Genomic DNA, 144,179 nt, shown 5'->3' with positions numbered 1-144,179 from the left:
GAAATACTCTGTATGATACCATGATGTTGAATTCATGTCATCACACATTTGTCCAAACCAGATCATGTATAATCCTTAGAGTAAACCCTAATATAAACTATGGGCTTTGGCATAATAATGAAATACCGGCGCAGGTTGATGAGTTATAACACATAGACCACTTTGGTGTTGTGTGTTCATGCTGGGGAAGAAATCATATGCCAGACCTCCGTTCCTTTGTCTCAGTTTTGCTAATCTATGAATGTAAAATTGTTCTAAAAGCATTCTTTACTTTCAAAAAAGCAAAGAACAGGCCAGGCATAGAGACTCATTTCTAGCATCCTAGCTTCTAGGGAGATAGCTATCAGTTTGAGGTTAGCACTGCTCAAAAGTGAGTGAGACTGCATCACAACACACAAGCTGAGTGTGGTAGTGCTTGCTCATCACCCCAACTATTCAGGGAAGATTCAGTCCTATTGTAGTCCAGGCAAAAAATGGAAGACCCTATCTAAAAAGTTACCTCAAGTCAAAAAGGCTAGGGGTGTGGCTTAACTGATAGAGCCCTTGCCTAGCAAGCCTAAGGCTCTTAGTTCAAACCTAAGTATCACCAAAAAAAAGTAAAGATATATGCACATGGTAAAAGAATGGCAAAATAAGTCTAAATATAATAAGGACAGTAACAATCACTATGTACCAGAGAATCAAAGTAGCCAATTAAAGACAGATGTTGTCAGATAGGATTTTTTTTTTGTGGTGGGGTCATGGGGCTTGAGCTCTGGTCCTGGGAGCTGTCCCTGGGGCTTGAGCTCTGGTCCTGGGAGCTGTCCCTGAGCTCTTCAGCTCAAGACTCATGCCCTTCCCCTTGAGCTCACAGCCTCACTTCCCATTTTCTAGTGGTTAATTGGAGATAAGAGTCTCAGGTCCTTTTGTGCCGGGGCTGGCTTTGAACCATGATCCTCACATCTCAGTCTCCTGAGTAGCTAGGATTACAGGTGTGAGCCACTGCACCGGCTAGGATTTTTAAAAATAGAACTCTATATTGATTATAAAAAACTGTACTTAAGGCATCAGATTCCAGAAAGATTTAAAGTAATAGGATGAAAAAAAAAAGGCATACCAGGCAATTAGTACCAAAATAAAGGTACATTGGGGAATATAGACTTTAAGATAGAAAGCATTATCAGAATTAGAGTCACTAAATCGTAAGTTTCAATTCTTCTGAACATAAGATAATCTTCAATTTGTCTACACCTAATAAAATAGCCTGAAGTATATAAATATTGGCAGGGAAATAAGCCCATCCAGCAACCCTTTGAGCAGCTGATGAGTTTTAGAAGGTTAATGAAATGGAGCACTTAAGTAATCCATGTCATAAAATTGAGTGCTCCCTATTCTTAAAAATAGAACCTTGTTCCAAAATGGGGTACAGTGAAGACCACCTATTCCCATGAAAAGGAATGCATATGTGGTTTTTTTCTTTAACTTAAGTTAATGAATTAGATAGAGTCCTAAGGGATTGTGAAGACTGTTGGAGGATTCTTATTTACATAATGGCCCAGAGGCTGGCGGGAATCCATGATTAGATTCCCTGCACGTGCACCCTGGAAAAAACTGAACAGAGCCAAGACCATATGGCCGGCATGAGAAGAAGCCAGTACAGTTGATTCACAAAGATAACAACCACTCGGCACAAGGGAGATTCACCAGCCTCCTTTTATTTCCGAGGATGGATGTTAGGGACACTGGAAAGAATTCTGCAAGGGAAAAGCTACTAACAATACAATTCTGACATCATTCATGAATCATCCTCATCACGGTCTTCATCAATCAGTCAATTCAGAAATGGAGGCACATCCAATGGAAGGGTAGAAAAACAGCCATTTCTTCTTGAATCTGATTTATGTCTAAGTAGGTGAAGGCCCAAGCTGGAGCTAGCTGGGAAACTGTGAGCAAGGCAAGTGCAGGGTGTATAGCCAGAGGGCAGTGGGCGTGGCTTCTCCAGGGACCAAAGGTGAAGAGATGATGCTTTTACTTGCCAGTAGTTAGGCTAACTTTCCTCCTTGTCTCCCTGCTTTCTTCCAGACTTTTCTCAGCTTCATTCTGTGCTTCTGGAGGCAGAGTCTTGGGTCTGTCAATGACATCTCATTTCAGATTCAGTCTACAGTTTAAATTTTATAAAATTTACTGTGGAAAAGAAGTAGTCTCCCAGATTGAAGTTGTACCAAACTTGTTTAAAAGTTTATCGCTCACAGAATTGAGTAACTATCTTGTTTTTATTGTTTAAGAAGCCTTTCTTTTAAAAAAAATTCAGGTCGTTTTGTATTTACAGAAAAGTAGCAAAGATGGTGCAGATATTTCTATTCATTACCATGGACAGTCATCATAATTTTGAAGAGAAAACTAGATACTTCACCAGTAACTGAATTCCAATCTTTATTTACATTTTGCTATTTTTCTACAAATAGTTTATTTTTATGCTCCATGGATCATAATGTAGTGCATCAACACATTACATTTATCTTTAGCATTTTCTGGGCTGTGCTAAGTTCTCTGACTTTTTGTATTTCATGACTTTGACCGTTTTGAGGAGTTCTAAGTTTGAAGGATGTCTCAGTTTGAGCCTGGCTGAGATTTTCCTCATGATTACACTTGGGTTATGAGTTTGGAGGAAGATGACCACAGAGATAAAGTACCATTTTCATTCAAGGGTACATGCTATCAATACGATTTATCACTGGTGATTTTAACCTTGCTCAATAGGCCAAGGGGGCATTTGTACTATTTTCTCTCTTTGTTCTTTGGTAGCAAGTCACTAAGCTGAACCTACATTTAAGGATAATGGAAAGAGGCAGGGGCTAAGCTTTACGTGTCAGTTTTGTATTTATATTTGTTAAATTAAATTAAAAATGATGAGATGCTGGGAGCTCACGTGTATATTGCCAGCCACTCAGGAGGCTGAGATCTGAGAATTTTCTGCCAACCCAGGCAGAAAAAAAGTCTGTGAGACTCTTATCTCCAATTAACCACCAGAACAATGAAAGTGGCACTTTGGCTCAAAGTGGTAATGAGCTAGCTTTGAGCTGAAGAGTTCAGGGACAGCTCCCAGGCCCAGAGTTCAAGCCCCACGACTGACAAGAAAAGGGCATCTTGAAGCATTTTCAGTAGATTTGGATGGTCAGTAGAACTTAAAGTCATCAAGTGAAATAAATATTGGGCAGCAGTCATTGAAGCTTGCCCTCACCTCATATGTTTTCTGTTTGCTTGTTTTGAAAGACCTGGTTGGCAGCAGGAGTCTGAGCATTGCAAAGGTTTGAACTTGAAGGGGCTCACATTTTTTGTTAACCTTTAACCAAGAACACAGTTGGAGAAGAGATAAATTATCTGTTTAAGGACAAAGAACAGGAGATGACTGGGGAACTCCTGTGAATGACCCTGTGACCCTTCCCTTAAAAGGAGGATTGATGGAGAAAAGGTCCCCCACATTTTCTCTGCCCACTAAAGGTGATGTCCCAGGAGTCCTAAGGAAAGGATAACAGGGCAACTTGATAAATTAGAAAGGATATGAATCAACTAAGCAAGAAGGCATTTATCTAAGACACGTAAAGCACCTCAGGAGAGAGTGCTAATCTGCTAATGAAAACATTGTTTTCTAATTCATCATTGGAAACAGCTCGTTCAGTATCCACTGCATTTACTATTTTATTGAACTGCTTTGAAAAATCAAAGTTCTTGGGACTTTGCCTACAAAGCCTATCTATTGATCAGGAAGCAGAGACAGAAAGGATATCGGTTTGAAAAGAAACAGTATTTTGTTTCAGGTTGCTTTTTTTTTTAACGTTGTGTTATTGTTGAAATGTGGCCTCCCAGGACACCAGGCTGACTTCAAACTCCTGATCTTCCTGCCTCAGCCTGTGCACCAGACTTTTGAAATATGCTTAGGACAATGACTAAAGTTATTCATTTGGAACTTGTTTAATGTGGTATATGTTAAAAGTTAATAAAACGAGTGACTAGTTTAGACACCTGAAGGATTACTAGACACAGGGAAAATAGAGAGCACAAATGGAGTATTGGTTAGCAAATCCGTAAGATGTTAAGAAACATAAAATTGAAAAATATGCATAGTCTATTAATAATAGTCTACTATATTAACACAAACTCCCTGTGTTGCTGTTGTTATTTCAGCCGAACCAGGCTTTTAACTCAGGGCTTTCCTTTTTGCTAGGCATTGAGCCATGTCTCCATCCCTTTTCCAGATAGTCTCACTTTTCTTCCTGGTCTGACCTAGATCAAGATCCTCTTATTAACCTTATTTTCCATAGCTGGGACACTAGGCATGCACCACCATCCCCAGCTTTTTCTATTGAGATGGGGTCTTGTAAAAATTTTTGCTTAGCCTACCCTAAAACTGAATTTTTCTTGACCTCTGCCTCTCTTGGAGCTGGAATGTCAGGCTTGAACCTCTGGCGCTCAGCCCTAACTGGTTGGCTTTATTATCCTATTAACAATCACACAAGGCATACTTGGGGATAGCTGTAGAATTGGCATAGAAAATGTATGTGATTTTTAACAGTTTTTATATGAGTCCATAATTGATTCAGAATAAAATATTTTAAGAATTCCCATCCCCAAGCAAATACAAGCCATTGGGGGAGTGGTAGTGAAACTGTCTCCAGGGACTGTAATGAATACTATATTTGCATGGTTCTCTGATGTGAGTGTGAAGGGAGTGTTTCTTGGGGCTTGAACTCAGGGCCTGGTTCTTTACTTGAACTTTTTTAGTCCAAGGCTAGCACTCTACCATTTCTTGTTTTTTGGTGGTTAATTAAAGATAAGAGTCTCATGAACTTTTCTTCCCGGTCTGGCATTGAACAACGACCCTCGAGAGCTAGTCTCCTGAATAGCTGGGATTACAATCATAAGCCTCCAGTACCTGGCTGTTTCTCAGGGTTTTAAGTGTGTGTGTGTGTGCGTGTGTGTGTGTGTGTGTGTGTGTGTGTGTGTGTGTGTGTGTGTGTGTGTGTGTGTGTATAATGGGCCTTGAATTCAATACCTTATACTCCTGGCTTTTTTTTTTTGGTTCATAGTTGGTGCTCTACCACTTGAGCCAAGCTTCCAGTTCTGGATTTTTTCTGGTTAATTGGACATAAAAATCTCTCATATTTTTCTGCGTAGACTGGCTTCCAAAGTCAGTCCTCAGGTCTCTACCTGCCAAGTAGCTATGATTATAGGCACAAGTCACTGGTGTCTAATTTTTCAGTTTTTAAAATACTTCGCACAGATACTAGCTCATATTTGCTCCTTCGATAAAATGTTAGGTAGCAAACTTATATAATTGTTTCTAAGTTACAGATGAGAAAACTGAAGTCCATAAAGCTAAAGTCACTTGTCAGAGAAAGTCATTATTGTAAAAGTAAACATCCATGACAAGACTTCTATGAACATCTTTAGTTTCAACCCAGCTGGCTGACTTTGGGTCCTCCAGACACTGGCCCTGATCAAAAGATTTAAGTACAGGAAACTTATTTTGGAGGGTATTCTGAAAGCTTCCATGGAGGACCAGGACAGCCTGACGGGAAAGTTTGCACTATGAAGAAGGTTGCCTCTGTGGGTCTCTGGGGCTCAAAAACCTCTGGGAAATTTGGGAGAGCATGCTTTGGAGTCTTAGAAGCTGAGAAAGTTCCCACACCATCCAACACTCATCACATTTCCTCTCAGAACATTCTCCAACCACATACATGTATACTGAGATAGGCAATGTGAGAGATGGGCTGGTACTTTGTTTGGTGGGTCAGGATTAAAGCAGAAAGAAAAACAAAAAAAGCTCTGCATATTGCTGTGTAATTTACACACCTAGATTTGTACTAACTTCTAAAACCAAGATGCTCAGGAAAATCTATTAGTGTTCTTCACTGGCATGAAGTTTAAGTCAAAAGTCAAAGATTAGCTGGGTTTGCATTCCATCAAAAGCCAGAAGTACCTATCAAGGACTCCTGCTTAAAGTTCATAAATATGCCCCCCAAAGAGCGAATGGCAAAGGAGCAGAAGCGTAGGAAGCATCTTATTTTGGTTGCCAGGTACTATAAGCCAGGAGTAATGAGAGCCTAAAAAAAAACCCTAAAAAGAGCTCAATGAAGGGGGTGTCCCGTGATGGTGGGGTAGGAGGGTTTATGCTCTTTCCTTATTCATATGGTATTTCTTCTCCAGAGTATATGCTGATATACTGTTCATCTCTGTGGGCTAATTTAATCATTATGGACACACTTTAGAAATTAGAGCCATTTCCCCTATTCGTGCCTGAAATAGACATTGCAGACATTTATAACTCTCAGTCATTTTAATCCAATCATCTGCCCAAGTGTGTTCCCAATTAGAGCTCTGTGTTTCATACTATGAAGGGGAACACATGTTCTGATCTTATAAAACATTTGACATAGCAAAGGTATCCTGTGTTTCTCTGTATTACAAGAACGTCAAAGCAGCTGATAGAATCTTTCTTGACTATATGCCCAGCCATAAAAATATGACCCTTGAATTAAAAATCAAATAAAAATATTCCAGGGATGTAATGCCCTAAAATATAGATTCTTGTTATCACTAGCAGACTTCCACAGCTTTCATTCATTACATTCTTAACCGGTTTTTTTCATATTTTAATGATGCCATAAACATGAGATACCACGCATTATAAAATAGTTTTCAGTCTTGAGTATTGATACATATCACATCATTTTTTGTCCTCCTCTTACTTAGCCTTGATTCTTTACAAATTATTACCATATTCTGGCATTAATACCATCGGATTACCCAAAGCTGACGTAGAAACAAGAATAAAATCCTTGAAACTGCACCTGAAGTTACTGTCATAGTTTACTTTCATGCTTTTCATGTGTATGCTCTTTACGCCTCAGGGGTTCCCCAGAAGTCTGTCACAGTTTTCCAGGTAAAGTACAGATCTGCCTTCCTTACAAAAACAAAATACATCTCAACTCTGCAAACACAGAAAGGCTTGGGATAAGCACAGTTCAACAGGTAGCAGCTGGTGTCACAGCAACCTCACAACTCAGCCAGAGTTGCTTTCCAATGGTTTACTACAGAGGGCACATGGATGAGTGAACACTAAGTGAAATATGGAAAGAAGCTGAAACACAATGCTGAGTGTGTGTGTGTGTGTGTGTGTGTGTGTGTGGTCAGTTGTGGGGCTTGAGCTCAGGGACAGAACCCAATCCCTGGGTTCAATTCCTTGGCACCACATACATAGAAAAAAGCCAGAGGTGGTATTGAGGCTCACGTGGTAGAGAGCTCTGGTCTTGAGAAAGTCCAAGGACAGTGCTCAGGCCCTGAGCTCAAGCCCAGGACTGGCAAAAAAAAAAGAAAGAAATCTAGAGGGAGCCAGGGCAGCCTACCCCATCTTTTGATTGAGAGCTCTCTATCTAGAACCCTATAGAGTGAACAAGTGTGGAGTGTACAACTTTAATGGAGGTTTACCTGCCTGTATCATAACCATTTGATGCATACCTGCATCATAACCATTTGGTCAAGATTAAAGTCATTTCTGGACTCCCAATGGAGTCAAGCTTCCTCTACCCTCTGCCTCCCCCATACCCCCGGCACTTTTCTGCCCTCTAGTGCCATAAAATGGAATTGTTGGAACATAGGGTGTATGTGTTTAGGGTTTTTTTTTTTTTTTAGACTTTCCTTTGTGTGTATGTTGGTATTTTTTTCTTTTTTTTATTAAAGAATTTATTAACATTAATTTTTACTTTTACATCATATTTCAAATGATGTGTTTAACAAACAAATATTCAAGAAGGGAATCTATATAATTACTGGCACTTAGATTTTAGAACATAATTAAAATTAGGCTATGGGTTTGTATGTCATAAATACATATTCATCTATGTAATAAAACATTGTATCTATAGAGTCATAGATTTTTATGTCTGTGTAGTTGTGTTTATATTTCCAATACTATGTCCATCGCATTGGGTACCCAAATATTGAGTCCTTGCTCTTGTATTTAATGAATACTGCCTAAACTTTTGCACAAGTGTTGAACCAATTTACATCCTAAACAATGACTTTTTGTTTGGCCAGATTTTCTGCTGTTGGCACCATAAGTGCTCAGCTGTTCTTATTTTGTTATTTGCTTGACCTAACCTAGGCCAAGTTTTCATCACCCCCCCCCTTTTATAATGTTGTATAACTCAATATGGCTGTCATTTGTCATTTGCTTTGTGGTGACAAAAGCAAAATGAGTGATATGGTGATACACTGTGATTTTGCAGCAAGTTTGGATGTTACTGTGACTTCTATGGTAAGTTATGATGAAACTAAACAAGATTATCTTGGCAAATCTTCACATATCCTGACCTGTGTTATTAACTTAGGAGACTCCAGAGCTGGAGTGACTTCTGCCTCCCAGGTAACAAAATGTCGAAGTCTTAGAGGGCCTCAAGAGCTCTTTGGAAAACCTAAAAGAAAAGTTTTGGACGGTCATTGCCAACCAAGTGTCATCATTTAGGCCTTTTTAAAAATATAAACCAGCTGATGGTTACTCTATATTTTTACTTTTCAAAATTATAGTTAAACTGAATTGTGTGTGTGTATGTATGTATGTATGTATGTATGTATGTGTTTCAGCTTTTATTCAATCAATCTTGGAGATATATGTACTTTAAAATGTCTGGACCCAGTTGAGGGACCGTGTGGGACACAAATATTGTGTTTGGTATTCATATCATAGGCTATTAGTGCCATTTGTTTAGACTTTGGCTTTATTTTAAACATTGTCAGGAGGAGGAAGAGGAGTAGGAGGAGGAGGAGGAAAACAAGAAACAGCTAAATGCCAAGTGGCAGTTTATCTGATTTGCTAAAAATATTGCATTTAATATCATCTTTTTTTTCCAGGGATTTAGAAGGGAAATAAATAATATAAATGCCTACCAGTGATCATCTTGACATTTTTTTGCCTCCCACCACACAAAGAATGTAGGCTTGATGTTGTGAAGTGTTGTCATGTCTGGAGCTTGCTCTATAAACATCCAGTGAATGAGGGAAGAGGGGGAGGACTGGCCAAGTAGAGATAATTGTGGAAACTGACTGATGAATTTACAAGAGTCATCATGCTATTCTCTCCACATTTGTATGTCTGAAATGTCTCATAATAAAATAATTTAAAAAGTATATCAGCAGTAACCGATGTAACCAGGTCACTCATATTTAAGGAGTATGGAATAAACAGAACTCGAAAAAGAACTTAGGTGCATGGGAGTATAAGCTATCTTTTGGCTGATATTAGGGAATGAAGATCACGTTATTATGATTATGTTTTTAGAAATATACTTGATTGTGGGGTCACATAGGAAACAAGAACAGGTAGGTAATTTGGAGGTAGAGTGTGAATAAATTTCTATGCCCAAATAAATTTGATGGCTGGCTAAAAATGAATTACACTTGATCTTTTAAAAATACACCCTAAACTATTTATGGGATGAAGTTAGATTCTGTCTGATTTTTGTTCAAGGTAATATAGGGAGTGGAAGGGAAGAGATAAAATTGACCATAGGTAAAATAACAGCAATCAAAAATGTAAACAAAGGGCTTTTGAAAATTGTACCTGAGAGGCAAAAGAGGGAGTCCAGGATCAGGAGTCTCATAAAGTAGTGACAAGGGCCATAATTTGTTACAATTTACAGAAAAGACTTTGCTTTATCTCATGGAGACTTACCACAGAACCCATAGTAATATATACACTAATCATGGAATCACAGAGAGTCACTGATAAAGAGCCATGTGAGTCCACACACTGTATGTGCATATTTTGAAGTGAAGTGGAAAATTATTTGTATCTGTGCAAAGGAAAAAGCTTAGGACTGTGAATTTGCAAATTTGTTTTACTCTTCATTCTTATAATATGGAAGCAACTATTATAATGGGCATCTCTGAAATTATCCTTTCCTTTGAGGAGGTACATTAAAATAATAAAAATTAAAAATGTCATCCCATCAGAGCTAATTGTAGAGTTCAGATAAATGTTACCCAGTGAACTAAATAAATTCTTTTTTTTGTAGGTCATGGTGCTTGAATTTATAATATGGGTGCCATCTCTGAGCTTTCTCTTTCAAGACTAACACTTTGCTACTTTGAGCCACAGCACCACTTCCAGTTTTCTAGTGATTAATTGGAAATAAGAGCCTCACAGACTTTCCTGCCTGGGCTGGCTTTGAACCACGATCCTTAGATCTCAGTCTCTTGAGTGGCTAGGAATATAGGTATGAGCCACTGGTGCCAGTGCCTTATAATTACAAGGTTCCAAGGTGAAAAATTGCCTGGGACCAGGGCTTCTGTACTTGTGGGGCAAATCCATTGTGTCACTAAGGGGTGAGCAGTATATCACAGGGGTAAGGCCCACCCACCAACTCTGTCTTCCCCAACCTACTTCCTCTTTTAGAAGTCAATCTAGAATTGACTTCTCTTCCCTCCCTCCCTCCCTCTCTTCCTTCCTTCCTTCCTTCTTTTCTCCCTCCCTCCCTCCCTTCCTCCTCTCCTACCTCCCCCCTCTACTTCTTTCTCTCTCTTCCTTCATTCCAACCTCCCTCCCTTCCTTGTTTACTCTCACTCTCTCTTTTCTTTCTCTTCTTTTATCATCCTTTTTATTCTTTTCATTTCTTTCTGCCAGTAGGCTTTTTTCACTCACGGTGGTGCTCTACCACTTGAGTCACAACTCCAGTATAGCTTTTTTGCTGGTTAATTGGATTTACAGTCTCAATGATCTTTCTTCATGGGATAACTTGGAATAGTTATCCTCATGTCACCGCCTTCTGAGTAGCTAGGATTACAGGGTTGAGCCGCCACTGGCCAGATTGTGTTGATATCAGAACCTATGGTGTGTAACAATGCACTGGTTTACATGGAGATCATAGGACTGAGCAAGGTGTAGTACTTGCAGTGGTTAAAAACACTGGTTCTAGGATCCCTGGGTTTAACCCCAGAGATGTGAGAACTTGGTAAGCTATTTCACTTCCCTGAGCATTAGCTTCTTCATCTTTAATATAATCCTTAATATAATCCTTCAGCCTTAATATAATCTCATATCCTGTGACAGGCATTTCCTCACTTTCCCTTACAACCTCTACCTGTAGTGAGCATTCTAATCTTTGCCTGTTTAACATTGCTTCTGCCCATCTAGTACTAGAATTGATCTTAAGGAAACACTTGTTGTCTCCATGGCACTAACCCCATTCTATGCACGGCCACAGGATGGTCTCAGATCCAGGTTTTGGAAAGCAGAATACTCAAACCCTAAGTTACAGGGTTTAGTTCAAGAAAGAGTATGTAAGCCCTATTGGATCAATCACGGCCTTTGCTGAAACTTTTCTGCTGGAGTGATCAGTAGACAAATAGGCAAAAACCACAACTCCCTAGTGGAGCTGTTGAGCCAATTGATGTGAATTGTGGACATGGGAATTTTCAGAGGCAGTCATGGCCAAGATAGTCTAAGATTTCAAAAGAAGCACAGAAATTGAAATGATCATGCAATGCTCTGATTTTAGCTAAGCCTGAAGGTGAAGAACCAAACCCTGAACTTTTTGGTGCCCCAAGCCAAAGGTCCTAAGTCCTTTTTACATGAACTTGTCTGTATTGGTTTGGTTTTTATTTTGTTCTGTTTTGTTGTATTCTCTTCTATTTGTTTCTCACAACTATCCATATGCCAACGACTCCCAAAGCCACATCTGTGCCCAGGGCTTCTCTCCGAAGGAACTCTCATAAAAATAACGGAGAATTAAACAACCTCCACACAGATGGCCCACAAAAATTCAAACATATGTTATTTGCCAATGATGACTATTGTAGTCACACTATACATTTGCCTTTACTTATAAATATTTTAAAATTTTCACCAGAATGTAAACGCCATGAGGACAGGAGCATCACTCGTTTATTCATTGTTGAAAAGAAAAGACAATAAATAATTTGTTAAATGAAGGAATGAACCAACAAACAAATGAAATAATGACAGTTTCTTTGAGCTCATTTATTACATGCAATTAGTACTACAGATTGGGGCTTATGAAAGACCGTGACTAAGTGTATACAGTCATTTGTATAACCGCAACTAGGGCCATTCTTTGGCTGAAACTGATAGAGCTAACAAACAAAAACTCACTGCAGACTGACCAGCATGTTTAGACTTCTTTCCCTGAACTCCCTGCTTACCATTCTCAGGTAATTGCTGTTGCTGCTACTCCTCCTCTTCCTCTTCTTTCACCTCCTCTTCCTCCTCCTTCTCCTCCTTCTTCTTTCTTCTTCCTTCCTCCACCTCCCCGCTCCTCCTCTCCCTCTTCCTCCCCTTCTTCTCTTCCTCCCCCTCTTCCTCCCCTTTTCCTTCTCCTCCTCCCAGTCCTCCTCCTCCTTCTTTCTACCTCCCCCTCCTCCTCCTTTTCCTCCTCCTCTTCCTTTTCCACCGTCTCTTCTTCTTCTTTCTTATTTGCATCTAGATCTGAGGTTTGGGGGAGATGATAAGGAAAGGGCTTGTTCCATGATTCTGGTAGCACCTCCTTTGTCATCTTAGTTTTTATTTTTGATTATTTATTTTGAAACATGGTCTTTCTATATATCCCAACTGGCCTTGAGCCTGTAATCCTTCTGCCTTAGCCTCCCAGGTGCTGGGAGTGGGCCACCATGCACAAGTCCACCATCTTGTTTGTTACCCAGTACCAACACACACACACACACACACACACACATGCACACACACACACACACGCAGGTACAGTAGTGATGACAAGTATGAAGAGAGAATGGGTTGGTGTAGAATAGTCTGACAATCCCTCTTTCCTCAAAGTCTTGCATCAGAAATACTGGAGCAAAACTCAGCCATGGCTTAGGTGGGAGAGTCTCGAGATCACTTTTCCCCCTCTCCCCACCCTTTCCTGACACACATATTCCTTGTTCTTCCCACTGGTTTGACGAACCTCAGCAGCGTCTACTCTTAATTCCAAGCCCTTACTTCTCTGCCGCTGGCTTTCGGTGTGTAGAAGTCATTGAATCTGAAGTGATGGCGCAACCTCGTTCCCTTGCTAGCATTTCTGTGTTTGGTGGATTTTTTTTTATTGTTGTTGGTTGTAGGGCTTGAACTCAGGGCCTGGGCGTTGTCCCTGAGCTCTTCATCTCAAAGCTAGAAATCTACCACATTGAGCTACAGTGCCACTTGTGGTTTTCTGGTGGTTAATTGGGGATAATTCATGGACTTTCATGCCTGGACTTGTTTTGAATTACGATCCTCAGATCTCAGTCTCCTGAATAGCTAGGATTACAGGTGTGAGCCACCAGCACCAGCCCCTTGCTAACATTTCTATATGGGGATAACATCTTCAGCTCCTTTCTTGGACTTGGAATTTTCTCTGCATTTTGTTTCAATGGCCTTAACTTGGGCTCTTCATGTCATGACCTTAGAGTGGTGGCAATAAGATTCATTTTTATCCAAGAGAGCACCTGGATGTTTCACAGAGAAACTCGGATATCTAAGTATTTCTCCCCAAAGGTCACTATGGGATTGCGCATCATAGGTTAGTCCTACTGAACAGCCACCACTTCCCACCATCCACGGGCCTGGCTACTCCAGCATGGTCGTCTTTGCACTTGCTACCTACAAACCCTTCCACAATGACAGTGTTGATTGCACTTATTGTACACACCGAATCAATTGGATTGATTTTCTCAGAAGAAACTGCAAGCACTATCAAATGTTGAACACTGGGCAGGAGTAGAAAACGATGTCATTTTGGTACTAAAGAAATTGCAGTTGGTCTTTGAAAGTTATAGCTGCTGCATGGAAGGTGTTGGTGTGAGTGAGTCCTAAGGCCTCAGTAACATTCAGAGCCAGTGTGTAACTGACTATTTTGGGGGTGTGGGGGCCAGTACTGAGGCTTGAACGTAGAGTTTGGGAGCTGTCCTTGAACATTTTCGCTCAAGGCTAGCACTCTACTAGTTGAGCTACAGCTCCACTTCCAGCTTTTTTTGGGTGGTTATTGGCGATCAGAGTCTCATGGACTTTCCTTCCTGGTCTGGCTTTGAATCACAGTCCTCAGATCTCAGCCTTTTGTGTAGCTAGGATTACAGGAATGAGCCTTGATACAATGTCTGTTGTTGTGTACTGGATTAAATAGGATAACCCTCTGAAAGTTCATATTCACCTTGAACTGTGGTCTTATTTGGAAATTGGATCTTTGCAGATAAAACTAGCTCAGATGGGCCGGGAGTTTGGCCTAGTGGTAGAGTGCTTGTCTAGCATGCACGAAGACCCGGGTTCAATTCCTTCATACATAGAAAAAAGCTGGAAATGGTGCTGAGGCTCAAGTGGTAGAGCTCTTGCCTTGAGAAAGTCCAAGGACAGTGCTCAGACCCTGAGCTAAAGCCCAGGACTGGCAAAAAAAATCAGATGAGGCCATATAGGATGGGCTCTAATCCAATAATCAAGGGCCTCATAAGTACAGGAAAGGACAAAGAGACCCACAGAAAAGATTATGTGACAACATAGGTATATATAAACCAAGGAACTCATTTCAAGACTTTTTGGCCACCATAAAAACTAGGAAGCAGCAAAGAAGATTTTTTTCCCTCGAGCCTTCAGAGGAAGCAGGGTCCTGTGGACACCTTGCTATTGGATTTCAAGCTTGAGAACCATGAAATTTCTGTTATTTTGAGCTACCTAGCTTGTAGCTTGTTGTTAAGGCAGCCACTGGGCACTATCTTGATTTCCTCCACTGCTCTGTGCCTCAGCTTTCCTGACCTATAAATATAAAGCAGAAATTAAATAAATTGATTGCACTAAGGGCATACATATGCCCCAGTGTGGATTCTGGCCCAAATATGCAGTGGGAACCACAGAGCATTTGGTCTAAGGAACATACTTTGACTCAAGAATGCATGCTATTAAAATGTAGTTCATGAACCAGTAGCCTTTGCATTGTTTGGGAACTTGTCGGAAACCCTAAATTGCCCCTCACATCAGTGATATACTGAATCAGAATCTACACTTAAACCAGGTCTTCAGTCGAGAAACACATGTTAATATTCCACAAGTACTGGATTAGAGGATTCTGGGTAGCCCAGCTTGCTAAAGGAATGATCAAGTCTGCTCTCCCCATTAGATCTTCTCAAGGAACCTTTTAAACATTCTGATGCATAGCCAAAGCAGCTTGAATAAATAAAGACATCTGCAGGTATGCTGGGCACTGGTGGCTGATGCCTGTAATTCGAGCTTCTCAGGAGATTGAGGAGTGAGGATCAGGGTTGGAAGGCAAGCCTGGGCAGGAAAATCCATGAGTCTCTTATCTCCAGTAAAAGCCAGAAATGGTGCTGTGGCTTAAGCTAGCCTTGAGTAAAAAGAGACTTAGAAACATTGCCCAGGCCCTGAGTTCCAGCTCCAGAAAAAAAAACTTTCTACAAATAGAGCTCTGAGGAATCAAGCTTGCCTGGGTTCAATCCTTGCTTTGTACCACTCGCTGTGTGTGTGATGTTAAGCAAGGTTCATGATCTCTCTTTGCTTTCCTTTCTTTAAAATGTAAATAACAATACCATCCTATAGAATATTGTTGAGGAGCAAATAAGTTAGAAGTTACAGGTACTCATTGGAGTGCTTGACATACAGTAAATGCTATATATCTGTTCCTTTAATATACATCTCATTCTCTTTTGTGGGGGATTATAGTAGGATCATCACTTTCTTGTCCTCCTGCCCCTTTCTCAGGGCTGGGTTTTGGGGGCTGTACCCATACCTGATTAGGTGCTCAGTAAATCTCTGAGGAATGCATGGTTGAATGGTTACAATGCCCCCTTGTGTATTTAGTGGGAAGACATAATAATCAGCTCTTGAATTAGGTTAGGAATATGAGCCTCTCTTTGGATTTGAAAGAGAGGTATCAGTTTGAACTGGAAGAAACTTTTTGTTGCTAAAAGTAAAATACCAGGCAAACCAGGGTGAGACAATGAGCCAAAGTATGGCTGCTATTCAAAGGACAAGTTCATCAAAACATTGTTTCAAGGGTAGTCAGGCTCAGAGAAACAAAGTGTGTGTGTGTTTCCTCATATGTGTAAGTGAGATGTAAATATAAGCACACATGCAAACATATACAGGGTCATATACTTTGATACCCACACTTTTTGGCTAAAGTATGGTATATGTAGGGGAGGATTACAATGGCATGATTCCTTCAAGCAACTAACTTACCATTTAACAAAATCAATATCAGGAAACTGAAATGGGTGTTGTTGAGAATAGGGAGATATGGAGGAGGGGGCAGAGGATTGGAGAGAGGAAGAGTAGGTGAATAGTCATTATATTTGCTGCATGTATGTGAAAAGGGAAGCAGGTAACTTAAAGGGATGGGTGGGGTGGGCGAGATGAGGGGAGCAGTGAAAGGGATGACCTTGGTCAAGATGCATTGTCCTCCTAGCTGACATGTTGAATTGAAACCCCTTTGTACAACCACTTAAAAGATAATTTAAAAAACTACTACTATTTTCAATTATCATCAGGAGAGTTTATGAGTCCAGTTAACTATGGACACATAGTAAAGGCAATGACAGTGACAATCCATTTCTTGGTTATGATGTATATATGTGAATATATGTGTATGCACATGTGCATATGTGTACACATGTGTGCATGTATGCACATGTTCTGCATGTAATCTGGAAGGTAGTAACAGTGTAAAACCTCATATGCTGTGTGCTGAGCACCCTTGTGTTTCACAAGAAGGAAGCATTAGATGACATTAAATCTTGCTTGTGACATTTAATACCCTTGTAATATTGGGTATGTTTTTTACCCTCCATCTGCTTCAGGCTTTCTGTCTGCAAGATCAAGAGAACAGTGGTTTTCATTCTTTTGGAATTGTTAGAATACGTATGTGCAGGCATGGGAAACATTCAGCAGAATGCTGATCACTTAGTAGAGATTCAATTGATATTAGGAATTATTAGTATTGCTAGCATTATAAACATTGTCAGATAACTTACAACAATTCTCTACCTCAATTCCCTTCCTCACCTCCCAACCTATTCCCTTTGCTCTGAACCCTCTACACCTTGCCTTCTGTTTCTCCTCCCTTCCCTGCCGCAGGGTATACCAACTGTTCTACCTTTCCTTCCAGGCTCATATGAGGCCTAAGCCCCTCACAAAGGGGGAGAGACCCCAGAGGATTGAAATACAGGCCGTCACCTAATGAAGAGTGGATGTCCCAAGGGTTATCTTTCCTAATTTCCACAAAGATCACATTAGCTCTGAGGGAAGCTTGTCAATAGTCTAGGGATGAATAAGAGTTTACTGATTCTATTTCAGATCCAAAGCCTTGCAAGCCTTTCAGATCTCCTCGCTACTCAGGTCATGCTAACCCCAAACAGCCTTCATTTCTCAGAAAGCATCTGTACAGATCAAAGAAGGAGGCATCTTTCCAAAAGGATTTGTGAATAAGATATATTTTGGTCTGTTAATGCCATTTTTCCAACGTAAAGCTGAAACTACCTGACCTAGAACAGCAAGAATAAACTTGTAAGAATAATTTTTTCAACACCTAAAATAACAGTACTATGAATTATGACTAAAATAATTTGGTTTTAAAATATTATACAAATTTGAATGGTGAAATGGTAGTTCTGTATACCACTGTAATAATAACCATGAAATTATATTACAAAAGGATTATAGAAGACTTATTTCAAATATTATAGAATACATAGGATACCAGTAGCTATGGAATATCGTTTACAGTTAACTTTATCTTAACTTTGAATTGTACATTTGAAAATTTTGTCAGATATCTCTTATAGGCATTTATTTTACATGTAGACTAATATTTTGTTAGATAGCGGGAAATAAAGGTGTTTATTTGCTGAGTAGGTATTCAAATAGGGTTCTGTTAATGTCAGAATATGCTCTTCTATCTTTCCTAAAGACTCCGACCTACAAGTTCAATCTAGGCCAAGTGACCAAGCCCTAATATGGAACGCTACTATACAGAAGTAAATGTCAGGGCACCAATGGGTCACGTCTGTAACCCTACCTACTCAGGAAGCTGAGATCTGAGGATTGCAGTGTGAAGCCAGCCTAGGCAAAACAGTCCATGAGACTCGTCTCCAAATAACCACTAAAAAGCCAGAGGTGGAGGGGTTGCTCAATTGGTAGAGTACCAGTCTTGAGTGAAAAAGCCAAGCAAGAGTGCAAAGTATGGAGTTCAAGCCCCAGTACTGGCATATATACAAAAAATCCAAAATGTAAATATCTGTTGCCTGCTTCACCATCTTCTCTGTCAAGAGTAGTCATGTTGTAATGACTAGAGTAGAGGCAGCATGGATAAAAATGTATGAAAATTTGAAATAATAAACCTTTGGGGTTTATATATTGGAGTCGTTCAGAACTGAGAAAACTTACCAACTAAATCAGAGTGACCTACTCTACACGATCCCAAACACGAAATTAGAGAATCATTGCTCTGATTGTCAAAAGAGTGAACCAAGTCAACGTGACAAAGTTGAGACTGTGAAATGAATCAAGCCTTGCTAGATCCTGAGATAAACAAACTGCTTGTGAGCACTTGCTATGTAATGAGCAAATGTTGTTCTTAATGTACTATTTGTTGTCCCTTGGTTATTCTCATATTGTTACAGTATCTGGTATATTATATGTAGGTTTATTTTTTTATTTGAAAGAGGAAAGGGAAGGGGGAAAAACAAGATAAGGGAAGGGGGTGGGGGGAGGGAAACCTCGACAAAAACATGAGAAGGGGTATCAATGTGTGTGACGTAATACTCTTCCTATCTGGCAAATATAACTGTAACCCCTCTATTAATTGCAATAAAAAATTTTAAAAAAGAAAAGAGAAGTGCAAAGTAATGTTGACCAGGGATTTTCAATTGTAATTAGATTAGACTGACCTAGTATGGACCTCTCTGTATCCTTTGGCATGTGCTTGTGTCTCTTCCCCTAAAAGAGTAAAACCTACTTCCCCTACTCTTTGTTGTTGTTGATGGTGGTTAAGGAACTTGAACTTAGGGCCTGGCTGTCCCTGAGCTTCTTTGCTGAAGGCTCACTCTACCACTTTTAGCTTCAGCTCAACTTCCAGTTTTCATGTATTTAATGGAGATAAGAGTCTCATGGATTTTCCTCCCAGGCTGATTTTGAACCATGATCCTTAGATTTCAGCCTCTTGGGTAGCTAGGATTACAAGCGTGAGCCACTGGCAGCTGGATCCCCTAACTCTTGACTGCAGATTTGTCTATGTTGTATGTGTTGGCCAATAACATAAGTAGACGGGCCCAGGTCATAGCAAGCCTTCTAGAGTTTTCCGCTACCTCCTATACCTCCGCCACTGCCATTAGCAGTAATGCTGGTTAGCTTGCTGGTCCAGGGAGAAAAATCAGAGACGTGTACAGCAGAGCCGCCATAGCCACTGTAATGAAAAGTGGACCCACACTGCTATATCCAGCCTACTTAGCTTATTCAAACATGCAAAATAATCTTAGCAGAGATGAGCAGAGCCACATGTCCACTCTCTGGCACATGCATGTTATTGAACAATTATTTAGGTTATAAGCGGCTACTGAATTGTCAATCTGTGACTGGCATAGAGATGAGTACATAAAAATCCAATACATGCAGTTTTCTCTTTTCATTGGTAGATCATTCCCCAAAATAGATGGCAATAGAAGTGAATGGTAGCAAATGAGGTAAATTTATTTTACTACAACCTTAGAGATTAAATGAAGAATCATAAGACAGTCATTATTAAAATTGTCATTAGTGTCTGAACAAAGAGTGAGTGCTAAGTAATGGTTTTCTAGTGGAGCAGTAAGTTGTTTCCTGGTCTTTTTCAGTCATGGTTTGAATGAAAGTGTGGATACCACACATCAAATATATAGCAGCTTAGAAAAGGAGCCAATTTTTCTTGGCCATACTAGATTTTGAACTCAGGCTCTTGCACCTGCCAGGAAAGAGCTGTACCTCTTGAAAAACACTCCGAGTCCTTTTGCTTTAGTTATGTAGTCCCAGGACCACAAGCCTCCTATTTACTTTCCCATCCAGTTGTCATAAAAGGCTTGCACTATTGCAAGTTTTTATTGGTTGAGATGGGTTCTTGTGAATGTTTTATTTAGAATGGCCTCAAACTGTGATCCCTCTGATCTTTGCCTCCCAAGTATCTAAGATTACAAGTGTGAGCTGCAGCACATGGCCACAAATACTTGAAATTTCTACTTAATATTTTTCCTACAAAAATGAGATTAACTCCAATAGTAGAAAATGAAACTTCTTTTTAAAGAAATAATTTCCATTCTTCCCTCCCTGCATTGTTCTTTCTCCCCTCTGGTTTTTATAAAATTGTATTTTATTGTCAGAATAATATATAGAGGAGTTACAGTTACATTTTCAGGTAATGAGTACATTACTTCTCGAATCTTGGTACCCCTTCTTGGTTTTGTGTCGTCCTCCTTTCCCTCCCCCACAACTCCCAATCATCTTGTTTTTCCCCTTCTCTTCCCTATTTCAAATAAACAAATAAGTGTATATACAATATGCCAGGCAACAAAGTCAAATACAGTAACCACATGAGATTATCCATAAGTGAAAAAAAGAAATAATGGCCAAGATTTGGATTTGAACAAATTATAGAAATTACTGACAAATATTTTCCTTCTTGGCTTTTGTTTCCAAAAGCCTCAGCCTCTTCAGAAATTGTAATGTTGTCTTAGAGATGATTCAAGAGAGCAAATACTTTTGAGGAAAACAGAAGAATTTACCAAGTACTAAAAAGAAATTCCTCTGGCTAGGGACAAGTTCAAAATACTATAAAAGTCTGGAGAACCACAGGAACTTACATTTTGCATGCTGACAGCTCCAGTTCAGGAGGTAGATGGCAGACAACCAAGGGAGGAAAGCTAAACCATGGGCTCCCAGAAGCCAGAGCTTTCTCAGCCCCAAGCATAGCCTAGAAGCTGCAGAATCTGAGCAGCTGAAAGGCTTCTGTGGGTTGGATCTGTGACTTATTGGAGATACCTCTGGAATTCTTAAATGCCAGAGCATCACCCTAATGTCTTAGCACTGCCTTAGCACACTCAATGAGGGAAAGAGCTCAAACACATTAGAATTTCCCATCAGCTTGGCAGGATGGAGGCAAACATTGCATTGGAAATAAGCACATGCCATATTTTTTGTTGTTGTTCACCTGGTTTGAGATTTATGTCTATTGCACCAGGGGAAGTCAAATTCCTATTCTCAAGTAAGAAGATCCCGTACTTTCTTCACTTGAAAAGAAACCCAAAGTGTAGAACAAGTACTTCTAGGTGGTACAACAAGCAGTGTGAAGCCAGGACAGTAGTCAGTTGGTTGGATGGGTAGAGGAAGGTAAAGAATAATAACTTCAGTCTTTGAGAAAAGATTCCTAGTTCATCTCTGCTGGCCACTCTCCTTGCATCATCAGCCCTAAGTATCGTATCCTTAGGCCTCAGTTTACCAGAAGGAAAAGTGAAAATATTGAATTAAGTTATAATTAAGGCTCTTTCTGCTTTCTAAGGCTTTTTGGCTTTGCTCTTTCATTTCTCATGGCAAATGAAGTTTCTTCTCTGTTGAAAATGAACTTTACAACTTGGGCATGGGGATGGGAGGGAAAAAGTGGGAGAGAGTGAGAATAGGGATGACATTGTCCAAAAAGAAATGTATTCTTTATCTCCAATGAGCCGTAGTCAACTTAGCCTCACATATTTGAGAAATCTTCAAATGTGTGGATACCTAGCATTCCTGATTGGGCTACAAGTGTGTCTTTTAGTCTGTATAGACACAGGATGTCAAATATGGTGCGTCCATTCATGCAGATGGAATTGAGGGAGGGGTGGAGAGTGATGAATCCCAGTTTGTTCTTTATGTGTAGGGCCTCAACTGAAGCTAGGTTTGCATACCATTCTCAAAGGGCCAATTTATCAGTCCAGAGAGCAATTTCTTGTTAACAGGATGTCAATACTGGTGGGAATTGGCTACACCACCTCTGGAAGAGGTGAAATGACCTTTTCATCAATATGCAAAAGAAGAAAGCATCTGCTCTCTCATGACATAACAACCTTGCTGGTTTGTCATCTTATAAAAGCAAAGAAATTCTAACTATACTGTGTGATGTAACCAGAGTTTGAAGACAGGAAAACATTTTCTGCAGCTGTTATCCAAAGTGGCATAATTGATTTGGGTGCACTGGCTTATAGCTAATGGTCTGTGTTTAATTATCGAGGCAGTGACACAAGGCCTTGAGGAGGATGAGGTATTAGCCAGATGATGTGCCACTTTCTCAGGAGATTGCTGAGTGACGGAATGGAATCAGATGATGGCAAGGTGGTCTCATTTTCACATTCCTGAAGGGATTTAAGGCTACCCCCCACAAAGCACAGGGCTGTCCTTTCAGATAGGTCTGAACTCACACTGACAAGGTATCCCGAGAACAATTATCCTCGGCCCTGGATGAAAATATTTTGAAATCTATTGTTCTGAAAATCAATTCCTCACGTACCCAGAATGATTTATATTGGGATATATTCAAAATTCATCAGTCATATTGAAAAGATGTGACTTTTCCTCTTGTTTCATTCATTGTTTCTGAAACAAACATTGTAGACTGAAAAATAAAAATACATTTGTAGAACTGCATATTAACTCAGCATAGCCATTCTCAACTTATAGTGATAGAACTTTCAGAAAATATAGTATCTTGCTGGCTTTCCAGGTACTTACTACATTTCCCAGCTTCCATCAGAGCAATGAGAGATCATGTGACTGCATTTTAACTAATAAGAAGGGAACAGAAACAATGTGTATAATGTCTGGTTCATGCTCTTGAAGGAAACTGCTCCTCCACTTACTACTTTCCTGCCTTGTGGAAAGAACAAGGCTTTGGTAGTGATTTCATTTCAATCTCTTAGATAAAGGAAGTCACCCTATAGGATGATGGAGTAATAACAAAGAAGGAACCTGGGTCCACACGTTTGGGATTTTACTACTAGATCATAATATGACTAGGTCTTGTATACACCTTTGTTATTTGAGTCTCTATTCAAATGAATTATGAGTTACATCAGTAACTCATCTTCCATTTTTTTTTTGATTGGTTGTGTGGCTTGAACTCTGGGCCTGGGCGCTGTCTCTAAGCTCTTCAGCTCAAGGGTACTGCCCTACCCCTGGGCCTGGGCATTGTCCCTGAGCTCTTCAGCTCAAGGCTACCACCCTACCCCTGGAGCCACAGCACCACTTCCTGTTTTCTATGGGTTAACTGGAGATAAGAGTCTCTCAGTCTTAAGTGCCTGGGCTGGCTTTGTACCAGGATCCTCAGATCTCAGTCTCCTGAGTAGATAGAATTATAGGAGTGAGCCACCATGCCCCCGCTCTCACCTTTCATTTTGAAGATGTTTCTTTCATAGATTGTTTTTTATCATATAGTTTAACAAGACAAGCTGTTGAAGTGAGCAGGTAATGGTCAGAGCATTTGCTTGACAAGGGAGAAAATGGAGGCTCAAAGAAGACATACATACCTTCACAGCTCCAAAGATGCACTTTGGCTCTTCAGCTTCCAGCACTCACGTTACAGTCATACTGCCTTTCCTTCCACAAAACATAGTCATGCACGAGTAGAAAATTTCCGCTCATTGACATTCATAACTCTTGCTGTTTGGATTACGCAAGCACCCCATCCTCATCCACTTCTCTCCTGCTCTCTACCTCTTATAAACTTTTAAAAACACCAAAAACAAAAGACTCCACAAGGAAGTGTTCTCTCTTCTTCAAAAGTCAATGGCATTGCTTAAAATGAGAAGAGTCTGGGGTTGGGAAGGAAGTGTATTTTCAGTGGGAGGAGTATTTTATCAATGACATTGTTTAGAATTGCCAGAACATTGAGGTAATAAAAAGCAGAGCAACTCTTAGTCAGTTTTATTATTGTTTTTAAATACTCTACAGACCACAAACTCCTTTTTGCTTATACCAATTTTTTATGCCTATACTCAGGAACATTTTCATTTTACCCCCGCAGTATACCACAGCGTAATAATTATGAAGAAAAACAAAATGATGACATAGAAAATTCAATTAACTTTGACTTGCTCTCTTTTATATGTATATATGTTCAGGAAGTAGCTGGCATGATTGTACCAGCTGCCCACCTGTTCCATTTAAAAGAGCTTCTGTAAAGAAGAAAGTGTGTCTGTTTCCTTGGGCTTTACTCCCCTTGTTCTTATCTCCATAGTTACAAGGCTCTCTCTCTCTCTCTCTGTCTCTCTGTCTCTCTGTCTCTCTCTCTCTCTCTCTCTCTCTCTCTCTCTCTCTCTCTCTCTCTCTCTCTCTCTCTGTCTTTGTCTCTGTCTCTCTCTCTGTCTGTCTCTGTCTGTCTGTCTGTCTGTCTGTCTGTCTGTCTGTCTCTCTCTCTCTCTCTCTCTCTCTCTCTCTCCATCTCTCTGAATTAAAAAAATACTGGCATCTTGCCCAACTCAAACTGATTATAAAGTTTGAGAGAGGTGATTGAGATCTTCGGCTTGATTCCCAGGGAAGTTGGCTGTTTCAAAAAACAGCATTGACAGCTGATGCAGTCTGCAGATGGGAAGACAAGTCTGGAGATTCCGTTTTTTATTATGGAGTCACTAGTTGGGGCTCTTCCTTGGAGGAATATGGAATGATAAGTGTCAGGGAGAAATCAGCAAAAGATTCTTTCCTCAAAGGTTTTACCTTACACTTGCCAGATCCAATACTAAATACCATTTCAATTTGCATTTCAGATAAACAACAAACACTTTTCAATATAAGTGTATCCTCAACTATCTCATGGGTACTTACATTGAAAACACAGATGCCTAGCTATATTTGCAATTCATATAAACAAGGATTACTATTTTTTTAGTGTTACACATATCCCATGAACTATTTGTAACAGATATATGCTTACATGCAATTCATTATTTCACTGAAATGTACATTTTAACAGGGAATCTTGTATTTTTATTTGCTAAAGTTGGCAGCCTTATTTAAAAGAAAATCCAGTATAATGGAAAGGCTTAGAACAAATCATATTAAGTGAAGTAAGCCAGACTCGAGGGAACATAGGCTCAATGGTTTCCCTCATTTGTCATAATCAGTAGAAACCTTGGACTCTCCTAGCAGAGATTTACAATAGAACAAAACCTAGATACATAAGGCCATATAGGATGACGCTAAATGAAAGGACCTCCAGAATATAGAAACAAAAGCCATATAATGAGTCCTTAATGTACTATGTTATCTCTCATCGTTTTTTGCTGTCCCTTGGTTATCTCATATTGTTACAGCATTTTACCTTGTTATCTGATATATTGTATATATGTTTATTTGGTTATTTGAAATCAGATAGGGAAGGGAGGAAAACAAGATGAGGGGCGGGATTGAGGGATGAGAAATGGGGACCAAAACAAGAGAAAGGTATCAATGTTTGTGAAGTAATGCACCTTCTATCTGGTGAATATAATGTAACCCTTCTATTAATTACAATAAAAATTATATGAAAAAAGAAAATCCAGTATAATTTTATGACATGGTATCTCTTAATTCAGGAGAAGGCAATCTTGTTTTCCTCTTGAAGGATGGGAGATTGAGGGGAAAGAGCTTGGACTTGAACACAGGAGACTGGGGTTGGAATTTTGATCTGCCAAAAATTGACTGTATGACCTTGAACAAGTCCTTCTCCTGACCTGAGCCTTCGCTTCCTAAAATGGAAGATATTCCATGGTTTCCCTAAGGATGAAGGTCTGTAGTCCTGTGGTTTTTCCATGCTATGACCATGGAATTCATTTTCTCCTGCAGATTGTACTATGGGCCCCGCTTCAAAAGCAAGCCACAAGGGAAATTTTAGAATTTCTAGTGGCTATAGTTTAGAAAGAAAGAGATACTTTTGAAAGTTATTCTAATAACATATTTTAAACACATTGAAATATCTTTTCAATTATAGAATAAATGCAAAATTATGAGTGTGATAGTTTACATTCTTTTTGGAACTAGATCTTCCAAATGTGGTATTTGCCCTTATAGCAAATCTCAGTTTGGACCATCTACATTTAAAGTACCACTAGCCACATATGAATCAATGACCACTGTATTGAACAGCACAAAGTAGGACAAAGAGATAAATAAATCGATGCATAAGTAAAAGTTTTAGAGAGTTAGGTATTCAAGACTAAGAGATTTATGGAGAGAACTTAAAACTGTTATGTCATACTCAAAGGCATTGGGAAGTATACAGTTGATCCTTTTTATTCATGGAGTTTATATTTGTGAATTTTCATCCTTGCTTAATGTATTTTAACCCTCAAATCAGGGTGGTCATTTGTGAGCAGGTATAAACAAAGGGCTGAGAGAAAAAGTTGAATTGCCAGTGCACATGTTCCTAGCTGAGGTCAAACAAGAAGACATTCGGAAGCTGGGCATGGTGATTCACGCCTATAATCCTAGCTACTCAGGAGGCTGAGATCTGAGGATCACAGTTCAAAGCCAGCCAGGGCACTAAAGAACATGAGACTTTTATGTCCAATTAATCACTAGAAAATGGGAAGTGGGGCTGAGGCTCAAGGGGTAGGGCGGTAGCCCTGAGCCGAAGAGCCAGGGACAATGCCAAGGCCCTGGGGTAGAGTGATAGCCTTGAGCTGAAGAGCACAGGGACAGCGCCCAGGCCCAGAGTTCAAACCCCATGACCCACAAAAATAAAAACAAAACAAAAAATAAGATGACACTCTGATTTCTCATTTTAGCTCTTAGAGTATAAACAAGTATCCTTCACACGGTCTATTTAATACCATGTTTTTCACATTGTATTTTTGTTTTTTAGTGTGCTGTGTGTGTGTGTGTGTGTGTGTGTGTGTGTGTGTGTGTGTTGCTCCTAGAGCTTGAACTCTGTGCATGATTGTAGTCCCTTAGCGTTTTGGTTCTAAAGCTAGTGCTCTACCACTTGAGTCATACCTCTACTTCTGGCTTTTTGCTGATTTATTGGAGTTAAGGATGTTATGGATTTTCCTGCCCAGGATAACTTTGAACTGTGATCCTTAGATCTCAGCCTCCTGCATGGATAGGATTACAGGTGTGAGCCACTGGTGCCTGGCTCATTTTTTTTGCTTTATATTGGTGATTTTCACTGTTTAAAATGACTCCCAAGCAATTTATATAGTTCGAGAAATTGTCCCTAAGTACAAAAGTCTGTGAAGTGCCTTTGAGAGCAAACATGTGTCAGGCTTCATCCACATAGGACTTATAGTTGTTAACTATGAGTTCAATGTTAATGAGGCAACACTATATATTATATAGGGTGTCTTTCAACATAAACATACATAAAACAATGTTATTTGTCCATTCAGAAATCTTATTACCAGAACTCCAGCTAGGTGTAATAATTTCACAGTCAGCAATTTCACAGTCACCAAGAACATTTTCTTGGTGATTCTTATAAATAAATGCTAACAATGAGAATCAACTATGCTTTATGTTTTCATAATAGTTTTACATTTACAGAAAACTGACCAAATAACTGGAGCTCCCCTTCACATACTTTCCCTAGTATAGATTTCTTAGATTAGTATGATGCATTTGTTATAGTTAATGAATCAGATCACTACATTGTTATTATTAACTAACAATTACAGTTTATTTAGATTTCTTAGATTTTGCTTAATATTAATTTCCTGAATATCAGGACATAATGCAATATTTAGTTATCATATTTTGGGGGATACTTCTTGGCCTTGCCAATTTCTCAAACTTTCCTTGTTTTTGATGACCATGCAGGTCTCAAGGAGTACTAGTGGAGTTATCTCGTGGGCTACCTCCTCTATTGCAATTTGGTCTTTTTCTCATGGTTAAATCAGGGATATGGGGAGAACAATCACAGTGAGAAAGTGCTATTTTTATCATGTTCTATCAGGAAAACATCATCAACATGATTTATGGCTGTTGATATTGGCCTTGGTCACTTGGAAAAAGCGGAGTTTGTTAGATTTCTCCACTGTAAGAGTTATTCTTTTGCCCTTTTCTTTCCCTATTGTGCTCTTTGGAAGGAAGTCACTATATGTAGCCCACCGTTTAAGGAGTAGGAAAATGTGTTCCATCTTCTGCAGGGCAGAGTAGCAATGTAATTTTATTTAGAATCTTTATGCACAGGAAACTTGACTCTTCTTGCTTACTTATTAATATACTTAATCATTTCATATATAGTAGTATAGGTTCAGGGATAATTATTGTATACTTTAGTTATAATCCAATATTATTTTTTATATTTTGTTGCTCAAAGGCAAGTTTCTACTGAAGAAAAAAACTGTATTTAGAATGAATAAATTAAAATATACTCATATTCATTGCTGTAAGTTGAACTATTAAGTAGAAGAGTGTTTGAAATTCTTGATATAAATTAATCCATTTCTTAAATTTGCACGGTATTAATTCAACTTGGGCTAGGTATCAAAAGAAAAGCTCACACTTTCCTCTCTACTTAACCCCATGAGGTTGCCTTTTAGTGTTTCTTTTTTTAAGAAACAGGAAGTACTCTATGTGTTATTCAGTCAATTCAATTTTCTCTGTTTCAGCTTACATTTAGACATAAATCCAAATATACCATAGGCAAATCAGGGCAACAGAGGATATAATACCAATAACTGACATTTACTGAAGGTTTTCTGTGTGCTAGACTCTCTTTTGCCTGTTTTATCTCTATTAAATAATTTAATCTTCTAGGTTGTCTGAGAGGGTTAATAATTTAATCTAAAAGATGGTCTCCATTTTTACAGGTGGAGATACTGAGGCAAAGAGATATGAAACAACTTGACCAACATCAGTTGGCTTGTACCAGCTAGAGAGAGAATTTGAACTCTGGTAGTATAAGCCAGTAGCTATTGTCTCCATGTCTTTACTGTGGAACATGAGTTTGTAAAACACCGTCCTTGTTGCTATATATTATTATTCTTTCCCAATGCCACACTATAAAGAATACTCCTTTATCACATTTGACATGGATTTTCAAAGTTTCTGTTATAGAAATGGGTCACAAGGGAGGGAGCTGGGTATGACAGTGTATATTTGTAACTCAAGCACTCAAGGGGTGGAGGTAAGAGGATGATAAATTTGAGGACTGTGTGGGCAATACAGCAATATCTTGTCTTACCACTCATACCCCCCAAATAAAATTTAAAAAAAAACTGGGTCAGAGAAACCTATGAATAAAGTCCATTTTCTTTATTGACAAGCTTTCTAAAAGAAAAATTTGTCTTTCTGCTGATAAAATCTATATCACAGACACAGTTGATGGTCTAATGTTTTTGCAAATAAGGAAGTACAGGGTGCCTGTCCAGCAGAGCTTAGCAACTGTGATCAGGGCATGCCTTATTCAGTAATGACCAGCCTTCCCTAACTGCTAGAAGAAATTCCTCAAAACTCACTTGAAAAGGGGATGTAGATCTAGGAATACTTTTCTTATTTATAAAAAGGTTAGTGCCTTATATTTCTAAATATAATGCCTAGGAATTCTACTTCCTGTCCAAGTGAGGGGTTCTAGGTAGAATGGTTTTCAAAAATGCTGATTAACTAGCCTTTGATGCCAGATGCTAGTGGCTCAGAGATCTGACGTCCAAAGCCAGTATGAGCATAAAAGGCTATGAGAATTATAATTAGCCATCAAGAAATAAAAAAGCAGAAGTGGAAGTGTGGCTCCACACCTAGTAGAGAGCCAGCCATGAGCACAAAAGCTGAGAGACAGCGTCTAGGCCCTGAATTTAGGTCCCAGGACTGAAGGGCTGTGCATGCACATGCGCAAGCGCACACTCATGAAACAGTCTTTGAAAATGTTATCACTCCTCCATTCCTGCTATAATTGTGTGTGTTATGGTTATAGTAGAATATAAGTAGATGAATTTGCTAGTTGTTTATTTCAAGTTCAATGCCACAAGTTCAGTGCTAAGGTTCTTAGCTTATATTATCCCATAATCTTCCACTGACCTCTCCTTTCCCCCGACGCTCCAGTTCCTTTCATCATGCTCAAGGCCTTCAGAGTTTAAACACCTTTGTTCTGAAGTGTTAAGTATATTTCAACTCATATTCCACTGATAACAAGTTATCTTCGTATCATTATCCTTAGTGGGTCTAGGAAATTGGTGGAATAGCTTTACATCATGGAGATGAAGACCAGTCATGGTGGCACGCTAGACATCCCTACTATGGGAACCGTAAATGGCACAATTGCCAGGTCTCAGATTGCTAATGCGAATAGAAAAGTTGGGGGGAGAAGGGTAGCCACTCTACACTCTGCTGATTTGTGTCACGTAACCACAGGCTGTCACTGGCCACTGGCATGAGAGGAGAGTCATTCCATAGATCATAGGTTCAGGGATCACAGGGGAAAATCCAAGTCATAGATCAGTTGACTGTGAAGAGTACAGAAATAAAAGGAAAAAAATGATTGTGACATGTAGAATAAATACATAGAATGAAGTGACATGGTAGGATTGTTTATCCATAGGCTTGCTTAAGCAACAAAAAAACTGCTTGACATTTTAGAAAAAAATATATAATACAACCTCCAAACCCAGATACTGTCTAGCTGCATGACCTTGTGTGTGACACTTGGCCACTCTGGGCCTTAGTTTATGCAAAAATGCTGATGTTAGCCCAATTGTTTCAGAAGTGTCTTCTGTGATCTTATGACCTATGAACTATAGAATGGTAATGAGTATTCCCAGAGAACTCAGAAAGGCTTCCTGTTACATGTCTTGATTTGGCTGGTAGTTCTACAGATGTGTTTACATTGTACAATTTTTATTGAAGCATATACTGATGATTTGTGCACTTGTCTTTATGTATGTTATGTTTCGATTGCAAAAGTTTACAAAGGAAAAAAAAGCTTGTTATTTTATCCATGTTTTGTTTTAACACGGAACCTCACATAATTTCCAATATTCAAATTCAGACTGCCAGATACATGAAATTTACACAGCTTTTGCTGAGGATGTCCCCAAGACCTTTTCACCCTGTACTTGGTGCTCCTGGGATGGAGAAAGACATCTGCCTGTTTTAAATATATTCCAATTTTTCTACAATACATGATTGCCAGTGAAATAAAGCCAGGGAAAAGAGGGACCAAGGCCAGATATGACTGTAACTTTTAAGTTTGCTGTTTGGTTTTTAGTAGCTCAGCAGGTCTCTTCTTGTGCTGGCTGTCTCAACTTCTTACTACCAGTCATACTTGTAGGCCTCTTTAAATGGCTCCTGCTTTCATGTAGTTCTTTGTTTAGTAATTACACTGCTGCTGCTCCTATATGACTTCATCGTTGACTACCTCACATTGGGTGGAAGCTTAGAGAATAGCAGATCTATGCAGTGACCAGAGGCCAAGAGGTGGCAAGATGTGAAGGCTGCATGGAAATAGAGCTGCTCAAGATCAGCTGGAAAAACCCCATTATCCCAGGAAGCCTGCATGTGAGACAAAGTCAAGCAGGAAAGTAAGAGCAGAAGAGAAAAGATGTTTGAGGAAAGGCTGGCAGCAGACATCAAGGGAGAGGAGCCAAAAGTGGTTATAGTCATGATCAACTTTCGACTTGGTAGACAGAGATGAGCAGACAAGCAGGTAAGGCAGTTGATTAAGAAAACAGCTACAAAACACTCATAGATGAGGGAATTGGTTCAGGGAAATGGAGGAACCCAGAAATGGTAACCACTAAGCCATAGGCTGCCAAACCAGATCCCATGAGGCCTCCAACATTTCAGCCTTTCCTTTTTTTTTTCCTGTGCCAGTCATGGGGCTTGGACTCAGGGCCTGTGTAATGTCCCTGAGCTTTTCTGCTCAAGGCTAGCTCTCAATCACTAGAGTCACAGCTCCACTTCTGGCTTTTTTTGTTGTTGATTAATTGGAGTTAAGAATCTCACAGACTTTCCTGCCCAGCTTGAATTTGAACTGCAGTCGTCAGATCTCAGCCTCCTGAGTAGCTAGGAGTACAGGCATGAGCACCGGTGCCAAGCTTCCTCCTTATCCTTTTAGGTATCATATGCTTGATATCTTTTTATTTTTTCCATATATTTTTTATTGTAATTAATAGAAGGGTTACATTATATTCCCCATATAGAAGGTGCATTACTTCACAAACATTGATACCCTTTCTCATGTCTTGGTCTCCATCTCCCTTCCCCTACTCCCACCCTTGATCTTGTTTTTCCCCCTTCCCTATCCGATTTCAAATAACCAAATAAGCATATATACAATATAGCTTGATACCTTTTTCAACCTCTGAGTTTCTCAGCATAAAATAAGGACAATAGTAGTGCCCACTTCTTAGCATTTTGTGGATATTAAGCAAATAGGTGCTGTCTATCTACAACTTCAGTGCTTACTAAATGTTTGTTTTGTTGTTAACAAAGAAGATGTTTACTTTTACGTGGGTTAGTTTTATTTGAACTCAGGGCTTTGTGTTTGCTATGTAGGTGTTTTACTATTTTAGCTATACCCCCATCTCTTTCTTCTATTTTACTAGATCCTTAGATGTGTTTATGGGTATCATGTGGTGTTCTGATGCATGTATACATTGTTTAGTGATCTAATCAGAGTAGTTAGCACATCTATCTCTTCCTATATTATTATTTCTTCATGATAGAACATCCCAAATATTCTCTTCTAGCTATTTTGAAATAAGCAATACATGACTGTTAATGATTCAGCTATAAAAACTCCTGAAATATTATATCTATAACGTAACATTATATTAAGTGAAAATAAGCCAAGGAGAAGACAAATATCACATGTTTTTTTTTAATTCTCAAGACCCAACCAGAGTGACTCTCCATCACTTTCAAATGAAAGAAAACAAAAAAAATTTTAGCTGGTGTTTTAAATTCCAAAGCACATAGATCAATATAGATTCCGTAGTAGCCTTATCTCCATGCATGGCCTCCAAACACAAGCCAGCATCCTCCCTTGGGGCTAATCCTGAGATGATTGTGTATTTTCTTATAGTTAAGTGGCTTCACCATCATGTGAAGACAGCCTTTAGTGCTTTAGGCCCTAGAGAATTTATAGCAAGCTAGAAGTACAGAAACCTTGCCACAAGGCCAACTTGAAGGGAGATGTACTAGAGATGTGAACTTAGAATGCAGAAATGCTGGCAACTCTATGTTTGTTTGACCCAATATTTTATTCTATGCCCTTCTCAACTGGAACACTGTCCATTCGAAGCTTGTCAAATGCTGACTTGCTAGGACTGCTGGGAGAAGATAATTGGGCTCCTTTAGGAGCCTACCTGGATACAAAGACTCAAGTACATATAGCTGATTTAAGAGTTGATCTGAGGCAATAGTATAGGGAAGCATGAAAACAAAACAAGGAAAGGAAGGTAGCCAATACAGGGTGTTGATATCAAGCCAATTGTCATTGTGGGTAAGTGGAATTAATCTCCAGCACTTCTGGCCAGCCACATGGGAGAGTAATGAGAACCTTATGGGGACAGAAAAGGCAAGTGAATGCTGGTTCTGGCCCATGAGAGTCAGGCTGGAATGCACTGATGTAGTCAGGAGGAAGGAGATATGAGCAGAACATCAACCATGTCTGACAGCATAGCCCAGGCCTCCTTTAAAGTGGGTAGGTCTGTACTGCTAGGGATCAGGTGCATCTCACCAGCCATCCTGACAAGGAGCAATCTTTCATTTTCCAAATCATTGGGGTTGAGATAAATGTGACAGTTCTCCTAAAATGGTAATTGCATTTTCCTGGAAATCAACATCAATTTGTTTATACGCCACTTGCTTGTTACAGCACAAAGTACATGCAGATCTTGAACATCTTGACAACGCTGTATAGGGACCCAGCACAAGTCTGTTCACAGACCTTCCCAGCGGATACCAAATGGTATCTTATTTCCTTCTCTCAATTGCATGTCACCAACAAAAGAACCTTGCATGCTGTGAGTGGTGCTTTGCAAAGCTCTCGCAGCAGGCTATAGACATGAGATTCTGCCAGTAGAAGAGCTGGCATCCTTTCTGTAATGTGTCAGTGGCACAACGGATGAATACTCAGGATGGGAAAGGATACTATTTTAATTTACATGCTATTGCTACCCGCTTTGGCTGGTTTACCCAGAATGCCCCAGATACCTATTTGAATGGGAAGTGTTCCATATTTGTAAGACAGACCATCTTGTGAAAATTGGTGTTTTGTCACTCTCCTGAACAGTGTGAAGTTAGGAAAATGGCTTGTGTATCTTGTTTGTGTTATACAATCCTAGCATTTTTTTCTCCCTGTATCTTTCTTATCAGCAGTTTTCTCAAGGGAGCTGAGAAAAGCCAAAAGGATCCTTTCCACTATTTTCCAGATCTATTCAACATGAAAAATATGGCCTTCTTTAACATCGTAATTATTACTCATAAAAAAACTGTAGGTAGTTTTATGCCATGACTTTTATATATTACTAAAAATGATTGGCAGAAATGTGAAAGCTACCAAAACTCATTCACCTTGGGAAATTTGTTTATTTTTAATAAAAGAAGTCCTTTGTCCTCAACTCAATATGATAGTCTGATTTGCTTTGGACATTGCTTTCTGAAGCCATACAACTTCTTTTTCCATGCTAAATATTATTTTGTAACATATTTCAATGCATTATCAAATTATCAGGCTTTTTATTTCATTTTTATGTGAGGAATGTTGTTTATAAGACACTCAAATTGCCATATATAATTTGCATGTATATTTAAATTAGAGAAGTATTTAAAATTCCAACAATATGTAAAATAGTATTATGCAATAAAAATGTAATTTATGCCAAGGATATATTGGGAAGAATACGAAGGTCACTGTTTTCTGACCCCTATTGACAAGCTACCGTCCAACATAATCACATGAATCACAAAAAGTACACACATACATCCTTTGGGGACTAATTTTTATATAAATTATATATCTGTGATTCATTTGGGCAATGAAGTATTCAGTTTGTATTAAGAATGCAACCTAGAGCATTCCCTATCCAAGGAATGCTGGAAGTAGAAAAGATAAAAGAGAGATTAAGGATTCTTTCTGACTCTGAAGAACTGACAGACTTTCAGACAGACTGGGCTCATAGGTACTAGCTGTTCTATTACTAGAACACAGGATAAAAGAGAAATCCCCAAGTGGCTGACAGGAAGGGCAGACAGGTGCCCCGGAAGCACATGAACACTTTACACATGGATACAGGAACCATGGGCAGGGGAGTAAAAACAGACTTCAGGACTCAATGACATCTCAGACAATTGTCTCATCCAGGTTCCATCAAGGGGATTTATAAACATTATTAGAGAAGCAGCCCTGGTTCAGGGAATTCATAAAGAGGCTTGTGTCTGGGCCTGTGGGTTTAAGCAAGTCGTTTTCAGCAAATGGAAACTGAGGAATACACCCTACTCAAGGTAGAATTCTAAGTTACACTACTTGGGTAGTAGAATATACTTACAGGGTAAGACCTAGGAAACCCAACTAACATAAAACTGGATCAAGAGCCCTTGGTATCTCCAGGATTTCCAATGGAAACAAATGTAAAATCATTCTATAGGTTCATTTTTACAACTAATGACTGACAGGCCTCCTTTAGGAGAAAACAACCATTTTAAGGATAGTCACAAATGCATAGAAAAAAAATGGAACCCTTGTGAGGGGCAAGTTAGAAAACTTACCAAAGAAGACAAGTAGTATTCCAGCCTAGACATAACAGAATAATGATATGGGAACTATAAAATAAGTATATATTTTTAGGTATATGATTTTAGAGAGAAGAAAAACCAACATGAGAGCATAAAACAAAATTGAAAATAAAAAGATGTGAATAAGAATGAAATGGAAGTTCAAAAATCGTGAATATTATTAGGTGGATTAAAAGCAATCTAGACAAAGGTAAAATTAAAATTAGTAAAGTACATGCTACGTGTGGAGAAATTACAATATGACAGATGTGAAGGAAGTTTTTAATATATATCTATCTAATCAAAGCCACAGAATGAAAACTTAAAAGGAAACGAAGGAATATTTCCATAGATACTGACAGAAACTTAATAGAACATGAGTTTCAAATAAACAAAGCCTATCATGTGTTAAGCAAGAGAAATTAACACCAATCCACATCCAGAAAAATGTGAAACTACATGAAACCCAAGGAAAAAAAGAGAGAATCTTGAAAGGAACTAATGATTGGTGGGAGGGTGGAAAAAACCCAGAAGACCTGCAAAGGAGGTTGTAATTCAGTCTCATGGTCACACCTAAGTGCAAAAAAATAAGCTGAGAAATGTAGTTCAGCTGTGTATCCAAGAAGATAATGTAGCTTTTGGAGACCAGGTACCATTACAGTATAATTATCACCTTCTGAGTTCAAACTTACAGTAAAGGAAGGGAAAAAGGAATGTTCTTTGGAGATGAAAGTTTTTTTTTTTATTGAGGCCTCACACCATACCCACTTAAACCACGGAACTTTCCTTCTCTGAAATCATTTTTATTACACTGTTGTAAATGACAGTTAAGTAATTCTCCTAGCCAGACTGAATATAGTATGATCTAGATATGGTCTTAAATTCACAGAGTGCAAAATGAGACATTCCTTATTCTTGTAATATTGAACCTAACCGCTGATATAATAATGAATTTATAGTAGCATAAGATGATACTTGGTAAATTAACCAGATTTGTCTTGGTCAATATAACAAGAATTTATGTGGTTCACATAGTAGAAACTAAGCAAAAGTCTGTTGAGTTCATTCACTGATTCTCTCATTTAACTAATATTGATGTAGGGCTATTATTCTAGGTTTGCTATGTCCAATATGATAGCCACCAATCATATGTGAATTATTATTTAATTAACTTGTACTAAATAAACTATACAATCTTGGTTCATTAAGTTTAAGCACTCAATAGACACCAGTACTATAATATATGTCCCTGAGATGGCTGTTGTAAATCTCCTTTTATCAGATTGATACCAAATTAGGATTGAGTCCAGGATGCGGCCTGTTGCTTTATACTTTGGTTGGGGGTCAGTCTCCCCATTTCTTTAATCAGCTCTTCTCTCTTGTTGTCTGAGAACAACATCTTAAAAAGTTCCCATGTTATTCTGATGTCTACTATAGTTTAAGAAAAGTTGTTTTCAGGGGAGCAGGAGTGTGGCCTAGTTTTAGAGTGTGCTTGTCTAGCATGCACAAAGCCATGGATTTAATTCCTTGATACAACATACACAGAAAAAGCCTAAGTGGTGCTATGGCTCAAGTGGTAGAGCACTAGCCTTGAAAAAGTTCAAAGATGGTGACAAGCCCTGAGTTTAAACCCCAGGACTGGAAAATATGTTGTTTTCAAATATGAGCTATTTAGGCCCTCTGGGAGGAGACATTTATCAGTACCTGGGTGACATTTGTCTCAGCTGGGGGATAGGTGCTAATGGCATCTATGAGTAGAAACAAGGGATGCTATTCAACCTCCTGCAGTGTACAGGACATCAAAAATACCATAACAGTAATATTAAATATCAGTAGTGATGAGGTTGGTACAATCAGACACGAAATGTCTGTGCCATACTCTATGCCAATCTCATCTCAATGCATTGAGTTTCATCTTTAAGAGTCTAAAGAGTTTGGGTCCACCAAGCTCCATGGCTTTCAACATGCCTGCTTTGCTAAGAACATGGGCAGTGTCATGCCCTGGACTGTTTGGAGAGCTCTGGCTGTGTTTCCTATCTCTGTCCCACAGCTGTCAGGGTAGCTGCCTTCAGCCTTTCTCAAATGGCCACAAGGTTGAGTGAGTGGCCAGGGAGACCTGGGGTGTCCTTACTGCTTTAGCCTATAATGACAGAGTGGGACCACAATCGACCCACTATATGTATGGGTTCTCTACCTACATATTTGCCCAATTGTGAATCGATATTCTAAATTAAATTGCACGTGTATTGAACACATACAAATGTTTTCTTATTGTTATTCCCCCAACAGTACAGTCTTACAACTACTTCCCTAGCATTATATCATAAATACTTAGGAGATGATTTAAAGACTATGAGAGACTATGTATACATTCTATGCAGATTCTGTACTGTTTCATATTAGAAAGTTGAGCATGTGTGGATTTTGGTGTCTTCAGGATGACAAGGAATCAGTCCCTTGTGGATACTAAAGTAGACTGAAGTTCCCAGATCATTTCTACTTTGGTATACAGGAATCTCAACTTTCCAGCCTCCCTTGAAATTTGCTTGGGTCTCATATGACTAAGGTCATGAAATGTGAGTAGAAGTGACACATGCCTTTTCCTAGCTTTGCCTCTGGAATAGTAGAGAAGGCATCAGTGAGCTCTCATGGCCCTGTACAGAGAAACCTATCATAATCAGGGCGCTGTTTGGAGAGCCCACAGGAAGAGCCACTATGAGGAAACACAATGGCTTTGGACTTGAGGAGACAACACGGTATGTGTAAGAGCCTGCAAAAGGATTCAGGCCCTGATTTGCTGAATCGTACAGAGTGGAAGAGCAGAGACAGTAGGTGAAAAGGGGGCCAAGTGACAAGGATTCCATTGCTACTGAAGATGGCAAAGACCTCAAGTGTCTGTGACTCTCTGCCCACAGACTGAGACCTTGAGAATCGTGGGTTGAACTCTGAAAGAGACCTTTCACAGACTTTCTCCATTTTATCTTAAAATAATGAAAAGTTAAGAAAGATGAAATAAATAATAGAAATATTCCTGTAAGTCTTTAGCCAAGTGTCATAATGTTTCTCCTGTTTTCATGAACCATTTAAAAGTAAGTAGTAGATTGGGCATGAAAATTCATTCCTGTCATTAGTCTTTTTAACTATTTCAAAATGGTCACAAATTTGGCGAATGTGGTCTGCATCCCACGGACACTGAGAAGAGCTGAGACCTTCTTTACTTTCAGCTCTGAGGTCTTCTAAGATTACTCTATAATTACTTTGATCCTGACCTGGAATCAGCCATTTCTCCAAGGCAGCCTGGTTCTTCTTCGTAGGGAATGGTGTTTAGAGAACACAATCTGGGTACCGACTGTGTTCATGATACCAGGATTTCATTTGGTACAGGCCCTTCAAGGGACAGAAGAAGTAAACATTTTTGAAAAACTATGCTTATGCTAATAATTTTAATCCCTATGTTGCATTATAGATTTCTTACTTTATGTTTTATCTCATCTCATAGCGATAAAATAGACATCTACTGCCAAAAATTTATTACGTATCTGTCTTAAAAATAAAAAGACTTAGAAGTGAAATAAATTTTGGAAGCAAGAAAAAAATAAAAAGACTAAAAAAATCATATTAAGAGAAATCAGCCAGACTCAAAGGAACATAGGCTGAATGGTTTCCCTCGTTTGTCATAATCAGTAGAAATCTTGGGCTCTCCTCGCAGAGATTTACAATAGAGCAAAACCTAGATAAATAAGGCCATATAGGATGAAGCTGAATGAAAGGACCTCCAGGATATAGAAACAAAATCTATATAAATAGTGATTGTTATCCTTAAGGTACTATGTTATCTGTCATCTTTTTTGCGGTCCCTTGGTTATCTCATATTGTTACAGCATTTTACCTTGTTATCTGATATATTGTATATATGTTTATCTGGTTATTTGAAATTGGATAGAGAAGGGGGAAAAACAAGATGAGAGGCGGGGGTGAGGGGAGGGAAATGGGGACCAAGACATGAGAAGGGGTATCAATGTTTGTGAAGTAATGCACTTTCTATCTGGTGAATGTAATGTAACCCTTCTATTAATTACAATAAAATTATATGAAAAAATAATACAGAAAATATTTTTAAAAGTACAGTACTGTTTCTAACATAAACCTGCTAAGTACATTTTAGGATTTCTTTGCTATTTTCTTTATAATATGGTCTTCTAACATTGTACAATTAACACTGAATTAATTATTGAAGTTACTTGAATTTTTTGTGTGGGAATGTTCTACTTGCTATACAAGTAGGCTCATTTATTTTTATTTCTGTTTAATTGGATGACTGTCCTTATGTGTATTATTTTTATTTAATTGGATTTTGATTATATAAAACAATCTCATATTTTAAAAGTCCATTAAAGTATACTCAAGGAACCTTCCTTGTCACATTCTATCCCTTCTACAATGAGGTAGAGCTGACAATTTAAATATTTTCTGGCTTGACATCTCTTTCATTTTTGTAAGAGTTAGAAAAAACCTTGTATGGGGCCGGGAGTTTGGCCTAGTGGTAGAGTGCTTACCTAGCATGCACGAAGACCCGGGTTGGATTCCTCTGTACCACATGCATAGAAAAAAGCTGAAAGTGGTGCTGAGGCTCAAGTGGTAGAGCTCTAGCCTTGAGAAAGTCCAAGGACAGTGCTCAGGCCCTGAGCTCAAGCCCAGGACTGGCAAAAAAAGAAACTTCCTATGTATTATAACTTTTTCTTAAAATATATAATATACCTTACTTTATATTTTACCTTTTAAACTTTATGATTTCCCATATTCTTTTTGTAGTTGTATCTTATTCCATACTATCATATTTTTATAGTTTTGTAGTAGCTGCATAAGTTATTCACCTGTAAAACAATGAACATTATCATTTTTCTAACCCTTTCTTGATAGAAATAATGTTCTACTGAATAATTTTAGGTATCCATTGGTTTTGCATTTATTGAGACACCTTTTAGTGAGAAGTTGTCAAATTAACATGGTGGTTTAAAAAAACAAGCGTAAATTTAATTCCACTACCTATTGCAAACTTCCCTTGGGGATATAGCACATTCATCTGTCGTGTAGGAGAGTGCCTGCTTCCACAGTAGTGACAGTGCAATGTTTTGTTAGACTTAGATTTTTCCCAAAGGATGAGTGAACATGTCATAGTATAGTTTTAACTTATAAGTGAAGTTTATATCTAAGAGGCAGTTGTACATCTTTTTCTATGGACAGTTTATATCTTTTTCTGTTGCAGATTTGGTCTTTTTCTTCTTGATTGGTTAAAGGTCTTTATATATATATATACATATATATATATATATATGAAAATAGTTATTTTTGAGAAGGGAAATTTCTAAACTGAAAGGGAAGTTTTAAAAATAAAAGATATAGCCAAGTGCCAATGGCTCATGCCTGTAATCCTAGATATTCAAGAAGCTGAGGTCTGTCTGAGGATCCTGGTTCAAAGCCAGACTGGACAGGAAAGTCCATGAAACTCTTCTTTCCATTTAATCACCAGAAAAGCCAGAAGTATAGCTGTGGCTCGAGTGGTGAGGTATAGTGCCCAAGACAGACACACAAAACAGTGGGAGAAATAAAGAGATGATCAATCAACAAGTTGACTTTGCTTCTAAACAGGAGAAAACCAGGGAGCAATCAATTCAAATACAAATAAGAAGGATGTTTTTCTTCTATTTTATTTTGTGACATACTACATACAGTTGAGGCTCCAAACACATTTCATTCCAATGGGTTTTTGTCCTGGACTTCTAAAAGCAAGACCTGCTGCTGAAACAAAGCAAAATTTCCACTTTTATCATAAGAACAATATGCTGATGTGATCTCCAAAAAGAAAACTTCTGAAGAAGAAAACCTATTTCTAGTTCTTAAAATATATTAACTGGAGGCCTGATTAGAAGATAACTCCAAAAAGCCAGGTGTCTTCTAGCTAACAGTAACATTCTCTTGGCCCTAATTGGAATTCGGGGGGTATGTTTAAAATAGAAAATAGTAGGAGAAAAACTGTGGAACTGAAACTATTGTCTCTGGATAAACATCTTACAGCAATGATAACTTGGGAACATGTTCCTATAAAAGTGTGATGAAAGAAAATAATGGGTCTTCATTTGGAAGGAAATGGAAAGACCTGGGCTGATAAAACTCCATGTTGAAGACAGTATTGCTGAAATATATCATATTTCCTGTGCCTTAGAAATATGTCCCTTGCTTTTGTTGTTGTTAGGTGGCATACTGATATTTTTTCAAGTGGTGTTTCAGCTTCACTTTCTTTATGGCAGAGGGGTAAATTGGTGATGTGAGAGAGAAAATTGCTAGATGAAGGCCTTAAGCAAACAAATGAGTGGGACTTCAGTCTTGGGCCTGTGCCCTGTGCGATTGCTCAGGGTTTATGCTCAGAGGAGGCTTGGTTTAATTTTCTGTTATCACCTTTGGGATTCTTTTGGGTCCAGTATTAGTGCTTGAACTCAGGGCTTTATGCCCTTGCTTGGCTATTTTGCTTACCATTTGAGCCACAGCTCTATACCTGGATTTTTGCTGGTTAGTAGAAGATAAGAATCTCCCAGATTCTTCTGCCTTCACCGGCTTCATACTGTGATCTTCAGATCTTGTATCTTGAGTAGCGAGAACTACAGGTGAATTATAGGTGTGAGCCACCAGTACCAAGCAGAAACTCCTCCCCTCCCATCCCTGCCTCTTTCCTCCCCTCCCTTCCCATCTCCTCTCCCTTTCTCTTCTTTTTGAGATAGGACCTTTCTAAGTAGCCCATCTTTGCCTCAGACTCACGATGTAGTCTAGGCTGGCCTTTAATAAACACATGATCCTTCTTCAACTTCCCAAGCTCCAGAATTACAGGCATGCCTTGAGATTTTTTTTAATGAATTTACCTTTCTGTGTGGAGTCTGGTGAAACATAGAAGCAAATACCAGGTTCCTAGAACCTCAGCTAGAACACACCCTGCCAGAGGACAGGTTCTTGGCATTCACTCCTCACATCTCTGGGTGATTGAGCCTATCCTGGTCTTGGGCTTCCTAAATACAGTATCTGATTTTACTGCCCTTGACCTATGATGGAGACTGGCTTGAATTTATGGGGAGAGGGAGGAACGTGACTGATTTCCATTGTTGCCTTTCATTCATGGTAGAGGGTAGCATGAAGGTGGTTGAGTTTCATTAGTTGCATTGTACATCCTTGAGTATCTCAGGGCAGGCGGTGGGAGTGGCCATTCTTCTTCAAGTTGTCAATGTCACAGCTTGATGGAGTGTGAATCTTGGTTAGGGCAGGCATCTTGATCACTCCCAATCCAGATACCTAGGATGCTAGGTACCTGGTACAGTGCTATGCCTTGCAACTAGTATGCTATTACCTTGATGCAGAGGTTTAAAGATCCCCAATTATCCATTTGCCATAGGAAGCTTGACTGACTTCTTTAGAGATTCTCCCTACCACCCTGCCCCTATCTGTCTGTGGCAATGTGTGGCAATGGGTTGATCCAGTAATTGGGGAGAGGAGCTGACAGCCATCAGGCCCAAGTGTCTGTGGGTACAATTTATGCAAATAAGTTAAACCTTTCTTTTTATTGGCCATTACCTGTAACGGTATTAAATAGGAAATAAATGTACTGTGACACAGACACATGTAGGGAAAGATGGAGAGAGAAAGAGGGAGAGGGAGAGAGAAAGAAGAGAAAGAGAGGAGGGGGAGAGAGAGAAAGAGAGAGAGATTTCCCCTTGCTTTAAAAAATAAGAAGCCCCATAATTTCATTGTATGTTGGGCCCCCACAAATTATATAGTCAGCTCTATGTCATTAAAACTCCAAGTAGAATGAACACATACTATGTGCCAGATACTGTACTGAATGTTTTTACATAAATGATATCATCTGATTATCCTGTAAATTCTACCCTAATGACACGGAAGGAGTGAATTCTAAAGAGATGATTGTGGTAGGAACCCAGAATGAGTGAATGTCCTTATGTGCCTTTCCTTCTGCCCAGAGGAATGCTGCTAAATGTTGAACAAACAGATCTTAAAGTTGGTAGCAGTTGCCAGTTTCTTTGGGATACATACTTCTATGTCTGACTCTAAGCGACCATCCTGAGAAATTTGGAAGAGGAGTATGCACAGCAGCATAACATTGTGGAGATTTTCATGACACTGATAAGGAAACACTTAAAAAGTCTTCAGAAGTACTGAGGGAATGGACCAAGTGGTAGAGCACCAGTGGAACAGGCAAGTCAAATGAGTGTGAGGCACTGAATTCAAACCCCAATACTGCCAAGAAAACTTTCTTAAGTATAGCTTCCACAAGATAGAGTAACATAAGTGATAAATGATAGACTTTGAAGATATAGAAACTTTATTTTTAATAACATGTATGCAATTATATGATTATTCAACAACCAGACAACTGCAGCTAACTTGACACTAGCTTGAGGGCGGAGCTACAACCCACAGATCCACCCACCTCTGTGTAAACTCACAGGGTTGTCCCAACACTCCACAAAGGGAGCATATTATGGTCAAAGATAAGCTACCAAAATTGCCTTATAAGATTACAAGGAACTGATGTTTTGCTGGGCAGGCGACTATACCACTGGAGCCACCGTTTCAGCTCCTTTTGCTTTTGCTATTTTGCCAACAGGGCCTAACTTTTCCCCCTGGGTTGACTTGAACTGTGTTCTTCCCATTTACACTTCTCGTGTAGCTAGAGTAAAAAGTCTCTACCACCATTCTCAGCTTTTTATTGGTTAATATGGTGAACTTTTTTTTTTGCCAGTCCTGGGCCTTGAACTCAGGGCCTGAGCACTGTCCTTGGGTTTTCTCAAGGCTAGAGCTCTACCACTTGAGCCATAGCACCACTTCGGCTTTTTTCTATGGATGTGGTACTGAGGAATTGAACTTGGGTCTTCGTGCATGCTAGGCAAGCACGCTACCACTAGGCCAAACTCCCAGCCCCTATGGTGAACTTGTTGACTGAGCTGGCCCAGAACCATGATCCTATTAATCTCAGCCTCCTGAATAGTGAATCACTGTGCCTGGCTTTAGATTTCCTTCTTGTGATCCATCATAATAGTCACACAGCTCTTCATCATGTTTCCATAGAGGTGTCTGAGTTATTATCCCTTCCTAGTGCACGTTTACTTTCCTTCCCTTTTTTTGGTGGGTGGGGTGGGTGGGGAGGGCTTTTTGCCTTTTTCTTTACTGGTATCTCACTATTCTAGGCAATTACTTTCCTTTTCAGCCTCTACGCTTTGGAGTGCTGCTAGCCTTAATCTTGCCTGTCATTCCATCTAGATGATTTTAACCCCATGGCTGAAAACACCACCTGTGTATATTGACATTTCCCCACGTCAGCACCTCTAGCTCAGACCTCTCTTGCAGTCCATCCTCCTATAACTGGCCCACTGCACCTCTTCACTTGACAGTTGAATAAATATTTCATACGTAACATGTTTACAACAGAGCTACTGATCACTTCTCCAAACCTATTTCTGTGTAGGGTCAATATGTCACTCTCTGTGCCCTGACAGTCACACCCTGCCCACTGTTCAGGCAGAAACCTTGGAGATATTGCTGACTCTTTTCTTCCTTTCATACACCATATTCTACCCATCCCTGGTTCTATATTCAAAGCCATCCCAAACCCACCCTCTGTTATGTCTATTGCTGCCAAAGTAGTCAATCTCTGGCTGAGATTATTTTGTCTCCTAAATGATACCTGGGTTTTCGGCTCTTAGACACCTATGGTTTACTCCTCCCACAACAATCAGGGTGACTTTTTATTGTAAGGCAGAGCATGTCAGCTTTCACTGTTCTCCTACAAAGCCTTTCATAAACAGTCTACATCTACTGTCCTTCACTTAATTTCTCTTCAACCACTACTCTCATTGCTTATTGTTTGACCCAACTATCCTTTGTGCTGTTCTTTGAACATTATAGGCTTGACTCCTGCTTCGGGGCCTTTGCTTTTACCTTCCTCCTGTTTAGAACATGCTTGCCTGGATATCCAATATGGTTATTATTTAGGTCTCCGTTCAAATGCCAATTTATCAAAGAAGCTTTTCATTGACCATCCTTCATCATTTTCTATCTCTTTAACAACATGGTCTTTTCTTGTACTTCCAAGCGCCATCTAATACACAGCAGCTTTATTTATTATTTGTCTAATGTGTAAGCCTCTTTATATTCATAGTATCTGGATCAATGCTTGACATCATTTAAGTGTTCCATAGATACTTATCCACTTTCCACTTAAATATTGATTTGCAGAATGTTGGTCACATGTGTATTCTCCAGTGGCAAAGGATACTGGGTAAAACATATGTTTTGGCTTTTTTTTCTTAAGGAGGAAAATTTCACCAACTTATGGAGGATTTTCAAAGTTGCTAAATAGCTAACACTTATAATTTCCTCATATTTCTGAGGATATTGGAATATATATTATTTCTGTAGGCTATCTAATCTTTTATAGATAAATCTACTACATCCAAAACAGTGCTTTATTAAGTCCCTTAAAATTTACTGTATTCAAGTGTATCAACAACTTAAACTATTTTTGGTCCCTGTGAGTCAGTTCAGGTTCTATTGAATTCTCATGATGTCCAAAAAAACATGTTTCAGAGGGACCAGAGAAAGGGAGAGAAGGAAGTAGAAATAGAGGGAGTGAATAATGTCCAAGTACATTGCATCTATGTATGTAGATGACGTAATGAAGTTCACTAAAACTGTTAAAAATAACGAGATTGGCAAAGGAACATAGGCTCAGTGGTTTCCCTCATTTGTCATAATCAGTAGAAACCTTGGGCTCTCCTAGCAGAGATTTACAATAGAGCAAAACCTAGATACATAAGGCCATATAGGATGATGCTAAATGAAAGGACCTCCAGGATATAGAAACAAAAGCCATGCAATGAGTGATTGTTGTCCTTAATGTACTATGTTATCTCTCATGTCTTTTGCTGTCCCTTGGTTATCTCATATTGTTACAGTATTTCACCTTGTTATCTGATATATTGGATATATATGCATATTTGGTTATTTGAATTCGGATAGGGAAGGGAGGAAAACAAGATGAGGGGTGGGGGTGAGGGGAGGAAAATGGGGACCAAGACATGAGAAAGGGTATCAATGTATGTGAAGTAATGCACCTTCTATCTGGTGAATATAATGTAACCCTTCTATTAATTACAATAAAAATATATGAAAAAATAGCGAGGTTGGGAATGGAATAAAGAGGGCAATGCGGGGGTTATCTGATCAATATGTGCAAGTGAAATAGTATGGTAAGAATCCTTTGTACTATTAAGATCTACTAGTTATAGAAAAGGTTTGGGGATAAACTTAGTTCACTCTTTGTGGCATGCAGTGCTCAAGCAATGGGAACAGAGCTATTCTGATAGCTTGGAGAACAGTCCTCTAGTCATGGTAATCGTGGTCTCTGGATATCAGCCATTGTTTCCATTGGAGAGCATTGATTAAGCAAGTAAGTGGAGATGGGTTAGGAAAGGTTCTTCATACTTTCCTATCCTTATTATGAAGATAACGATTTTGCATTTTGTGTTTATCAGGATTACTTTATTAAATTGGACATGTTGGATTCTTATGTACTCTACCACCACATTCAGGATGAAAAGCTGGGTCTTTTCTCTTTCTAAATTCTTTCCTGACATGTCTGCCTACTGCTGTTCAGAGGAATAACTTCTGAAATGATCCATCTCTGAAATAATCTGATTGCAAACAAGATTTCATACATTTGGGATGGAGAAATTATATAAAAAAACATAAAATTGCACATCTAGACAGACCAGATTTGAGAGTGCGTAAAGATAGGTACTATGAAAACAACAGGGGAGGGGCAACAGTTGCAAAACTTGGAACATCTGTATTGGCATTACTTGGACATCTGATAACCCTGATACATGTCATGCTTCTGCTATGGCAAGTTTCTCCAAAGTTCATGGAAAATCTCATGGAGACTGTTAAAACTGTAAATTGTGATCTCTTTGTCCTATGGAGGAACATAATAATTTTAGGACTAAGGTAAACTGTTTTGGCTCTGGTGCTGTCCAATTACAGAAGGAAACACTGCTTGGGATAAATATACAAAGATGCTTCAAGCCTATCTGGTAAGATTCTATCCCACATCTGGAACACCGACATCTGGTTTTGGTTCCAAACCACTGAGTTCTGGTATGTACTTACACGGTGCCAGCCGGAGAGTTGGAGAGTGATGGATACCACTTTGTTCTTGAATATGCCATACCCTGAAGTTGCATTGTGCATTGTATAAATCCAAGATTGATGAGGTGTACCTGAAGCAATGGTTTGTGTCTTCCTTGCCCAGGTGCCACACTATGTGAGTGAACTTTTGGATGCTTTTCATTTCAATCAGCTGTAGCAAACTGAAATCCAAGGTCAATCCTGCCCAGCCAAGCCAGTCTTGAGTTCCTCACCCATGGAAACTGTGAGAGATAATAAATGGTTTTCATTGTTGGAAGCTACTAGACTTATGGGATATTTGCTGTCCATTGATGCCTAACTAGAACAGGTAGCTGGGATCCATTGATCAGGGAATTTTATAAATTGAAACTTTAAAAGAAAGATCAATAATGAGCACAATAATTTGGGTGGGTAGGGAGAAAGATTGAATCAGAGGTCAACACATCCATTTAAAAGGTAAAGTAGAAACTGAGTGCTGTTGCCTCACACCTGTAATCCTAGCTACTCGGGAGGTTGAGATATGAGGATTTTGGTTCAAAGCCATCCCAGGCTAGAAAGACCGAGGGACTCTATCTCCAATTAAGCACCATAAAAGCTGGAAGTAGATCTGTGGCTTCACTTGTAGGATGCTAGCCTTGAGCAAAGTGGCTGAGGGATAGCATTTAGGCCCTGAGTTCAAGCCCTAGGACTGGTATGTATGTATGTATGTATGTATGTATGTATGTACGCATGTATGTCTAGGTAGGTAGGTAGACAGACAGAAAGACAGACAGCTAGATAAATGTCAAGGGGAATGAATGAATGGTTTCCCAAGTTCTGCTCATTCATGGCTCTCCCATCTCAATTCTCTATTATATCTATTCGTTACTTTTATTAATTTGGTTATTGTATTTTCAAGTCTATAATCTCTTCCTCTTCTTCCTCCTCCTCCTCCTTTTGTTGTGCTAGTCCTAGAGCTTGAACTCAGGACCTGAGTGCTGTCTCTAAACTTTTTGCTGGTTAATTGGAGATGAGTCCATGGATTTGTCTGCTGAAGCTGGTCTCAAACCACAATTCTGTGTGGATCTCAACTTCCTAAATAGCTATAGACTTATGGGTGTAAGCCATCACAACCAGCTTTATCTCTCCCTTTATTGTTTGTTTGGGTTTTTTGCTAAAGATTTCTACTGTTTCATTTGTTTCAGTTATATTTGTGATTCCTTATTGAGGTATTTCTATGCTAGTTGCTTTTACCTGTCATATAACCCTAGCATCTTTGCCCTCTCAATGTTGAAATCGATTGATTTTCTTCTTCATTTAAGTTGAGATTTTCCTTTGTATGATTTTTCTTTGTATGGTGAGTGATTATTTTAAGTTGAAACACAGACACAATATGCTGTAACACTCTGGATCTTATTTAAACCTTCTGTTCCAGCTGACTTCCTTTGATACTGTGCTGATTAGCGGAAGTTGGAAGACTACATGCCCCTAGAAGGCAAGCGTAGAAGTCCAAGTTCCCCATTAAGGCTCTTCTGAAAGGTGTTCCAATTCCTCAGGTCGCCTCCAACATTGTGGGATGAGTGCTGGTGAAAGTCCCAACTCTCCAGTAAGCCTCCTCTGACAGCACCCTAGTGGATATTGAGGTTGATGCCTCATTACCAGGTGGGAGTAAGAATCCAGGATTCCCATGGCAAGAGTGTTTGTTACTATCCAACAGTGACAGAAGCCTACTGACACCACCCTGGTGAGATGGGATCCATATTATAGCTATGCGTAGTAGAAATCCAGACTCCTCACTTGTCCTTTTCCAGTGCTCGTGGGGGAGATAATGGGGCCATCGTTGTTTCTGTGATATTTGTCTGGAGTAGTGTGGTTATTTTGTGGCAGTGCTTTCTTTTTCTTTTCTTTCTTTTTTTAAATTTGTTAGTTGTAGGGATTAAACATAGGGCCTGGGTGCTATCCCTGAGCTTTCCCCCAGCTCAGGGTAGCTCTCCACTATGTTGAGCCATGGTACCACTTCCTAGAGGTTCTTTCTTGTTAGCCACTTTCCCAGTGTTTGGGTTCACTTTTTGTCCACTCATGTTAGTGTTACCAAATCACCAGCTTCTTCATAACTAAGTTTGGGATACACAGAACACACAGAAAATTTGCAGAATTCATGTGTTGTTTTTCAGGTCCTGAGCCACAAGAAGGGAATTGATCTCCTCTTCTTCTCCTTTCCGAATACTCTGTATTTGTTTTATGTATAATGTTTATGGTCTTCAGTTTGTTTATTTAACATGGAGATAGAAAATGGCCATTCTATCTTCTTGGAAAAAAAAGAAGTCCGGGGATTTTATAAATTTTTATATAAATATGGAAGAACTAGACTTTGGAATGAGGACAAATGGATTGGCATGATAATCTTTATGAAACCCTGTAGAATAAATACCATCTGCCTAAGAGGGCTCTAGGAAGTGGAGCTCTATATTTAAATGGATTCTGGACAGTTGCATGAGAAGGCAGCTTACTAGGGGAGGAGGTGTGGGCATTCTAGGGGACTGTGTGGAAGGACTGAGGGGGATAGGAAGAGCAAGACTGGTAAAAGGTAGTGCAAGGAAAAAAATCATTAGCTAAGAGCATAGAAGGGGAGATAGGACAGAGAGGCTTATAGTTGAAGGGTGACCCAGATACAACAAGTTATAAGGAGATCAATTTACCAAATTAAAATAAATGTACACATCCCATCTTGGCAGTCACAGATAAATGTGAGTCTCACAAGGCCTGATCAGGTATACTATTATTTTAGTGGCAGAAAAATGATTTCTTCTACAAACAGGGTACATGTAACTAGAAACAGGAATGGAATCAGTGCAGTGTGGGTTTTGTTTCCTCAGAAGCGTACCCAGCCGTAACACAAATAACATCAAATGGAGGATTTCATTTCCAAGGTTTTCTGGGAGACCAGAAGACTACACATTCCTTCAAACTCCACCCATTATTTTGTCATTCTAATAAGGTTTTTCAGGAAAATTTGTACAAGTCTTTTCCATCTAGATATTGTGGATATATACATATACATATACATATACATATATTGAGTAGTTGAATACTGAGGTTGCCACTTTAAAAACAAATTGTTGTGACTATAATCATCATCATGAATTTATCAAGTACTTATTAGATGTCATGTACTGTTCCAAGGACTTGTTATGCTTTAAATCATTTAATCCTTCCAACGACCCTATAAGACAGATACTAATTATTGTATTAGCTCTATTTTATGCATGAGAAAACTGGGGATGTGGTAAGAGAAATTAGAAATATGTTTAAAACCTCCATTGAATTAAAAACTGGCAATAGCCATCTTCTCTGTTACCACATCCATTACAAGAGAATCACGAAGAATGATGTTTTCCAATTCTTTCCAAAATAATTACTACAATTCAGTTCTTGTATTTATTTCAGTTGCCAGGGTAAAAAGTAACGAGTGTTAATCTTATTCCTTTCATCCCTGGCAATTCACTTGATCCATTAGCTCTATTTTTCCTGCCTTTAAAATTGGGGCAGTCACACAGGCTCTTACCCATGTAGCCACAGAGAACAAATGCAATAGGATCTTATTGCAACACATTTTGAAAAATAATTTGAACTTGGCCTTATTATTGTTCAACCCATAGGGAGCTGGTAAAAAAGAAGGAAGGAAACAAGAAATGGGGGGGGAGAACCACAGAGGAAAAGACGGGTTGTCTAGGTGGAACAGCACAGAATAAAGACTCAGGAAGAATTGAAGATGCCAGTGGCTTATGTTGGTGCCTTGTAGATGATATCAATGTCAAATAATACTATAGGTCATTTAAAGAAGTTCTTTCGACTTTTTCCCAAGTCTTCAGCCTTATCCTTCATCTGTTTTTGTTTTGTGCCTATTATGGGTTTTGAACTGAGGGAGGGCCTGGGCACTGTCCCTTAGGTTTAACATTTGAGGCTGCTGTTCTATTACTTGAGCCACTGCTTTTCTTCTATTGTTTGTGTAGTTAAAGAGTCCCAAGACCAGCCTGGCTTTGAACTGTAATCCTCAGATCTCAGCCTCTTAAATAGCCAGGATTACAAATACGAGCCCCTAGTGCCTGGCTCTTCTCTTCTTTCATCTTCTTTATCAAAGGATCCCACAAATGATTTTCAAGTCCACCCATGTTGATTTTGCTTTACACAGAAATATGCCTAATCAACTCTTTAGAACAGAACCATCTATGGCCTATATGCTCAGTGGTGTGGTGTGTGTGATTGTGTGTGTGATTGTGTGTGTGTGTGTGTGTGTGCTTACAGCAGAATTCTTTCTCTTGATGTTGAATCCATTTCAAACAGATTGCATTTATCTTCACAGAGGGGAGAAAAAGAAGAAAATCCAATGTGATCTGATTATAAACCATTTTTAAACACTGAAAATTCCCCCTTAATGATGTACTTCCAGGGCGGGGCAAATTTGGATCCTTTTTGAGTCAAAACTATAAACAGAAAATTCCTCACTCCTGGGTTGAAGGCCATCATAGATCAACTTACTGTCTGAAAATTTGCAGATCCCCCCATCACATTGGCACAGACTCGGAGCAGACTTGAGGATTTCCATGCTGTCACTTTTTAGGAAAACTTGAACAATAGCAGTCCAAAGCACAGACTCCATTCGTTTGCCTCTGTCTTCTTTCCCGAGAGAAAGGCTGGCCCTTCCTTCTCACCAAAATAAATCCTCTCAAGATACATTTCTCTCGTCACCTCTGTCTGGAAAGAATAACATAAAAATAGAATTTTAAACAACTGAAATAAATTGTCCTTTCTGTGTCCTTCTCTTTCCCTGCCCTGTACCATAGCATGGACTATATTGCTGATGGTTTAAATAGTCCTAAAATATAGTTTCCATTTTGTCATCTTACCACTCAAGCACATTCAATGACTCCCATTTACCCATGAGCTACAGTGGAAAATCCTTTACATTCTTCTCTCCCATTCTTCTGTTACATCATCCCATCACTACACAATCCTCATTCTCCTATGTTATTTCTCTTAGCATCTCCCTCGTGTCAAATCTTGACAGCCTTCGCCCTTCAACCTAAGTGAAAGGGTATCAATGTATGTGAATTAATGCACCTTCTATCTGGCAAATATCATGTAACCCTTTTATTAATTACAATAAAAAATATAAAAAAACACACAAAAAAGTCCCATCTCTACACCACCAGCACAAGCATCACTCTCCTCCAACCTGCTGATTCAGAATGTCTGGTGTTGGGAACCCATAATCTGATTTAACAGTCCCCCACTTTTGAGTAGGTCTTGATTCCTTCTGGATGCTTTTCTGATCACCACAGCTTCTGTCTAAGCTCTTGACAGGCTTCCACGTTTGCTTCCCTCCTTTGGCAATTACTGACTTGTTGTAATAAGCTACCCTGTAAGAAAGCCAAAGATTTCCATCCTTTCTTTCTTTTTTTCTTCTTGATTTCCTTCTTTTCTCCTCTTGATCCCCCTCTCTCTACTCTTTATTTCCTTCCTCATTGCTTCTTTCTCTCACATCCCTTCCCTCTTTCTCCTCCCTTTCCTAAGCCCCCATAAGACCTAGCACAGCCTGGCAGGCAGAAATTTTTGGTTGGCTGTTGTTAAGTGGCTGCACGGAATTTACATGCTTTAGTAATGTCTTCTTCCTAACTTTGAAGTCTGCAAGAAAGACACAACTATCATGAGACCATCATGGCTTCACCATCTCATACCATTTCCTTCTGTCATTTCTTCCTTTCCCTGCATACTATGAACCTCATATTTTCATCTATGAGAAAACCTGTTTTCTTCCTTTTTTCTTTTTCTTGTTCACTTTTTTATTAGCATCATCTAGTTCTACAAAGGGATTCATTTCAGCATATCCATATGTATATAATTTACGTTGATCAAACTCAAGGCCTTGTGCTTGTTAGGCAAGTACTCTGTCACTCTATCTAGGCAAGCTGTGCCCCAGTCCTTTCTATTTTACTTTGTATTTCAGATATGTTCTAGTGATTTGCCTAGACCATTAGACTTCTGCTTCTCAAATAGCTTGGATCATATGAATGTACTAACGTATTCTATTTGTGTGTGTGTGTGTGTGTGTGTGTGTGTGTGTGTGTGTGTGTGTGTGTGTAATAGGGATTTTAAGTTAGGGCTTTGCACTTGCTAGGCAAATATTCTAATGCTGAGCCACATCACCGGCCCTTTTCTTCACTGGTTATTTTAAGACAGGGTATCACTTTTCCCCCAAGCACATTCCTAGACCATGATATTCCTAGTTTCTTGCTGTAGCTGAGACAACAGATACACATGACACAATGCCCAGTATCTTCCATTGAGATGGACTCATAAACTTTTGCCCAGGCTAGCCTGGAACTGTGATCCTCTTTATCTCATTTTTCTGCATAACTGGATGACAGGTGCTACACTCAGCTATTAGTTGAGAGATGAAAATGATCTCAAGAAGATTTTGCTTAGGCTAGATTAGAACAAGAATACTCATGATCTCAGTCTCCCAAGGAAGTTAGTATTTCAGACATGATCCATTGTGTCCAGATTTCTACTTGTTTTTGAGGTAGGGTCTCACTAACTTAAGTTTGGACTTGCCTTGAACTATGATCCTCCTATCTCTGCCTCGCGAGTAGGTGGAATTACAGACATGAGCCACCATGTTCTTCCTTGACAACATGCTCTTAAATTCTGTGACTCCCCAAAGAAGCTAAGAAGTAGCCAGATAGCTAGATGTCCTGTGAAAGCAGAGGGAGAGGATCCTTTGTATGACCTCTCTGTAGATATGTTAGTAGCTCTTAAAATGATTTTGTGATTGCAGTCCAATGGATTGAACCCCAAAGCTTTTTTGATCCAATTAAAAATATTTTGACCATGATCTACCCATAAAGACATATTTTTAATTATATTTGTGTTATATTGGTCTAATGTGTCTGTGCATAATGAAGCATATATATAAAATACATTTTGAAAGAATGAGTAAAATGAGGGGAATGGTAGTTATTTATTAATATCTTAAAGTGGTTTCTAATTAAAATGTTTTATTAGTGTTAAGTAGTTTACAAACAGGGTTCAAATTAATATGTCAATTTATGAGTACAATGTATTGGGATGTCTTCCTACTATCATTTTTCTCCTCCTCTTCCCACTTCCTCTCCCCTTTCTCCTCCTCCCCTTCTTCCTTCTCTTCGTCTTTCTTTTTCAGACTGAGCTTTGCTACATAACCCAGATTGGCCTTAAAATTGAGATCCTCCTACTTCAGCATCCCAGGTTCTTGTGTTACAGGGTCATGCCACCACACCTATCTCTACCATCATGGCCTCTCTTCTGTCAGTATTGGAATTTTGAACTCAGGACCTTATCATTGATAAATGAGTGCCCAAATGCTGAGCCGTGCCTCCAGCATCATTTTATGGTAGTTATTTTTGAGATAGTATCTTACATTTTGTTGGCATATGCCTGGATTGTTATTCAACTCTTGGTTGAGAAATGGGTCTTGTGAACTTTTCTTCCCAGGTTAGTGTTGAATTTGATCTTCCTAGTCTCAGCCTCCCAAGGAGCTATTATTGCAGATATGAGCCATTGTACTCAGCCTTGACTACTATTTTCTGACAGCACAGGAAATAATATGTAGTTGCAGGAAGGATGCCTATACTGACAGACAGTGGCAGAGCCCAGCCTTACAGGTCATCTGTGAGAGATTCCCGTGTAAGGCTCTGCTTCCAGGCAGAGTCTATAGGAACACATTTTCTCATTTTTCAGGTATAATCAATATTCATTGGAGGGGCCTGTAGTTCTAGGAACCAAACACTGAACATCTCATATGTATGGAATGGGATGGGAGTCAGTAGAGAATACCTCTACTTCCTGGAACTTCAGAGGGGAAAATGGGTTTCACACAATCTGAGGGTCTGAATTTGGATAGAGTCCTGGAAGCAACAAAGTAGTATTATGTTCATCACCATTCATTCCCTTTGTTGGCTTCCTTGCATTTGTATGTCACTTCCATCGTCCCACATGGTCCTTCCCAGGCTAACCCCACAAAAGAAAGAATTGCACATCAGTCTTCACTTTGGGTTCTGTTCTGGGGACCGTCCAGCTGAAGAGAATCACAAATAGTATCCTTTTCTTTTTTCCTTAACCTGATTTGAATATCATTATCTTATGTGACATGGCTAATGTTGTCTCCTACTAGGGCAGAACTGTCATGATTGTCATTGTTTTCTGGTTTGATATGTTTGCATCAACATAGTATGTTCTTCTATGGTTTCCTTCCAGAGATATTTAAAGTTATGTACCTATTTTAAGAGGTCTGTTCATCACAAATGGGTAACATCAAATTGAAATTCTACCTAACCTGGAAAATATAGACTGTGATACTTTGAAAGATATTGCAAATACAATCACATGAGGGTTCCACTGTCAACTGTTACCTTGTAAAATACTCCCTCCTTCCCCAGGACTCTTCCAAACCACATGGTCCACATAACCCTCTCACTCATACAGAAGGAGAGAACTGGTAGCAAGTCATGTATTAAATAGTAGAAAAAACTGCATGTATGTATGTATATATGTATGTACATATGTATGTGTATAATCTTAATTCATTCTAACATTTGCATCTAACACCCCAATGATTATAACCTGTGAGGTCTAATCATTTTTCACTTTGGAGACCATAGCTCTAGAGTATATAATTCCCTATCTAAATAGCCAATGTCAAATAGAGGATTGAGCCTAATAAAGAATGTACTAGCTACAGGGTATCACTTAACCTCTAGGGGACAGAGGGGTACAGCGGGTTGGCAGTATTCAATGGCTAGATGTCCATGATTTTTGAGTTCATTAGTTCTGTGTCTTATTTGGAAAAAGAGAAGTTAGTAGCCTGAAATGTGGAAGTAAAGGCCAAAACACTAGAGACATTAGAAATGTTTTTTTTTCTTTTTTCCAGGGTTTCAAAGCAGTTTAGCTCCTCAGTGAAGAAGGGTAATGAGATTTGAAGTGGAAGGAGCCATTTTATAAGAGACTCCGGTGACATTGAACACAAGTAGATTTTTTTTTTTAATTTTGCTTTGGATCTCAGGTAACTCAAAAGTCTCACAGAGTGGAAAAGGGAGACGTTCTCTGGATGGCTGCCAAACCAGGACATCTCTTTGCTATTGCATCATGGACTATTTAGAGAGCATGGCAAGAGAGTGAATGTGGGGAAGCTGAAATGCTCACCATCAGCAACAGCACTGGACAGAGGCCCGAACTCTACTTCTGAACACATAATACTGACAAGGACAGATTTGCAGGGTAGAAGGAAATTTTGATCATGGTACATGTGTGGGGTCTGTAGCTGCCATCCCTGTGAAGTCCTTCCAGGGACATCCAGGAATCCTTGTTTGGAAGATAGAGAACTTTTCCAGAAAGCTGGTGGCTCTGACTAAGCAACTGGAATTAGAAAGCCAGGAAGTTTGCATTCATTTTATCTCATTTATATCCCCAGGGAAATGTCAGGGCTCTTTTACTATCAAATAAGCAAAGGATTCAATTAGTATCAAATAATTTCTCCCCTTTACTTTGGCACCTACATAACTGGTCACAATTCAGATAAAATAAGAATATTGTGTGTGTGTGTGTGTGTGTGTGTGTGTGTGTGTGTGTGTGTGTGTGTGTGTTGTAATGTGGCCTGAACTCTGGACCCTATGCTCTCATTTGGCTTTGTTTTCTTACTAAGCTGGTACTCTATAACTTGAGCCATGGCTCCACTTCTAAAGCTTTTTCGTGGTTAATTGGAGACGGGTCTCCCAGACTTTTCTGCCTGGGCTGGGCTTCAAGCATGATCATCAAATCTCATCCTCCTGAGTAGCTAGGATTACAGGTGCGATTCACCAGTGCCCAATGACAATAGCTTTCTAGGCTGTCCTCTTGAACAGTATTTCTGAAGGGGAAAATTCCAGAGCAACTACTTGAAGTATAAATAAAGAGGGAAACTAATAATAATAATAGTGTTCCTTTGAAACAGCTTGCAATAACAGACTTTCTTCCTGTTCCCTTGAGTTGCACAATTACAGATGGTAGAGCATGCCTTGTAATAAAGGCTTTGCTCTCCGTAGTAAATTCCCTGTACAGTGTTTGAATGATATTTGTGGACTTGACCCATAAGTTTTTCCAAGTTGATTAATTATTTACCCTAACAGACTAATTCTTAACCCTAGAATTCACTACGCTGATCATTCCTATCCAAATCTATGCCATCTTACCTCCATGTACAGTCATAATTTAGTATGTTGGCTACAATGTGAGATCTCAGCTTACCAATGCATCATTACCTTTACCATGAGTACTGTGAAGCATGCAGGGAAAAAAAAACGAAGTCTCCTCAGCTCTTGGAACCAGTTATAATTCAGGCAGAAGTATTAGCTTACTTGAAGACAGATAACTTTGGAAACTTGGGTCACATTTCTAGGAAGCTGGGAAGTCATTTAAGGTACTGAAGGAATTGGTGGGGGAAGAAGTAGCGGTGGCATCTCAATGTTGGTGAACGTGTTCATCAGTTTTTGAAACATACCTTAATTTATCTTCAGTAAGTGTTTCCTGAGGTTTGATAAGATAATTAATCACAGGTCAGTTGTCAAAACACACAGGCTTTTTATATTGAATAGTTGAACAGGTATCATTATCATCTAAAATGTTATCTGCAGTTTGGCAATATTTGAGGGTAGTTTCTCTACAGGGCATTTTTGTAGGCAAAGGGAGATGGGAAACTCTCTTGTTCTGAGTTTCTAAAGGATTTTTAATTGATTATATTTTTTTCAGGATTGAGTTTTGGAGATATAATAAGACTAACGACAAGGTGTTGAACTAGCAAGTCCTCAGCTTTTCTCTGAATTCCTGTACATGCTGCCGAGAACACATATTTAGCTTACATGCACAATGGATGAATAAGTTAGGGAAATTTGACAAAATTATTATGGATAAACTCTAGAAGTGAGAATCTTAAAGGAAGAAGTCACTAATATGTCACAAAATTATCGAGATCCCAATAATAATTTGCTAAGAGTAAGTACTCCACTGGTAATTATCATCTCAAGATGAATTCTTGAACATTAATTAAGTGCCTCTCAAGGAGCATGAGTAAGAGCCAATTAATAAGAGACATTTAATACTAGTCAAATATAGGAAATGTTTGTTTCTATTGAAACCCTTTGGTTATATGCCATATAGGCAAACTGTTTACTTTACTAATGCCTTATATCTTCTAGCAAATGCTGTGTTTAGAATTTAAAAGCCATGCCCTGAGAGCCAGTATTCTATTACCATGATCTTGGAATGTCATAATCCTGAATTCTGTAAGTATCCTGTAGCCAAATGCCCAAGCAAATTTAGGACAAGCAGCTTAATGCATCAGATCCTCTTGTTTCCAATCATTTCACAAAACAAGTATAACAATAACCCCTGTCTCCTTCTAACACTCTTTGTTCCTTTGGCTTCAAGGATGTTCAATCTTTCTAAGCTCTTCTTTTCCTATGCTCAGTGGCATAGCTAATATAATTAGCACTTGGAGGAGATTCTCTCAAAGATGCCCTTTCTGTGTCCTAATTATTTTAGTATCAATCTTATCATTTTAATAATGACTTTGGATAAGATGACTTAGACCCATTGCTCTTTGTTCCTTCCCCCTAAATAAGTCAGAAGCTCTGGGAAGGGGGAGGGGTCAGGTAATGAAAGGAGCACCCAGAAAGAAAGGTTATGATCCTGAGACAGATGGAGCAACACAGCAGCAGAATATCTTATAACCACTTTCCCTAACTGAAGAAGGCAACTCGGCATTAGAAGACCTTCATTGCGACAATCCAAGGCCACCTAGGTAGGCTTGTTTCTTTACCACATAAAATGACAGCCCTTCTGATAATGCCATGCTGGAAGGGGAAGGGAATGGGAGACTCACTAAAACCATCAAATAAGGCAAGTTCTCCCTTCCCATTCTATACCTGGGATATTTGTGTCTTGCTGAAGAACACAGGATGGTAGGGTTGGCACTAACAAGAAAGATTCTTCTGCATACAGCAAGCTTTCTGGCCCAGAAAGTACTCTTAAAGACTCCCTTTCTCCACCTTGAGATCCCAAATAGCCTTGCCCCCAGAAACCAGCAGGAGCCCCAGCATCCCGAAACCCAGTGCACCTGCAAACACTGCAAAGGCTTGGAGAATTAAACTGTTGTTGAAAGCATAGCCCACAAAAGTCAATTAGGACAGATATGCCAAACCTAAATGGCATGATTATCTGCTAAAATAAGATATTTAAATAATACATAGAGTCCTAAAATAATAGTAAAAATGTCTACAATACAATTGAATATTGCCCATCACATCAAGAGCTAGGAAATCACAACTTAAATAAGAATGACAATTAACTCCAGTGTCAACAGAAAGAGGAACTGGATACTGCAATTATCTGACAAGGAGTATGAAGTGACCATACTTAAAAAGTTCAATAAACAATAACCCTTTGCTTTGAAAGAAATGAAAAAAGAAAATCTCAGAAGATCTACAAAAATTATTGAAAAGTATTAAAGTCTTACAACTGAAAATACAATATCAAAAGTTTTAAACTCATTGATTAGACTTGATAGTAAAGTAAGTAGATCAACAGAATCAGTAATCTTGAAGAAAAATAAAATTTCACTCATTTTGAGGAATAGGAAAAATGGATTGGAAAAGAAATGAATATCTCCAGAGATTTATGAAACCCTAATGATCTGATATTCATCATCAGAGTCCCAAAAAGATTATGAGAAGCCAGTGTGAGTGGAAGAATATTGTAACTGAAAATACTCCACATTCAGCAAAAGCAAACACATAGATCCAAGAAATTGAGCAACAACAGAGTAAATCTGAAGAAAGTTATATCAATCTATATTAAACTCCTGACAACCAAAGGCAAAGATGAGATCTTGCAAATAGCCAGAGGAAAACCTGATGTATTCTACATAAGGAGCACCAATTCACAAGACAATGAATTTCACATCTGAAACCATGAAGACCAACTTTGAAAAAAATTAAGAACTATCAACATAGAAAATTCCTCCGGGAATTTACAATAGAACAAAATCTAGAGACATTAGGCCAAATAGTATGACACTAAATGTAAGGACCTCCAGGATAAGGAAACAAAAGCCATATAATGAATGACTGTTGTTCTTAATGTACTATGTTATCTCTCATCTCTTTTGCCATCCCTTGGTTATCTCATATTGTTACAATATTTCGCCTTGTTATCTGATATATTTTATATGTGCTTAATTGGTTATTTGAAATTTGATAGGGAAGGGGGGAAATCAAGATAAGAGGGGGAGGGTGGGAGGGAAATGGGGACCATGTCATGAGAAAGAGTATCAATGTTTGTGAAGTTTGCACCTTTTATCTGGTGAATATAATGTAACCCTTCTATTAATCACAATAAAAAAATCTTAAAAAAAAGAAAATTCCTCCATAGCCTAGTGGTAGAGTGCTTGCCTAGCATGCATGAAGCCCCAGGTTCAATTCCTCCGTACCACATACATAGAAAAAGCTGGAAGTGGTGCTGAGGTTCAAGTGGTAGAGCCCAAGGATAGTGTTCAGGTCCTGGGTTCAAGCCCCAGGACTGGTAAAAAAAATCCTCAGGAATGAAGAAGAAATTGAGACAATTGCAAATGCAGAAAGCTGAGAGAATTTGTTGCTATAGTTAAATATTGGCTAAAGGAAATCCTTCAAACACCAAGGAAATTTTAAAAGAAAGAACCTTAGAACATAAAAAAAACATAGGCTCATATGACAGACTATGCTCACAGGTTCATAAAAATGGCATTTGATGATGAAAACATAGTAATAACACCTTGAACTGAGGTGCAAAAGAGCTGAAGGACAGTTCCCAAGTTCTGAGTTCAAGCCCCATGACTGACAAAAACAAAAGCAAAAAACTACACACTTCATTATAATGTCTCAGCAAGTTAAGAATAGAACAAATATTTCTATTTGTAAGCAATATGTGTAAGCAAGGTACAGACAACATCATACCTAACAGTGAAAGACACAATTCTTTCTCCCTAAATCAGGAATCTCATATCTGAAATACTACCAGAAATTCTAGCCACTGCAATACCACAAGAAAAACAAATAAAACCATATATGTTTAGAAGAAAGAAATGAAATTGTTTTTATTTGAGGATGACATTAATTTCTATGTTAAAATTCAATAAATCCCTATTTTAAAAGACCTTCAGGAAGTAAAAAAAGATGAGCACAAAAACACAATCTTTTTTTCTATATACTGACAACAAATATATAAAGACATAACTACTTGTTATTCCAAAGAAAAGGAAACATAGAGCTAAGCTTAATAAAATATGTCTAGAATTTAGAGCTAAGCTTAATAAAATATGTCTAGAATTTGAGTACTAAAAATTGCAAAATGCTGATGAAAGAAACAAAAGAAGACCTGGTGATATATTTATGTTCATGGATTAGAAGATTCATAGAATAAATATGTCATTTCTCTCCAAAGTAATACACAGATTTAAAATAGATCCTAGCAAAATTCTATCAATATTTCTGTAAATATAGACAAGATGATTATAACACCTATATAGAAAAGCAAAGGAACTAAAATAGCCAAAACTATCTGGAAAAAGAAGAAATTTAAATTTTATTTATACAAAATAATACTCTAAACTCTTGAAATAAAAGTGGAGGACTTCAGTTTTGCCATTATTATATAAATTTATTTTCATAAAAATGAAGCATACATACATATTAATAAAATATGAACACCATGATTTAGCTCAAAACTGGATGAAAATAAAATGATGATTCCCTTAAATTTTTTAGTAGTAAGTACACACACACAAAATGACATCCTTTCTAGTGATCAGAGAAATCCATTTCCTACAGCAAAATGAAATAAATAGCATTCATGAAGCATTTGCTCTCAGACCACATATTTGGAATGGTCAGTGGAATTCTTTTTTAAATCAGTTTGGCAACATGAAAATGTTTCTATGTCTGCCTCAGAAATTTTATCACTGTATATTTATTCTGAGAGATAACTATTACTGGCAAGTATTTATATATACCAAGATAAAAATTTTAGTGTTCCTATAAAGGAACAACAGAGTTTGGAAATACCCTACACTTCCCATAGTAAGGAGAAAGCTAAGTATATGGTAATGAACCTACTTAATAAAATTGTTTGCAACCATTGAAAATATTTACTATGATTAGGTAATATCATTAGAATGTTGTGGGAAAATACTGATGTAGCAAGAGCTGGAGTAAAATTATATGTAATTTTACTTCAGTTGAATCAATACTATAAGGAGAAAGCAAACAAAATGTACAGAGCAGTGAAGGTGCTTATGACTGAATGTTTATACTAAAGCTAGAACAACCTTTTATTCTTATACGTAATTTTAAATCAGCATTATAAAAAGCATTTTAGCCAGCTGTGATGGCTCATACCTGTAATCCTATATACTCAAGAGGCTGAGATCTGAGGATCAAGGTTCAAAGCCAGCCCGGGCACAAAAGGACCTGAGATTCTTTTTTTTTTTTTTACTTTTTTTTTGCCAGTCCTGGGCTTGGGCTCAGGGCCTGAGCACTGTCCTTGGACTTTCTCAAGGCTAGAGCACTACCACTTGAGCCTCAACACCACTTCCAGCTTTTTTCTATGTATGTGGTACCGAGGAATCAAACCCGGGTCTTCATGCATACTAGGCAAGCACTTTAACCACTAGGCCAAACTCCTGGCCAGGACCTGAGATTCTTATCTCCAGTTAACCTCTAGAAAATGGGAAGTGGGACTTGGCTCAAGCATACGGTGGTAGCCTGGAGCTGAAGAGCTCAGGAACAGCGTCCAGGCCCAGGGGTAGGGTGGTAGCCTTGAGCTAAAGAGCTCAGGGGCAGTACCCAGGCCCAGAGTTCAAGCCCCATGACTCCCCCTCTACACACAAAAATAAGCATTTTATTTAAAGACTGTATGTATTCTCCAGATTTTTTATATTAGTTTTGACTTTGTTCTAAAGCAGTAGCTTTGTATTTTTCTTTCTTTTCTCTTTTCTTTTCTTTTCTTTCTGCCAGCCCTGGGGCTTGAACTCAGGGCTGGGCTTTCTCAAGGCTAGCACTCTACTACCTGAAGTACAGCACCACTTTCAGCTTTTTCTGTGTATATGATACCCAGAAATTGAACCCAGGGCTTCGTGCATGCTAGGCAAGCACTCTACCACTAGGCCAAACTCCCGGTCAAAAGATCATCTCTAATTTATCTAAACTGTTTCTTCAAAAGTAAGGATCCATCTAACATAATAAAGAGAGAAAGGAAAAGGGTGAAGGAGAATGAATGAGCCTATATTCAAAATGGTGGTCCAATTTATGTATCGGTCTTGTCTAGTTTGTGGACAGTACATTTTAGGCTGTCAGTGGATGATGTGCACAGCAATGTGGCATCAGGACATCAGAGATTTGCGGGGACCCTTTAGTGGGTTGGGTTGTACAGTAGGGCTATAATATCCAAGGACAGCGTGAGAGCTGTGCAGAGAATCAGCTCCAGCAGTCTGGATCTAACACTGGGGCTCATGTGGAAAGAGATCACGGAGACAAGTGACTGGTGAAGGCTGTGGCTTTGGGGCTGGGTGGTGTCCAGAATACTCCCCTCAAGAATATGAGAGCCTTAGGTAGATGAGTGAAGTTAGCCTCAGCATAGACCCCAACACTTCAGTGATCTGGTTGACCAGAGGGTGGCAAGCACTAGACAATTTGCTTGAGAGGGGCCAAGTGGAGCAGAAGTCAATGGAGATCAATCTTTTGAGAGCAATTAGATGTTTACCTGATATAAAGGGGTCACAAATGTGACCTCTAACCCTCCTAACCAGCTCATTCTATACAAGAAAATTTTTATGCTTGCTCTCTTTTCCTCTCTTGCTAAAATGCTCCAATTTATAGGAGTTGGTCTATAGTTCCTGAGTGAGCTCAAGCTTACTATGGACAAAAGCCCTGGGTGAATTATTTAGCATGACCACTCTTTATTGTCCCCTTTATAAAAGTCTGTAATTTGAGAAAAATCTCCTAGGTGAAGAAACATGGAATTATTAAAGTTATTCAAAGATGAATTACTTTGCCACACCTTTCATCTCTTGAGTTACTGGGAGACTAACTTGTAGTGCATGAAACTAACCAAAGGTTAGGTTTGTCCACAGTGCAAGTTGTATCAGAGGCTATTTGGGAAATTGCCACACTCCTATTTTATTCCTGTAACACATGTTAGCAAGATCAGACAGGTTGTATGAATGGAGAAAATAATCACTTCCAAAAGCCCATGGGTTTGATGACTGAGAAAAGACCTCATCAGCTTTTCTCCCAAGAAATTACTGTAGAGACATAATCTTGTACTCAACACAGTGCCAGACACAAGAGGACTGCAGTTTGGGAGCCATTGAAGATATTTATAGGTCATTGCTTTTTATCCTCTTTAACTATATAGCACTCCTGAACTCGAGTGTCTTGGCAATTGTTTTATGATCTGTTTGGGATTATATTCTAATATGCACTACTCCAGGGAAATTTTGTCAAATTTTCCTTTCTTACTCAGAGATCAATCTGGCTTGTCTGTGATTGAATTTTTAAGAAAAGAGAGCTAAGTGGAAAAATAGCAGGACTTGGCAAATATGTGAGTGTGTGTTTGTCTAGTACTTCTGCACATACTTCTCTTAGCTTCACTCTTCCTATCAGAGAGCTGGGTTATGTGGGTTCATTTCTGTGCTATCCCATGCCTTTTCTTCATGTGCCAAGATTTCAACTGCATTTATGCCACAGTTCTCACAGGTGTATGAGTAAGGCATTTTCCCCAAAATTGATCTGGGTTTATTTTCAACTTCACTGAAATGTACTATGTTAGTATTGCCTGCCTTAGATTCCAAATCTTTATCCTGTGTAGAACTTCAGGACTTTTGTTGGTAATTTATAAAATTTTACATGGACTCTGTCCATGTAATCTGGTGTCTCACTTGATTTGTATAAGGCTCTCTGCTGATTTGGGCAAACCCTGGTAGTCTCAGGTTCTCAGGTGACAGTCACATAACTGTAAAGCCAAACCTAGTCTGTGAACACATTCCCTTCATTTGGTAAACAGTGGGTATAATGCTTGTAGGAGATAAGTTTTATCAAAATCCCATAGGCATGGAGAACCAGGCAGATGCACGAGGGAAGATAATACATTTAACAATTATACATGACAAAACTAAAGTAGATTCTGTGGCGTAGGGGTTTCCCCATTTTCTAATTCAGGAGTTTGCCTTGAAGGTGCTGATAGGCTGAAAACCACCATGTGAGAAGCTGGTCTTCCAAATTTAGCAGAATTATGCATACGTTTATTTCCTTCATTTGTCTTTAAAGGCAAATGTTCCAGTCTGGGAGTTTGGCCTGGGAGTGCTTGCCTAGCATGCATGAAGACCTGAGTTGGATTCCTCAGTACCACATACACAGAAAAAGCCAGAAGTAGTGCTGTGGCTCAAGTGGTAGAGTGATAGCCTTGAGAAAACCCAAGGACAGTGCCCAGACTCTGAGTTCAAGCCCCAGGACTGGTAAGAAAAGAGAAATAAACACTTGTTCCTGATTAACTTCTTCCTTAATAATTATTTTGTTGGATCCTCTGAGTCCAGAACGTCTTTACTTCTGGGAAAGGACTAAAACAAAGCAAAGATAATCCTGTTACAGCATCTTACAGTGCTCTCAACTGACAGTGACAGACATCTCTGCATCAAAGAAACTTGACCATAAAGCAGTGTAAAAATGTATAAAACAGAATGTATAGGGCCAAGTGGCTCTGAAGTTGGTTGTTCTACTAGTTCAATAACATATCATAGTTCCAAGTTCTTCCTCTCCTGGCTTGTAGGCCATCAGCATCACCTCTATCCAAGACCTGGCTCCTAGCATCATGGTGAGAAGACCCAGTTCTGTCCTTACCCTCAGTAGTGTCCTTGTTCAAGTCGATCAATTGTATGGTCACTTGCATCATGTTTCTGTTGTTAGCACCAAGTTACATTAACCTTACATCTACTGGGAGAGAGAAGCATGCCCTCTTAGAGAATGAGAATTTACCCATGAGCCCCCGGCAAATCTTTCATTTCCCCAGCAAATCTTTTATCCCTCTCACCCAAATTATAGCACTCTAAAGCCAAGATCCAATTATAGGCAGCATAAGTTTCCCAGAAGTCTAGGTATCTATAGGAAATGGATGTTCTGTTAGGAAAGAAAAATTGGAGATAGACAATGAACTGCCACAAGCAGAGTCCTTCCTAAGATCAATTCTCAAAAAGTATGAAAAGAAATCCTTGACAAATTGTGAGAATAGAGCTACATTTGAATTCTGAGACTTTAGCACAGGGAAGGAATGCCACTCTGTTATTGTGTTTCAGCATAACTTATTACCCTAAAGAAGTAACAGTTTAGTAAACACCTACTAATGGTCTAATGGAAAGACCAGCTTGCAAATCCTACAATCCAGTCTTAGTTAATTTTATTCAGAGGGCTTAAGAAATACTCAAATGAAGAACACTGGATCCCCCAGCTCTCGTTCACACAGACCACATGAGGAATTGCCATTTGATCATATGTCAGAGCCTTGCCCTTTCCTTGCAGGCTCTGAATAGTCCTTACAGAAAAATGTCATTGACACTGGGATATTGCTCTGAATGCTTTCCATTCTTTTCTCCCAAACCTGACTTTGAGTGCTTCAACTAACTCTTGGATTTTCCTTAGTACTTAACCCTTACATTTGCTTTATTCAACATTTGTGCATTTGTATCATGATTATATTTCCAAATGTCGGCCTTATTCCATCAGCCAGGAAATATTTACCACCAAAAGATTGGAAAATCAAGTTTCAACTTTAGATATGTTATTGTGCCACGGGCACTAAACTTAGGGCTTTCTGGAAGCCTATATCTATTCATATAGGTCAAATGCAATCATATTGGTGCGCCAAAGGATGTTGATTGCTTGCTCACCAAGCCAATTCACATATGTCTTCTGTGGTGTGCATCCAAACTCACTGGCCCAAGCCAGGCACAGTGGCTCATGCCTGTAATTCTAGCTTCTCAGGAGGCTGAGACATGAGGATCATAGCTCAGAGCCAGCCTGGGCACTAAAGTCCATGAGACACTTATCTCCAATTAACCACTAGAACACCAGAAGTGGTGCTGTAGCTCAAGGGAGAAGGTGGTAGCCTTGAGCTGAAGAGCTCAGGTACAACACCAAGCCCCATGATCACAAAACAACAACAACATCAACAGCAAAAACCTCACTGGCACAGCTAGGTGCCTGTAGCTCATTTTTATAACCCTAACTACTCAGAAGGCTGAGATCTGAAGACTGTGGTCCAAAGCCAACCTGAGCAGGAAAGTCTATGAAACTTTTATCTTCAATTAATTACCAAAAGGCTGAAGATGAGATGGGTTCAAATGGTAGAATACTAGCCTTGAGCAACAAAGCTTAGGGACAGTGCCCAGGTTCTGAGTTCAGGTTCCAGGAGCAGCACACATGTACACACACACACCAGAAATCACTGGAGCAGATGCTGATGGTTCAGCCGTCTTCCTAGCATCCCACCATTTCAGTATTCTCGGGCATCCACCAGGGCTGTTTCTCTGTACCTAAGAAGGACCCTCTGCCAATTCTGGGTGCCAGATGACAATCTTCAAAAAATCAGCACCCCAGCCAGTTCTCAACTACTTTCTGTATCTCTTGAGTGGCCAAGAGATTGTGTAGGGGACTAATCTCTAGTTTCCCACGGTGCTGATTGGCCCTGATGAAGCATGCCCCTGAGGGCTATCGTCTCTCTTTCTTCCTTCCCTACACGTATTTCCTTCACTTCCCGTACTTGAATCTTTTTATCTCAGGATCTGTTTCTAAGATGGATGACAATATTCATCATCTCTAAACACAAATCGGCTTCTTTTCTAAGGAGCCTCTCAGTGACCACCCCAGCCAACACCCCAATCACCCGAGTTAGCCATCCTAAGTCCTCCGGAGTACTTAAGTTCCTGCTCTTCTTCCCTACTTCATTACAATTCCTGCTTCAGCTCTCACCTCCCTCCAGAAAACCCTTCGCAAAAATCATTCTGGACACAATTCGTCCCTTTTCACTCCATTGCTCCATATCCTTCAAGCCTGTGTTCCAGACTTACAAAGTATTTGCTGCCTCTAGAACATGCTCCATAGTCTAGCTTCGATGCTGGCTATTCCTTTCAAATATGAGGCGTTTCCCTTAGGATGGATAACTGCGTATCTCTCAACACTCAGTAACGGTCACCAGCTCTGTTCCGTCTTTCTGACATCTCTGCTTCATGCCATTTCCCACCCTTCCAGAACAGCCATGGGTCCACTCCTTATATGATCACCTAGTCCATTTTCAAGCTCATTGTGTGCCATGTGGTATCACAGTGAATTATTAACAGATTATTTACTCATCTGTGAGCAAACTGAGGTCAGCAACCATATATTAACCATCTCTCTAACTGAAGAGATGACTGGGTAACCAGTAGGTGCTTAATAGATGTTTACTGAATAAGTACATGAATCACTCATCTGGTAAGCACGTGAAAGCTAGATTATGAGTACATACTGTGTTAGAGAAGCACAATATAGATAAAAACACTTAGATCTGAGATGGGAAATGTCTTGATCCTTATTCAAAATAACAGATATTAGAATTACAGTCCTCAAAAGCACCCTGACCCATGATGGAAGATTTTGTTGTTCTTTTTTGCTGTTTGGGCAGGTCCTTTTCTCTGTCTATTTTTTAGACAGCCCTTTGACTGTATGAATATATTTCCTCCATACTGATGTCCCATTTCTGTCCCAAAACACCCTCTGTCCCCTCCTCCAAATCCAGACCCTCCCTTATTCTCTTTTTCCTTCTTTTTGAAAGGATATTCATGGTGGAAATTCAGAAGGATAGGTATAAGTGTATATTTATTTGGGAACAGGCCTTATGATGCCTATTTATTATATATTAATCTGAATCAAAGTAAGCTTTTCTGAAAACACATATACCTTAAACAAGAGCAAGCCAGAATCAAAACTGCCAGCAAAGATCAAACATTGACCTAGGAGCATGATGAAGCCAATAAAAGAAAAAGACTAGTAATTTTCCTCCAGAATATCAGTCACTACTTCCTATCCACATATATGCCCTCAACACACACAAAACCGTTATGGAATTGTCATAAACTTGCCCAGTTGTTCTTAGGAGAGGATTATAATGGCCCAATAATTAGGTGCATATGACCATATAAAATGATGCTTATCAAAATGAACTTCAAGAAAGGGAAGCAAGAGTTTATATATATATATATATATATACATACTGTTTACAGTTATTTCTTTTGTTTTCTTTTTCCCTTTAGTTTACCCCCTTCTGTCACTGTTTTTGATTTCTGTACCCCTTGTCATGTATATAAGTTTATCTGATATGGGGAATAGAAGGGAATATACAGAAATGGAGAGACAAAGGGTGAACTAATGCAGCAATGATACTCACTAGAAACTATGATGGAAATGAACTTTAGAGTTTGGGGAGTTAGGGGGTCAGGAGGGAAAAACTGGTAGAAAATGAGGGGGGAGGTGATATTGTTGAAAAAGAAATATACTCATTACCTGGCTTATGTAACTGTAACCCCTCTGTATATCATCTTTACAATAAAATTAATTTTAAAAAACACACAAGAAATAAAATGCCTTGTCAGGTTCCTTCAAAATATGACTTAAAATAATTGTATGGAGAAATAAGTTTTTCATTTAACTTCAAAAAAATAAATAATTACTGGGCCAGGAGTTTGTCCTAGTGGTAGATTGCTTGTCTGGCATGCATGAAGACTCAGGTTCAATTCCTCAGTACCATATACATAGAAAAAGGTAGAAATGGTACTGTGGCTCAAGTGGTAGAGCTCTAGCCTTGAGAAAGCCTAAGGACAGGTCTCAGGCACTGAGTTCAAGCCCCAGGACTGGCAAAAAAATCACATAGCTATGTCTTTAGTTGCATTCAGGCTATGTCCTGGCAAGTGAGACCTCCCAAACACCATGGAAGAAGTCTAAAGGGTTATAAGATCTATAGAAAAAGCCTTTGGTTACTAAAATGATCAAAGTCATATCCCTAGGCAAATATTTCCACTGGTATCATCACTTAGTATGAGTGATTTATTTCCCAAATGAGAACTGGTATTTGCTGTTAATACTTGTCATTTTCACTTCTCAGACTCGTATTTCTTTCTATTCTTATGTCACTCTGGGTCTACTTCATCTGAGTCTTCTTTGTCAAAAGCACAAATGCAGTATGGAGGACTGGTACCACGAGGCTGATGGCTGACTTACAGGAGCAGAGTAGACATATTTTTAGAGTCTATAGAAATCTTTCCTTTAAAAAAATACACAAAAATCTTTTGGTTTCAAGAATAAACTCACAATTTGAATATATTCATTTTTAGGAAATGCAATTATGATATGTAACTTTTACAATATTAATAATATATTCATTTTTAGAAAAATGCAGTTGTGATATGTAACTTTCAGTATGTATTTATGGAAGGAGGAGTCCACAAAAAAAATTATGACTTGGCCTTAACTGCTACCACATTCGACTTGCATCTTATGGGAGCCCATAGTAGATACAAACTAGCCCAGAGGAGGCTTTCTAGGTATCTCACACTCTTGTGGCCACTCTTTATTCTACTAGAGAGAGTAGTGATTAATACACGCAGTGTGGAATTGAGAGTTGGGGGAGGATGTTGAGCATACAAAGAACAGCTAAACTCATACTGTTCTTAGTTCTGATGAAAACAGTTCCACCTGTGTCATTCTCCCCTATCTTCAATCTATTTTGATTCATAGGGGAAAAATCCTTACATGGTGGAGGATTCAGTAAACCAGCGCGGCTGCTTCCTTTTCTTTGTTAAAGCCATGTTAAGAATATAGATTTAAAAGAGTTGAATGATGAAACGTACTCGTGATATGTATTATGCATTTGCACGTCAGCAACTATACATTTGTCCATCTTCTTTGTCATTTCACTTTGTGGAATTACATATGGTCTGGCAAACAGTAGGCGTTTAATAACTGTTATGTTAGTCCAGGAATTGCCTCATGAATCGAAATTAGATTCTATCCGTGGGCTCATTTTGTCTGAGCAAAATCTTGGACCTGTGTCCCCATCGGCATTGTAGGTTGGTGGCTTAGTCCCTTCCCACCTCCCTTGCCCCTGCTTCTCCTGGGCTCTGCTCCCCTTTTTCAGTTCATCTTGGGCTCTGGAATGGTTCCCCAGTTTGACAGAAGGCAGCAGGATCCCCAGCTCCCCGAGCCTCTCCCAGTGAGTCCCCTCTACATACCCTTCAGCTCCGGCTTCCCTTCCCCGCTACCCCACGCAGCCCACAGCCACACCCTGTCTGTGGGCAAGATCACCTGTCCCTCCTCCTCCACCGCCTCCTCGGTACCCTTTGGTCCCCCCCTGCTCCCCCTCCTCTGCCACCTCCCCCAATCCCTCCCCTTCCCCGCCTCCTCCCACCCCTCGGTGTATATAGTAAAGGCTGGGCAGGCGCCGCACGCAGACACACGCTCCGCAGGACACAGGCGCTCACACGCTCACGCACAACACAACCCCGTGGCGGCGACAGCGGCTCGGTGACAGCGGCAGCGGAGGCACCCCCTTCAGGCAGTCAGTGGCGAGGCCACCCCAGAGGGCTCCCCGAACTGCGACCACTCCGTGGCTTCCTGGAGGTGGCGGCTCCCGATTACGAGGTAGCTTTGGCCGAGGCTCCCCCCCGCGGGGTCGGGGTCACCCCTGCGGTCCCATCTCCAGGAGGACTCTGGGGGCGCACAGGGCTGGACGCGCCTGGCAGGGCCCGGCGCCCGGGGAGGGGCCTGCTCCCGTGGGCAGGACGGCGCCCGCCCGGAGGCCGGCCGGGCCAGAGGGGAGAGCCGGGCGGGGGCGGGGACGCGGGCCGAGGCCAAGGTGGATGCTGCACGCCTGGCCCCGGCTCAGGCTGCCCAAGTGGCACGCACACTAACCGATGGGTTCAGGGGCAAGTCCTGGAGGCAGCGCTGGCTCGTGGGGCGAGGGTCCCCAAAGTGGCTTTTCGGGGAAAGCTTACCCGCAAGCTGGCATTGGGCACAGCGGGTGGCGCGCGGCACATTGCATGCCTGGGCACTGAACCCACCCGGCTGTCTCCGGATCTGCCATCCTGCCCCGGCCCGGAAAGCCCGGCGCCTTCCAGGCCCTTGAAAGATGGATTCTGTTGACGTATCTGGCGGCCCTGGCGAGCTGGGTGGAAAGTTGGGTTTTGCCAGATTGTACTGGGCTCTTCTTTGTGACACTCGGCCAGCCCCGCATCCTCACTGGAGCTGGGTGAGTGAGCATGGGCGCCTCGGGAGCCCTGATGCCCCCCCCCCCATGCCCAGCCCGGGAGGGGGGCGGCCGCACCAGCTTGGGCTTTCTGCCATGTTAAGCACTGAGCAGTATTCTTGCTGCATTTTTTGCATGCATTTCAGTGGCGCCTTTTGCTGTGGAGGGAGTTATTGACTGTCTCCACGTTGGTTTTATTTGGGGGGGGGTTGGGGTTGTGCTCTGTGTGTTTGCTTGTTTGCCATTTAAAGCCCGACTATTGTTCAGAATAAGCTCCGCCTGGGTGGGGAAATGGCACCCCACCACAGTTGCTGGCGAGGGGTAGAGATGTTGCCAAACAGCTGCTGCTTTGTGTTTCTCTATCAGAAGTCCCTGGAGTAGGTTTTGGGCACGATGGAGGGATGAAGCGAGGGATGGGGCATGGACGATGAAGGTGGCTGTGGCAGAACAGATTGTCACCCACCCCATGGTACGCTGTCACTCTCCCTTCCTGTCTGCCAAACTTTTATGAATATTTCTTTTGTGGCACAGAGAAACCAGGTAAATTTAGCTGATTTTCGAAGGAACAACAACCTGGCATTGACAATGGTTTGGGACCTTAATCAATGAGAAGGTTGGGGGGGAGGCTGAGAAGAAGAGACACTGACACCATATCAGTGATGTGGCTGTTGCTCAGAGAGTCAGGTAGAAGTGGGCAGGGCAGGGTACAGCTTGGGCATCCGCATTCCTTTAACTGCTGGTAGCTCTGATCTGTGTGCACCCAAGCTACCCATCCCCTTGCATCCCCCACTATCTGGGCTACTCAGAACCTGGCAACAGTGCTGCAGAGGCAGCTTGTGGCAGACAGAGGGCCAACCTCCCTCCCCCCCTCATCTGGCGTTTTTAAGGATGTGTAAATATTTTGCTGAGGATAAGTGACATCAACAGAATGATATTCCGCAGAGCCCGGGTGTGCAGCGATGATAAATAGATAGAGCCAAACAAAGTTTTGATAACCGCCTATTCTCATGGCTCCCTCTGTTTCATTTGGGTCTTTGTTTTTGTTGGTTTAGCATTATCTCGCATCCTCTGGTGTGATCCCTTGATTTAGCCGATTCTTGGAAGCTTCTCTTCAAGAGAAAAGCAGCCAGCAGGGAGAAAACAATTCTTAGCCTTTGCATGCATCAGGCTAGATCCCTCCCCCGCCTCCCCACCCCCTCGTGCTGTTCCCAGGGACTCTTTCCCACCGTTTTCTTGTAGTCTCTTTATTCCCTTTGAGTCATCAAAATCATTTGATGGTTGGTGAAGACACTTAGGCTAACTTTGAAATGTTGTGTGGCAGTGCCTTTGTTACAATAGATGAGTGGTGATGTGGGAGGGGACCGGCCTTCCCCAGTGTGGCTGTGAGCTTCCTTCCCTTCTTTCCCTTTTCTTTTTCACCCGAGAGGCAAGAGGCGAAAAGGAGGAGCTGTGCCACTTGCAGAACCCTAGGGTGAGCTTAAAGGTACAGAATCATAAGCCCAGTGGCATCCCAGATTTTCTGTCCTTTCGAATCCTAGAGAAGCCAATCCCAGACATGTTTCATCCCCTCCTCACATACAGTCAGTATCCTTCACATGAACACTTGCTTCTCACCCTTACAGATACCCTTTAGAGGCATGCCTGAAGTGACCCTTGGCATTGTGAGCCTAATCAGACTCGAACTTGCCAGGGATTCATTGATTCCAGTTTGGCACTATCCTAGACTACTATCCAACCATCCAGAGGATTCATTTATTATTCAAAAAAACCCCTCCAAGACCTCCTGTGGTGATGTTTGTCTTAGGAAAATCTGCTCTGAAACAAAATAAGAAATGTTTTTTTCCATACCAGTTGCTGAGTTAGAAACTAGTTGGTAGGGAGTGGGCAACAACTTGGAAATAAATTGCAAAACCTTGTATCTAGAAAACAAGCAGGGCCATCAGAACAGCAAAAAAATAAAAAAGAAAGAAAAAGAAAGAAGCAAAGGCTGGGAGCTATGTGACCTGGTGTTGCTAGGATTGCTCTAGCAATTGCAGAGAGCTCTAGCTATAAGGACCTGGAAAGGGAAGAGAAGACTCTCTCCTCCCTCCCCCCAAATCCCTTTACCCAAAATGGAGATATTCTGTATGTGCAGATAGCCATCCAGAATAGTAGGTGCTGCAAAGCCACAATAGGAAAATAGCAAGTGTCTGGTTCTCTGGTTTCTCTTCTAACCTTAGATTTGGGTAGAGGAGAGATTAAGTCGCTAATTTAGCAAGGGAGCTAACATTTGTTGTTGTTCTCTCTCTGCCAGGTACTGCCCATGTGAAAAACCTTCTTTAGTTGACCCTGTGACCCCTACGAAGCATTATTTTACAGATAATGTACAGAAAAATTTCCAGTCATGAGTCTGATTCCAGACCTCAGTGGCTTTGATTTAAAGAGGCAATATGTCCCTCTGCCCCTGCTCAGGGTCTCTTATTTATTTCTCCCAAAGGCCAGAGCCTTCAGCCCATCCCCCTTTATGAAATGTGGTACTAATCCATGTGTGGGGTGGGGTAGGAAAGGAAACCCACCAGAGAGGCAGTCCAGTCACTGGTGATGAACATTTATGTGCCAAGTTAGATAGAGCCAAAAGAGTCCCTAACCATTTCAGATAGAAAATGGAGGTGGCCTTTCATTTAGGAATCCCCCAACAACTCACTGTTGCCAAATACATGAAAGTCCGGTGAGTTATCAAGTGATAGAGCCACACCAAAATTAATGGTGATGGGGGAGAGAGAGATGTAGATCATTGTCACAGGGAGCCCCAGTGAGGAGAAATCCAGAGGTTTCTATGTTTGGTAGATACTCAAGGGGTACTGATGTTATGCTACAGTTTGAGCTCTTAGCATACTGATTTAATACTCATGACATCCATAGGAAATAGACAGCATTAATTGCATCTTACAGATGAGAAAACAGGAGTTGGGACAGGTTAAAGTGATCAGCCCCAAAGTCCTTGGTAGTACAAATGAGTGGGTGTGGTATTTTTTTCTAATTACCATCCCTAACAAGTACTAAATAGAAATAATGGAGGAGGGGACTTCATGAAATTTACCTTCAAAACAAGTCCCACCGTCTCCTTTTGAACAAAAGTGGTAGCCTTTAGCCCCCTAGAAAGTCTGGAGCCCTTGAATGGCCAGGATTTGAATATACGTTATGAGAGGCTTCTGACAGCCGCCACTCTGATCAGAAGATGAGGGGGATTTGAGAGTATGAGGCTCTCCAGGTGGAGGAAAGATAGCTAATTGCACTTTCCCCACACACAAAAGACTGTGTGAAATGCTGAATGAAGCTTGATTTGAGGATCAGGGTGATATCCTTGCTGTAGAGTTGGCAGCACTTGTCTTGGGAGAATGCCTCTGATTGCTACTTTTCCTTTCCACCTGATCATCTGTCTGGGTGCCCATCACCTCTTTCTTTTCAGACTCAAGGCCTCTTCTCAGCTCACCATTTTTGATGAGCCTCTTGAGTCTGGGCTGCACTGGCAGTTGATGGGGAGGGGATTTTGGCGGTCACATTAGCACATTTGGATTTCATACATGAGCCTCCTTCTCCATATAGCCAGGAACACATATAACACACATGTGTACCGTAGGCGTGTGTCATTTCACCATGCTTCTATATCAGATTCACCAAATTAGATTGCCAACCTGCAATTGTTATAGAAAGAAGTACATGGTGATTTTGTTTTTATCCCATTCCTTGCCCTGCACAATCCAGAACAGCTAAGATGGAGATGGCTCAAGAAATGGATGCCCCCGGCAACAATGGTATTTGCAGGATCTTTCATAGCTGTGGCGCAGCCCTGCACAATGTAGGCAGTTTGTCTTGGTCTATTTAGACTGCTATAACAAAATAGTCCAAATTAGGTAGGCTGTGAATGACCGAAATTTATTCCTCACGGATCTAGAAGCTGGGAAGTCCAAGATCAATATGCTAACACACTCACTATCCAGTGAAGGCTAACATACTCACTAGTCCAGGTTCCTAGACAGCAACTTCTCATAGTGCCCTCATGTGGCAAAAAGGGCAAGTAAGTTCTCTGGGGTCTCTTTTATAAGGGCATTAATCCCATTGCCTTTATGATCCAATCATCTCCCAAAGTCCTCAGCTCTTATTACCAGATTAAGATAGCAATATGTGAATTGGGGAGGTGGACCATGCAGATAGATTCCAGGGCTTTTCATACAATTCCATTTTAATCTCCATTCAGAGGCATCGATAGGCTTCTAGAATATCCCAGTCTTAGTAGTTCCAATTTCTGCTGTCATCATTACCTCTAACAACTCAAGAATTACAGAAAATCACGGAATACACCCCACTCCCATCTTTCATTCTCATTTCCATAGTTTATTAGTCTTTTATCCCAGTGTTGTCTAAGAGGAATCCCTCCAGGATTGGAAGCATCTAGTACCCAATTCAATAGCCAATAGCTACATGTGGCTGTGGTATGTTTGAAAGGCAGCTAGTCCAAATTAGAATATTCCACAAATTTAACTGAAGAGAGTACAACATAGCTCACTAATCATTTGCTATTGATTATATGGTGAAATGATACTTGGAATACATTGATTAGATGAGATGTAGCATTGTAATTAACATTACCAATATATCTTGAATGTGCCTTCTAGAAGATTCTGAATCTATTTCTATTAGCACTGCTGTGGAATCCCACTAACTGCTGTGATATCACAACCCCTGCAGATGTGCTGGGGCATGAACACCATCTATCTTGATGGCAGATGGGAGGCATACAACTGATTCAGTAGCTACAGTGATCTGGGATCAGATGCTTTTGCTTTTCAGTGGCTAAGAGCCATTGGAGCAAGAGCAATAGCAAAGGTGCCACGGGAGAGGGGAAGTCCCCATCAGACCTACCATGTTCCTAGTCTGGGAGTGAGTGTAGGCTCCAGAAACCTAATGCAGAAAGCAAGGCAAGCTGACAGAGGAAAATGCCCAGCAGCTGGCATGGACAAAAGAGCCCCCTCCCTTTCCTTTTTCCTTACCTAGAACACCCAGCCAGTATTCTCATCCTGTGGAAAGTTGTCTTCTGCTTGAGCCATTGATTTCCTTCATACCTACCATAATTGTAGCTTCAAATAATATCCTTCCCAGGATTTTGTGCTTGGAGAATGTCTCAAATGGACACTCATGCTTAAAGTGGGTTATTTGGGGCAGGAGTCAGTGTTAAAGAAGAGCAAGAGGATGCACATAATCATTTCCTGATAGCCTTGTGGAAACAAGAGCAAGAGCATAAATAAACATTTCCGTGAGAGAGACAGAATATACACCCAGCCCCCCCCCCTCCAAAATAGTGTCTGCTGCAGATGAGGACACCTGGGCAGGCAAAGTTGAGCAGGATGAGAAAACAAGTCTACCTAGCACTGTGGTATCATCCCAGTTGTGGCCTTGCATTTCTGGACCCTTCCCTGAGTGCTGGACTTGACATGAATAGAAGGGAGGGATGGAATAATAAACTTGGGACTGTGGTGATTTATAGGTCAAGCGCTGTGGCTCTGGCTCCTGAGGGCGCTGCCCCAACAGGGAACCCTTGGCTGACCTCCATGGGCTCCTCAGAAGGAGCTGGTTTTATTTCCCATGGCAAAAGTAGACTGTTTACTGGAGCACAGGAAGAATCCGACATTCTGGCGAAAAATAATTCATTAACAGCCAGGGTATTACCCGTTTGCTGGAAAAGCTTCTCCAGCTGTACTAGAGCAACTGTTCTTTTTCAGCAGCAGAAGCAAACCTTTCTGGCAGCCAAAGCTGGGTGTGTTGGGGGCTTTGTTGTTGTTTTTCTTTTTGTACGTATGGCCCATTTTATCCTATAATTCAGAGAAAGGAACAAAGGCCTGGAAGGGTAAAAATGATGTTGCCATCCGACAGACTTGTCTTTATGAGGACTAAAAAATTGAGACAATTCTGAGAACCCAGGATTTGTTTGGAGTTTTGGTTTGGTTTCCCTGGTCATTGTCCACCCTAAACTGAGGGCACTGCCGAGCCACACAGAATGTTTGAGAACTAAAGGGATTTAGCAAATTACAGCACCTTGCTCTTAAGATCCTCTGAAAGCAGTGGACTAAACAATCCCATCCCCCCTCCTACCACTACGACACATACCAGGCAGAATGTCCTATCTTGGCTGTGTGGAATTCTTTTGCTTACTATTAATTGGCACAGTGGGGCCAAAGTATGTGATTCATCATCCTAGTTTTGAGGGCATTTGGAAAGCTAGGCAAGCATAACCAAGAAAATAGGAGGCATGTTTTTCTCACTAAAGAATGATTGAATCTACATAAATGAAAAGATTCAGGAGGCTTTTTATGCTCTAGGATAAAAATCTGCTTAAATAGTTTTTTGTCCATTTGTTTTCTTTGTCATGTCTCATGTTCAGAAGTGTGTACTTAGCAAGAAAATGAGAAAGAATGGCATTTTATTGTTTTAGTTTTGTTTTTAATTCTAATTACAGGTTAAGTATTGATTTTGGTCTTTATGGAACAGAACTAGATAATCATTTTGTTTTTATGCGATATTAATTTCCATCCATTTAGACTGATGAAATATGCATTTTAAATGCCTTGTCACTGTCACAGTATTTATTGGACTTCTCTAGATTCAGATGGAAAGCCTAATCATTTATGTGGAAAAATCAGTAAATATGTTCTTGGATCATACCTATGCAAATGCATCTAAAAGTTAGAAGCAAATAAAGACTTTCCCTATGGCCAACTGCTGAGATCCTATATGTTAGAAGCAAATCCTATTTGGCTTTATTGTTCTGGTCCTGGGGCTTGAACTCAGGGAGTGGGCACTGTCCTTGGACACTTTTTGCTCCAGGCTGGTGCTCTGCCACTTGAGGCACAGTGCCACTTCTGTCTTTTTTTCTGTGTATGTGGTACTGAAGAATTGAACTCAGGGCTTCCTGCTTGCTAGGCAAGCACTCGATCACTAGGCTATACTCCCAGCCCTCATATTTGGCTTTAATTGTCACACATTTTCTCCATCCTGGGCCCTTGATATTAAGACAAGTTTTTGTTGTGGGGGACTGTCATGCGCACTGCAGGATGTCCAGCAGCTTTCCTGGTATCTTCTCACTAGATATCAGTAAAATCATTTCTTCCTTTTTCTTGGACTCTTCCAAATGTCCCCTCTGGAACAAAATCACTGCAGTTGAGAACCACTGGTATAGACCAAAAATTAATAAGTCATTTGTGGTTTTCAGCAAATTCAATTTGAAATGATAAAAGATACAATTTCTCCTTCTGAATTTTATATATATAATTCATGGGGTTGATTAACACTTTGAAGCAATGCAGAAGCCTGATTTAATTCTAAGGTTGGTAGAAAGGTCGTATTATAAAAGCACAGTGACTTTTTAAGGCAAGTAATTGATTAAGTCATAGATAATTGGAGTGGGGGGCACATTATAAGAACTAGCAGCTTCTCTGGTTTTTCATAAAGATAGCAGGCTTATTCTTCCCTAATTTCTCTTTTATACACACCTGATTCCAGGAAAGATTATAAGGCTACCAGGAAGTTTCCCCTTCTGCACTGTCATTTTGTTTTCCGGTAGCATCTTTGGTTTTGTTGTTACTTGTTTGTGTTTAGTGGGTTTCTTTTTTCCATTGTGGGGCTTAAATTCAGGGCCTGGAAGCTGTCCGTAGCTTTTCTGCTCAAGGCTGATGTTCTATCACTTTGAGCCACTTCCAGTTCTGATGGTAAATTGGAGATAAGTGTCTTATGGACTTTCCTGCCAAGGCTGGCTTCAAATTCAGCTCCTCAGATCTTTGTCTCCTAGTAACTAGGATCACAGCATGAGCCACTAGCTCCTGGCTCCTGTAGCATCTTAAGCCTAAGCCAATTAATCGATCATGCTAGTGTATTTGGGAATGCTCTGTCTCTAATACTGTAACAGATTTATTTCAAATGGAGCAGCCCTCTGCTCACTGCTACTACCTTTTATGTTTTCTAGTACAATGAGGGAGAAAGTTTGGGATAAGGAGATCACAGCAATGGACCATTCAGATTCAGGCAGCCACTCTTCTACCCCTCCTAATTTTGTTTCCTTTTCACTCACTAGTTCCCTTGCAGTAGCAATTCTGCTTCAGGAACTCCTCAAGAACAGAGGTATCATTAGAGCTCTTTTGGATAGCTAGAACTTAGTGAGGCCTCCAGGCAATAAAAATGGATGATATGGTGCTGCTGAGATGAACCTCAAGCTACCATCTTCCTGGGGGTCCTTGGAGAAGCTAGAAAGGAGGATTATGCGCGTACATGGAAGGTGTTGTGTTTACAGAAATGAGCATGGACAAGGAGAGAAGGGGAGAGCAGAGATGTGGAGCCCTCTGGACAAATGAAAATTGTTCCTAGGTCATTCCTGCTTTGATCATCTTTCAGAGCAGAAGGGATGTCAAGAGATGCTGGTGGGGGAGGGAGAGATAGAGGGCAGGTGCTCAAGGCAGAGATCAATGGAGGCCACTTCATTTTGCAAGCACTCCAGCTCAGCTGAACTTTTCCAAAGAGTGTTTGAGGCATCCAGAGTGTCATGTGCACAGGGACCCCCCCAGCAGATTCAGCTGGTGAAGAAGGGAAAAAAGGTGAGAGTGTTCGAGGATTTGCCAAGTCAACAATGCACTTTCCTTGCTGAGTTCAAGACTTCATCAAAGAGGGGTTTGAAGCCCCGGTGCTGGTGACTCAACAGCAGCTCAGGAAGCTATAATCTAAGGCTCATGGTTCAAAGCTATCCCAAGAAGCAAAGACCATAAGACTCATATTTCCAATGAATCACTAAAAGGCTTCAAGTGAAGCTGTGGCTCAAGTGAGAGTGCTAGCTTTGAGCACAGAAACTCAGAGACAGTGTCCAGGCCCTAAGTTCAAGCCCCAATACCAGCATGTGCACAAAAGAGGGATTTGACAATTCCCTGCCACCATGAAGGGAGAGAGGGAGCTGGCAGAGATCCACAGTGCACTCAGCCTGAGTGGATAAATAATTGATTTGCAGCACGTGACATTTGGTCATTCTGAGTTGCCAGCCTCTTGCAGGCTGGGATTTGGGTGATGGTTGCGACACTGGGAGAGGAAACAGGATCATAAATCTGGGCTTTGGAGGCCAGCCTCGTGGTGCAGAGGCCACTGGGGCCACCGCTGTGTGCTGTAGAAGCAAACAGACAGGTCCGAGTGGTATGTTGTTCCTCAAAATAATGGCAATGGAAATGGCTGTGAAAAACATTTAGACCCTTGTCATAAAAATGCAAACAGTCTTCCTGCTATAGGGAAAAGCTAAATAAACTCTATTGCAGCTGTATTAAGTAGAAACAGATTTGAAAATCGGGTGCTTTTTTTTTCTCTCTTTTGAGACACTTATTTATAGCAGGTTGGGCAAAGGCTGCTACTATCTTTTGTGACTCCGGAAGAGTGTTTTCCAGATGGTCCTTGCTGTTTTTCTCTTTATTAAGCTTAGTTGAACATGGCCTTGCTTGGAAAGGGTCATAGAAGCCAGTGTTATATTTTTCAGATTACAGTGGCCATTGATTGGCTAACAAATCAATGGATGGAAATGGATTGAGCCTGTGCGATGGATTTCCTTTTGCATTTTATAAATGAGGGAGGAAAATGTCAAGGAAAGCTCAAAATAGGAGTGCACTTTTGCCTGTGTACAACAAAGTTTTGAAGACCATACGTGACTGCATTTCCCATTAATTTACATTTATTTTCCCCTAAAATAATGTTCTCTTCTAATGCTAAAACTCCGCAATGTTACTATTTCCTTTCCAACATGTAAACAATGTCCAGATATGTTTTAGATTGAGCAATTATCTCTGGCTGCAATTTCTTTTTATGAAAAAAATCACTAACCCTTTAGACTGAATGTGAAATTACTGAATGTGAAAATATTGATGTAAAACCATTTGTTCTAAGATCTTTTATGGCTTATCAATTGCATTGGGAGCAGGCTAGAAAGGGCTGCTTCTGCCCCTGCAGGTTGAACACACCCATACTAGAAACCCTGAGCTCTGCATGTGCTTTTAGTAGGTTGGTGGTCAGACTTTAGGTCATTAGAGCCAAGCTTAAGTCTCATTCACCTAGAAAATCATCTTGGAATGTCACAGAAACCTGTGGTTTCAAAGGCTGGGCTCACAGACTCCTGCTGGCATGGAACAAGATGTTTACCCATTCTAGTAAAATGGAAGAAAAGTGAAAATGCAGTGAGATTATATATTGTTTTTGTCAGTTCTATTTTTTTCCATTTTATAAAACTTTCCTTTGTGCTAAAGTGGTCCTTTCCACATTTTTTTGGTACTGATGTTTCTTTTTACAATGGATCAAGATATAGTTTATGACCCTTCTGCTTAAATATGTGTATTTGACAAAAGGTCAAAAGTTGCCCACTGTTGGACCCATCCTTGTAAGAAACTGGTACTTAGTCATGACACTAGGTCTAGGAGTGAGTCTTTGTTAAGATCTATAGAGCAGAAAAGAACTTCATCAAGGGTCCTGGAACTAATGCTTTGTATGCATTAGCCAGCTCTTTGGATCCTAAACCCATAGGGAGCTGACTTTGTCCAAAGACTATGTGAAGTATGGAGTCACTTTTTTGAAGAGAAGGTTGAGAGCAAAACTGGCCCATTTGGCATTAAAGTCTCAGCATGTAACCTCATCCCCTTTTCCCTGGTTCCAGTGTCAATGTTGCTGCTAGTTCCCTTTTATTCTCACCCCAACCTTGCCCACCTCTACCATGGGCACAGCCTAGAACCAACTAGCTTGTATGGCCCAGCCTTCCCCTGTTCTGCTCAATTCTTCCTTAGCTGCCATTCCATGGGCCAGTGTCAGCTTCCTCCTATTAAACCTAGTCCCTAGTCTCCTTCTGGCTTGACAATATTCAGATTCCCTATTTCCCTATGAGTTGAAATCAAACGTCACATAGGAAACTCTCTTGTCATTTTCCTAGCCCATTCTATTCCCTTGAGGAGCATACTGTGGCCATTCATAGGCATTCATGAGAAGTCATCTCCAGGCTGTACAAATGTTTTAGACTCAATCAGTTTTTCTGTGTGTTGGGAGGAGGAGGAGGGATGTTGGTTAACAAGAAGGTGACGAGATCTCTGGGTATCTTTCTAGATGAAAAAACATGCTGAAGCATGAAGAATAATGTCATACACTGTCCAACAGACAATACCATTAGTGATTAAAACAATATCAAAGAAGTAAGAAAGCCTCTTACAAGATAAGGGTCTCTGATGTCTTACTACAAATGTCTTACTGCTTTGAGTTAGGATCCCCATCTTTCTGGTGCCAATCTTGCTTCTGAATGCCAAAATTAGCTTCTCTTGTTGAAAACAAAGCCATTTACCCAAGCCCTGGGATTTGCCATTGAAATATAGTAGAAGTAGCCAGTGCAGCCTGTCTGTTCATTTCCTTCTGAAATGTCTCCGTTGAGGACTCATAAAATCACAAAAGCAACGTTAACTATCATTTATCAAGCTCTTGCTATAGGTTGGGTAGTGGTGCCACAGTGATTTTAATGTATTCTTTCATTTCTAGGAGATGGATATTTTAAGCTCCATTTCATAGAGGACAATTCAGGACTGAGAGCAGGTTAGTAACGTATACAAGGCTACGCTGCTTATCAGTAGTAGAACTGGGATTTTAAATAGCCTGATTCAATAGAATTTTCTTTATGGATGGAAAGGTTCTGCACTGTCCGATAGCGTAGTCACTGTTGCTGAGGAACTCCTGAGTATTAGAAATGCAGCTAGTATGACAGGGGCCTTAAGTTTCATTTGCTAAATTTAAAATCAATTCACCTCATGTGGCTACTAGAGATTGTTAGGTGAAATGACGCTAAAATGTGCTTGTTTTCTAGGCCCATTCTGCCTATTTTAGCTCTTCATGTGTACTTCATGTCTCACTTCTCTCTCCATTCAGTATTCCCTTTTTCCTCCAAGGCCTGTACTGCAGTGATTCTCAAGTTGTAGTGTACATGAAAATGGCTCCCAGAATCATGAAGGGCAGTAGTCTCTGGCTCTAAGAAGCTGGGAGAAGCTGGTATCCTCAGAGCTGACCCTCCTTCAGTCCTACCTTTATTTGAGTGACACTTGAGTTTAATGATACCTTTGTCAATTATTCTACAAAGCATCAGTTTAAAAATATTTTACTAGCATATATTATTTACTAAACAAGAACTTTCATTATGTTTCCCTACAGGCATATACATACACTTGGATAAAATTTACCCTTCTTTTAGTCATAGAAATAGTTTTAGTGTGGGTTCCTTGGAAGAGAGGATAGAGAGCTAAGCACAGGGCAAAAGAAGAGGCATGAGCCCTACAAATTGCTGGCATGCCCTGGTAATTTAGGACAAGCCTTGGCAGAGAGAACCATTTGTGACCCTTCTATGGTCTCCATAATGAAATGGGGACAGAAACATTAACTAGGAAAGAAAACAAGTAAAGCCAATAAGACAGATAATGAGCAGAGCTCTCCTTCATTCTACCTCCCCACCCCTTGTTTCTTCATTCTAATTAGTGTGTCTGTGCATTCAGAGGGCAAAAACCAGATTCCCTGGTGCAGGACTGGAGCCTGGCAAGGCCTAGAAATGTCTCTGGAAATGGGCTGTGATGTAGGCAGCCTTGACTTTTGACCTCAGTTTTAACCATATTGAAGTTTATTCTTGTGTTAAAAATGCAGGTGTATAGGAGCTAAGACTCTTCATCCAAGTGGGTGTTAAATGATTTTTTTCCTTCTGAATACTTGTAAAATAAAACAGTAATGTGGGATGGCTTTGTTCTAAGTGTGTACAAATTTGTGTTTTGCCAGAGGAGCTCTGCTCCCCGCCTCCCCCTTCTCTGACTTGCCTTTTTTTTCTAGGGTTTTTTTTTTTTTTGGTTTTTGTGTTTTGAGAGCAGAAATCATGTGTCTTTTTTGTGGCTTGGTTTCAAACCAACATGCATTCTCTTGAGTCAGACAGCACTTCCTAAAGCTCATTTTAATCACAATCTCTGACAATGCAGCCCTCTCGAGCTCCTGGCAGTAAACCCATAGTACTTAAATGAAGATAATATGTTGGATTTTCCCCAGTTTGTCTGCTTCCAAAAGCCAGTCTTCAAAGGCCTGAAGACTTATCATAGGGCACCATTAACTGGTGGCAAAATGTGAGATTCATATGCTTTGAGGTCTCTGTGCTACCTACCCACAAAAGCTCAGCAAACCCCAAAACACCGACGAGAGGCAGTGCCTGATTCTCTGCTGTCTTTGTGGCAATTCCTCACCAGGGTCCAGCCCACTTTCCTCTTGTCAACACTACAGGCTCTCAGCCCCCTTATGGGATGCTTCTGTACTTTCCAATCTGTCCTTTGCCTCTTTCTATAGAAAGAAATGTCTGGTGCATGGACAGTCTTCATCCGTGTTCACCGCTTCTGTGGTTACAAGTGAAGCTCTCCACATCATCCAAATCCAAGAGAGAGTTGAAGCACCTGGCTAGGATTTAATATATACGTGGCCACTGAAACCACGGTTTTGAAACAGCTATTTTCATTTGTTGACAAGAAAACCGAAGTGGCACTTTGATCAAGAACTTGGACTTCAACCTGAGCACTTTCAAGTAGTAGCATTTTTAACTTAGGTGTTTGCCCTTTCATCAGAATGAACTAGGCCAAGGCCTCCCTTCTACAGAGGGGACAAGGGGAAAAATGAACCAAGGTGGAGGCAGGGATAGCAAGGTCAGTGTCTGGATTCCAAAGGATTTTAGGGGGTTGACTTTGTGGGACTTGGGAATGGCTGGTAGCAACAGTAAATTGCCATACACCCCTTGGGTTTTTGTCTTATAGATCCATCAGTTGGCCCGCATGGCACCTATGCGATACACTTCTTTTGCATACAGGGATGGTGGCTAGGTCTGGTGGAGTTGCCAAAGAAATCTTACGGTGGCTCATGTGGTCTACTAAGCACCCAATTCTTTTTTTTGGCGGGGGGAAGTCATGGGGCTTGAACTCTGGCCTGGGCACTGTTGCTGTCACTGAGCTATTCAGCTCATTGCTACCGCCCTACCCCTAGGCCTGGGTTCTGTCCCTGAGCTCTTCTGCTCAAGGCTATCACCCTACCCTTGAGCCACAGCACCTCTTCTAGTTTTCTAGAGGTTAATTGGAGATGAGTCTCAGGTCCTTTTGTGCCGGGCTGGCTTTGAACCTTGATCCTCAGATCTCAGCCTCCTGAGTAGCTAGGATAACAGGCGTGAGCCACCACGCCCAGCTCTAAGCACCCAATTCTGAAGAAAATGTGATGTAGAAAAAAAATTAATGGGTCAGGAAAAGTCTTTTTAAACCACTCTAGGAAAAAGAATCCCAAACTGGACTGATAAAATCATAGCCAACAGTACCTTGTGTTAGTAATTTTAAATGCTCCTTATACTATATACACTTTGAGTAGGTCAGAATCTTTAAGCAGTGGGAGATGTGGGGTGATCCTGCTGGCCTGGGCCTTGGCCAGGCCCAGCTTGGAGGAGGGATTTGGCAAGAGGCCTGCCACTAGTGTGACTAGCCATCTGTCCTGTTTTGCATTGGATTGAGAGGGTTCCTGGGATATGAGACTTTCCGTTTGAAAAGACATATAGTCCTGTGCAAACCAGGATGAACTGGCTACGCCCTTGTTAGGACAGGCATTAGCACATGGACAGCTGAACTGGGCAGGGCCAAAGCAGTAGAGACAGTTCAGCCTGAGGACTTGGCATGAGGATGGCACCGCAAAGCAGAAAGGGAGCTTGGTACAAGAATGCAAGAAGATATCTAAGCCCTTCAAATAGCTTCTCTGATTCCAAATTAAATACTTCTCTTAAAATAGTAGCCTGAGAAACTCCTTTCTGCCTACCTGGAAGCTAAACTGTGTTTTGTCTTCTTTGTTATCCCACCTATCTAAAGTCCTTATTGTCTAGGTATTTCCAATGAATTTCAGATGAAGGGCCAAATCTTTGGGCCCAGACAGAATGGGGGGACTTACAAAATCCTTAATGGATATGGAAATATTTTTAACTGGGGCCTGAGGAAAAGAAACAGTTTTTGAACACAATATTTCTACATCCTTTGAAATCCTGATTAGGAAAAGACTATTGGTTTTCTTATAGGAGCAGCAAAATGCAGAACCAATGGTAGTAATTGACCATTCAGATCTTGATTTCCAAAGTGACTATAGTCCATTATTCATAAGTCTTTTGAAATCAAATTATGATTTTTTAAGTCTTCAAAAGCTTCTGCTCGCATCACAATTATTTTTCTTGTGAAACAAATCTTATGAATGGTAGAAACAGAAGAGGGCTTCAAATAGGAATTTAATGCAAGGGATACTTCCTTTTGAGGCTGAGTGTAAGCCTTTGACTACATTAAAAAATGAAGTCCCTTGTCCCCAGCTGAGTGCTGGTGGGTCATGGCTGAATCCTAGCTATCCAGGAGGCTGAGATCTGAAGATTGTGGTTCAAAGCCATCCTTGGCAGGAAAATCACGGACCACTCCCAGACCCTGAGTTCAAGCTCCAATATCGGCATATGAAAAACACAGTCCCCACAAAAATCTAGAAGAAATCAATTTATATGTATTCACTACAAAGAAGTAATAATTGCTTGAGAAGTTGTATATATTTATAAAATATATACATGTATTGAAGCACATAATACTTCATTAATAAATACTTCTTTGTGCTTGTCTTTGGACTTGAACCCAGGGTCTGAGTGTTGTCCCTGAGCTTTGTTTTGCTTAAGACTAGTGCTCTACCACTTGAGCCACAGCTATACTGACAAGCTTTTTGATCTTTACTTGGAGACAAGAGACTCATAGACTTTCCTCCCCATGCTGGTTTTGAACTGTGATCCTCAGATCTCAGACTTTTGAGTAGCTAGAATTACACAGGCATGAGGCACAGGTGCTCAGCCAGTATGAACATATTTTTATGCATCAGCTAGAAAGAGAAAAAGAAAGCATTGAGCAGCAGGAAGTGACATCTAGGGACAGTAGTCTTGTGGCATCTGAACCCTCAGGAAGGGGAAGGAAGGGTTAAAGGCAGTCCTTCAGTCCTAGGAGCACTTCAATTTAGAGAAAGGAGAAAACAGAAGGTATGGAAAAGGCAAAAATGGGGTTCCTTTCACCACATGGTTCAGATAGTAAAGGAATGAGGAAAGGACCCAATGAGGCTGGAAAGACTACTCTTTTTATTTTTATTTTTTATTTTTTATATTTTTTTGCCAGTCCTGGGCTTGAGCTCGGGGCCTGAGCCCTATCTTTGAACTTTCTCAAGGCTAGAACTCTACTACTTGAGCCTCAGCACCACTTCCGGCTTTTTTCTATGTGTGTAGTACTGAGGAATCAAACCTGGGTCTTCGTGCATGCTAGGCAAGCACTTTACCACTAGGCCAAACTCCTGGCCAGAAAGACTACTCTTTAGGGCACTTCTCTGTCCTATGATGAGTCTGTGCGTAAAAAATTAGTGTTGGCATTTTATTCATTAGTGAGACCAGAATTTCCTACAGTACATTCTTCCCTAAATATACAGGATACAATGACTGAATAATAGTATTATTAATCATAGTCCCATTTAGTAATAGTGTCAGCCTTTTAGAAAGGGTTTTCATTGCATTTATACTTTGAAGAGGTCAGAATTTCGCCAGATGCTGGTGGTTGGTACCTGTAAGCCAGCTACTGTGAGGCCAAGACCTTAAGAATAAGTTCCAAAGCCAGCCTGAAGAGAAATGTCCTATTTCAAATTAACCATCAAATAGCCAGAAGTAGAGGTGTGGCTCAAGTGGGAGATTGGAGATAGGAAGACTCCTATCTTTACTTAAGTAGCAAAAACCTGGAAGTGAAGGGTGCCAGCCTTGAGCATAAAACTTTCCTAAAGCACAGCACTTTGGTCCTGAGTTCAAGCCTCAGTACAAGCACAAAGAAGTCAGAATTTTAAGCACTGGAACAACACAATGTCCTTTTCTTTAGGTAATGCTTGATTTGTAAAGTCAGCTACAGAGCTGACTTTGATTTTTGCTTTTAAGTTTATATTGTTATGATAAAGGTACTGTACAAAGGGGTTCTGGTTACCTAAGTCCAGTGAAGAGTACATTTCTTTTTGGACAATGCTACCCCTTCCTTCTCTCTCTCAGTTTTTCCATGCCACAAGTTCTAGAGCTAATTTTCCATATAGTGCCCAGTGAGTGCCACTGCTGCATTTGTTCACCCTTCATCCTCCACTTCTGTGCCTCTCTTTCCCTCCCAATCCAGGATGAATTTTAATCTAAAATCCTACCATAGTGTCTATAGCCATACAACCCTGAACGGGCCTAATCTCATTTAAAATCTTAACCTACAAACAACCATATACACAGATATATATATGCATGCATACACACATACATATAAAAGAGTACAGATATTATTAAGTATACAGCTGGAAGAAGTGCCATTTCTTTTCTTTTCTTCTTGCCAGTCCTAGGCTTGGGCTCAGGGTCTGAGCACTGTCCTTGGACTTTCTCAAGGCTAGCACTCTACCACTTGAGCCTCAGACCACTTCCGGCTTTTTGCTATGTATATGGTACCGAGGAATCGAACCTGGGTCTTTGTGCATGCTAGGCAAGCACTCTACCACTAGGCCAAACTCCCGGCCAGAAGTGCCATTTCTTACACAGCTATGTCACCAGCCCCTGGATGGAAAGACCCAGATTGCACCAACCTCAAGAATCCTTATGCCCTCTTCATTTGCTCTCACCAAAAGAAGCCACTCTTTCCCAACAGCCTAGATTAGCTGTGTGCCACACAATAATATTTAAGTTGTTCCTTTGTATATGAATACTCAAAAAGAAAAAAAAAGACCTTGTATTTTCTTACAAGAGATAGAATGTAATGGTTTCCTTTCTCTGGCTGCTCTAAATTAAGACTCTTAAGCTGGGATTTTCCAAGCTTGCACCTTGCTTATACAAGGGTTGGGGTGACCCGTCTCCACTGGCTGGGATCTTGCCTAGGCTGCAAGCCAGTCACCTGCTCATGGCATTGCCTCTGCCAATAGCAGCCACCAAGCTTGGCTTATGTCTTATCAAAACCTCTGTTAGATATTGGAAAGATATTGCCAGAAGCACTGAGGACAGAACAACAAAATGGCCGAGAATTTACTGATTATATATTTTTTTTATTTTTTGGAAAGAAACCTAGGCCTAGCCACTAAAACAGTGTATCTTAGGTGGACATTTGTGTCTAACTTCCAAATGAGAGTGAGATTGAGTCATGTCACTTCCTTGTAGTTCTCAGCACATTTCTTGATGTGATTTCTGCCCCCTTTTCGTTTTGCTGTAAGAGGCACACAGAACTAAGGCAGGAAGAAAGCGATGGAACATACATCGTGATGTGTCTAGATCAGCATCAGAAAAGGACTTATTTGTCCTCCTGGGTTATGGAGTGCAGAGTGATTGAATGCTCACCGAGCTGTCAGTTTTATGAAACAAATTCCCTAACCCCTCCTTGGCCCAGAGCTTTGCTCAGCCTGAGATGGAAAAGAAATAATTTTTAATAGAAAACTTATTGCTAAAATCTAAGATAAGATTGCATAGTTATGTCTCCCCTAAGAATAAAATGAAATATTGAAGCAAGCATTTGATGGAGGTAGGGAGAGACTCTCTGAAAAACCTTATTTCTCATTTCTTGGTTAACAAACTATGTTAATAAAAATATTTAGACTTTCGTGGTACATAATGCATTTTTATTCCTGGTGAGATGGCCTGTTTGTATACACAGATGTTTCCTGTGGCCCTTCTATCATTGCTTCTTTTTTTTTCTGAAACAATATTTTTAGCAGGAAGCCAAACCTTATGCTAAGAACCCGAGACCCCTCACAGACGATGTTCGTTTGACAGGATATTTTCATTTGTAGTTTTAATCCTTGAGAGAATGGAAGTGGGACCCTCGGTTTAGTCAAGAACGTGTAATACTTTTAATAAAAACCTAATGCAAGGAATGTATTCTATCGAGACATTAGACAATTCTCTCTTGGCTTCTAGATTAGACCTGAGGCATGCTTATTGCTGAAAAACGGTGTGGCTTTTATGTCTCCTTTCTCACTGTCAAAGCCACTGTGAGTAATGCCTGCCCTTTCCTCCAAACCCTCGGCTTGTTCAACAGGATTTCACAGTTTCACAGATTCCACCCCCCCACACACATCCAGAGCATTGTTCTCAGAGCCATGGCTTCGTTTTCAGCACCAAAAGCACTGGGGCAACCCAGCTCTTCATCTCTTGAGCTCAGTTTCTCTGTCATTCTTAGGAGCACATGGAAGTAAATTAAAATCCACAGGTGACTATGCTAAGGAAGGAAAATTAGGTTTTACTCATCAGCACTTTTCAAAAAAAAAACCCCAAAAACCCCCATGATCCTGTCTTAATTGAAAATTGGTGTAATAACCTAATGAAAAATCAAGCTCAGGACTAAAGCCTTCATATCTCAGTGATGAGTATATATTTCCTCCTGTAGCTCCTTCTATGAGTAAATTCTGCAACCATCAGTCAGTGTGTTGAAATCAGATATCATTCAGTATTACTGTACAAGTGACACATCACCCTGCCTGGCTGACTTGCCAGATGCTACCTAAATGCCAGGACGGGAAGGGATAGAAACACAAGGATGTTTCCTTCTCTGATCTGTTGCTTAGCAAATATTGTTGAATCAATAACTGAATAACAGTATATCCTCACATTAGTCCCAGCAAGTGAACATTGGCTACTGAGGATTCTGTCTTCCCATCATCCTTTGCTGACTTTCCCCAACAGTCAGATTAGGCTATAGATACTCTAGTCTTTGGAGTTGAACAGGCCAAAATTGTTAAGTCAGCTGATTGCTAACAACATAATGGGACAAGTGCCTTACTATCTTTGAGCCTCAGTGATATTTCTGTACAATGGGCCTGGCGAGAAATCTGACAAGAATGCACAACCCCTAATATACAGGAGATATCCAACATCTGCAGCTTCTGATGTTTTGCCTCTTCTCTTTTTAGTGACAGTGCAAGAGCCCTTGAAATCCTAGAGTGTTGCTTTTCTTTTTCCATATCCAGTTGTTCCATCTATGAACATAGGAGGATTTCTGGTTAGTTGCTTCATGCTTCTGTACCGAATAAATCAGAAAGACAGAAAACAATTGGGTGGCCTTTGTAATAATCTGTTCCTGTGCTTCTCCTGCCATTGCACATGCTGCCTACAACGGGACACCTGCTGTGTGACATTGTGTGTTCTCATAGTGGATGACAGCAAATGTGCCTTCTCTCTTGCTGTCCTTGCATGGAACCCACAATGTTTATAACTGAGAAAGCAGTAACTATTGATTCAATAGGTGAATAAATGAATGAACAATTAGTATCATATTGTACTAATATGACTAATCTTTGTCCCTTTATCAACCATATATATATATACACATATACATATATACTCTCCACCATGTCTTGGATGGAAAAAAAAAACAAAGGATTGAATTCCATCTTCAGCCTCTGAATCTGTAATGTGATCCTCTGACAGAGACATAGAAGCACTGGTTCTACAAAGTGCCAGCTTAAGGGAAAAAAATGACACTTGCTCTTAGCTGCCATGATTAAGCCCATGAATTCACTGGCTAGCATATAAGGTTCTTGGGGAGGGAAGAGTGACAATATATGCTCAGAGCAGCTTCTTGTCTGCAGCTTTTAGTTTGAGTTATATGTGTGTTGGCATCTCTTTCACACTGAATCTGATGAGCTGGCATTTATTTTTGACAGCATCTCAAATCTTGTGAAAGTCAGAGTGGGTCTGGCATTGTTTTTTTAGGAATATCTCAGATGGTGACAGGACAACCTTGATAATAAAAGAGGGTGTCAAAAAATCTCTTCTCAGAGGTCTTCCAAAAAACTAAAATATCAGCAAATAAAAAGAGTTTTGGAATTTCCCAGAGCAAAGTAATTTTTTTAGCATCAGCTGTTTTTGCAGGCTGGGCACGAGTAAACATACAGAATCATTGAGATATATTTTCTTCTCTAATGCACTGTGGCAGTGATTGCTCATTGTTCTGGACACTCAGCTAGAATACATTTCCCAGCTTTCCTTATAATATATGTGTGGTCACATGTTTGATTGCTAGCCAATGAGATGGGAATAGAAGTCTTTTTTGTGTGTCAGTCCTGAAGTTTGAATTCAGCTCCTTCAGCTTTTTTTTTCCCTAAAGGCTAGTACTCTATCCCTTGATAATTCTACTTCCAGTTTTCTTGATAATTGATGGAGATAAAAGTTTCAGTTACAAACTTTCTTTTCCCAGCTGGCTTTGAACTGCAATCCTCAGACCTTAGCCTCCTGAGTAGCTAAAATTACAGACATAAGCCACATTAGCGCCCAGTAGGTATAGAATGTTGTATGCACTTGTGGTCCAACCATATAAGCCTTCCAGACTTCCCTCCTTTCCAGCTCTTTCCTCATCCACAGGTTGTCTGGAATGGAACAAAACTTCAGAGTCACCTTAGAAGCCACTGTTAAAGTGACAGAGATTCTTTTACCTAGGGAAGGTCATTGCATGGAACAGAACTACCTGTTTTGGACCATCCATCTTGGGCCATTACACAAGATATAAGCTGCCATTATTGAGCTATTATAAGTTTGATGCACTCATCCTACCGTAGCTAAATCATACTCCTTGGACTTTGTTTTAGAGTAGCGGCTGACAGTTTTCAAAGGCCTTCTATATATTAGGGCCCTCTATATATCATTATGGAAATGCTTTCAGTAGCCTTGCAAAAATATCCTCATTTCACATCTACAGATACAACTTTCAAGTGGAAAAAGAGCCCTTCACATTTGGAGACTGCTTATTGTTGTTTTTGTTTTTGTTTTTGCTGAAGGTCAACAGATATGAACAAGGGACCATGATATTCTTAGTTGTTCAATTTAAGGAAACAAACCAGTGGAAGAAAAGGTTTCTAGAATCTCAGAAGGACGTAATAATGCTCCAAGCCCTTGTCAATGACTGTCAGTGAGGGAGTACTGTTAACCCAGAGGCCTCGGGTGGCAACTTTTTTTTTTTCGGGATGTTGTCTGGTTTCTCTGTATTCTCTTTACAATGAAGTCAGCATTTTCTGGAAGGTCAGTACTCTGCGTAGCCAGGGAAGCAATAAAGGTTTCTACTAGCAATGGCCTCCAGGACTGAGAAAACGGGAGGAGTAGTATGTCTAGACTAGATGGCACTGGAAGATTCCTGCTGGGCTGAAGCTGACAGTTGCAGGACACTCTTCAAAAGGCGGCGTAAACCTGATGTGCCTGGACAGCATGCAGGGTGCACAGGCAGCTGCAGGCAGATGTCTTTGTCTGTAGGCACAGCTGTATGTGCTCTGAGATATTCCTGTCTATGAGGAATGTTCCTGGGATGATGGTGATGATAATGATGATGACAGTGGCTGTGGTTGCAGTGGAAGGATGTGATTATACAGACAGTGCTGACACAGCTCAGAACCGACCGTGTGTGTGTGTGTGTGTGTGTGTGTGTGTACATGCTCCCTTATGTGGGTCTGTGCAGTATGACGGTGTTATGTATCTAAACGTGCTATGTAGGTGATGTGTACACCGCTATGTGTGTGCCCATGCATATATCACAGTGGTAACATGAAATGTGAATGTGTATGGTGCTGCAGACATGGTTGGGGGAGTGGGCAGCTGTGGATATGATGAATGAAATAAATGTGCATGATCGTGTGTGTGTGTGTGTGTTCGAGAAGACACTGATTTAATTCTTCAAGTTGTTCGTGGCACCCACCCAATGCTCTGTGCTTCACCCAAGAGAATCTTTTCAAACATATTCTACCTCACAAGGCCACGCTCTAGGGCTTAAGTTTCCACTGATCACAATGAGAGAAAGAAAGAGAAAATATGAGAGAGACAGTGTTCTCTAGAGCAGACTGATTCTATTTGATTATTCTTTTGACTTAAGTCTATTGTCCTGTTTTATCTTCCTACTGAGTTATCTTTGGTACATATGGTAAGATACACAGAGTACAAAAAGAAAGTGCTAATATGTATGCATGTGCACTCGGTTATTGAGCCAGCCCCACATCAGAATAGAATATAGTTTCAGCACACTAAAAAGCTCCCATGAGCCTCTATTTAGTGAAGAAAATCCCTCAAAGAAAAACAATATTCCAACTTCTATAGGTTTGGTTTTTTTTGTGGTCTAGATTCTCATAGAAAGGGAATCACCAATGTAGCCTTTTCTGTGTGCTGTTTTCACTTAGATAATGCTTATGTGATTCATTCATGTTGTTGCCTCTAGAAGTAGTTCTTCCTCTCCATTGCTGCAGAGTGTCTTATTGTATGGAGATATCACTGTTTGTTTATCTATCCTCCTGCTGATGGACATCTGGGTGGTTTCCAGTTTGAGGCTATTTGGAAATAAAGCTGCTATGACTATTCTTGAACATGCCTTTTGGTGGCCATATGTAGAGCTGTCTTAATGTTGCCTGTGATAGAATTTGAGAAAGATAGAGCTTGCAAAAATAACCCTTTGCCAAGAATCAAACAGCAACAACAACAACACTCCCCCCTGCTCATCATCCCCAGCAGGCTTCCCTGCAAGAATGAAGTAATCAGTTGCACGAGGCTTGTATTTGATTCCGACTACTTCTTGTTTTAGGAGATAAGGTCATTGTACACTGGGAAGGACATGGGGTTTTCTGGGATGCAGAGCTCTGTTGCAAAGCACACATTAACTCACTGGGTTTCTGTATTTATGGAGCCAGTGATTAAATTACTCTTTGGAGGTACATTGGGGTCTTTGGAAGGGCCACTGGCTGCTTCAGGCTCTGTGGGTTGTGGTTTGGGTTCCAATGCCAAGATTTGCCAATTCGGTACAGAAGACTTCTAAAGACATCCAGTTCTCTCTGCAGGCGTTCTGGACTTGGCCAAATCCAGCTTGATGTCCATCCGTATGACACCAGGGAAAAAATTTGGGGCATAAAGAAGAGGAGCCCCACGCATGCACCTGTACTGCGGTGGTTTTCAGACTTTGGAGGATCCACACTATCTAACTCCTCGACTGCCTCTCTCTCTAGGAGAAACTCTTTCTGGGCCCCGGGTCCTTGGCACTCCCCTCAGCCTGCCAGTATGCATTGCATCCTCCTCCAGCTCTCTCTAAGATGTCAGGATTGGCCCTGTGGCACAGATGGGACAGGCAAGATGCTTGAGAACTTTGGATTCCAGGAGCAGCTCTTAGCCAATGTCACAAGGGATGCTTCATCTTCCTCCCACTTGGTGGAGGGAAGCTGAGGTGAACTCTGGGAGACATGGAATTTCCATTGACCACAGCAATTAGCTGCCCACGAATGGATCCGCTGCCTTCCCTTCCTGTCCATGGCTCCACTCTCCCCACGAGTGCTGCCTGAGATCCCCTCCTACATACATTATATGCATCTGGATCTTGGGTCTCAGCATTTAACTTTGGTGGATCCCAAATTCAGCCATGTCCTGTGCCCTCCTCCCCCAGTGATAATGACTCTGTGGCACATGCATTAACTGGAAATTTTACAGATTCCATAGTATCTCTTGTATGGCTTGCTCTGGGGTGTAGCCAAGCCACTGCCAGGTGTCTTTGTTGTGGAGAAGTTTGTGATTAGGGGCTGGCCCAAGGGGGAACATGAGTAAATACTATTTAACATTCAAGCTGTAATGAAGGCAGATAGCCTTGGTTCCTTCGCTTCCAGGTTGCTATCATCATTGAGAACGATGGGTGTGTAACTGTAGAAAGGTGTGGAGAAACAGAAGCATTTAAGACAGGAAGGGAGACATTTGAGGGTGGTTGAAGCTATGGTGGGGTGAGTAGACATTGCTATTGAAAAGGATTTTAAACTACTGACTGGCCCTGAGGAAAAGGCTTATAAAAAAGACTGAAAAGAATGTTGGACACTGGTAGCTCACACTTGTAATCCTAGCTACTCAGGGGGCTGAGATCTGAGGATTGTGGTTCAAAGCCAATCCAGGAATGAAAGGCCATGAAACTCTTATCTCCAACAATCTTCTCAGAAAAAGTTGGAATGGTGCTGCTGTGCAAGTGATAGAGGACTAGCCTTGAATGAAAGAAGTCAGGGACAGCACTCAGGCCTTGAGTTCAAGCCCCAAGTCCAGCACACACAACACATATACACTGCTGAAAAGAACACATGAATTATATCTCTAGCATGATAGATTAGTTTCCTTTCCAAATAAAACAATGAAATCAAAATGTTTTGATTTGTTCAGGGAAGAAGACACTTGAATGGTTTATTTTTTCTTTTGATTTTCAAAAGCGTAGTTGTAATGGTACGTGTAAACATTTTTAAAGAATTCCAAAGGTGAATTCTTTGGGGGGATATTTTCCTATATAACTTAAGAAAGGAAGAAGAGGCTCAAGGTTGCAGGATATAATTACAATTATAATTTGATGATTAGAATTTGAATTTGTGATGTGGCAGGATAAATACATGGACCTGTATCAGAGAGGCTGGGGTAATCTGGAGTCCTATGGCATTCAAAGCAGACAGGATGGCCAACTGTACACTTCATCCCTGCTAAGGGAAGGAATTTCAGGGCATGGATAAAATCCGGGTCATGAGAGGATCACGAATGGCGGAGTGACTGTGAATTCAGATTTTGAAGGACTACCATTTTTCCTGAAGTCCCTCACTACCCTGGGGCAAATTTAGAAGGACGGGCTCTGTTTAAGTTACTTTCTATTAACCTCTCCCTAGCAGCTGTATTTGCCTGGTCTGATCCAGCACACCACCACACACATTTTCGAATCGTTTTTTTCTGTTTCACTGATTACAGAATTAGAAGCATCCCCTGTCTGATAAAAGTAGGTCATGGGAGTTCCTGACTCTGCTATGTTGCTAATAGATTTCTGAATGGCAGCGTACAGGCGCCTGAATGTGACATTTAAACAGAAGAACAATGGTGATCACTCACTGCAGATTTTGCGCCTGAGTCATTCTTTTCTCTAATAGGAGCATGTGGGGGGGCACTCACACATTACAGCTACTGGGGAGAAATTAATGAGGCTCTCAGATGTTCCCTGGAAAACAAGTAAGTTGCTTGTGATTAAGGCCGTATCTTTCCAAGCTCCCTCCTCTTGTGCTTCTCTGCCCCTTGCCTTTCTCAGCAAGGCTCTTTTCCTAGACTACCACCCCAGAAGCCATTTCTGTAGCTCCTGCCATAGTGACTAGCCTTCCCTCCACAGAGGACATCCTCCCATCAGGGCATTTCCCTACCTTCAGGTGGCCTTGCCATCCAGAATGACCATCTTGCTGCTTCCCCTTTCTTCCCCCCCCCCCCAACCTCCTGTTTTCTTCATCCCTTCCCGTCTCTGTCTCTGTCTGTCTCTCTCTTGTTTCTCCTCTCTCTCTCTCTCTCCTCTCTCTCTCTCTCTCTCTCTCTCTCTCTCTCTCTCTCTCTCTCTCTCTCTCTCTCTCTCTCCCTCTCTCCCTCTCTCTCTCTCTCTGTCTCTTTCTCTCTCTGTCTCTGTCTCTCTCTCTCTCTCCTCCTCCCTTCCTCCCTCCCTCCCTTCTTCCCTTCCCAGTCCTGGGGCTTAAACTCAGTAACTGGGCACTGTCCTTGGAGACTTTTTGCAAAAGTCTGGTGCTCTGCCACTTGAGCCACAGCACTACTTCTGGCTTTTTCTGAGTATTTTGTACTCAAGAATTGAACCTAGGGCTTCCTGCATACTAGATGAGCACTCTACTACTAGGCTACACTCCTGGTCCCCTTGGTTTCTTTTCTTGGCTAGTTTTATTCTCTTCCCTACTATTATTCCAGCTTTAGGATACTGCTGGCCTCACTGACCCAATAGAAGATAAAACTGCTTTGCTTTCTAATAAAATAATTAAACCTCTAGATTTCTTGTAGGAAAGATTTGAGTTGATGATAAAGTTGTAGACCTTGTCAAATTTACCATATGGACATTGCTGTGGTAAATAATTATTTACATAGAGCATGCTGTCGGTGTCTCTTGTTTGTTCTCTTTTCTTTTTTTGTTGTAAAAAGGCAAACAATTTTTAACCACTTCTTTCATCTAGCTCCAGACAATGGTGATCATAACAGTGTCTGGTCCAAACCTATGGCTTATATGTGATCATGTTTAATTTGAAAAATAACAACAGTGATTTCTTTGAAGTCTCCTACTCACTCAGACTTACGCTGCCATGGGGTACCCCAGAATTTAGAACTTCTTGGAGGAAGCAAATGAATACATCAAATACATCAATATGAAATGATGTAATAAAATCTTCTTCAATAACAACCAAATAAATTAACATACAAATGACTGTTAAAATGATCGTGTATGGAGGTGAATCTGGCAAACAGTTGGCTGGGTACCTGCCCTTGACTAATAGACTGAGAGATACAACTGCTTGGAAGATATTTGAGAGTGAATCCACAATGCAGAAATCTCTCTCTTTTTAAGTAAACACACACACATGAGCGCATGTGCACATAACACACATCCACACATCTCCTTCATTTGACAAACCCTCATTTTATTGGGATTGACAGCATTGCCTCTGTCGAGCATACATTTAACAAATGAGATTGAATAACCACCCCACTCCATTTCATCTAATTCAATTTGACAGGCAAAGCAGGTAGGTAGAATAATGTATTTACAGAGACAATAACGATTCTTTCCTTGAGGTTAAATGACATGGCTTGCCGCATCAGAGTTAAAGTATTATCCCCTCTGTTGCTTTTGTATTTTTGTTGGGTTCTACTATTGAAAGCGAGATATAAATTCAGTAACATGAAATTATCTTCAGTATACATGTTAATAAAAGTTTGCTGCTGTATACATATGTAAAATCACCATTCAAATCAAGATACAGAACATTCTTAGCCTGGTGAGACGTTCAATCCACACATTTCTCCAATCCAGTCCCAGAGATCTAGAAAAGATCATTTTTGCCTAGGTTTAAATCCATAGCGAGTACAAGCTGGGGGTATGGGTCAGGTGGTAGAGTATCTTCCTAAAAAGCACAAGGCCCTGAATTCAAACCACAGTACCACCACCAAAAAAGAAGGAAGGGAGGGAGGGAGGGAGGGAGGGAGGGAGGATGAAAAGCCTGGTTTCTTTCACTCAGTGTGATCTATTTGAGGCTCGTCTATGTTGTTGTTGTATCGGTTTATTCAGTCTCTTGCTCTGTACTAATTCCATCATACATTATAGCAGTGTATGTATTGCCAGCAGATACCTGGGCTGTTTCTAGGATGTCTCCTGCCTTTATTCTTTTTGTTTTGCTTGAACTCAGGGCCTGAGCACTGTCCTTGGACTTTCTCAAGGCTAGAGTTCTACCACTGAAGCCACAGCACCACCTCCAGCCTTTTCTATGTATGTGGTACAGAGGAATCGAACCAAGGTCTTCATGTATGCTAGGCAAGCACTCTACCACTAGGCCACACTCCCGGTCCCTCTTGCCTTCATTCTTAACTTACACTTTCTAGATAGTCTATAGAAGGACATCCTAGAAATAAGCAAGAATAATGAGCCCATTTTGCACTTGCTCCAAACTGGTGGCCAAATCCATAAAGCTTCCTGGACTTGAGGTGATGGGACTACCCTCAAGGCTGACTTATCTCATCCCTGGAAGTAATGTCCAATGAGCTTGATAGGCTCTAGTGCCTCATCTCCTCTAACCCTGATACAGGGACAGGTGGGTGAGCTTAGAGAACAGATGGCAAATGGGACCTGGGGTGGTTGCAGGCATCCAGGAAAGGAGAGGAGCAGCCTCTCATCTGTAGTTCACAGGTATCTGGCACCATGCCTGCCTTTGGACAGACTCAGGGATGCAGCTTCATTTTGGCTCTCTTCACTGATCATTCTGACACTTCCTATTTTCTCAATGTGGGGAATAAACTGTTACAGCCTCTCATAAAGAAGCTGACCAGGCACTCGGCTAGAGTAGGCATTTTTCATTAGGCAGAGCAGGACATGAAAGGATGTCACCTTACAAGGCTGGGAATGCATGGAATGGGTGAGGGGCAGAGCTGCACACTCAATCTGGTCATGTGTTTCATGGTACCACTGGGAAGTTTCTCGGTCCTAAGCAAGCCAAGGTGGTTGATGGCCCTAGAATTGGGAGCCTTTTTTACTCTCTGTAAAGTCAGTTAGTAAACAACCGTGCACTTCTATTATAGAGCAGGTATCTTGCAAAGTTTGTACTGACAAAGCCATCGTGACCACTGGTGCCTTCCACACTATTTCCTTTACAAAGGTGAGATTTAAAGAAGGGATTACAACACATTGCAATAATTGCCTCAGTAGGGCTAATAGAGCAATGAACACTTTAAGTGGGGAATGCTGGAGGCTCTGGAACAACCAGGGAAGCTAATCTCTAACTGGTTTGTTTTATCCACTTTCGGTTTTTTTTTTAACATTTCAAATTGTTACTGTAAAGATGTTGTACGGAGGGGTTACAGTTACACAAGTGAGGTAATGAGTACATTTTTGAACATTTCCACATCTTTTTTCACCCTCATTTTCTCATAGTTTCCCCCCATCCCCCCCAACATGTACCTTTCATTTTCAACACGGTGTCTAATGAGTATCACTGCTGCTTTCCTCACCCACTGTCCCACCATTTCTGTGATTCTAGGTTTTTTTAGTCATTTTTTTATTTTAAATTTTCTTATCAGGGTGATGTATAGAGGAGTTACAGCTCCATTCGTAATATTATATGCACATTTATTTGTTTATTTCAGTAGGGATGGGGAAAACAAGATGATGAGACAAAGGACACAGAATGAGCCAGTTATAACAATGATATGCACAAGACAATGTATTGGAAGTGAACTTTATCATTTTTTTATATTCAGAGACTTGAACTCAGGATCTGGGTGTTGTCCCTGAGCTTTTGTGCTCAAGGGTAGAGTCTTGAGCCACAGATCCACTTCCAGCTTTTTGGTGGTAATTGGAGATAAGAAACTCATGAATTTTCCTGCCCAGATTAGCTTCGAACCTCCAGAGGTCTCAGCCTCTGACTAGATATAATATAATTACCATGCTACTCATCTCCTCAGCATATGGGAGAAGTTAATCTTTATCTTTTTAACATATGTACAGTGTTCTAGAGCTTCCCAGACAAGCGATTTCAACCAACTCTGATACATTCACTCTGATACATTCATAAGAACTGTGGAACAAAAGAAGGTGGATAGGAAGGAAGCAGACGGATTCACGCCTATGGATGAAATTCTTTCATGTTGTTTAGATCTCCAGCTGCATAGTCGTATTTCTTTTCCTTCCTGGAGAGCCTATCGGGTGGTGCAGAATGGTCAGGTCAGTGTGGTGAACAAGAGTCTTTGGCGTTGTCCATGCCCATAAATCCAAACCAACAAGCATGCCCCAGTAAACCTTCTGCTTCTTTTCAGATTGCAGAGATGAACTGGAGACAGGCAAAGAGGATGGACTGGGGTTAATAATTCAGTATGTTTGTAAACAAGGCTCCAGGGTCGAAAAGCTAGTGCCAGATTTTCTTCATGTTGTGTTACATAGAACAGCATGTACTTCTAAATATCTAAAGCTAATGGACATGTACTCTTGCCTAAGAGGCCCAGTAACTGTTGATTTTTTAAAAAAGCCCTTAATGCACTAGAAATATATGGCAGCTGTTGTAAGAGCTAAAAGGCTAGTCTAATGCAGGTCCATGCACATATACACATATTTAACTGAATATTTTACTTTCTTCCCATCAAATGCACAATGAAACAAATCCTCTCAAACTAAAGCCCTTATCTTCATGGGAAGGTCCAAACATTTAGTCCTACATCAGAGATACAGGCAAGCAGGACAGACCTTGAATGTTACAGTCTCTTTCTTGTCTTAGTTTTAGCCAGAGAGTGCTTGTCATGTTTCTGAAAGGTATGTTTTTATTTTTTCTTAATGTCTGTAAAGGTGATTAGGGACTGTTTTTCTAGAGAGAGGGTTTCACTGAGTGTTAGAAACAATACAGAAAATCACTGGGTGAATTTCTTTTCATTCTTTTCCCTGCCTTTGCTATCATGCAATGAAAACACGGATCTTCCCCCAAATTGTCTTTTCTCTGTCACATGGAACGCAAGACTCCCACTGCTCTCTACTCTGAGGCCTGACCTTTTCTGGGTTCACAACTATCATGCAGGCCTCTGCTAGACTGTGACAGGTGGAGGACGGATGACACCAGCTTCTCCTAGATGACCTCTGAGCTTTGCTTTGCACAGAAGCAATAATGGAGGCTTATCCAAGAGGAACAAAATGCCTCATCCTCCTACAGTTTGATGATGCCTTCCTTTGTAGCATGTTCAGCACGGCTTGGCCTGATTTATGATTTTTTGCCATCTGGTTTGTTTCTCTTGTTGTTTTGTGTTGTTTTAAATCTGCTCGGGGCCATCTTTAACCAAGTCTTCTTTTTTTTAAAAAAAAAATACAAAGTATAAAAAGCAAATCATAGGAGTGTCATTTGAAGGTTAGGGATAAAAGAGAAGCTTAAATAGGACTCTGATCTTCCCTGGGAAGTCCAGTAGCTAAAAATAAAGCTTCCTTTAACTTTGTTGATTACATAATAGACTGCATTCTCAGATGTGGATGCTGTGGAATGTCGCAGTTGTTCAGAGACTTCTTGTTTGGGTTTCTTTAAAGGTTCTGTCAAATAATTAAATTCATTCAGTTCATGGTCGAGCACCTATTGGGTACAAGCCATATGGCTGCATATTATTGTGAACTTTGTGATGTTGGTAAGTTTTAACCAGAGCCAAGATTTGCTTTTCATCTGGTCTAGGCTTGGTTTTTCTCTCTAGTAAGCCAAATTACACTTTTGGAAGGCAAAGTGGGTTGAGCAGAGAGTTGGGAGGAAATCCTGCAGGAGGAAGGGATGGACTTGGTTTCAAGAGATGGTACTACTGGTACTGGTACTGGGTGCCGTCTCTGTTCTGGGAAGCCATGGAATCTCAGTGACCTGGATAACTATGTCTAAACCATGTTCTTATTAAAACCAGCAGTCCTGACTTTTCCAGACAAAGAAATTTCTGAAACAATTCTGGAAATACATTCACAAGAGTGGAATTCATAAATGGAACTGTACAGCCCTCCACGGTACTGTTTAGACACAAAGTTGGATGAGCAAATGGGAATTTTACAAGTATGAATTCAACGCTTTAAAATGAACTTTTCTAATTGGTAGTAATGATGTAGAACATCTTGCCGGAAGGAAAACAAATCTCATATCTAAAAATAGTCTCTTCGATGGAAAAGCAAATGCAGCTTTAAACAATGCTTACAAAACATCTTGGTTTCAGATTTGGGAACAAATTTAAGGACCATGGCTTAGTGGCTGGCACTAGGTAAGGTAAACTGTTCCACATAACTTAGAAATACGGTTAAGAAGTTTTTAAGTCCATCCAACCTTACTATCACCTGCAGAGAGTTTGGGACCTGGGCATTCCTGGATTCCTGCTGATCTTCAGAGTCTAGTTTTTAGGTGTCAGATAGAGAGTTTTTGTGCCCAGGCAGTTCCCCAGAGAATTCTGAGTTTGAGAACTGTTGGCCTTATCATTTTTCTGGACGTAATCTTATCTGCACAATCATAGACTTTGGGGTTTTTTTGTCACAAAGGGGAAGATAAAATAGCATCTTAATGTGCCCCTTTGGCTCTGGAATGTGCATTTTATTCATTATCTCGAGCCTATTTTTAAAGCCCAATCTACTATATGATACCTTCAAAGGAATGCAAATGAAGTCATATATATGAAGTCATATCTCAGAGTTCATTCGTGTGTGTTCATTGTTATTGGAATAAGTGGTCAGGACATCTAGCTCCTGGGATGAGGCAGAGACATAAAAAGTTTTTGGATCCCTTGAGTGTGAAGAGACATAAAAGGATAAATAGTGGTAAGTGAATCAAAAAGATGAGTGTTACTCTGCTGTAGTAGATGAAAAAAATCTACAAAAGAACTAGTGAATGATTAAATAATTCAGTAAACTCTATATGCAATATGAAGGCTACTGACAACCTTCCCCCTGATCGGAATCCCGTCTTTTGTCAGGTGTCTGGAAGCCCATTTCACATATGGGGAGTGGGGTGCTAATCCCAGGTCACAGAACTAAGGGACAAAGGACAGAGCCACCAGGCAAAGTCAGACCAGACCTTTAGAATTTACCACAACATCAAGTTCTCCCACTCTTCAAAACTAAGTGTGGCCTTGGGTGTGTGTGTGTGTGTGTGTGTGTGTGTGTGTGTGTGTGTGTGTGTGTGTGTTCTGTAAAGAACAATCTAAATTTTCTTGGGTTCTGTTGTGGGGTCAAGATTAGAGAGTCCTTATTCATCTTGGCTGGGATCTTCCAAGTTCACTTCCTTCTCCAGAGACCTCTAGAATAGTTGGAGAAACTGGGCAGTGTTGCTCTGGTTTGGCACTTTTGAGGAGAAAGCAAAGGTAGGACCATTTGTTTCGAAATCACACATTGGTTTTCCTTCATCTCTAGAATGTAATTAAGAAAAAGGGCTCGAGGAATACCAAATTCTAAGCCAAGAGCATTAAGAAGCTGCCAAAGGAAGTGGGAATTAGCAGACTCTGCCCAGTGCCATGTGGGCCCCGGGCTGCTCTCAGCTTTTCAGCCGGAGGAAGTCACATCGGTTCTAACAATCCAGAGAGGGAGGCAGGCAGGAAGGTACCTGAGTAGATGAGGATTCAGTCTGGCATTTCTCAAGCACTTACAGAGAGACAGGGTTTTCTTGGCCACTATTTTCATCAATTTTCTGCAAGGTCGTCTCTGAATAAAGACTAGGGTGGCTTGAGCCAGACATGGTGATGCAGACTCATAATCCCAGCTACTCAGGAGGCAAAACCAGGAGGATTTGGGTTAAAGACTAGCCTGAGCAATGGTATGGTGAGGCCCTATTGAACAAAATGGAAAAGGACCGGGGGTGTAACTCCACTGATAGAGTACCAGCATAGTTAAGTGGTAGGCTCTGGGTTCAATTCCTAAGGCAACCCCACATTGCCCCCAAAAAGCAAACAACAACAACAACAAATCCCATGGAGAGTCATTCTTAGCACTGTGGGCATTTGAATTTGTCTCATTGTTTGCTGTGTGTGTGGCAGGGAGCATTGTAGGATGTTTAACCATATCCCTGGCCACCCCTCCTCTCACTCATGATTATCAAAATTTCCCCTTGGTGGCAGGGAAATATTTGTGCCATATTGAGCACTGGCCTATAACTATAGTAGAAACAGGATAGGAGGAAGAGATTAGAACAAAACTTCCTCATTTACCCTTTTCCTTGCCTCCATGCCTCCTACAGCACAGGCTAGCATGGAATCTGGGGCACAGGCTCCAATAACTTCAAGTCCCATCTCTAGCATGGTATAGAAAATGCCCTGTCTTTTGTGAATCAATGTCTTACCTGTAAAGTAGTGCTAACAACTATTGCTCTCTTGCAGGTTTCTTTGTGAGGACTATTTGTAAACATTTAGTAGAATAATTGGCACATAATAAGCATGCATGTAACTATTTTATAAATAGAACCTACATTATCTGAATGGAAAAGCTCTGTTAAGTACAGACCATGGGCCAAAGAAAACTTAGATGGGGCTCGGAACAATCATTCAAAAAGCACATTTTCTCCATCTGGACACTAGGGGGTGCTGTGGGAGTAGCACAGGCTGCTGAGCCCAGTCCCCTATACAATCTTAAAATCAAGTGCTCTGTTTTCCAGTGGATCTGCCATTTGGCCTGACTATTTCTTGCTCTTTATACGTTGAATTGTCCTCTCCCATGAATCTAGATTCATTCTGTGCAATGACAACTCAACTCCATCTACCTCCAGCTACAATCAAAATCATTTGAACCTGTTACTCATTCTTCTGTGCTACTTCTGTGAGAAACGGGAGGCAAACCATCCCATGTACACGCAGATTGGCAGCATTGTCATCTCTCTGGCCCCTCCCCAGTCCTTCCTGGGAATAAATATTCATGGAGCCTCAGCATGGTGCTCAGCAGGGAGCTTCCATTCCAGATGGGGTAGAAAAGATAGACTAGGCCAGGAGCATGCCCTAGTGGTAGAGTGTGTGTTCCTACCATGCACCAAGCCCTGGGCTTGATTTCTTGGTACAACATAAACATAAAAAGCCAGAAGTGGTGCTGTGGCTCAAGTGGTAGAGCTCTAGCTTTGAGAAAGCCCAAGAACAGTGCTCAGGCCCTGAGCTCAAGACCTAGGACTGGCAAAAAAGAAAGAAAAGCTAGACTATGAATAGTAAACAAAGGGGAGAGAAAAGGTTTACAAAATGTTATAAGCACTGTAGGGAAAAATGTACAGAGACTGATATGAGAAAGAATACTTGAGATGGAGATGGGGGCTGTTATAGAACAGGAGATTTGAGACTTAAGAGTCTAAGAAGAAAGTTGCTACGTGAAGATCGTTTGAAACTGAGGGTCTAGCCAGTTTAAAGGTCCTGAAGCAGGAAAGAGCACGAGAGCTTTCAGAAAAAGTATTCTGAGCAAAGAGGATAGTGGCAGGAGTGAAGACGGACTTGGTAGGACTTGGTTTTTATTTTAAAGTAAAAGATGTCATTAGAGAGTTTTATGCAGACAAGTAAAACAATGTGATTTATGTTTTATAAAAAGAAATGAGTGCTTAACTGTGTTAAATACTGTTGATGAGGGCCAAGATGAGTGGATCTGGTCATAGGGAGGTGAACAAGAGCAATTGCAAAGGAGAAGTGGAGAAATCGAGAGTAGCTATTTGCTCTGCCTTTTCATTTTAGAACATACAGTTCCAACAAGGAATCCGCATTTGTATTTCATCAACGATTCAATAACGTTTCTTAACAGTAGTTTGATCACTTTTCAAGGAATTCCTTGGTTTTACTTCCTCTTCAGTAAAAGACGTTGTAATGGTCACAGTGATCATGGTGATGTCACATTTGCCTAACACCCATTCCTTTGGTGTTGCTTATATGAGTCAATATCAGCCCAGTTACACACACACACACTCACACACTCAGAGGCATGCATGCACGTACACAAACACCCTTGGCTTCCTTCCATCCCTGATCTTTGTTCATTGTAGAATGGCTGCTCGGGGTGCGTGAGACTTGGCACAACTCTCCAAGTCTCTTACAAATAGACCATCCAGGGCAAAGAGGGCGATCTCAGCCTCCCCGGGGCTGTGTTCTAGTGGCTATTTGCTGAGTAGCCTTTCATTCTCCAAGCCCACCCAGACTCTTAACCTTGCCTGAACTTTTAAGCCCAAGAGTGGTAGAAAATCCTTCAGCATAAATTCTTAAAAAGGCATTTGACAAAACATACATAAATGTTCACTTGGTGAAAAGTGACTGTAGAAAAAAGTATGTTTAGCACAAGCTTAAATATTACCGTGCTTTTTATGTGGTCTCCCACAGCATTTTGGAACCTAGACATTTTTCCCTGACTGATTCTTCCCTTTGATTTTTTTTCTTCCATGGATTTTGATTTTGTAACACAAGAATAATATTTATTCTGGAATAAACTTCTTATAAGTGGTCTTACCCAGAGAATGTTTTTAAATATAAAGATGATTCTATTTTCTCTTAAGTACCAAGAAATACATATACATATAAAATAGCTAATAGCTTTGGATGGGATAGTTACCTCTTTTAAAGGCATATTTGCCTTATTTATGTGACTGTAATACCCCCCCACGCTTATTACTTTTTCAGTAAAAAATAAAGTTAAAAAGGTATATGTAGAATTTTTGTTTCTCATGATATCATCTCCTAATCCAGAATACAATCATGTTAATGCTATGGCATGCCCAGTAGGAAGGAGGTCTTTAATCCTCCTGCATGGTAGTGGGAGATCCTATCCTAAGGGACAAATCTTGGTTCTTGATTTTATTTTTTGGTGTGGGAAGGTTAGTAGTGGTACTGATGTTTGAACTCAGGGACTTGTGATTGCTCGGCGAGATGCTCTATCACATTTATGTCATACTCTCAGCCCTTTTTTGCTTTAATTATTTTTCTAGGCCATTCTGGACCTTGATCCTCCTATTTACATTTTCTGTGTACCTTGGATAACATCTAAATCTCACCATACCCAAATTTTCATTGGTTGAGTTGAAGTCTTCCTAACCTTTTGACCACACTGGTTTTAAACCATGCTTCTCCTGATTTCAGTCTTGCATGTAACAAGGCTTATGGTCATGGGCTACAGTTCCCAACTAACCCTTGATTCTTGACAAATGACAAATGGATTTACCCTAATTGTGTCTTCAAGATATACTAAATGGTAGGCAAATGTGCTCCATTTTGACAAACGAAGGTTTTTTTTTAACCTAAGTTAAATACTCATCTTCAATGTGTTTAAATAATGCTTCAAAGTTCTGACACCTTTGTTCTTAGCACTTGGCAAGACTCCGTCACACACATCGTTAACCACACAGAAGCACATTTTGCTGTCACATCATCCTGGGGATGCTGATAAAGGACTACTCTGCTCAAAACCAGATACTAGACCCTACCTAAATGTCTTTCTTAAAGACTATATGTGTTCTCCTACTCCGAAGAGTCTTTCATCTTAGGCTATCAAACTCTTGGTCTACAGTGAGTTTTTAACAGAAACTCTGTATGGATTCCAAATCCCAATGAAAGAAGGTTTTGCCTGAGGGTGTCATACTCTTATTTCCCCAAAGAAGTGAGATTGCAAGAACACAGTCATCCTAGAGTATCCAGTTTACTCTCTTGTAGCCCACAGATCTTTCTTTAATCAGAACTTCAGGCATTTGGGAAGAAAGCCAGCTGGGGACTGCATTTCCTTGGGGTGATTCCAAGAAACAGGTTTTCCGGGTCAGTAAGTATGAATGCTTTCAAATTGGCCCTCCAGAAAGTTTTTAACCAATTTACTTCCTTATCAGAAGACATTTGTTATAGTGCCATATCCATTCATTTATCCATCCATCCATCCATTATCACTCAGTGATTCAAACTAAGAATGTATAGCAACAGTGGACTGATAAAAAATAAATAAATGACCCCTATCCTAGATGTTATATGCTAAGTATTCTCTTTGGCTCTGTGAAGAACGTGAAGATCCTCTGAGCCTCCAGGGGCCTGACCAAACAGGATAAGATCTGTATTCATACAATGGAGAAAGGGGATTCAGACTTGAGAGGAGGGACTCCTAACCCTTGATTGCATGTGGGTATCACCCAAGGAGCTCTAACAAACCCCTAGACTTGGGCTCAACCATGGATGATTCTGATTTCATTAGAATGAGCTCTGGCTTAGATATCCAGGTCTTTCAAAGCATCCCAGTTCAATCTCTTGTCCAGACAGGATTGACTGCATCTGCATTCTTTTCCTTGGAAAATTCTACTTGATGAAAGCTATCGAAGATTGAGTATATTGGCAGAAACTTATGAAATTAGCTACTTAGGAAGCAAAGGATAAGATTTGGAGGAATGGGGTTTTAAGCTAGCCCAGTTATAAAGTGAGTGTTATGTTATCTGAGCGAAAAAGCTGGGTGTGGTGGCACATGTATGTCATCCCAGCTACATGAAAGCCCCAGGTAGAAGAATTCTGATCATTCTAGGCTGGCCTACACAAAACCCTGTACTCTACTTGAAAAATAACTTTGAAGGGTCTGGAGTTGTGGCCCAGGTGGTAAAGCACCTTTTTAGCAAATATGAGAACCTAATTCAAAACCCAGTACCACCAAACCAAACCAAGCCAATCCAAACAACAACCAAAGCGGAACCTCCATCAGGCCCTTACCCACCACTTTTGCTCTTGACCATGCTTGTCACTTAAGACTTGCTACTTGTTACTGTTCCCACACACATCTTACCCATTGCTGACCATCGGAGGCCATTCCTATGGAAAAAGTGCTGGGAATTTATTTTTTATAAGTTCAGATATAGTTCAAACCTTATTTACTTATCATTTCAAGGTAAGTAACCTTTGGCTGCCTATCTTTTAGTATAATAATATCTATCCCTATGGATTGCTTGCCATGTGTCAAAAACAGTTGTAAGTGGTTTGTGTGTTTTATCTCAGTCACATTAACAATACTGAAGCAACTTTGTATGATTATTATTCCTTCCCATTTTACAGATGAGGAAACTAAGGTGTTCAGAAGATAAGGGCCTTGCTTATGCTCCTTAAGTCAGTCAGCAAATGATGAACTGGGTATCTCAATCCCATTTCATCAAGGAAGATCTCTTCTTTATAAATTGGGAGTGTTCGTCTAAGTGTTATGCCCTCATATTGTATTCTCTTTCCCAAAACTGAAGCGGGAATGAATGAGTGTACGCATGTGAGACCTCCTAGCTTTCACAATGGCCAATGGCAGAATTGCTTAAGACAGATTCCTTAGGGAAAGAATCATTTGACTGCTTATCAGCCCCAGTTTTAGTCACTGGAGTGAGTTGTCTCAGTATTGCAGCGACTTAGCTTATGTAACTGAAAGTATTTAGTTCTTACTTTTGGCATAGGGTGCCATACTCCTCTGCCATTAGCACTGACTTAACTACATCCTCTCAGACCAGTCCTCAGAAAAAATAGAGGCAAAGAAATATGTAGGTGCGACTCAGAAACAGCCTTGTTTCATCTGTCTTTAAAAATACATTGAACTTCTCACCTGCTTATTTTCCTAGGGAAAGTCAAAGATTCTCCGAAGTCAGTAATTGTCATCTCTTGAGCTAGTGAATGAAGAAAGGAAGTGATTAGTTAGCCAAAGGGGAAAACAGATTTGAAAAATCCACTTATCCTGAAGTTTTAATAGGGAAGGCAGGTCAGGCTCACTTAAACATCATTAGTCACGGGGCACTCGTTTTTATCTTGTACCAAGCTCACGATTTCAGAAGACAGGGAGAAAGGGAGCCTCTATACCCATGACCTGGCTAATCTACATCATTAAGAATAAGAATTTGTCATCTGTTGAACTGAAAGGATGCTATTAAAATACATGCAAAACCATTCACCTACTACTCAGTTCTAGGAGGGTTATTAAGACATATTTTTGCTGCTTCTTGTGAAATCATAACATTCAACTCAAATTTCAAAGAATGTCACTAGTATATCTTCTATTTTTCTCTTGAGAATAAATATTACCCATGATAAGAAAAATAATATGGAAATAGTCACATGGATTTTGACATGGCCCTAAGGAGTTAGTCATTAAAGAATGTCAGAATTCTAATTAGCCTTCAAATCCTTTTTTTTTCGTGGAAAAGAACTTATGCTTGGAAGAATACCATTTCACTATACTATTTGTAACCTCATTGCCTGAGAGCTGCCTGGAGGCATTTTGTGGAATTCAAATCATTTGAAGGTACACAGACTTCTAACCCTTCCCCTAACAAAAAACCTGGCCCCAGGAGGCTCACCTATAAGAATGAGTCATAACATGTAGAATTTATCAGGAAAGAATTAGAAGACTGTATGTGATTAGTCTCTTCTACCTTTCTTTCTTACTACTCTGGAGCTTCTTTCTCTTCCACACAAACACACACACACACACACACACACACACACACACACACACACACACACGCTCCATTTTTAAGTAAAGTTAGTCAGGAATAACACTGTGTCCTAAACCATGGCTTATGATTGTACAAATTTTATGCACAAAAGGAACAAACATAAAAAAGAAAGCTAATCTGGCCAAAAGATGTTTCTTCTCCTGCGAAGAGGTTTGTACACAATCTGGAAAGACCCTTGGAGCTCATGCATGACTCTGATGCATATTCACTAGACACTAGGTAATTTATACTGCCTGATTTCAACAGATATCATTGTTCTTTTCATTTTATTTTTTCTTTTTTGCCAGTCCTGGGCTTTGATCTTAGGGCCTGGGCACCGTCGTTGAACCTTCTCAAGACTAGAGCTCTACTACTTGAACCACAGCACCACTTCAAGCTTTTTTCTATGTATGTGTTACTAAGGAATTGAACCCAGGTCTTCATGCATGCTAGGCAGGCATTCTATCACTAGGCCAAGCACTCAGCCTGAGTCATTTTTTTCCAGTCCTGGGCTTCTGTTCTCTCCCTCCAGTCATAGCTTTTCTGGATTCTACATCCCTGAGATCCACCGAGGTCTTAGTACTAGTACTCTGAAGCCCATTGCACAGTAGGGAACAGCGATTGTTGTCCAAGGACAAACACATTTTGGATTTTGTTTGCTTTAGTACTCCCTCTTCTCTCCCAAGTACAAATATGTTGGCATTTCTTGGAAAGCAATGTTGGCTCAAAGCCCAATATCTATCCCACACTATCAGGCCAGCTTTCCTCTGTTACTGCATTTCATTTGTGTTTGAGAGCTGATGCTACTTCTTTTGTGCCTAGCTGGTACCTGGAGCTGATATTTCTTCCTTTGTGCCTGGCTGGTACATTTGTTATTGTCCCTTGTCACTGGCAGTCTCTGTTTCACTTCCTCTCCTTCTCATCCCCTCCTCAAATTAGGCTCAAACTGGTCAGAATCCACAGTGTATGTGCATAGAACTAGTCAGGGATTTTCCCCTTTTTTATTTTGTCTTTTAAACTGAGAAGAAAATAAAATGATTCATAAACAATCAAATGAATCATTTGACAACTGTATGCATCTATATTCCTGCCACTGAAAAGAAGCAAGAAAATAACATTGTTACCACCAAAAGGTTTCTCAGGTTTGTGTCCAATCCTTTTCCATTTCTCTCTGTACATAGCAACCATTTCTATTTTTTTGCCATTCCTGTGCTTAAACTCAGGGCCTGAGCACTGTCCTTGGACTTTCTCAAGGCTAGAGCTCTACCACTTGAGCCACAGCCCCACTTCTGGCTTTTTTCTATGTATGTGGTACCAAGGAATTGAACCCGGATTTCATACATGCTAGGCAAGCACTCTACCACTAGGCCAAACTCCCTCCCAGCCAGCAACCATTTCTTGATGTCTAGCATCACAGCAGAAATATTTTTGCCTACCTTTCCATTGTGAAATAAGAAAATCCTGTAGAAATACACTTTTCTATCTGGTTTCTTTTCCTCACAAGTGACTGAGCTACACGGGATTCATTGCTTTTGTTGATGAGTAGAATTAATTCTATGCAGCACAGACCAGTTACCACAGCCTAGTTAGCCTGTGGACCTTATGAATTGAAGTGCTGGTTGCATCTGTGTACAAGTACTTGAGTAATACATGTTTTCATGTTTAGGGAGAGAATTTTACCTAGGAGTACAATTGCTTTCCAAGAAATATGGGAAGTTGTTCAATTTCATTATAAACTTCCAGACAGTTCTCTAAAGTGATTGTACCATGCATGTATGCTTGTATTTTATTTTCTCCATAGCCTAATCAACTTTTTTGTTTATAATATCTCTTAATGGAAGTCATTCCGGTACATGTGATATGGTTAGTTAGGTTTTTCTTTCTTTTATTTTAAAGGCTGTTTTAAAGATGTTTCAGGCATATTCATCAACGCCAGCTCAGATACTTTGGTCCTATAAGAGAGAAAACAGGTATTAAATTTTCATGGACTAGAGATTTCCATTCATTTTTCATTTCCCTAAAGCACTCTTTCTAGCCCTTAGGGCTGTGTGTAGATTGCTGCAGGCAAGCTCAAGTCCAAAGCCCTGAAGAGGAACCTAAGGAAGGGAAGAAGGTACATTGGAATCTGAGTGGACTCAGCAGGACCTCTTCCTCGGGAGCTTAGAATCACACTACAACAGCCTCCGGACAAGTCCCACTGGTACCACACAAGTGCAGGTGCTGATAATCTAACAAGAAAGATGCCAGCAGGCACAGATCAGGTCATAAGGCTGTTCAGGGAGTCCCAGTAGGCTATTCTTTCAGCTACTGGCACCATTTAAGTTAGATATGATAACATCCCCAGGGTGGAATTTGATTACCTTCTAGTTTGCATAGGAAAATCTCTAAAATCAGTTGCCAGTCAGAGCACTTAGGTGGCAAGAATTGGAAACAGGCCTAGGGATACTAACTCCTGGCTTTCCTGGCATCTCCAGTCCTGTCTTCACAAGGTTAGGGACTGCCTGTTAAATATTTCATCCAATCTATAGTCATTTTACCCTTTTATTGAAGTTACCATCATCCCAATTAGCTAGACATCAATTTTAACACTAAGGAAAACCTTGTGGAACATTCCTGCTGCTGTTTAGCCAACTCTCAAATATTGATAGCTATAAAGGGATAAGTGGGAGCCTCAGGAGTAGTCTCATCATGTAAATTGTGATGAGGGTTGTTGTGGTACTTGATTAGAGCAGTGCCAACTAGGTTACACTTTTGCCTGGGTCAAACAGGAGATGGCCCTTTGGAGATGGAGGTCCCACTTAAAGTACTATAGCTATCACATCCCCTGGTCAAGTGTTTCTGGAACTTAGGAGCTTAAGCCTAGGAGAAGTGTGTGAGTCTTGGTAGGCAATCTCTGCCTAGAAAATAAATTCTGAGGGCTGAATGTTGTATTACATTCCTGTAATCACAGCTACTTGGGGGGAGAAGGTAAGGGATCATAGTCTTGGGCTGGTATGGAAGATGCATACCAATGCATGAGAGCCAATTTGAAAAACAAATAATTTTTTTTAAAAAAAGTGTAGGTGCATGACTCAACTCATAGAACTCCAAGTTCAATCCTCAGTACTACAAAAAATAAAAGTGGTGCATGATGAAGAAATGAAGTAGAGAATATCAACTAGGTAAGGCACAAAGGGAAAGCCTTCCTATACGCTGAAACCATAGATGGTGAACTCCCTCAAAGGCAAAACAGAAAAGCCTTTCCTGCTATGGGTCTGGTATGGGCAAAAGGACAGAAAACACAGGCTTCACTGCTTTACAAACTAGGAAAATATCAAAAAGTACAAGAAGAGAAGGGGATATTGTGATGCTAGCAGTTTCCTCTGGTGAGAAGCCAGAATGCCTCTTTTCAGAATCTGTTTGTCCATCTTGTGTCCGTCCATGTTGTGCTTATGGTAATGCTGCTTCACTCTCCAAAGGTCCTGGACACAACCCATTGACAAAGACAAGACCACCTGCAAGACTGTCGCAGATCCCTCGCTTCCACCAACACTGAATTCTAATGGTATACATTCTTTCAGGGATATGTATGCCGTTACCTACCAAAGAATAGACCTTAAACTGTATTAATAAATTAACAGCTCAGAAAGAATAGTCAAGGATGTCTGGTGACTTGATGGCAGGAGCATTAGCAGATGAAGGTTTGAAAATGGGTTCTGGACACTAAGGGCTTCTTTTGAAGTTCTGGCTTTAGGTCAGTGGACTTGAGAGACTAGAGTACGAGGTCTCACAGTCTGCTTGACCCTGCCTGGTCCATAGGGTCCTGGGAAGTTCTGTGCTATGTAAGGTAATTAGCTGTTGCTACTAATGAAGTGAATGGAAATTGAAGCTCAAACACAATGGAAGTTGATTCTTACTCACACAAAACCAAAAATGGGTGTTCCTTATGGAAGATAGCCCACCCTAAAGCCACAAATCAGGCATCCAGGTTCTCCCATCTCATGCATCTGTCTTCATCAGGTAATTTCCTAAAAGTCCTTATGTAGTGATCTGGAAAAAGGAGAACAGGATTGGATTATTACATGTAGAAGGAAGGATTTTAGGAACAGGTCTGAAAGTAGCCCACATCACCTCCACCTAAGTCTACTGGCTAGCACTCAGCCACCTGACCATGCCTAACTACAAGGGACTACAGTTCAGGAAGAAGGGAAATTTTATTCAGCCAGCTACAGATGGGGAGAGTAAGCATGTGATGTAGACTGGTCCTGAGAGTCATGTTACTGGTAGAAATGCCTGCGATAATCAACTGATAAAGGGGAAAGATTTATTTTTGGAGATTTCAGTCCTTGGTCAATTGGACCTGCTTTGGTGCCCATGGTCAATTTTGGGTTGGAATCTGTGGAAAACGAAACTATTTATCGCATGGCTGGGAGATGAAAAGGAAATGAAGAGGTCCTTGGATTCTGTTATCTTCTTGAATGGCTTAGCAGACTTTTCATTGGGTCCCGCCAAACAGGAGACTAAGTCTTCACTACATAGACCTTTGAGGTACACTTATCTAAAGCACAGAAAAAAAGAAGCAAGAGTTGACCTCTGAAATGAAAGGGGACCTTGTGATTCAGGCTGCATCCTTCAGAGCCCAAGAACCATCAGTGGCTAAAAAGGAAGTCCAGGCTGGTGTGGCCAAGAAATCAAAGACAGAAGAAACTCCCTCCTTTCTTCCCTTCCTAACCCCATGCATGTTATCAGAAACCTTTGCTCTTCCTGTCTTCCACCTCCCCCAGGCCTACCTTTCCTGCAGCAAATGTTATTCATGTTTCACAAAGCTCTATCCCTCCCTGCCAACAAAGTAACTATTTCCTAGGGATTCAGATCTCAGTTGCATGGGGGTAGATGGAGGATTAAATGTAGCAAGCCAACAAATCAAGTCCCCCAGGGTGGTAGCAGTCTTGTTCAGGTTGTTGAGACACTGAAGATGAGAAAATGTATAGTGTCTAGGGTACTTGGCATAGGAGCAATCAGTGTTAATAAATGATTCATTATTATCATCCTGTGAATGAGTGTAAGAGAGACAATGGAAAAGAAGGAATATGAAGCTGACAAAGCATACACACTACTTCTTCCTTTCCTCCCTCCCTGACAGTTACCCTATCTAATGAATGGAAGCTTCTTGTTCTTTGGGATTTGTGGACACATCAACACTTGCTCTTCTCTTTTCTAATTTCTTGCAAGCCCTGGCCCTTCAGCTGCCCAGTCTGCTCGCCTCTCCTTGGCACACTTATTTTCTTGTTCCTTTCTTTGACTCCTGTACTTCTGGAATCCCCTTTTCCATTTTGCCATCTCCCCCACTAAAATCTTGCCAGTATGTACAAGGACCATTGCACATGTTAGCTGTTCAGTAGAGGTTTGATGATGAGAATTCAGAGAGAAAGTAGTTATACTAATGCTGAAGCCAATGAGGAGGAGGAGGAATTGTCATGGATCCTACTTTAAGGCCTAACTTTGACTATTAGAAGGAAACAGGTGGCATTGTTCCTCTTTGGCCTCTGTGTGTGGTGTGTGTGTGTGTGTGTGTGTGTGTGTGTGTGTGTGTGTAAACACATGCATTTTCAGAGGAACTCTTCCCTCAAAGGAAATAGGAAATAGCACCTATAGTCTCCACTGCCAACTAGCCAGATGTTATATAGTCAATCTTTTTCCTCCCTCCCAACTTTGTATTGTTTATGTTATATTAATTACAGCCATGATACTTGTTTTAAGATAAATATAGTGAAGTTTTAGAAACTTCAAAGCACTCACCATCCCTAAGATTCTGCCAAGTGTGTTGCTCTGCTCTTGAGAAAGCTGCCTCGAGGCAGAGGGGAGCTTTTGAGAAAACAGAATTCCAGAAAAAGAATCTTCCTGTTTTGTTTTGGTTTTTTTTTAAAGAGCACTTCTCACCCTTCCCTGCATTCTCAGGTCAAGGTTATTATTTTATTATTATTATTAGGTAGTATGCAGCTGATGAAGTAGAGCAGTGTTTATTTATTGTTTCTTGGTCCCTGAGTTGGAACATAAGATCACTAACAAAGAAACTCCCTCTGTGACTCATCCCAAGAACAGCTTGCATTTCAGCCAGCACAAATATGATTAAAAGAACTTTCTGAAGGGTCTCAGATATATTGCAGCAAAGGAGCACATCTGCCAAGCTGACCATCTCTTGAACAGCTTGCTTTTGAAAGATAGTCATCTCTGGCCTCCTGTGTACCGTGTACTTTAGGGGATCTCCTGTCGTACTCACCGTGAGACGATTCTGCTGTGGTGTAGACATTGTTATTATAACACAGTGTCTTCTTCATATGGTTCAGAGAGTGGCCTACTTACTGGGGAAACACTTGGTCCTGGTGTCTTAAATGAGCAGCATTCAGGTGTTTCCATAATAATCACTGAACCTTTCAGGCCATGGCTGATGTGGCAGACATTGTGGGTACCCTACTTTGTCCGCTCACACTCAACACCACGTATCAAAGGCTGCTTATTGCAAGTATTCTCTTACTGCAACTGTCCTTGATGATAACTTGGTTTGAGGTTGTTGTCTCAGGCCTATACTACATGCCTACCTAGCTAGAAGTTCCAAGGAATGAACACATCCTCCAAGATCAGCCCTTGACCAACAATGGATGGCAGTTGGTAACTAAGTACCCCAGCATCTTAGCCACTCAGTCGACATAGTTCTGAGGAATATGCCCCATACTATCTACCAGGAGAACTCAACTCTAGTTGCTCTAGGGATAGCTTGCTTGATGAATTGGCTTACTTCTTTTCTTTCCTATCTTACTGTTTCATAGGGTTTCCACTATCGTCTTCCAACCATAAGGCCTTTCTATGGGGAATCCCTAGCTTACATAACTAGTCAGTTGTGTTCATTCCAAATGAACGGAATCACTCTTTGCCTTCCTCACCGTGGTCCTCATTACAGTCCTCACCATTGGCAATGGTCATTGACTTTCTACTGAGGCTTGTGGTAGCCCCCATAGGAGCAATACTTAGCGATGTAGCTCTTGGAGAACCCGTAACTTCTGCAGAGAAGCTTGGTCAGGCAGAAACCAGGGTTTCAGGAGATAGCCAGTTTAGTTAATAGGGTCCTGTACTGCGATATGAAAATGCTGGATCCTGCTAAAATCTCTGCACTGGGGAGGAAACTCATTAGAGTGAACAGTAAGTGATTGCTGATTGATTCTATGTAGGAGCGAATAACTGACCCACACGCATGCTCTTTACTAGTGCTTAATGGTTAAAGTTATGCTTCACTCTGGGTTTTTGTTAATGGAACCAGCAAATATGATCATAATCATAGCTTCTTTCTGTCTTTATGAAGAGGCATCAAGGCAGTTAGGAAGGTTATTCTCCATGATTGGTGTTGAAATTCCTCAATCAGCATTTCATTTCCTTGTGCATGGTTCTATCCCTCTTGGATTGCATATATTATACCAATAAAGAAAGAATAATACTTGAGATTTATCAGTCATACACTTCATTGAGAAAGTCGTGCATCTCACGAAGGAGGATCTAAAAAAAATCCAGTTTTGATGGAGGTAATCCAATTCTGAGTGCCCCAGGCAGAGGAAGAGCAAGAGACAGACAAATATGGAGGAAGGACACCAAAGGAAGATATATTTACATTGTTTTCATCTTCCTAGAACTGACAGCATAGCCAAGTCACCAGATGAATGTGTTTGGTGATGTTTTTCAAAGCATGAGAGAAGTTGTGCCAAAATCTGCAACAACTTCCCTATGCACCTGTAGTACTTGTATTTGTGAACAATGCTGTTTTCAACATGACCTCAATATGCTGAGAAGCTCCTGTCCTACTTTCCCCCCATATACCATGCAACAACCAAGCTGTTGTATCTTTACAGACATCCCTGGTAGCCAACGTAAGCACTCTAACTCCAGGATGTCTTTGAGACATCTCTCTTTTGGATCTATACATATTTTTAGAATCTTCCCTCCTGCTTATGTCTATTTAGCTCAGAAAATCATTTTGCCTTTTCTCTTCCCATTCTTGCTTTATTCTTGCTCTCCTCTAGCCTTCACTTGTTTTATGAAGAAATAACCCTAATCACCACAAAAATGGAGGAGGAAAACAACATATATCCTTGCTCATCGGAAAAGGAAAACTAAAGGATCTGAAATAAAATTATATGAGGCCAAAGAGCAGTAAATTCAGTACCCTTGAAAGTGCTTGAGTTCATATGTCAGCTATATAAGGGTCTCATTCTTTTCTTTCTCCCTCTAAGTTCCTGTTAGTAGGGAAAATCTTTGTATTTATTTCATCGTCTTCCTACCATACATAGTTTCTAATATTATGAATACCCTTCCTTCACTTTTCATTAGATATTTTTTATGTTTCAGCTCTGTTGGAGATCAGTGAGTTTGAAAGACTGGAAATCCCACCATCTTGTATAACACTGATTCTATGGTACATGCCTTTTCATTTCCTAGCAATTCATTTCCAAATGAAGCTACAAATACATATTTACAAATATGCAAACTTATTCAGATGTGAAGGGAATGTTTCCGATGCTCCTCAAGATGCTATGACCAAATATGGACTATGAATCTGATGAAGATGATGCTAATGATAGGGTGACAATGAAAATAATGCCAATATAGACCATGAGAGTTGTGAAGATGGAAACAGTGATCATGGCAGAGGCAACGACAACCATGATGTTGGAGCCAGTTATGATGAGAGGCACAATGACTGTGACTTGATTTGCTGGGACTTTTCCCTATACCAGGCACTATGCCAAGTACCTTACTTAAATTAGCTGCCTTAGCCAGTCATTATAATCACCTATATGATTCTAATGTATATTCCTTTTTTAATACTTGTCTCACATAGAGGGTCACACAACCAGCAAACTTCAGCAGAGCTCCAGTCTGAATCTAGGCTTGTCTGGCTTCAAAACTTTCACTCCCAACCACTTTCACTAGGGACCCAGCACCGAGAGTGAATTGGCACTATGTCTGTGCCAGTAGTTAGTGAGTATGCCAAGTGTTTCTCACAAGCATTTGGAGAAGAGGAAAATCTCAACTTCAGTGCTTTGTTCTTTAGAATTCTGTACCCCTTCCTTCCAGTGAACCCCTCAGAGAGCCTATTTCTGGCACATTTTTCTGAAAAATGTCCTACTACTGATGCAGGATTATAAAGTCTTTATTTCACACAACAAAAAATTTAACCTTTGTATCTCAGTCTAATTAGAAATAGTTTCTCTTCTAGAAGCAGGTTTTTCCACCCCCTGGTTACAGATTTAAGAGGTTTCTTTGTTGCCAGAAAAACTTCCCCAAACCATAACCCTGACCTGGGGACATGCACCCTCACCTGTGTTTCTGTACTCATGGCCCCTCTGACTCCAGCTCCACAGGCTGTTGAGGGATGGAGGTCTAGCAGAAAATTGTAGGGTCTCAGGTTATTTCAGCAACCAGCACTTGATGACTTGCATAGTCCACTGAATATCTCCTATGACAATGTGGTGTGACTCTTGCCTTCCATCACAGCATAAGAAAGAGAAAAGCACTTCTTTCCTCTTTGTGTCAGGAGCAGTCCTCTATAGAAAAGCAATACTTCCTGTTTTGTACCTTCAAGAGGTTCAGGGACTGACTTCCTTTAGAGGCTTACTCTTTAACCTCTGCATGAAATATTGGCCTTAAAGCCCCTCTAATAAAAGCAGGTGACAGTGGAAGAATATGGAGCTCATTAATACCTTGAGAAATGAGCCAAAGGAGATGGCATCCTACCTCCTTCAGAGAAATCAGGTCAGGTGGGAGAATAGGAAATGCATGGCTGGCACACAGTAGGTACTTAGATGGTTTCTAAAAGAACAAACAAATGAATGGACACATGAATCTATTTTTCCTGTTCCTTCCCTACATTCAGGTGTGTGTGACCCCAGTGGCCATAACAGGCCCTTTGGGGACAAGTCTGGAGAGGAAATAAGACCACAAACACAGAGGCATCTGACAGAGAAAGGAAGTATAGTGCCTTCCTCAGCCAGTCTCCCAGATTTCTCTTAAGCTCTGGTAGAACCCAGCCAACTTTAGGGAAATCAGACTGGTGAGTCATTGCCTTTCTCTCTCCAATTCTTTCTGCCTTCACACTCATGCCCACCCTACAGAGCCCACAGAAATTCTTCTTCTGACAGCTCTGGAAAAGCTGGACCTGACTCATTCCCTGACAAGCACCACTTGCTCCTAGGAAAGAGAGCCTGAGTTTTCACTCAGGACAATGGCAATGGCCCTGTTACAGAAGAAGAGCCAAGGCCTAGAGGTGTAAGATTGCTTTTGTCCACTCATGGAAAGTTCACGAGTGCCTTAAATCTCTGGCTTCTTTTTTATTTTTTAGAACATCCTACAATTTATTTTCTTTTGCCAGTAGCATGAACGCAGGGCTTTCTACTCTTGCTTAGCTTTCTTGCTAAGCTGACATTCTACCTAAATCTCTCACTTGGACTTCAGTACTTTATCTAATGGGGTATTAGTCCAGTCTGACTAAAGAGTATTTATGAAAATCCTCACTCATAAAACCTTTTGACATTTTGGTGATTAAACCACACTGTCTCATATCCTTTGTAATTAGGGGTGGTTAAAATAGAGATACTTGAATTCCACTGTGACTCTGGCCCGTGGGTTGGATACAAGGGCTCCTCAACGTCTTTGACATTTGAAATGAAGGTGAGGGATCAGGTCGGGAGCTTTGGGGAAAGGATCACAGACATGCAATTCAGTGTGCATTATTCTGTATGAACCCGCACAAGCCATTTGACCTTTGAGCCTCAGCATCTCACTCTGAAAAACAAGAATTGTAGAGTGGGCCAGGAACTCTAGTAGTTGATCGGGGAGACTCTGGAATTCTCACTGAACTAGGAGAGCTTCTTCTCTTCTGCTGAGTGTCAACTTGTTTATTTTTTCACTGCTATCAGCAACAAATACAACAGCCTTCAACATACACACACAAATATTATTGTATTACATGTTTCCTCAAGATTGATTTCTTTTCAGGCGCTGGTGGCTCACAATTATAATCCTAGCTTCTCAACAGGCTGAGATCTAAGGATCATAGTTTAAAGCCAGGCTGGGATGGAAAGTCTGTGAGAGTCTAACCTCCAGTTAACTACCAAAAAAGTGGAAGTGAATCTGTGTCTCAGTGGCAGATTGATAACCTTGTGTAAAAAAATTTCAGTGACAATACCCAGCCCCAGGACCGGCCTACACAAAAAAGATTTATTTTTTACATGTACCATAAAGATAGAAAAATGAGAATGGAAGGGATGAGATGATAAAATAAGCATAATTAACTTTTGTGGCACCTTAAGGTATGGCCTGTCTTTCTAGAGCCCTTGGTGTCTATGGCCAGTTTATGATACTGGGCCTCTCTTCTTCTATGTTTCACCAATGTCAGATCAGACCTGATATTGCAGCCTGTTCTGTTCTTTCCATTAACCATTTCCCATCCTCATACATATTGCTCTCTCTTGATCTCTGTGACCACTACAGATTTAACAAATGAAGTAGTGTTTGGGGGAACTTGTTTCCAATGTTAATATGAATAATCATATTCCTTTTGGGAGATTACATAGATATCTGGATGTAAAAGGCAATCAACCAGAAGGCCAGTGACTATTTTGTGTATGCTTCATATTTTAACCAATTTGGGAATACATTCGTGTGGTAATTATGTTCACAGAACTGTTGAAAAAGGCCCGGTTCTGATGTTTAAAGCTCAGAAAATTTAATCACTGGGGCAAGTAATTGACAATTATTGCATCCTATGGGGAGAGAAACCATTTTTTACCCAGTTGGAATTACTTCTTAGATACTGAATGTATCCTAGATCCTGAATGGTGAAACCATATGTACATTGTATTAAAGGACAACAATTATGCTTCTCTTGTTTGGCTCACAGCAAGAAGCTAGTGAATTTTATATGGAATTAGGTCATTCATTGAGGGTGTAAGTAGTGGATAAAACATAGACTAGGAAAGTATGAATGGAAAGGGACAAGATTCCTAGGAGAGGTTTTAGCAAGTCAGCCTTGCAAGAGGGACGACATGTACCCCTCATGGGGTGAGGATCCATGGGCCACATGACAGTATTATAGACGATGACCGCAATAACATGGTGGTCCTGTCTGATTTTTATCACCAGATAATGTCACAGTCATCTTGTTTTGTTCATGCACACTCTGTGGTGTTCACACAATGAGGAAATTGGTCAACACTGGTTCTCAGAATGTGTCATTGTCATCAAGCAGCATATGGCAAATTATTTCAGGAATTACTATTTTAAGGGAAGAAACCAAAATTAAGAAGGATGATGAGGGAAGGGGACGAGGGGGGAAGGATCGGTGACAATGTTGATAGGGGTGACGCTGATCAAGATGTGTTGTATTCATAAACTGCTTTGTTAAATGGCAACTGCTTTGTATGACTATGTAAGAATAAAATAAATTAAAACCCTAAAATGCAAAAAAAAGGAAAATTCTAGATGATGCTAGAAGGGCAAAGTGGGTCACATGTCTAGCCTGCCGGGGAGAAAATGATCCCTAGGAGTAGGGCTGAGGCCTTGACTCCTCCAAATACCTCAACTTTTAGAGGCTTGTGGAAGATGGGAATCTTGTATTGAAGCTGCTTGACTTGGATCAGGAGGTGTGCCTTCCTTCCAAATGACCTCTCTCTGGTAATCCCAGGAACTCCACATGACCTTTGAGACCCCATGGCCTCAGATGGAGTTCTTTGAGGTCAAGCCCTCCCCACATGCCCTCCACACAAAGGTCATCACTCCTCAACATTTGCTACTTCATACGAGGGACCTTGCAGCCATCTTATAACCTACACATAAGTTGGAAGGATGCTCTCACAGCCCTCCAGAAACACAACATAGCTGCATTCCTCAAGGACAAGAACTCCAGTGAGAAGGACAGAGGGCATCCAGGAATGGAAAGGATTATTCTAAGGCTTGAGTGAGGTAATGCTTAGGAAGTTCTCAGTACCTGTGCTCAGTGAATTTTAGCTCTTGCCTTCTGTGAAGGGAACAGAGGCCTGTAGGAGACTCCATGCCCTAGCAATGTCCCCTTCTTACCTCTGTGTAGGAGGGTTCTAGAGCAGTTAGTAGACCTATATCTGGACCATACAGGAAGAGAGGGTGGCTGCCACTTCTAGAAAGACAGAGAGCAGTCATCATGAAAAAGCAATCTCACCACTGAATAATCCTAGCCTCACAGGAAACCCAAATGTGGCACAGAATAATATATCGTGTGTGTGTGTGTGTGTGTGTGTGTGTGTGTGTGTGCCAATACTGGGACTTGAGCTCAAGGCCTAGCCATTTTTAGCTTTTCTGTTCAAGGCAGGAGCTCTATCCAAACACAGCTTTACTTCCAGCTTTTTCTTTCCCCGGTTACTTGGAGATCAGAGTCCATGGAGTTTTCTCCCAGGCTGGCTTCAAACCATGATCCTCAGATCACTGTCTCCTGAGTAGCTGTGATTTCAGGGGTGAGCCACTGGTGCCTGGCTTGAGAATATGTCTTAACTTCTGCTGAGTTGCCTCTCACTATCAGAATTTGTCTTGCGTGGAAGGCCACAGGTGATTTCTCTGGCTATTGCTGTTCTTGTCCTCATCATTTCCACCTCACCTTCCCTTCAGTTGTTTTTTTAATCCCTCCTTGAAGTTTCTGGCTAGTGTGAGGGACAGGTTAGACCCTTTTGGAAGAAACCTGAGGTTTGCAAGTCCTTTAAGAGCTGTGTGTCAGTACCACAAAGAATTGTCCTGCTGTGTTTTTTTTCCTGCTTCTCTTGGCATTCCCCCGCATACTGATGACTGTGATCAAAGACATGTATCTTCACTAGATTAATCTCCACAGAAGCAGGGCCCTCTGTCTCTCTCACTCACAGTTTCAACTCTAGACCTCAGCAAAGTGCTAGCATGCAGTGAGCATTTAGTAAATGAAGTACGCATGCTGCACGCATGTGTAAATAAATGATGTGTCGGAAGCATGATGCTTTCTGTGTGGAATCAAGAAGCACTCATCTTGGGCTGAGCAAATCACTCAGCTTCAATATGAGCATGATATCTGTTCTGTGTTTTGTTTTCTTTTAAAATTGTATGCAGTGATTATGCCCCAAGAAATAGAAGTACCCTTGAACTTGGGCAAGCCCCTTCAGCCTTTTTGGAAGAAAATTGCTTCCCAGTTCTGCTCTAAGGGGATTACTGGGTGGCATGCTGGCTCACCTCGTGGTTTCCAGAGGGCGTGCTGCCCATAAGAACAGTCTCTGGAAGCATTCCAGTGCACTCTGCCAAGGTCATGGCCCATCAGTCGCTCTCTCCAATGTTGTTTGCGTAGCATCCTTCCCCTCCTCACTCCTGCCTCAGAGAAACTCCCCTTGTTCTGTGCGTCTGACATGTTTTGATTGCCAGGTGATCGGATGGAGTTGTTCATATGTTAAAGCTGCCTTTCTGTAGTAAGAGATTATTCCTTTATTTCTAGCCCTATGGGGTGTGGAGGCACCTTTGTTTCTTGTGTGGGAGGTGGTGTTGACAATTTGGAGGTGAGAAAAGGAGGACAAGATGACCACAGGATTCAAGTCTACACAAGCAAGACAGGGAGGTCAAGAATCTGAGTTGCCCCAGGCTTGCCTAGTGAAATGGAGGATTATTGAATTATTATTGAGCCCAACCAGACTCCAGGGCTGCACAGATCCCTGAGTTAGACATGGTGCCTGCCTTCTCCATGGCAACAAGGCTAAAAATGGACACGTTTCCATGGAGAGCCATATCACAGCTGCAGCCCTGCTTCCTCCAGGAAGCACACTTGCTGGGCTCCTCTGGCCGCACAGGAGGCAGCTAAGGGTCCTGGGGAGGTGCCTCGGATATCAACAAAATGCCTCAAACTTTGAAGAATTTCTGATTTCTAGGAATTATTCCATCTCCCAAGACTGAGGCTCACAAACATCTCATCTTGCTGTTGGGATAGGCCACAGTTCAGACAGATGTGCTGACTGGGAAACTGAGCCTGGAGCCAGCGGTCATTCATCGGAGATATGGCACCTTCACCATGTGCTGGGAAGTGGATTTTCAGTGGGGAAAGCAGAGATCGTTGGTGAGAGGGAGATAGTGTGTATTAACACTGTTTGTTGCTCCACGTGGCAAATGTCTTTTGTGAGAGTTATTGCTACAAAGAGGTTTTGGAAATGCTTCCTGAAAATTTTCCATAATTATAAAAAGAATTCCATAATTATTGCTACAAGGAGATTTTTTGATGTCCCATTCCATATTCATAGAATATTTAAAGGTGACAAGGGTTCATTTTTCCTTAAGGGAAAATCAGTCTTTACTTCGTATTAGAGTTTGAATGAATCAAATCTTTGCATATCTTAAGAGTTTGACATAGCAATGTGGATGGAAATTTGTTTTCGTTGAGGGCTAAACATATAAGCTGAGTGAAAAATAGACTTACAATATCCCATTTAACTGTGCTTAGGTATTTGGAGACTACATCTTCTTGGTTTCTAGCTTGATCGTTTGTTAAACCGGGTTTCTCTAAGCACAGATCATATGGATTGTGTTCGTGTACATTAGGCAATCTCTAAAATGCCCTATATGTGCATAGCGAGCTGGATTGTGCTCCTAAGTTAACTAAGAAATGGCAAGTCTTTTGAGTAGCGAGAGCTCTGGTAGTAGTTCTAGTCACGCCAGGAGGATTCATGTTGCATGTACTGTGTTGCAGGCCAAGAGTGATCAGAGCTGAGTGATGGATGACCTGCAGTCTCAGAACCTCTCCATGGACATGGCTGACGCCCCTCCGGCTTTGGCCAATAACAGACTCGAGAATGGCATGGCCCAGCTGATCACGACAGAGGCCTGGAACATCAACTCTACGGATCTGGTAAAGAAGGCTTTGGTGACTGTGCCAGCCCCATCCATCCTGAACCCCCCTGCGGAGTCCCAGGGCGGCATGGCTCTGAAAGTAGCAGCCACTGTGCTGCAGCCCCTTTGCCTCGGGGAGAGCCCTGTGGTGATGCCCATCCATATGCAGGTGGAAGGCAGCTCGGCACCAGAGCTCAACCCCAACGGCAATGCCACCTACGTCATGACCACACAGGGCCCTGTGCAGCTGCCTGTGGTGTTGGAGCAGCACGTTTTCCAGCACCTCAACTCCCCTCTGGTCCTGCCACAGGAGGCCCCGTGCTCGTCCAGTGCCATCCACAACAACCTCTTCCAGGGGGCTGAGGACCCTGAAGCCCAACCCCAGCTCCTGGACCTGAGGATCCCGAGCCAGCCACAGGAGCCTACACTGCCATTTGAAACTGTGCTTCAGAATTTATTCCCTTCCCAGGGCTCTCTTGGCCCCCCACCCTGTCAGCCTCCTCCTGGCTATGCCCCAGTGCCCCCACAGCCATTTAACTCCCCCTTGTCTCCCTTGGTCCCACCAGCTACCCTCTTGGTGCCCTATCCTGTGATTGTCCCACTGCCAGTGCCCGTCCCTATTCCCATCCCCATCCCAGTGCCCCAGAATTCAGAATCCAAGTTTAGCTCCAGTTTCCCCAAGCCACCATCTTCCTTCAGTCTGCACTCCTTTAAAGGCTCTCAGACCTCTCTGGGAAAGGATGAACTGAAGCCCCTAGACATCCTGCAGCCAAAGGAGTACTACCAACTCAGCCGCCACACCGTCATCAAGATGGGGAGTGAGAACGAGGCCCTGGATCTCTCCATGAAGTCAGTGCCCTGGCTCAAGACTGGTGAAACCAGTCCCCCAATCTTCCAAGAGGATGCAGCCCTCGACCTGTCACTGGCAGCCCACCGGAAGTCTGAGCCTCCCCCTGAGACACTATATGACCGCAGTGCGCCAACAGACAGTAGCCCAGGTCACCCTGTGATGGAGAAACTTTCCAGTGGTATGGAAATGCCCTTTGCCCCTGCCATGCCCCATGAAACTTCAGCCGTGATGGATAGCCACAACAGTAGCAGTGGCAGCAGCAATGCTGGGGAGATGGTCAGGCAGCCCAGCTACCCCAGCAACGAGGTCAAAGCCGAAAATAACCCTGAGGTTATAAGCGAATCCCAGTCGGCCAAGGTCATTGTCTCAGTTGAAGATGCCGTGCCTACCATCTTCTGTGGCAAGATCAAAGGCCTCTCAGGGGTGTCCACCAAAAACTTCTCCTTCAAAAGAGAAGACTCTGTGTCTGTGCTTCAGGGCTATGACATCAACAGCCAAGGAGAAGAATCCCTAGCAAACGTGGATCCCCATAGGAAACCCATCAAAAACCGGGCCATAAAGTTAAAGAAAGTGAACTCCCAGGAAATACATATGCTTCCAATCAAAAAGCAACGGCTGGCCACCTTTTTTCCAAGAAAATGAATACTTGTTTGGAAATTTTTTTATGATTATCACATGGGGAAAAGGTGCATTGGTTTTTTTTAAGGCATTTAGAACAAATTATCTTTGTTAATTATTTGGGGGAGTAGGTGGGAAGCAGAAAGGTGAATTGGCTCTAGAGGCCCTGTAAGCTAGTATCATTTTGTTTTGTTTTGTTTTTTTAATTTTTGACTTTTCACAAATGAGTAAATAAGAGCAACCTATTTTTCAAGCAGATTGCACATTTTTTGCAGCTTTAATGGAATATTGGGTGAATCAGATGGGGTTAAAAAGCTATTTTCCTTGCCACAAAGTGCTTTGATGATGTAATACCTAATAAAGGGTAGGATGAAACTTTCACAATAAATGTTTGTTTGCACTAATTGGTTGCTGTATTCGGTCATTTATAAAATTTGCATTCCTTAGCTGGCATGATTGGCCCCAAGTCTTTCTTATGGAGCTGTAAGTTATCTGTAGTTAAAGACCTAAGCTATTCAGGCATATTGAGAGTTATTACCCTGTGCCTTATGAATTAGAAATATGTATGGCCTTGATGAAGTCACCTCCTTTCTAGGCCTTGAGGTTTAATTTGTAAAAGTATGTCCAGGGCAAAGAAAGAAGGCATGGGGCTGAGTTCTAGTTCCTAGAGAACCCTTCTGGTTCACACAGCCCTTGAGTACGTTGAATTCTCTCAATGAACCTTTAATGTCCTAAAACAAGTCTCTAAAAGCAAAAGTAACATAGCCAGGTATAGTAGTATATTCTGGCATCCCTACACTTAGGAGGCTGAGGTAGGAGAACTTTAAGATCAAGGCCAGCCTGGACCACATAGATAACAATGGTTGCAACTCTTGCAAGTCAAAAGTATTGGTAAACCCATTCAGAATAAAAAGAAAGTCTGGGCTGCTAGGAGATTAAGATATACGTTTTCTCAGCTTTGGTTAGAGATTTTTAGAGGTAGAATGAAGGGAAGGAAAAGAAAGTAATTCTTTGTGAAGTCCAGTGGGCCTCTGAAGTCCTCCCCAGAACGAGGTGAATAGCAATGTTTTGAGACACTTTGGGTTGTCGCACTGATGGAGTGTGTCCTGCTAGCATCTAGTGGATAGAGATTAGATCCAATAATGCCCGAGACAAACCCCCACAAAAAATGAGCTATAGTGCTGAGGCTCAGAAGCGCTGGTTAAGCTATTTCTTGATGGATGGAAGCAATGCACTTGGAAGGAGAGGACGCTGTGTATTGTTCATTTTCCCTGACAACATCAAGCCACCCACACAAATGAGGAACTGTGAACTGGCATTTAAAATAGACCTGTGAGGTGGCACATCACACTTGTGTCTGAAACTGTACTGGCGAGAGACTGATTAGTGCATGCCTGCTTTTAAACTTAAAGCTCTTTCTTTCATTTCTTGCAATTAGTATGAATCCAGCTGTTCCTGTTGAACATGAACAGGAGGAAAAGCAGTTTCGAGACTGTTCTTTTATTACCAGCCCTCTGGGTAGCAGTTTTAGCTGATCCTGTATCATACAACCAGAGTGGAGTTTCTCTCTCCTGTGTGTGTGTGTGTGTGTGTGTGTGTGTGTGTTGTTAAAATTTCTTTGTCAAAGTCGGACCATTTTCTTTTTCAGAATCTAACCAAATAGCCATTTATCATCTAACTAGCCTTTTTCTATAATGTCATCTGGACTTCACCTTTTCAGTTCCCATTTCGTTCCCACTGTGGATATCTGGCTGTTTCCTGAATATATATTCCATTTGCCTGCTGTCTTTAATCCCCAGGATTGTGGTAGAATTTGCTGCCATGCAGCACTGGTACAGTCTTTCTATCCCAGCCAGGAGGACCCACATCTTCACAATGGATCGAAACCACTTCACTGGATTTGGAGAACAAAGCTTGCAATTTGTCCTTGAAAGCAAAGTCTGAGACTAAGAAACATGCAAGAGGAAAAGAAAGTATGTGTAGTTTGCAATTACCTTATAAAGCTCAAGCCACTCATTTCCCTGTGTTGGATGGGGATGCCCTTTTGTCTTCAGATGACAGCGCTGGTTGAATGAGAAAGATTGGGCTCCATAGCCAGCATTGGGTACTGAGGCAGTGGGAGCCCCAAATAGCTTCCTGGAAAGGTCTCCCCATCAAAGCCAGCCACACCTTGCCATTCATCACTGAGGGGTTGTTGGGAAGAGGCTGTTATTGGCACAGGTGGTCCTGCCAGGAAACATACCCATTGAGCTATGCGGAGGCTGCATTCAGTATATACTGTGTTGGGGCAGGGTTATGCTATCAAGGCAGCCACTCTCTGCTTCCACCTTCACAGCCTTCTGTGGAAACTGGAATCCTATCTACTCAGTTACTTGGGCCAGGAGATAAGGAGAAAAAGGGCTCATCGCTGTGCCCAAGTAGGCCTGGGTTCGTTGATAATTTAATTGCATTGTCTGTCCCAAGTCAGAGGTTTGCTGGCTTTAGTGCTTAATTGATAAAAAGAAAAATTAGAGCAAATCATAAAGATTCACATTAGGGGTTAACAATCCTCTGGAAGAGCAAAATCTAGTTGATTTAAAGGAGAAGAATTTAGATAGGATACAATTACTGTCTTAACCAAGGAAGTTCTTGCCAATGAGAAGAAAACTTTAGAATTCTAAAGTAAGGCCAAATGTTTGTGAGCATTTAAAGTCAAAACCATGAAACTTTTTAGCGTGAAAGAGTCTGTAATTGTGAAAACGAAGCAAAAATAAAGAAGGAAGAGAAAAGGAAGGAAGCAAGGAAGAAGGGAAGGAGAGAGCCAATTACTGAGAGAATATATCCACATGCTCATTATCTTCATAAGCAGCACAATTAATAAAACAGAGCAGGAAAGGATTTAAATTCCATTTTACCAGGGAGGAAATTGAAGCCCAGAAGAGTTTCTGCTTTTAGTTTTGAAGCACCAGCAACTCGAAAATATGTACTTTGTGATAGTCTTAAATATTGGATCTGAAACCCAATGAACCTACAGGAATGTAGTTCCTTTAGGGGCAAAACCCAGTATGAATGACAATTCAGAAGTACAGATTCTCTTAAAATGATTTTGAAGAGCATTCTAGTTAACTAGAATGCCCAGAGCACTTGGCACAGTGGTAAAGGAGTGATTTGAAACTGAAAGGTGGTGATACCAAGCTGAAAAATTTAACAGCAGGGGAAAAAAGTGTTAGAGGTCATTCCCGACAGACTTTACTCCTCATTAAATAAAAAAGGCAGTTTTCCTCAACAGCTCGCTTCTTGCAGGTCAAATAACTCACCTCTCACGTCAGTGACACAAAGTAGGGTATATTTGCGGCCCCTGGGGTGCCATCTTATTAAATCAATCATTTATTTTAATTAACATGGGTTGACTTGATCCATGTGAGTGCTTGAAATAATTCGTTTCAAAACATTGCGAATAATCCACCTGCAAGTGTTGCTAGACCAGAGGGCTTCTAGGCAAAGTGAGATTTTTAGCTATGTCCTCCTAAGATAATGAACAAATATCACTTAGAGAGGTATTCCACTAAGGTTTATTGGGTTCTTTTCCATCCAGTTGTAGTCTCTGGATACTCTCAGATAAAACTGTAGGTTCATTTTACTGATAAAGATCATAATGGATTTAGTATGTCATTGCAGCACTATTTACCATAACAAAGATATGGAACCAACCCAGATGCCCCTCAGTTGATGAGTGGATCAACAATGGAATTCTATGCTGCTGTCAGAAAGAATGACATCGCCCCATTTGTAAGGAACTGGAAAGACTTAGAAAAAATCATATTACATAAGCCAGACTCAAAGGAACATAGGCTCAATTGTCATAATCAGTAGAAACCTTGGGCTCTCCTAGCAGAGATTTACAATAGAGCAAAACTTAGATACATAAGGACATATAGTATGATGCTAAATGAAAGGAACTCCAGGATATAGAAACAAAAGCCATATGAGTGATCGTTGTCCTTAATGTACCATGTTATCTCTCATCTCTTTTGCTGTCCCTTGGTTATCTCACATTGTTATAGTATTTCACCTTGTTATCTGATATATTGTATATATGTTTATCTGGTTATTTGAAATAGGACAGGGAAGGGAGGAAAACAAGATGAGGGGCAGGGGTGGGCAGAGGGAAATGGGGACCAAGACATGAGAAAGGGTATCAATGTTTGTGAAGTAATGCCCCGTCTATCTGGTGAATATAATGTAACCCTTCTATTAATTACAATAAAATATATGAAAAAAAGTTAATAATGGCCACCCAGAAGCAGTCACTGCACTAACAAATAATGTTTAACTTTAAGATTTATTCACCCAGGCAATTAATAAGAAGGCAGTGAACTGTTATTACATCAGTTGTACCATGCCATCAGTCTGAAATGGTATTGGGACTGTAGTTTTATTTACGGTCACTTCAGATCAAGAACGTTGATATTTTTCTTCATTGTAGACATTTCCACTAGGCATATTGCAGGTTATGATAAGAATTACCACAATGAACAGACCAAAATTTGGGGGAGTAGGAAGAGAATGTTATTTATCTCCAGGTTGCTGAACCTGGCATTATTGACACTTGATGTTGGATGATTCTCTGTTTTGGGGTGCCATGTTATTCATTGCAAGTTGTATTACTATCCTTAGCTTCTTCCCATAAGGTGACAAAAATTTCTTCAGACATTGTCAGCGTCCTACAGGATGGCGGTGAATCACCCCAATCCAGAAGCACTGCCCTAGAACCTGACACCTGGCCTGGGCTAGAAAAATCCCTGCCCTATAGTATAAAAACATCCTTCCTGAATGAATGTGGTAAACCAACCAGAGGGATTTTCACCTGTGCTTTCTGTCCCATTCATATTTTCAGATCTGTTACTGTGAGGCTTCTTTAATTAGGAAACTAGTACTCGGTACCAGTGTTCATGTATCTTATGGACTGTTCTCATTTCTCAATCATCTTGTGAAGGAAGCTTCTCTCCTGTAAAGGACAAGGTCCAGTGGGGATGGCCTCACCTCACAGAAAGACCATACACTCCACCAGTCCGGATGGATACCTATTATTTTGCTAGCACACTGCAACTGGAAAGACTCACTACACAAAACTCATTCTGTGGTGATTATTCAGCCATATAATTTTCAAAGAAGCAGAATCCAGGGATTTACAATCTAGGGAGCATATGTTTTTTCCCTCTACTCCACTCTAATTGATCCCAATGTTTTGTCTTTAATGGAAACAAAAGGTAACTCTTTGAGAAGTTCTCAGTTGAGACACCAGATCTTTCTGCAGATTCCTTCTTATAAGCTCAGAAGTCCCATCACTTCTCACTTTCTTGGGATTCCTACTTTATAATCCTTTCCTTATCTTGGGTACATTTCCTCAGGTTAGCCATCTAATTTTAGAGTCAAGAACGCCAGGTAGGTAAATGTTATAAAGTTAATTATGGTAATCGTATACAACTTCAATTTACTTTTTAAAACATTGATTTGTGTACTGTCAAATGGATGAATTGGTACATGAATTTTATCTCAATAAAGTTACCTTTTAAAAAATAATAAAATAAGCCCAGGTAGAAATTGGAAACTGGCTATGAATTCCAGCAAAACTTCCTAGAATTGAGCAGTTTGTTTGTACCTTTGATCAGTGATAGCCATAGTAATATAGCCACCTCTCTGGGGCACACCATCTTTGATTGGTTTTATGCCTATTACTATAATACCATATAACTTTTCATTGAGTCCCACCAATTTGACAATTCCAGGTTTTTTACTTACTGCCGGAATTTTTCTAGGTCCACTATTCCCCACATGTCAGTTTTTATGGGGGGCGGGGCAGGCTGCCGGAATCTGCAATCCCTTCTCCTAGGTGTTCAGCCCTCCTCATCAGGCCTGCTCGGGCCTGCAGCTTTATCTTCACCATTTCTCTATTGGTATTGAAATTATATGGCCACGGGCCTCCTAATTCACAGAAAAATTTCGCAAAGAACTCTTAGTTATTAAAAAAGAAATAGCAGGGCCAGGAGTTTGGTCTAGTGGTAGAGTGCTTGCTTAGCATGCATGAAGACCCGGGTTCAATTCCTTGGTACCACATACATAGAAAAAGCTGGAAGTCGCTCTGTGGCTCAATTGGTAGAGCTCTAGCCTTGAGAAAGTCCAAGAACAGTGCTCAGACCCTGAGCTAAAAGCTCAAGACTGGCAAAAAAAAAGTCAAAAAAAAAAAAAAAAGAAATAGCAGCCACTCTGACCTACGGTCTCATGTGTCTTTCTCTTTGCTTTGTAGGGCCTGTGCACACGGTGAAGAGCAAGTCACCATGGTGACACTGTATTTGCCTCTATAGAGCTGCTTCATGCTCTCCCCTCGTTCATCAGGGCTCTCAACACAGGGCAATGTGCCTTCTGCTATTTTGTTTTATATCTCATCCAAGGGTACAAGGAATGTTTAGGGCATATATGGTCTCAGAGTTAGGAGGCTAGGTTCCTAATCTTCATTTCCTCCCCTTAAATGGGGAGCGTGGAACCTAGTAGAACAGTCAAACATCTTCACATTGCCCCCACAAAACAGACTTCGTCTGCCAATCACCAGGTTTAAGTGGGTCTTGAAGGTGATATCACAATACAGGCCACTGAAATGACGGGAAATGGGCTCAAGAATTCAGTGTTCAGGATGGTGGGGGGAGGTGAGGAGGTCCCTAATACGGGGTTAGCAGGTTTTTATTAGCTTTATGATTCTAAGTACTGATGAAAACCAGGGAAGAAGGTCTTGCCTGGCAGAAATCCTCGGAGAAATCATGTTAACACATGGATAACATTATTTGGCAAGAGGGTATCAACTATTCCCCAGTGAATGGGTGCTCCTGAGCTACTTGAGAGTGGTTGAGAGCAGTCTATTTTCTTTGTGTGGCTAGGAAACGCAACTCAGCAGGCAATGGAAGAACCAGATCGTGGAGAGCTAATTCTATAAGCTCGCTAACCTTTTATTCCAACTGTTTTCAATGAGAATCTTTTCAAGAATGCATTAGCCATGTTGGCATAGGAAGCCTTTCCTTGCCTTCTCATTGTCAGGAGCACTGGCAGTTGGCCTAGGCAGGATGACAGGATGTCCTCCAGGCTGTCCAGGAAAGTAGGGTCTGGGGGGCTGGTATTTGTCTCTAGCCAGTATTGGCTTGCCTGATTCCAGTTTCCACTCCCCACTAGTGCTCCCCTCTCTCTTTCTTTTTCTGTCTTGTCCTTATATTTGTTTTTTGTTTTTTGGGTTTTTTTTGGCCAGTCCTGGGGACTGAACTCAGGGCCTGTCCTTGGGCTTTCTCAAAGCTAGAGCTCTACCACTTGAGCCACAGCACCACTTCCAGCTTTTTCTATGTATGTGGTACTGAGGACTCAAACCAGGTCTTCATACATGCTAGGCAAGCACTCTACCACTAAGCCAAACTCCCGGTCCCTTTATATTTGTTTTTAAAATCTCCTCCAACCCTGTCCCTTCTCTGCTTCCATGACAGCAGAGTATGCCTTGAAAGCCATGATTAGCCAACCCATTGGCTCTCATGTATCAACTAACCCACAACCCTAAGTGGTCCTGGCTGTCCTGCAAATGCTTTCTCTCCCCCTTACCAGGCCAAGACCAGTCCTGCCTTTGGGGAGGTCTGCCCAGCTCCCTCTTTCCCCATGCTTCTCTATATGAGGAGGGATATGGCAAAGGAAGGCTTCTCCTAGTTGTTGTACTAGTCTCTGTCCCTTGTGTAGTAAGCTCGCTGAGATCAGGCACATGGAGTAGGATAGCACTGTGTCTTCAACTTTTGGGCCACAGCATAATGGAATTGGTTAAACTATGACTAAAGGTTTGCTTATGGAATTATAGCCCATGGCACTGCCTCTACTTTTCCATGTGTCCCTTGATTTTTTACTGGCCCTTGCCCAAGGCTCTGGCACTACTACGCCTGTTCTGGATCTGGGCAACAGTAAACTTACACAAATACCAGATGAAAAACGAAGCTGTATTTTGAGCATTTCACTTATAGCCTACCTATTCTATTTACTTCTTGTTGAGACTATGAAAGCTAGAACCTATCAGAGCCCAGTTGAGCAACAAGAACTCCAGATTGCTGAAGTTCCAAGCAGTGTCTCACTAAAACCTACATCCTCCTTCTCAATCATCCTTTTGCCACCCTCAGATATCGATGCTACTACTCTACCTCTCCCTCTTCTCCTCTTTGTCTCTTTATCTGCTCTGTTATCCCAGGCCCACAGCCCTTCTCCCACTGTCCACAAGCTCTTCTGGTAACCTCACACATTCCTGGTATTTCCAACATTGTTATCGTTTTTATTCCCATCTATCATCAGCCCTAATGACTGGATCACCCCCATTCCAGCCTGCTATCTTCACAGGGTGAGAACTCCTACTCAACAACCCTGAAACCAAATCCAGCCTCCCATCCTCACCTCTTCCCCAACTAAAAATGGGGGATCTGTTTTCCATGCCTTCTCTCTTATATTCACCATCCGTGCACCATCTTCCTGTCTTTTCCTACTCAGTCTTCTTTAAATGCATCATCCGTTTTCTCTGTACTTACTATTCTTTACCCGGCCCCTATAATCTTTTACTTAGAACCTTAAAATGGCTTCAGAACTTGGCATGGCAATGTCTCTATTCTTAGCCCTCCATACTGGCACCAGAATGGTTTTGGTAATTAGCAAGTTGTGGTGTTGGCTATCTCATACACTGTGACCGCGATGTGAGCTGGCCTTCTAAGGTTAGGCCGCAGCCTGCAACTCTCCTTTTCCCTCAGAGGTAAGCTCCAGGAATCCAGAAGAGTTAGTACTCCCCAGCCCTTGTCTCTATGTACTATCCTCGAGGCCCTTCTCCTTAACACTCCCTTTGCACCCTTTTACACTGGCTAACCCTTCATGGTCATACTAATCATTTAGGGGCCCCTCAATGAACCTATGTGGGTTGGACTGAATCCACAAGAAAAGTAAAAGTATACCCTTCATAGCCAAAGCAGCACATGGAAACCCAGATATACAAAGGATAAATACCCAGAGTCCAGAATTCATGTTGCAAAAAGATGCACTGCTTGGTTCTTTTTGATCAAATGGTTCAATATGCTTTCAAAACAAAGGATATTTACAAAAGTGATATCTACATTTTCATGAATATATACATAGACCATAAAGTGAGCAATAGTCAAAATCTCATCGATGGCATGCAAAGAAATTGAACGTTTGCATCCCCAGGGTTTGTGGATTTTGAAAATAAATTACATGCATGGACTACTGAACAAATAAGTACAGTATAAAAGATGTGCAAAAATCAAGATTCTGAAAGAATGAAACCAATACAAATGGTTTCAATATTTTCTTTCTACACCCCAATTCATCATTTTATGTGTCTCACTGGGTTAAAATGAAATGAGAATATTCTAAATCTTTCAACTGGCTAAATGAACCTGCAAATCCTTCTATAAATCCAGGCATCTTTCTGTTGTGAAATATGGGAAACATTCAAAGTGCAAAATGTTTCTGCATCACAACTAGAAGCCATTTGTGTCACTGCACCTAAACAAGGAGATGCCTAGAGACTCTGAGTAGTAGTTGGGGGGCCTGACTTTATAGCCATAGGATCTGGATTCAATTACTTACTATCTCTGCCACTTCCTAGCTATGTGACTTTGTGTCAGTCATTTAACACCTCAGTCTCCATCTCCTCATCTGTAATGGAAAATAAAATGTCTTTGGGAATATGAGTTATCTGAAGAATATGAAAGCACACAGAAAATATTCCGTGTATTTGTTCATGTTACACTCTCCTTAAGGATAGCAAAAGTGGGCAGAGCAAGTAATGACCATCAGAATTCACTGGTTTTTGTTTTTAAGCCTTTCATTCTTGCTAGCATATCTTTGGATTCCACAAAGGTGGGCTTCTAACGAGGCATTTTCCTGCTTTCTCTCAGACTAGTGACTAATAATTGAACCAAACATAAATGTCATTTCATTTTCCTGCCTTTTGGCCTGAGGGAGAGGTTGGTCATTTGGCTGTCAAGCAATAAAATGGACTAGTTGGAAAAGAAGAAAAGAAACATGGGCTGGGAGAATGAAGCCCAGAGCCAAGGCCAGCTGTGGAATGACAGGGGCACATGTATATAAACTTCCATCTGCCTTGGATTCTGCACCTGTAAAACCACCCTCTGTTGCCTTTCTGATGGAAATAGATTGACCAGGTACCTCAGTCCCTGGGCCTGTATATAGGAGGTGATTTGAGCACCTTCTTTGCAGTAGATAGGCCCCACATAATGGTGAGTCTTTCAGGAATTCATCCTCCCAGGACAATACCAGGGCCCATTTCAGTGCCCCCTGAGTGCAGCACTTTAGGCACCTTGAGAGGCTGTGCAGACCCAGAAGCCTGCAGCCTGATGATCACAGGGGCTTGGGGACTAACTCAAAAGTAAAGTAGAACTGAATCCCTCTCCCTTTTTTTGTCAGTCTTCGGTGCTCAAGGCTAGCCTTCTACCACATCGAGCCCAGCTTCACTTTCAGTTCCCTGGTGTTTAATTGGAGAGGACTCTCATGAACTTTTTTGGTCTGAACTGACTTCAAACTGTGATCTTCACATCTCAGCCTTCTGAGTAAGCTAGGCGCTACCAGTGGCCCCTTTTACCAAATCCTTCTTAACCTGTGATGTCTTAGAGTAAGTAAACTGTTATCTGTAGTAGAAATTAAATTTTATCTCACAAGACACAGCAGCAGATTTTGTAAATGAATGCTCTTTCTAGAATGCGCTTTATTTAACCATAATCTGGATTATATATAGGTGACCACAGGGTAGCATGTCTTCTATAGAAACTGGGGACCTTGAAATAACTAACTACAGGAAAGGGTTTCTGGGATAAATGTAGAAAGGAAGTTTCTTGCTCCCTTTAAGAGTGCTGACCTTTCCACTACCAGAAGGGGATCCTTTATAGTAAAGGAATTTTCAAAAAAAAAACCTCTAAAGAGCTATTGCTTCTTGGCCCACCTGCTGAAGAGAAACCAGCCTTTTCCCACTTTGTGTTGGGAGACAGCATCCTCTGCTGTCCAAAATCTGTAACAACCACAGGGAATTTCTTTCCCTGAAGGAAGCTAATAAGGGCTTTTAGTATTAGGACCACTGTCCAGCCTGCTATTCCCAGAGGATTCAGAAAGGATTCCCTCACCCTTGGTTCACAGGATTCCTGTGGTTGTAGCCCAGGAGAGAGGAGTCCTGCAGGCTTGTGTCTGCGTAGCTCCCCACTAGGCTGAAAACGAAGGCAGAGGGCAGTGCTCAGAGCTACACTCACGGGGCACAAGGACATGGCCCCAAAGGTGGTCCTGGGTCTTGCAATCAGCAAAGGGAAGGATGGGCCAGCAATGCCCCAGGGAGCTGGAAGAGCAGAGACAGTGGCTGGGAGCACAAGCCAGTGAGTGGGGAGGAGGCCAAGGGGCGTCCTGAGTCACCACTGACATTGGTGGCTCTGCTTTGGGCCTGTTCCTCCACCCTGGCAGCACCCACCAGCCCACAGGAAATCCTCAAGGCCCCCCGGGGATCCAGCTCAGTGCAGACTCCTGCCAACCAGGCAGGCGCAGTGGGAGCAGGAGCTGCAGGGCTTCTGTTGACACTCGCAGGCCTCCAGGCTGAGCCCCACTGCACACTGCTCCACACAGTTCCTGTCCCCAGATCTCTATGTTCAGCTCCCCAGACAACCCGGCCCGTTCCCATCATCCACCTGCTTTTCACGGGAGGATGCTGAATGAAGCTCCCTGAGCCTCATGTGCCACCAAGGGTGAAATGACTTGAAAGTCAGCCTGCAGCATTGTGACCCGCTGTGCCCCCAGGACATACAGGGGTCCCGGGGCACTGGGCTCTCATCACTTCGATTCTACTCCATTAAAAATACTGCCGCCTACTGTTCAAGGCACCAAGGGTGACCACCTGTGGCATGGCTCTGCTGGGAGTGGCAGGGCAGCACATGGGGCTTGGCCTAAACCCTACCTCGTATGCTTGCAGCACTGCAGTAGAACTCAGGTCCCCAGTAGGGATGTTGGATCTTAGGGACTTGGGAAGATCTTCATAGGGCCTGGGAAGGAACATGGCATGCCGGAGGGAGCAAATTCAGGAAGAGCGCTCTGGCCAAAAAGAAAAACTTACATGTGATGAGTGTTGATTTACTGACTAGTAAGTCAGAAGAACCTAACTGGGAACTCTAAGTCCTAGACTATAGGCAGTACTGGTTTTTATTCAGACTATTCTTTGTGATAAAGTGGGGATTCAATCGTGTAAAATTGTATCGATTCCTAAAAAGAGCTCCTTTCCCTGAAGGGACCTGTTAGGCACCCCAGGCTGGTCTGGTACATAGTATATAATCTTGAACTCTTGATCATTTTGCCCCAGTATCCCTAGTGCTGAAATTACTAGTGTATACTACCAGACCTTTTGTTGAATCTAACATGTACTTTTCAACTGCATCAGTATCATTTAAGTTTTCTTCAGAGCCTTTTTCCCAAGTTGCTTGTATCTCATATTTCTATTAAAGCATCCATGCGATCTTTCTGGTTTGTATTTTCTGATTCTGTGTAATTGATCATACACAAGTTTATATCTGTATTTGAACCTCTCATAATCAAGTAACTAGTCCTGATATGCTGACTGCTTTCGTAATTCTGCTTTGTCTGGATTTTAAACCACTCTTGGCTTGCTTGCTGATCAGTTTTTGTTGAGCTTTTTTAAAAATGCCTAAGACAAAGGAGTTAAAAGCATATAATTGCTTTTAAAAATCAACCTTTGAATCTTCCTATTTATATAGCTATCATTAAGGTAGTTTGACATGTATTTGTGCTTTATCTCATGTTTATGCAGTTGCTGTCACCTGCTAAATGGCTATGCTTTGTTTTCTTCTAATCTTCCTCTGTGCTTTG

General features: G+C 40.9%; 1 protein-coding gene across 1 annotated transcript; it reads left to right on the top strand.

Annotated features, from left to right (window-relative positions):
* The first annotated feature begins 72,663 nt into the window (after nt 1–72,663).
* On the top strand, nt 72,664–131,644 carry Rai2 (retinoic acid induced 2). The gene is made up of 2 exons (XM_090325680.1): nt 72,664–72,756; nt 129,642–131,644. Exon 2 carries the CDS (start codon nt 129,666–129,668, stop codon nt 131,271–131,273), a length of 1,608 nt encoding a protein of 535 aa, XP_090181806.1. The 5' UTR covers nt 72,664–72,756; nt 129,642–129,665; the 3' UTR covers nt 131,274–131,644.
* Nucleotides 131,645–144,179: the final 12,535 nt, after the last annotated feature.

The sequence above is a fragment of the Megascapheus bottae genome, chromosome X (genome assembly GCF_031878675.1).
Source record: "Megascapheus bottae isolate mThoBot1 chromosome X, mThoBot2.hap1, whole genome shotgun sequence".
Lineage (NCBI taxonomy): Eukaryota > Metazoa > Chordata > Mammalia > Rodentia > Geomyidae > Megascapheus > Megascapheus bottae.
The sequence above is the reverse complement of the archived record's forward strand: the minus strand, read 5'-3'. Positions and strand labels throughout refer to the sequence as shown.

What these genes read in the sequence shown, in the direction of transcription:
- Rai2 (XM_090325680.1), top strand. Translation starts at nt 129,666, where the DNA reads ATGGATGACCTGCAGTCTCAGAACCTCTCCATGGACATGGCTGACGCC.